Here is a 144,179-nt window from a genome sequence, read left to right as displayed (position 1 = left end):
AACTTTGTGCGATTTTATAAGAGAAGTGCTGTTCTACTACAAAAATCAGTGGCAATTTCTGTGGAACACATCTTATGTAAACAATGTTCTGCTTTAAGTGCTTTTTCCCCCCAACTTGGTTAATATTAACTAATTAAAGGTTTGATTTTTCCAATTGTTTCAGTTTGACATTTTACTGGCTGCTACCCAAGCTGCCAATAAATGTGGAGGATACTGTAACAAGGTCAGGTTAGATGTATGAGGAAATTATTTATGCATTTTAACCCAAGAGTCACATTATGTAGGAAAGTCTATGATGAAGTCGAAAACAATTGTTTGTTTGGATCAGGCTAAATGGCTGTATGTTGCTGTTGGATACCATCATAGCCATCCTCCTTTAACAACATCCCTATACTCGTTGGTTCCAGCAGTGGTCCACATGGTGGTTCTGAAAACCACTAAATCTCCAAGCGTCACTGGATTCTCCGAGTTGTACATCACCACCACAACAATCACAGAGGGACACTCCAGCACTGAGAGTTACTGTATATTCAGTGGACGGCGTCACATTTTCCTTTGAGTAAGAAAACACTCTCTTACTGCCTTTCACAGTGGAAAATGTTCTTCACTTTTTGAAATTAGTAAAGGATAAAACATCTATATGGCATTACTGTGATGAATACAGTGAAGTGTTTGGAAAATTTTACACAACAAAAAACACATGAACCATTTTTAGAAGTGTCTTTATTTTGTAAAAAATAGTCAAGAACAATTAATTTTGATAAAGAGGGCAGGAAAATAGTTTTTTTTTTTTTTACATCTGGATGGTGTTTGATGGTAAGAATAGCACACAAGAGATTTATGTGATGACCAGTGTCAACACATTACAAAATCTCTTGTTTGCTGTGGTGGATAGTTGACAAGAACAGGAAGTGTCAGGACAGGCTCTGGTTTTATCCTCTGTCTGGACTGTTTTTGAGAGGGTCTACTAGAGGAAGGCACAGAGCAACCCGATCTGTAACAGTTGCCCCCTTTCCACTCCTTCCTGGCTGGGCTAGAGAGCTGCTGTAGCTAAAGGTTCCTGTGATTGGGCTGCAGGACTGGGATCCTCAGTAGGTCATTTATCCCCACACCATCAAAATACACAACACCAGCAGTCGGTTAGGCTAAGAGCCTGGTTGAGTGTATTCTGCTCTCTGTGGCATGTTGCACATCTGGTACTTTGGACGACTGCATACTATGGTACATTTTATGTTTTTACTGTATTTTGTGTTAATTGGACAAAATAATTTTCCTGGAGGGATCAGTAAAATAATCTTGGCATTTGAAAATAACTAAACTGTGACAGTAGTTAGACAGAGATAAACTAGCCTTTCTATTTGTTACTTCGAACACCATCACCACAGGAACAATATAAGTAGCTCCTGTATCAATGTACTAACAATTTGGTCTTTGCCAGGTTTTACATTTAATTACTCTAGTTATTAACTGACTAAGCCAAAATGAAAGTTTGAAAATAAAAAAACTGGGTACACCCTCTAAGCCCTAGAATTTAAAGAGGGTGGTGTTTGAGTTGGGAGATGGCTCACTGCCCATGGCGGCATTCTGTCAAGGGACAACACAAGCCATTAAGAAAACATAAATAACCACAGTCATTATTCTGTTGATCTGATGAATCTAGAAATTTCACGCTTTACAATGACATTCACAGTGAAATAGAGACTGTACCGGCTGCTGTGTCTTCCTAAATGCTAAGTTGAGACTGCAGATGGTGCGGGAGAGAGCAGCTCAAACGGCAGTCCTTCAATTTTACATTGTTTAGTCACCGACTTTAACTCCATTTTGGACTAAATATATGTCGTCAAGAAAAACTGAAGGCATCAGGAACAACATTGGAGAGTGAGTTCAGTGGGACACAATCACAATACTCATCTGAACCATTACTACTGTGAAGACAGAGTTTATTTCACAGAACTATGGACAAATGCTTATAGTTAAATAACTTGGAACTTCCCTACCTGGCAAGTTTGTTTAGTTCAACCCAGTGTAGAATTGGCTGTATTTGACTAAAAATGCATACAGACACACGGGATCATAAAAACATTCACTTTGTCCAAGAGTGAAGAACTGTTCAGTTTCTGCTGTAACATACAACAGCTCAAAGGCTTCCTTTGACACTATGACCCATTACTGGGACCAAAATTAAGACTATTGCAAACCCAGTAGTGTCTACTTCCTTGTCGCATGTATAACAGGTTTGGCCGTACAGTGTGTGTGGTGTCGAGCCGCAGGCCAGGAGCAACACACCACACGTGAGCTGATTTCAGTTAACAACATTCAGATGTCGGACGGGAAATCTTGCAAAACCTTTCGAGACCAAACATGAGTTCAGAGTAAACAAACATGGCTGCCTGGGAAGAAGCAACGGCGATGGATTATGTTTAACAGAGAAAAAACTATACAAAAAAAATCATTTCTGACATCCACTGGTCTTTCTGGTTTTGTCTTTTTTATTTAGAATTCCATGTTTCCGTAGCTTCGCATTCTGAGTTCCATGTCACATTCAACAGGCTGCGTTCTGGTTTCAAATTCAAAAATATTTTATTAATCCCAAAGGGAAATTAAATGTTGATTCAACTCTTTAATTTAGATTCTTCAAAGAGTTATTGAAGACAGTGTTGTCTGTTGTTTGTCCTCAGGGAACACCACACACAGCTTTGCGACATCGGGCCAAGACAATCCAACATGTTGAATATTCCCGATTTTAGTTGGGAGCGATTCCGATGTCCTTCCGAATGGACTACATTCACTCTTAGCACATCACACATGGTAGGAATACTTCTTATTAATCAGGTAGTACTTAAGATTGTCAGAAGGGGGAAATTGGGCCAAAAATCTGCATAAAAATCTTCTTGTGTGAACTTCGCATAACTGAGAGGTATCGTCCCGAGCATACCGTTTACTGATATTGTATGTCAACTGTGTTTCTTAAAGTTTTGCTGTAAAAAGAAAAAAATGTAGGTTTCTAGACCAGAGGTTGACGTTAGCTTCTCAAATGTTAACACCAGCCTATGACAGCAGAGGGAGTAGGAAATCCAATGGATGAGCAGCCTGGACATGCTAGTCACTAGCCTTTCCAATGCTAACACAAGTGAGTACTCTCCTTCTCATTTCAGTAGCAGGCTTTGGAATGAATATCGTCTCCTGTGACAAGGAATAGCCACCATTGGGTGGGCAATAGTCTCCATTTTGGCTCTTCATACCGTGAAACAGGGTAAAGAAACGGTACAATGAGAAAACTGAAGGCAGCTTTACAAGTTCATGATGCTGAGAAAGGCCAAACATTGTAAGGAGTGATGTCTTTAAGCTCACAGTATTTTCTTCTTTCTCCATTGCTTAACCCTGAAGAACCTCAATTTTGCAAACAACCAAAGATTTGCTTCCCACAGGTGGGGTGGCATCAATATAAGACCTTGAATGCAAGTTCACATGTATAAAACAATAACAAAAAACCTTAAATTTGTTCAAGATATGTGTAATATTTCCAAGAAAGCTCAAGTGGCCCAGAAGAACAACGGAGTTCTCTGTAGCTGCTGGTACAGTCTAGGTGAAAATGCACGAGTTCCTTTTCTTTCAGGAAGTGAGTCGGAGTTCATTGTAAAATCTGGAGGCTCAGTACTCCACAGTCACTGCTTTGGTTTTGAGGTATTCCAAGAGGGCGTCCTCTCCTGTGAACAAGACAGAAATACTTTAGGACATTTTCAAGGTTCATGAATAGATTCAGCAACTCTACCCTTGTCTCTGTGAGAGTACGTGGGATTTGTTTAAGTATAAAAGCTAATGACGGCTACTTGGGGTTTTTTTTTATTATTATTTCAGCAAGTACCACATTTTTTCACTGACCGAGGTCTTTGCCGAAGCCTGACTGCTTGAAGCCTCCAAAAGGCGAGGCGACATCGGTCTTGTTGTAGGTGTTTATGAACACGGTTCCAGCCTCCAGTCGCTCGCTGACATACATGGCTTTGCTGATGTCCCGCGTGAACACGCCTGAGGCCAGGCCATACTCTGTGTCATTGGCTCTCTGAAGCACACCGTCCACATCGCTGTGTTAGGTGGAGCAGACGAAAGGAGTCAGACAACAGTTAACTCAAACACAGTAATTGCGAAGATTAATCCTCCTCCCCTTTAATTTACCCATCTTTGAATTTGGACACAACCATGACAGGACCAAAGGACTCCTCTTTAGCAATGAACATGTGGTCCTCTACATCAGTGAACACAGTGGGTTCCATGAAGAAACCTGGAGGACAAGGAGAAACAGACTTGAGCTAAGCTATTACCTCTGGTGTGATTGTGTCTTAACCACTCCTCATCAATCCAGGATGAGGAGTTTTAACTCTGAAACAGAAGCCACAACATATTTTAATACTATGTACGAGTTACAAAAACAGTTGCCAGCAAAAGTCTCATTTGTCCAACTGTCTGTTCTGGTATAAGATCCATCAGGAAAGCCAGTAGAATGTGTGTTGTACCTGGCCTGTCAACTTGTTTGCCTCCATACACCAGTGTGGCTCCTTCCTTCACTCCTGTCTCGCAGTACTCCAGCAGTTTGTCCAGGTGAGCTTTGTGGTTTTGGGGACCGTGGTCTGTGGAGCGGTCCAGAGGGTCTCCAATCTTCATCTTCTTGATCTCCTCTACCTAAAAGAATTTAAAGACACAAAAAGACCAGCTTTAATATAAACAAACTAATTACACATGTTCTGTTTATTTTATACATAATAGACACTATGGTGAATCGGTATTTGAAAGCTACTTTCTTGTACTGACATACCCACAGACAAGCTGCTACAGTGGACTCTGGTGTAGCACTCCATACACTGACCTCTACTGGCAGAGAAGTGTAAGTCATAGTAAATGTTTTCGAATGTACAGTACATGGCTACTGCCAACAAACATGTATGTGACCCTAACAAGTAAGAGTTATTGGTAACATCAACTAAAATCAATTAACCAATATAATAGTTGGACGTGTCAGAGAACTGATCTGATGTTGAGAGGAAATCATTCATTTGTTAAGGTGGCCATCATATTTCACTAGATGTACTTTAAGTGACTTTTGACTAATTCTGGTAATATAATGTTCTTGAAAATACTTCAACAGTAACTGTTTCTATTGCGTGATTTGGTTTGGCCAAATCAACTGACCCGTACCGCTTCACTTATAGGTCCACTGGACCCTGATACAGTGCTGGCGTTACACTCCATTGATTGGAGGACAGAAAAACGTCACTGCTTGTGACAAGAACAAGACACACTAGAAAGTCACATTTGTCGTCACAGTGGTAACAAACACCTAATGCTGAGTTAGGTGTTTGGATTTAACCCCGTCTGCTCAGTGAGAGTTCAACTGGCGGTGAAAACGCTGTCGGACTATGAAATGGCGTACTGAACCGTGCCACACTGCTCTGTCGAAAAGAGGCAATAAAGCCCTTCATCAGGGCTTGGCCATGGGCAACTCCATGGGCAACTCCATGGGAGACTCTAGACCTTGAGGGCTCACTTCCTGAACGTGATGCTCATGGTTGTGTTTATGAATGCCTCTCAGCAAATGAAGGATTGTGGTTCCCAGTCTCTGTCCTCATAGGCTGGTCTCCAATCTGTCCCAAACCATGATTTCCATGAAGTGATTGGTTTATTACCCGGCCTCTGCAGAACTTGGTGACAGCAATGGGTGTGAAAGGAAGCATTCCTTTACTGCACAGCAGGTCCGTGTTGAGGTATACTCACCACTCGGCTGATGTACTCATCATGGATGGACTCCTCCACAAACAGGCGTCCAGCAGCAATGCAGTTCTCCCCTTTGTTGAAAAACACTGAACTCATGCCCTGCAGAAAGCACACGGGTTATGGCATGGCTCATGTTGCACTGAATTAAACTGAACCTGTTGATGATTCGTCTCATTTCTGTTCTGAATTAGATAGCAAAACATTTTTTTGTAATTTCTACTTTACTAGTAGCTAAGACATTTGGATTAGTAATGTTTCCCTGGGTTATACTTGAAGCCAGTAGCCAGACTTCAAAATGGGAAACAGAAGAGAACATGCTACTTTTATCCACTTTAAGTAGATAAGTGGAAACAAGCGAAAAAAAACTTTGGGTCTAAACATACGCATATGCAATGTAACAGCAATAAATAAAAAGCCTTTTCAGTACTTCCAACAGAAATGTAAAGATGTTAAGTTTGCTAAACTCACCACACGGACTTTAACTAGAACTGTGTGCTACGGTGAGATGAGACAAAGGTTGAGCTTGAGTGTTCCTAGGACTGGAACAAATCTTTTCTTACTCTATTAGCCTTTTTAACACTTTTCAAACCTTGAAAACTTAAATCAAACCTAAACTTTGTAAGAAGCCAGATTTTAAACATACATGTAATAGACTTTGGTAGTGAACTATAGTGGGTACTTCAGAATGATAATCACAACATCACGTAATATTCTAAAAACAAACTACATACAGTACCACTGGCAAAGACATCATATTTTACCTCATTGAAACAAAATATTCAGAAAGCGGTCGAGTTTTTCTATATTTTTTTTCTTGGATGGCCCTTTTAGACAGAAATGTTTTTTCGTCCATGATCACCGTTTTACCAGGGTTCCTCCAACTCATTTCTCTTCATCTTAAAATAGAAAATACTGAAGTTTGCGATTTCTGAACTGTGGGAAGGAAAGGAACTAACGACAAATGGGAAAGGAGGAAGAACTCAAGAAAGAAATGGAGGTAGAAAAACAAAAATGGAAGGACAAGTAGAAGAAACTACTCTGGGCTGCATTGGAATCCACTTGTGTTAAAAAAAGCTACCAAACCAAAAAACCTCTTTTCCAGATGGATATTCTCTCACCATGCGAACCGCCTTGTCCATGTCGCAGTCGCTGAAGATGATGAGGGGAGATTTTCCCCCCAGCTCCAGAGAAACTTTCTTCAGGTTGCTGAGCGCACAGCTGCAGGGAGAAACCACGGAGAGAAACCGTGAGGAAGGCAACATGCTCATGAAATCAGTGAGCCAGCCTCCCCTCTTACCTCTTCATGATCTGTTTGCCGATTGGAGTGGAGCCGGTGAAGCCCAGCTTGCGGATGTCCGGGTGGTCAGAGAGTCTCTGACCCACCATGCCGCCTGGAGAAGAAAACAACCAACAATGGTGGTATAATTCTTTGCATAATTATACAAAGAATAATTTGTATAATTCCTTTGTATACTTCATTCTGATTTGTTGTTTATGCATCAATGCTAATTTTACCTGAGCCTGGCAGAATATTGATGACTCCTTTTGGGATTCCGGCTTTCACAGAAAGCTCAGCAAACTTCAGAGCGGTCAGAGGAGTTACCTGGAAACATGGCAGAGGTGCAGTTAATGGAGACCGTAAAGCTGCAAAATACAAAATTTTATTTGGTTCCTTCTCATTCAGAGGTCCTCATATGTCGAACAGGTTACCATTGCATATGCAGATTAATGACTCACAGGTGACTATTTAATGTATTCATTCTGAAACTGAAACAGGAAAGAATCCAGAGGATAAAATGTCTGCACCTGAGCAGGTTTAAGGACCAGTGTGTTTCCAGCTGCCAGACAGGCTGCGCTCTTCCAGGCCAGCATCATCAGAGGGTAGTTCCATGGAATAACTATGGCACAAACTCTAGCATAGAGAGAAAAAAAAGAGAGAAAAACAGAGTGGAATACATCTTCACAACAGAAACCGAGTCAGCGTTGGTCAGGCTCTACCCCAGAGGTTCTTTCTTGGTGAAGGTCAGGTTCCGGTTGGGTCTGGCTTGGTTGATGGGGATCGTCTTGCCCTGCAGCGAACAGAACCGCATCAAAGTGTCTCTTCTAGTCCGAGACCAGAGTAGCGTGTCCGTAACAGTTGTTAGCTTGCCTGGATTTTGTCACACCAGCCTGCAAAGTAGCGGAAGGTCTGGATGGACATGCCCACGTGTGTCTTCAGGGCGAGCGTGTAAACGGCTCCTGAGTCAATGGACTCAATAGTGGCCAGCTCCTCCTGGTGTTCCTCCATCAGGTCGGCAAGCCTGAAGGGAGAAAAGGAAGTAAAGGTCAAAGGTTGGCTGCCATTATTATATTTGGGTGGGTGATGAATAACTATAAGTAGAACCACAGAAGAACATTTTAAAATTTGAAGCTGGGATGCACCAAAAGCTATTTAAATAATGCAGTTTATTCTGCTTAAAAAGAAACCTGAATCAGCAGGTTGAAGATAAAACACTGGAAGTACTGGAGTTAGTCCATTGAGCATTTCTACCTATACAGTCTAGAGATAGGCCAAATGACCTGAAGGATTTTATCTAGCAGGTGCTTTTGTTCTGTAAATAAGGCCATTACCTTATAAGTACCCTGGTAATGGCCTCAACGCATCTCACAGTTGCACAATTGTTCCTTAGACTTCGACTTAGACTGACTTTGTTGTCATTTTCAATGCACAGGGTGTATACAGAACGAAATTTTGTTGCATACGGCTCAGGATAATGTTTGAGGTTCCAATGTTGTGAGTAAAATAAAATACAGTATAAAATATGAATATAAATCTAAATATAAAATATAAAGTGCAGGACTGACAGTAAAATAGAAGTTATTTAGCTCTGTACATGTGCAAGGTATAAAGTGGAGACCAGTTTTTGAGTGCAGTCCAGTTAAGAGTTCAGCAGTCTGATGGCAAGTGGGAAAAAGCTGTTTCAGAACCTCGTGGACCTGCACCGGATGCTGCAGAACCTCTTTCCAGAGGGCAGCAGGGAGAACAGTCCATGGTGGGGGTGTGAGGGGTCACTGATGATGTTTCGGCCTCAGGACACGCGTCCTGCATCGATGGTTGACCTGACACTTCGCCCTTTTGCCTGAGCTGGGTGTGGAAGGTTGTTGCCGAAGCAGTTTCTCCTTGTGTGCCTTCTTCTCACTCACATGAGAGTTACCGAACTCTTTTGCAAGCTCAACCAGGAAGTCCACCTGTCTCTCCTGCACCCCAATGCATGCCTGATAAATGTTTCCATGTTTGCCAGGTTTGCTGACCAGCTGTCACATAGTGATGGAACCTTGGTCACCCCCCCGCAAGATTATGACTGAAATAAATGCCATTAGTTCTTGTGAACTAAATAGGTGAAGCAGTCACCTATTTATCCTCCACAGCACAAAAGGCTGCATGCAAATTTGCATGTGCAAAGTCTCCCAGATTCTTTTGCTTACACTTTTTGCATGATTTTTTTGAGGTGGATCAACACAATTAATTTGGTTAGTTTATTTCTAAACTGTCATTTTATACCCTCTTAGCTTTATTTCAAAGAGAAACATTACTCATTTCTTTTAGAAAAACCTTTGCATATTTTTTGAAACAGATTGTATGTTTTGCAAACTCTATGTACATTTGGCAAAATGACCTGGATAATGCAGCACAACATCATGGATCAGCTGCAAAAGGTCACATCTCTCCAAAACCACTTCATGTATGCTTCAAAACTAAACTGACTAGTTGTAGGTATCATAGATACCCACCCCCAACATGGACTATTCACATTCTTACCTTCTGGCCTGACGGTCAAGGGCCACATTTACAATTCAAGAAGAATGCTAATTTGAGCCATCAGAGTCGTCAGTTTGGACTCAGGGCCTTTTGGCACTGTTTCAGTAAGTCTGGGGAGAAGTCGAAAACCTAGTACTCCTAGTTTAAACCTTTGCTCACCGCTTCTCTGAAAAATACTGGATAACTTTATATGTTTATTAAAACAGAAGGTTTGTATAAACAGGTAGAAATGATGGGACTAAATGTAAAACTGAAAAATAATGTACGTTTGCATTCCAAAAAATGTAGGTAAATTGCCTGCTAAGACAAAAATGCAGGAGCAGAAAAAAAATGCATGGAGATTGTTCTGACCAAACTGATCCTCTGGCTTCCACTAGGAGGAGCTACTTACTTATAGAGCAGGCTTCCTCTGTCTCTGGGGTTCATCCTGCCCCATGGCCCAAAATCAAAAGCTTCTTTAGCAGCAGCCACAGCACGGTCCACATCTGCCACTGATGCATACGACACCTTACAGATCACCTGCAGGGGAAACGGTTGGATGAAACGGATGGATGAACGGATGGACGGACAGACGAATAGATGGATGGACTTACAGATCCATCGGTTGGATTAATGGTGTCGTAGCTCTTGCCATTTTCTGCATCCTCAAACTTTCCGTCGATGAAGCACTGGTACGGCATGTTCACCATCATGTTGTTCACTTCTCTGGTTGCCTACAAAGGTGAAGAGGAAACAGAAAGACGAAGGTTTGACCTGACTGCCAGATCATCGCTCCGTTTCCCGACAGACTGTCAGACCCACGTAGTCGACGACCAGCTCCTCCTCCTGGTCCTCCCCTCGGAGCTTGCGGACGAACATCTGGATGAAGTCATGGAAGGTGGTGGCCATGTACACGTCCTCGTTTTGCAGCTGGACGCCTGCACACTTCTGCTTGACCTCCTCCACTAACCTGAAGATGGAAAGGATGCCTCGTCATTGGACCGAACCGCAGCTACACAAAACACTGACAGAACTCCTGCATGTTGGGGCCATTGCTGCTGGTTTATCGAGAAATAGAAACTTAGAATGTATTCAGAGGATTCTAATAATTTCTTTAAAAAAACGTTTCCAGCTTCAAATATTACTTTGAATCACTTCAGGAAACTTGGATTAGCCTCAGTCAGAGAACAACTGGATGACAAATCAGAGTGGTTGGATGTTACGGCATTAAAGGACCAGCTGAATGGATTTTATTTTTTTATCTCTTTACCGTATAAGATGTGACAGACTCCAACCCAACACTGGACCTTCTGTCTCACCTAACAACGTCCATGGAAGCGGCTCCGGACTTGAAGAAGTCTGTCGTTTCCTCGATGGTGCCCACATTGCTGAGGATTCCCTTCCAGATGTTCTTTGAGTAAACAACAAAAACAGTTTATTTTTATTTTTGTCTATGCACTAAAAGGTCACAGTGGCAACCTAACGGCGTGTTGTGCTTGCCTTGATTTCCTCAGCCATCTTCTTCTCGTTGTCGGTCAGCTCCACGCTGGAGCTTTCTCCTGAGGAGAAATACTTGGAAGCAGGAATCATCTTTCCGTCTTCAAACTGCAGATTCTTGACCAGGAGCTGCCGGTCAAACCACAGACAGGTTAAAAACACGCCGGCGAGGTCACGCCAACACATCAGAGTTTGTTTGAACAAGGGGCCATATCTGCTGCTGTTTGTTCTGCATGCTTGTTTAGTCGTGGCGAAGGAGAACTCACGGCGTTCCCATCGGTTCCATACAGAACCAGCCCAGACTTGGTGACGAGGCCGGGTTGGGAGGCCCCCTCAATATCCAAGGCCTGACCGGCAGGTACCGACCCCCCCAACATGGACGAGCCATAAAGGGTCACAGGCTGCAGAAAGGCACAGATAATCTGTTTGAACAGAAACGCTGCTTTGTAATAATATTCACACCCAAGAAACTTTTTCATGGGTCTTTTTCAACACACCTCAGCGTTGGGTTTTATGTGACAGACCAACATGTTGATGCACAACTTTGTGTTGCTTTTTTGTTGCAATTTTTAACAAATAAAAATCAGGAATGTGTAGTGTGATTTGACACCTCTCAATAAAACAACCAGGAGAAAGCAGTTCATCTGTTCATCTGCATGTCATTTAATCTCAGCAGATTTGTGTGTTATTTGTAGAAATTCTCATTGTTAGAGCTGCACAATCCTAGAGACAGCAATAATGGTAAATATAGCAATGGTTACATCAGTTACCATATTTGCTTTTCCTCTCTTTCCCCATCTACTCATCCATCACTTTCTTACTTTTACCATTTTGGAGATATCCAAATTCATGACACTTGGAATATATAAGCCAATAATTACTGGTCTCCAAACAGTCCCATGTGACATGAACATTTCACACACTGATATTGCGATGATGATGATGATAATGCTGCTGATGATGATGATATACTGGCAGTATATTGTGCCGGGGGTAAAGGTTCACCTTCCAGCAGGACAGCAACTATAAGAATACAGTCAGAGCTACAATGAAATTGCTAAAATCAAAGCACAATCGTGTGTTAGAATGAACCAAAGTTCAAACCCAAACCCACATCAATCTCCTGTAGACTTACACCAACAGAGTTGTTGTTGTGTTTTCAGTAAAAACTGGTTCAACAAAGGATTGAGTCAGCCTTCAGGAGTGTCCAATTATTTTTTGAAACGTGAGCCAGAGTCCCAAAGTTGAAAGTACTCAGGGGCCGTATTGTTTCTCCAACAAATCATTTTGTTATTAACTTTTTTATCTGGTTGTCTTAATTAAAGTCAGACAGTTTCCCAAGGTTTTAAGACTTTTTTTGGTGTATTTGGTCTAGAGTGTAGTTTAGTTTATTCCAAACAACAAAAAGTAGAACTTTTTTCAAAGAACCCCTCATCCAAGTTCAATAGTAAAATTAATGTGCTCTATTCCTTTATTTTTCCAGTAAAATGTCACTGAATGTTTGTAGCTGTACTTACCATGACATTAAAATGAAACAGAAACATGGCTATTATTAAAAAAAATACACTTTCTTTTAAAGCACAATTTAATTTTTTATTGAAACTGTCATGCTAAAAAATGATGAAAGTGCCCACAGGAGGGCCAAACTGGTACCATTCTTTTAAATGAAGCAGGGGCCGCATGAAATTGTTCCGAGAGCCACACTTTGGACAGCCTTAATCTATCCAATAAAACCCCAATAAAACACACCAAATTTTGTGATTATAATATGAGAAAATGTGGAAACACTCCAAAGGGTGTGCATAATTGTGTGAGACACACTGACCAAACAACAGAATGTCCCTCAGGCTTTATTTACCGTCTGCTCTGGTCTTTTTTTTGTTGTTTTTCATTGCACATGAGTTCCGGTAAACTCACCTGACCATCGATGACGGTCCACGCTCCGGGGACTTTGTCATGGCCGCGGATCCAGTTGTGGATGGCCTCAGCTGGCTGGGCCCAGTCCACCTGGGAGACACGGAGAGAGGCCGGAGACACCACTGAGCGCTCACTTTATTTTCAGAAGAGGGGACCTGTGTGAGGAGGGAGCCAAAACAACCCAGTGCTGCCCCCTGGGGACCACTCAGAGGAACGACAGGTGAAGGCCAACGCCTGGGCCGAGAATAGAACGGTGGAGCAAGCAGCCACTGAGACGTGGCGCTGAGAGGCAAATCAGAAAGCGGTTAAGATCAGCTCCACCAATAGAAAAACCTAGCATGAACTAGTGAGGAGTTGCTCTCACTCAGTTGTGTGAGCCGTGTAGTACCTGCTGCCACATGACTGAATAAGGCTGTTTTGCTCTGAGCAGCCGGCCAACAGCTTGAACCTGATAACTGCTGATCACTCTGGGAGTAAAAGCTGGAATGCAAGATGTAAAACTTGAGCTGGCTTAGTGTTTGATGGAAAATGACATCCACTAATTTGTCTTTGGAGTGCTGGATCTACTTTAGACAGCGGAAGCATGTAATAGGTAACTCTAACTCTACGGTTTGCTCTCACCCTGGAGTTGGATTTCTTCTGGATGCCCTCGTAACTCGCTCCTTCCTCTGTCTGGGGGATTCGAGGCGCCTTTCCATCAGCGATGAGCTGCACCGCCTCCACCTGACACAACAAGTGACAGTTGGTGTATATGTTTGGGTAAAAAGGGTTGTGCTGACATTCTGGCTGGTTACCATGGCTTTGATGCCCTCTGGGAAGAGGAAGCGGTTGTACAGCGTGTCCACCGTGTCGTTGGGCTCCACACTGCATTCCCTCTGCAGCAGGATGGGACCCGTGTCCAGGCCGTCGTCGGCCCAGAACACGCTGAAGCCAGCTTTTTTGTCACCGTGAATAAGGGTCCTGGAGACAGGAAGAGATTTATGAGGGATTTGAAAAGCCAACAGGACATTTAGACAATTTCAACCTGCAGGAGAACTCACAGACCCAAAAACCTTAAAGGGACAGTATCATGTGTTTTTCAGACATATAGAGACATTTCATAGCACAACCAAGTAAATAAGCCTTCAGTTGTTGTAAAAATATTATAATACTAGCTTGGATGCTGCAGCTCAGAGGAAGAGCTCCGCCTCGAAGGCGAAGCTAGGTGCACCCAGGCATTTTAACAGCTGAATGGTTGCCATGGAGATAACATTATAACATGATGTACGGTTTACAAAAGTCAATTTTGCATAATACTGCCCTTTTAATACTGTAAATAAATTAATGCTAAAATTAGTTTTTGTTATGGTTGTTGTATTACATACAATCCCAATAAAATACATTGAAAATGTGAAACAATTCAATGAGGGTGAATATTTTTGAATGCTACTTTATGAACCATTATTGATGAAGCAAATGTTACTTATTTTCGTAAAAAAAAAAAAAAAAACACACACACATGAAAACACAAAGCTAGTTTGATGTATGTTTGTTCTCAAGCAACTGTAAAATCCTGGAGAAACAACTCAATGAAGCTCTATGAGGAAAAAAAGGTGAGCATCAAAAAACCATTGTGCTTAATGCTTCATGGCACCACTATAATTAAAGTCTTTACTAATGAGCTTGCCTTATATTATTCTAGGAAAGGCACACAAATTAAAGTTTAGGTATTGGCAGATTTTGTAAACGTTAAGTGACGGAGGGGAAAAAATGTGAAATTTAAAAAATATCCCTATTTTTATGGGAAACCAAGAACTCAGTTTAGCAGCTGAAAACATACAGTAGTTGTTCACAGGAAGTAATAACCAGGGAGGGGAACAGACAGGGAGAGATAAGAGAACCAGCTTGAAACTTTTACTTTCACTTACACATTGGAGAGCACTGGGCGATTGTGCAATTCTGATTCAACAGCAAAGATGGCAGTAATAATGTAAAGTACAACAGGCGGTCTTAATCTTCCATATGGTCTCTCCTTCTCACCAGTTGATGGCAGAAGCTCCTCTGTGCAGCGGTAAGATGGACGGGTGGTAGATGATGGAGCCGTGCCGGGGATGGTCGATTACGTTCATGGGGATGAACTGGGAGCAGAAGGGCATGACGTTGAGCTCTGCGCCCACCGACTTATACGCATCCACCACGTCTGGGACAGGCTGCCCTTTGACGCGCCACCTCGTAAATTTGAACACGGGCGTCCCGTCCTTCTCCGCTGCCACAGCTAACAGTGAGGAGGAGATGTGAGAACTGCATGTTAGACAGGTCAGCACTTAGGGAATCAGACTCAGAACATTCACAAATTTATTTTACGTTTTAGAGGTTTCTTTAGAGGTTCACATTAACACATAAAAGATACTATGATTTTTATACTATTTTTTATAAAAATAGCTGAGAATGCAGTTTGGTTATTTTAATACAAATTGCCAGTGGCTTTACTCCACTTCTCTAAAATGTCCCTTAGATGATGGAGGTTCTGGATCTGTCTATAGGGCTGATCCTAACCACACACAATGGAGGACGGTCATTTTGACTGCTTGTATCTGCATTGTGTCTAAGTTTTGATTAATTGAGCAGAGCTGGAGTAGAAGCTCCAATGAGTCTGTCAGTCTACATCTGTTGTGAAGAAGTCACCGAGATCCTTAAAATCCTCTACTGGAGGCAAAGACAAACAACATCTTTTCTGTTTAGGGCAATGGCCTTAGAGTTGGTGGATCTGTACCTCACCCTGGTCACTTCATGATGGTCATAAGCTAAAGAGCTCAACAGCAGCACATCATCTGCATAAAGTCAAACATAAGACCACGAGGTCCCAAACCAGGGAACCTCTGAAAGTACGCTTTGAGATTCTGTCCATGAACAGCCTGAACAGGATGAGTGACCAGCTGTACAATCTCTAATGGGAACAACTCAACTTTGTTCCAAGAAAATGGACACAAACATTTCTTTGGTTGCAAGAACTTGGTAGATCTTTAAAGCATTCTTAACGCCCTCTGCTCGCTCAGTGACCCCCGTCAGATCTCTCAGGAGGTAGACTGAAAAACCAATCTCCCAGGTTCCCCTCAGCAACGCAACGACACAATCTGCTCCAGAGTTCTACAGCCAGAACAGAAAAACAATGCTTTCATGTTCAAAGGATGTTAAAGCCCTAAAAAAAAACTTTTGTTGATGAGATCTTTATCTATGCCAGAATATGCTGAGACATTTAAAATAACCTTTCTGGTTAGACGCCATTGGTATGTTCGGAAAGGTTTCAAAAGATTCCAGCAAGAGGAAAGAGATGTTATTTATTGCTCTTCATAAAGAGTAACCAGCGGTTTCAGCTAGTTCAACACAATTTAGATAAGCTTTAGTACCACTTAGAACCAGATCTGCCTGCTCTATCCAGATACATACAAGTATGATAAACTGTGACAAACTTGGCAGGAAGCAGCACCTCAGCCAGCATAAACAAGCTTGTTAGATTTTATATGGTATAGAGATCAAAGGACTCCACGGCCAGACCTGAAAACTCTCAGGCCAGCAGATCCACAGGAACCAGAACAGAGCGGAAACAAAATCCAAACTCTACTCAGATTGTTCTGGGATATATTTTAACATGAGTCAAATGTAAGATCTGGAAGTTTACAGCTTTCTGGAAACGATTCATTGGTTTTTCATCTCTGTGCCTCTTCCAGCACGGACAATGGAGTCACTCTGCCTCAACTAACACGGGATAAAGGCATGTCTTTGTCCCAGAGCACAGTGCAGTCAACACACATCTACCTCAGCCACAGCGCCGGCCTCTGCTGACCCACAGCTGAGATCCACAACAAACTCTCTTGATAGTAAAGTTTTCACAAGGGTCCTCCCAGGAAGTCTATAAATCTACCTAATGTTGTTGTTTTTCATGGCTCCTGTATTTGGAATCATAATATGTTTCTAAAAAATATATTTTACAGAAAAACAGAGTAATACTGTCCCCCACTTGTCTAAAGTTAGGCAATAATTAGCAATTAGAAAAATGTTCTTATTTTCAACACGTTTTAGCTTTTGGAGCTTTATTGTTTATTGTGATTATTCACAGTCAATTTATAATTTACCATCACAGGAAATCATTTTTTCACAAAGGCTCAGCTTGGCTTGGATAGCTGCTTTTTCTTAATGAATAGAATTGTCACTTGAAAATTGCATTTTGTGTTATTTTTGATTATTTTTGTTCAGTATGAAAGTTGTTCTGATGATCTAAAACTCATTTTAATGAGACTCAAACGACAAAAAAGAGAAATATGTAAGGAGTCAAATACTGTTGCCTGAAATGAGCATATCCACAACCCACTTTTTTTTCCCCACATTGTAAAGCATAATAGTTACAAAATGTTGTTGGTTTTTCTTCAGTTTTTATGTTGTAAGAAAACTTGTCACATTTTCTCAAGACAGCAGCAAACCCAGCTAGTTTAAACTGAAAGTTGTTTTTTGTGTTAACGTTTGATTAAAGACCTGAAACTATTTTGCTTTGTTGAACAACCTTGTGTTGTTCATACTTTACTAATGTGCTGAAAATGTCAAAAAATGAGGACCAGAAGATTAACGTGTTTGCGTTAACTCTAAATTGCGTCAACGTCAAACAGCAACATTGTGCATAATGTGACGACACAGAAAAACAGCAGCAGTTAAACGATTAACTTACCCAGGGGGTCGGCCTTGCCATCTTTGTCAGGAACTGTGAACACACCCACAACCTTGTGACCCTGCTTCCTCAGGTTACTGTACACCTCTTGGCCAAACAGACTCTGACCAATAATGGCCAGTTTTAGCTTATTCTGGTAGTAATGCTGGAAAGAGAACAACACAATCTGTTTGATTTAGTGAACCTCCAATGCTTTAAAATACCTTTTCTTACACTCTCAACATTTACATGTAGTGTTTACACTCTTATACAGTACTTCTTGCTCATTGCTTATTAGTTTAGAAACCTGGGTGGGTATGTTCCGTCTAAGTGGGAACAGTTAATAATTCATGCACACCCTTTAGCAGCCTCATATAAGGAACAATTGGTTGAACTATCCTCACATGTTCTATTCAAGTCATAGTTGTTTGAAACGTCACAAACATTTCTACAAGTTTGTGGGAACAGTTCACACAGCAGTGTGAAGTTATGAATGTGGGGGCCTAGTTCACACACATTTCAGGTTTACAAATACATGTGTGTGTATGGTTCACACATCTGTTTAAAATGCACGAATATATGGATACTGTGTAAAGTTAACTAATATGTGAACACTTTTCACTGATGTCAACTTTACAAAGATGTGGGTACTGCCTATATATACGTAAAGTTTACAAAACACTCCATAAAGTGTAATGTCTACAAAAATGTGGGTGTAGTTCGCACAAGTGTGGGAACTACACCCACATTTCCCATCCATATAAATGAATGGGAAAAGTCCCAACATGTGCAAAGTTTACGAATATGTGGGAACTGCAACTGCCACCACACCTAGGTAAAGTTTACACACGTACATACTTTCCAAACATACTATTTGTACTTTACAAACTTGTGGGAACTATCAGTACATCTGTCTAAAGTTTATAAGTCAGTGGTTACAGTCAATGTGTGTGTAAACCTACAGATTTCCGCAAACAATTTACACGCCCACACAGTTTACAAATCTGTGAGTACTTTTCACCAACATCAACTTTACAAGATGTGGCCACTGAAACTTTACACAACTAAGGACACACTCCATGCACTTGTGTAAAGTTTTCAAAGATGTGGGTATAGTTTCCACATCCACAAATTGACAAAGATAATTCAGTATTTTAATTCCAAAATAGAGGAAACCATATAGTTTCAGTAAGTAGGTATAAGAAAAAAATATCGATAATGGTATCGGTTATCGGCCAAATGAGTTGTAGTATATTGGCATTATCGAATAGCGACCAAAAATCCAATATCATGCATCTGGAATGTAAGAGTAAAAAAGTAACGTTTAAAAACTTGTGGAAACTATCAACACATCTGTGTAAAGTTTACGATCTTGCAGGTGCCTGTGTTTTTATGTTCTGCAGCAGGTATCACCTTGCAAGTGGGAACCGATTTTTACAAGCAGACTTTTCCCTCTGGGTGAACTAATATCTTAGTAATTAGTAAAAGGCCTGGAAATGATCCCATAATTCAGGAATATTCAACCAAAGCGACACCGAGGACGCTCTCAGATCAGCTCTAAGGCTGAGGAGTCCAGAGAGTTCAAGTGCGCGCCTGGGGCCCCATCCGTCTGACAGGAGCTGCACATGTGGGGACAGTGTCAGGTTTCCCAAGCTCCCTCTTATATATGGACTTATCAAACGCGCTCTGCTGTTACATGACGTTTCTGCGCCACTTCATAATGCATTCAAAGCAACTTACGTACAGTAGCAAGACGGCTTCTGACAAACTGGTGAAAGTACCAACTGTGAGGCTGCAGCAGAGGCGACAGAGAAGCTCCAGTCCTGCCTGCAGGCGCGTTACTAAACCGTTGATCGTGTGTTACACTAAGGAGCGCGTTTCATCCAACTCCCTCCGTCTTGCACAGTTTAAGATCGGCGACGTGAAACGCAAGGAAACAACGTGGCAAAGTGTCACGCTGCAGATCCGTAATCCCGCACCTCTAACTGAGCTGCTCACATCGCCAAAACACACCAGAGTGACAGTCAGCCGGGATCCGAGCTGGAAGGTCGGTGTTACTCACGGAAGAGGTGGAGAATTTCCTTAAGACTTGAGTCGCTGTCCACAGCATAATGGCGGAGTTAGTGCATATAAAAATAGATGGAAGTATGAAGGGAATATGAGGGACCCGTTCCAGCCCGCTCTGGAGCTCTGAGCGCCGCCGCCACCTTTTTATGTGTGTGTGTGCGTCGGCGTGCGCGGGCGCGTGTCCGTGTGTGATGCGAGCTCAGAGCGGGTTGGTTGGTTGGAGGCAGTTACTGTCTGTCGTCGCGGTGTGGGCTTGACGCAGCCGGTTTATACCCGCCACGGGGCGACACGACACGACACGGCACGTACTGTGCGTGCGCGATCACGCTGCGCGTTCAATACCGGGGATGCTCCTCTCCTCTCCAATGAGACTCATGCTGCTCTGCTCTTTATCTGAGTAAATACAGCGTTCAGATTAAACCAGAGCTTTAACTAGGCCACTCAGAAAGCAGACAGTCTTCGTCTGGATTTTCTGCTAGAGATTAGAATCTATTTGACAGAACAGAAACAAAGCCCGCAGCATCACACCACCGCCACCATGTTTGACTGGGATGTTCCTTTCCTGAAATGCTGTTTGTTTTATGCAGTAGGATATCAGAGTTCACTTTTGGTTTATCATGTTTTTGGTTGAGGCCGCTATTCCCTCTGGTTTTGGATGCTGTGCAAAGGGAGGATTTCCGCTCTGACGTTTTTACTTTTGGACAGTTGAAATGATGTGTAACCATGGTAACAAGTTTAGTTTTTTGTTTTTTTTTTACAACTAGCTGATTTGCATCACAAAAGCTCAAATAATATGTGAACTGTGACCCCAGATGGCAGAGGAGTTGGAAAGGCTTCATGGATACAGAGCAGAGAGAGAAGGAAGTTCAAACCAATTCCGACTCCAACGTCTCTCTGCCTGGATTTTTTACTGTGGGATGTACAGCATCGGGCCACAGATTTAAAGAGGAGCGGCAAAAGCAAAGGAGGTGGATTAGCAGTTCTTATCAACAATTGATGGAATCATCCAGGAATATCTTACTGTAGAATATCGTCTCTCTGCTGCCTGGAAATTGAGCTGTTAGCATGTTGTGACGGTCAGAGACGGTTACACAGCAACAGTGTTCATTCAGAGGCTTCTTCAGATTTGTTGAGAAATCGACTTCCTGCTCACAGCATCGCCATCCACAATGATAGTTTGATATGAGTTATTATATTTAATACTCCTTAGGGATGAATCAAGTTTTTGAATGTGTGATTCTACACTTCAGATCACGTTGGCCTGGAAAACTGTTTTCTTTTAATAAACATCCTCATTTGAAAACTGCTGCTTGTATTTACTCAGGTTATCCTTGAAGTTAACATTTTGTTTTATGACCTGAGACAAATAAATTGTAATAATAATCAGTAAAAACAGAAGAAGTTTGTAATGGAGTGTTCAGTATTTGCCCTTTCCGTTTTGTACCGTGCAGATAGGGCTCTCAGGCTTTTGGACTGTTCACCTGCCACAACTCCCACACAGAACAAACGGAACAAAATCACACCTGGCACCGTCCGAACTCGACTGCCCTGCACAGGTTCCTGAGGAGCAACGGTTTGAGCGATCAGCTGACACCTGGCAGCGAGACAGAACCCCGTCTGCATAATCATTCACTTCTTCTACTGAAGGAGAAATTAAATCAGCTCCAGCCTGCAGACCTTATCAGTTATTGATTTGCGTTACTGACTGAACTCCTTGGCCTATGAGCTGATAAAACACTTGTAAATTTTCTACAGTGGAGCCTCAACTAATTACAGAGTGGCCCCAGATCTAATAGTGCCTCACTAAATATGATAATGTTCCCCTCATTCTCCCTCAGAGAGTTTTATTAGTGAAACATGGGGGCTTTAACCCTTTCAATAAAAATCTGATTTGGGGATGCTTGTGTAAAGCTGGGACTTGGAAAGCTGGTCAGATTTGATGGAAAGATGGACGTTGGAACTGGCAGAGTGAAAATGGAACTGATTAGGTCAACGCATAAATCTACCAGTAAACTGAAGACAGCAGAAATAATTCAAGGGAGCAGCTAGTATTTATTAATTAACATTTTAACATCAAAAAGAGAAGTGGGGGTAAAAACACCACTGGTGAATGTTGCTATGGTGACATTCCACCTCTCATCTTCAGTGTCTGACCTACATTGTTGTTGTGAAGAAATCAGAGCTGATTTTCTCCAGGTTCTCCTGCAGCTGGTCAGCAGGATGAGTGAACCAGATGGAGGATCCTGATGTTCAGCGTCAGGAACAAACTGTAGTCCTGAGTAAGAAACCAACGAGGCAACCTGCCAACAATCTATTTAATATTTGCCAGAAACTTTTACCTCACCAAACGGAACACAAAATACCAGAGGTGCAAATTACCAAGCAAAACACAACATGATTCATGTCCCCCGTTTTACTTTTAACTCAGCTGAGTTGACGTTGCATGGTGCTGGTAGTTTCCAGCAGCCGCTTGTGGACACAGGAAACCATGGCACAGAGGGGGGCGTGGCTTATTTTTCCACAGCGTGAGCCCATGCTACTGTTTTTACACTCCCAAACAAGTTACAGGTGCAACATGACAAAGACGCTCTCTCTATTCACATCAAACTTTGCAAGACAGGCGGGGGTGGAGGTGAGGGGCGGATGCAACGAGAAATCACAGGAAGCGAATTCCTGCTCCGAACTGGACGCCGTCACATATCCTAGGAGAGAGAGAGGAAAAAATGTTCTGTGATGTTTCAGCAGAAACAGGACAACAGGAGCGGCTACTGCTCGGGTCATTCTCCCACCTGTCTCCACTCTGAACTCCCATGGGTACGCAGTAGTTCAGCTCCAGCCGGGCGATGTTCCCGAGCCGCAGCACGATGCCGGCCCCGTACGACCAGCGGATGCACTCAGCCAGCCTCTGGAGGTGAGCCTGGGGGCCTTCGCCTGCACAGGACACAGAGACCATGTCACCGCACAGCACAGGCAAACCTTCCTCACACATGTACTCTAGGGAGAGACCAGCCTCACCGCCTTGCACTAAGGTTCAGAATTGTGAAGTGGAAGAAAAATAATTCATAGTCTGCTCTAGTGGTGCACCGATCAGGTTTCTGGCTGACTACCAAGTCCGATTTTGATCGATCCCAATTTTCTTTGACTGAAAAGTTGTCAAATATGGCAACAAAGTTGCAAAGTTGGCAACAGTGAGGTGACTATTGGTGTCTGTACACGTGCAGATGTGACCTAGTGGGATTGTTCAGTAGTCTTCAGATGGTTGTTCCTAACTGAGACATGGCTGATCGACGGTGAAGTGACAGCTCTGCTGGAACTTAAATATATTGACAAAGCTGCCAACTGTGTTGATCAATAGCAACACAGAAACAACAGAAACAGACGGAGACAAAATGTGAAAGGTTTCAGACTCACTTTAACAAATGTAAAGTGAGTCTCTCTCTAGTCAGATGGAGCTCATTGTTGAGATTAGAAGCCCAGCAAACATGAGAGATAACAAACGGACACAAAAGACTTGGAACAACTTCATTATCTGAGCAAAGCAGAAGCTGAGTCTGTCATCTTTCCACCCACCGTAGTTAAGGTTGCACAAGTTGCCTGCGTTGAGAAAAAAGTGCATTCTGAAAAGGTCGCCGAAGCCTCCCTTGCCAGGCCTGAATGGTAGAGGGGTGTAGAGGTGCACACCGCCTGCCCAGTATGCCTCCCCACCCAGATAGTCACCTGAAACCCAAAGCGCACAAACGCAACACATCAGCACTCTGCTTAAACCTAAACTCCACTGGTCATATCAGGCCCCGTTCGTTTTACCTTCACTCTGTGGCCCGATGCTGTACATTCCAAAGCCCCGGACACTGGTGGGACCGCCAAGGTAGAACCTGGACAAAAGCCGGCAGGCCACAATACTTTCATAAAACATGTCAGCTTGAACAGCTGCATATATTCAGCAAGCAAAACAAAAAAGTCAGATTACCAACTGAATAATCTGAAAACAAAAATAATTCAGACTTCTCTCAAATTTCGGTTTGATTAGTTTTTAACAACTGGTATACCTGTCAGCGATGCAGGACGGCTGTCCTCCGATGGGATAAAGCATTCCCCCCCACAGAGAGGCAGACAAAACCTGACAGGACACAAATTGTAGTTATTTTTAATTCTGCTGAAAAACACATTCAGGAATAAAGAACAAAGCTTTGTTGCCCTCTAGTGGTTAGCTTGACAAAGCAAAACGTTAAATTATACCAATAAGTCAGAGCTATGATGTAAAGTTGAAAAATTAGTAATTTCCTTCGTACAGAATCCCAGAAAAGCTTTCGGTTTAGCTGAAGCTCAAAATCCTCTTTCAAAAAGCTGGCGTCTCCCCCGGTGTATCCAGCCAGCTCCTGCCGGGCAAAAACACCAACAGACAGAGAATTAGAACCATGCTGGTCATGTTAGCGATACAAACCAAGGGAACTTTAAAGACAACATTTTTAATACAGAGAGTATTTTCCATCTACCTTTAAGAAACTCTAAAGATAACAGTGGCTTTTCCTCTGGTTTTTAGGAAAAAACCATTTCATACTTCTTCGATAATAAAGAAACCTCATTTGGTGCACACATTTAAAGATTAAGGCTAACAAAAATCTAGCTAGCTTACCTTTCTGGATGTCGCCATTTCCTGGATTTTATGAGTGGTTTTGTTTCACAAATTAAAACCAACAGCTCTGAGAATTCCCTTTGCAAGAACACAAATCCATCTATGAGCTGAAAAAGTCACATTTTTCAGAAGGTAAAGCTTAAATGAAAAGCTGGTGTAAGCTAGCTAAGAAAAATCTGAATAGCAACTGGAAGGTAAGCTAGCTTAAAATTGGAGGTGTAAAAATGGAAAAGGAGGGAAATACGCCATGATTTGATGATTGATGCTAAAACTGACCAATTATTAGCAAATTAATTAACTTAAAGTCCTGCTTTTCTTTTCTCTTAAACCTCTTCAACATGTAGAGGAACACATAACAGAATGTTTTCATTTTGGGAATCTGTTAGCTTCAGAATCCACACTTTTTAAATTAACCATTATATTTTGTTATGTGTCCATTTTCTGATTTTCTCCTTTATGGTTCTTTAGGTTTTGAAGTTATATATGGTAGGCTACCCATCAGTTCCCCCCATTTTAGTTTCAGTGGCATAGGAGGACACAATACCATGGGAAAATCTTGCTCTCTTGCCCATCTATGAATGTGACACTGTAACATAAATAACTAGATAAAAGTTAGCTACCACAAACAGCTTGTAAATGTAAAATAAATCTACACCACAAGCAATGCACATCATATGCCTAATTGATACAGGACTAATGCAACTGTACCTTTAATATTGTGACCAAATAACATTACTTAGCTCTGCTATGCTGTCTGAAGTGATAAAGACTCACTCACCTCCACACGTCAGAAGCTGGAAACTTAAACTTACAGCCTAACCTACTTTTTGATCAGTTCAGCTTATAATTACTTGATTACGTGAAAAGAACTCAGAGAACTGATATTTAGTTTCCAGACGGTCAAGTCACAGCAGACGTTGTGTATTCTGACAGAACACACCTCTGATCCCAATACACACTCACTGTTCAAAACAGGAGTGCATCAAAGGCAATAAATATTACTCACTTAAAAGACATGATGTTCTTCAAAATCTCTTCTTACTCATGTTTACACCCAAATAACATATGATTTTTAATATACCAACAAACATGGCAACACACTTTTTACATACAGACCTGGTTGATGCGAAGCAAGGCACCCCTGTTTGGAAAGATAGCAGAATTCCTCGAGTCGATGGACATAGAGTGCTGCAATGAAACCAATAGGGATTTAACTGTACAGAAAACTGCTTAAAACTTAAGATTTCCCTTAACTTTTATACATTATTGGTTAAAAGAAACAGAGTTTTCTGGCATTACCGAAAGGGCAGATTTCAGCGAGTGGCCGCTTTCCTCTCGCACTGCGAAGGAGGCGCTGCGTGCCAGGCAGCCCAGCTCCCTCCACACTCCCTCCCACTTCAGTGTGTGGCTGGTCACGCCAAGTGGAAACTGCAAAGACGAGGCAAACAGGCACATCAGAACTTAAGTCTACAGGGTTCAGACTTAAAAACCCAAAAAACTTACATTTAATTCTGCAGACAGGCCTCTGTCAGTCTCTTTTAAGGAGCTCCACGGAAACTGACCCGTGACTTTATACAAGTTCAGAGTGAAGCTGAAATAAAGGACACTTAATATGAGAAAAACTGCACCTTTGAAAAGACCACAAACCAAAGTAAAAGGAGTATCAACTTTTAAAACCACATAACATTCGGGAACCCAACAGGTATAAACGCCTAATGGAACCTAAAGGAGAACAATGATGCCACGTACTTGCGTTCAAAGTATCCAGGTTGCGGTTTGAAGAACGACAGGCCGTAGGAAGTCTCCTTTGTCCCGTAGGAGAACTGGAAGGTGACTTTCTCAGCTCGGCCGAATACGTTGGGCAGCTTCAGCCCCAGAACCTGAAGGACACGGTAGATGATACATGACCTGTACTTGCATAGTAATTTTTCCAGTCCAAAGGACCCCAAATGGCTTCAGTCACCCATCCATTCACACACTGATGGTGGTGAGCTACATTGCAGCCACATCACATTCAGTTCTCATCCAGGCCGCCTGTATGTACCTTAACAGCTGTGTGAAGTAAGTGGTGTGTGTCTCACCATGCTGCCTTCGTTGTTGCCAACCATAGTGTTGTAGCTTCCTGTCAACCTCTTGATCTCCGTCACTTCAAAGGTGACGTCCAAACCGTTGGGCAGAGCGTCTTTACCTGAGGGAGAGCCAATCGCAAAGACGTTTCAGCTAAGCTGTGTGGTCATATCGGACCAGCGTGCGCCTTTAAGTATGAACAGTTACCCTCCGACGTGTCGATGAGAACCTCCACCTCTTTGAACACTCCGAGGCGGAGAAGCCTCAGTCTGGCAACGTGAGCTCTCTTCATCACCTGAAAAAGACCGGCACACTTACGGAACGCTACACACTTCACATTGGTGTTAGAATACCTTAATATGCAGCACAGTCAGGCAACTAATGCATACATCAATGAGGTTCTTGGCATGGAATACATCGGAGATCTCGTAGCCAAGCAGATCCTCCTTGGTTCTCCCCAATCCCTGGATGTTTACATGCTGGACGACCACCTGTGTGACCAAACAGGATTTATCTATTGGACATGTTTTCTGACTGCAACAAATAGGGTCTGTAGACACTTTCAGAGATGTAGCCACAGAGCTGAGTTGGTCTAAAAAGTGGTTTATCTTGTACTCCGGACTCTTCTTCTGGATATTCCAACAGATGCAATCACAACATAATAAAGGCACAATTCGGAAACAAAGTATTTTGGCTTGAGTGCAATAACATTTTCAACAAAACCTGAATTCTTTACGAATAAACTGAAAAACAGTTTGAATCAATGTTCTGATGTCCATGTTGCTTAAAGGATGCTTGCTTCATTTTCCTGTTCTATGTTGAGATAATCCCAGTCTACTCTGGAGAGGCAGTGGGGTTTTTCCATCCAGGTTTGCTTTTCCAGAGTTGCCAGTTAAAGGGACGATAACATATCCCTTTAACAAAAGATGATGGTACTTTTAAATGTTAGTACTACCACAATGTTGGCAAAAGATGTCCAACATGGATTAAATACAGCTATATGCTAAATATGGGGCAAGGATCAAATCCCAGACCTTTACGTCTCTCTGTCAGGCTTTCTAACCATGCTGCCAGTAGAGATTTAAAAATGTTATCATATTAGCATATTATAACAGTCATGAAACTTTCACACAGCAGCAGTCTTGGGTCAGAGGCTTCTTCAGATTTGTTGCAAGACTGACTGGTACTGGAGATTCGACTCTTTGAAGAGATTTGGATGTTAGGAGTTATGAGAACATTAAATTTCCCCTTGGAATACAAATGTAGTCTGTTGATCTCATTCACTATTTCACATATTTTGTATCTTGTCACCCAAACAACTTTGTTATGTTTGAATTAATCACATAACTAAAGAAGGTGTCTGCAGCAGCAAAGCCATGGTATGAAAAATACATTTTAAAAAATCACGTCTGGAGAATTCTGACAGTGGGAAAGCACTGGCCACTCTGAAAGTTGGAAAAACTATTTCCCATGTAAATTGTTGAATGATTTCCAGCTATAAAACATAAATTCAATTTTAATGAAACATTACTGAACCAAATGAACCGCTGTTGGAACTGCGATTCAACACATAAAGTAGAACTAAACACCACTACTCACATCTTTGTTTTCCAGGATTTCCTGCTTGGACTCCTGCTCTGGAGGCTCCATCAGGTCATCGGGGTTGACGCCCAAATCACGGCCATGCATCGGGAGCGGATCCAGACTCTGCACAGAGACCGAGCGACTTAAAACACAGATCAGTATGTTTTCTGTAGAAATGACTAGTGGACTAGTTCTGCACAGTGGAGTCTGGTGGCTAGTGTTAGGGCTGGGTTTTAACTGTATGGGCGTATATATTGGCTGATCTCAATGAATTAGAAGATGATTGAGATGTTAATAGTAATTTAAAAGACAGGCTTTAAAGAGATCCGTTAAAACACAAAGCTATTTTATGTCTATATTTCTGCTAATTTAGATAATTATGGCTTACAATCACAGGTAACATGGCCGACTTAACTGTTGTTAAACAGTCATGATCCACAAAAGGCCATTGCTAAGGAACTAGTTGTTCATAGGGTTTAATGGAAAGTTTACTGAAAGGAAAAATGTTGCAGGAAGCAGGGCAAAGAGCAGCAATAATTGTGGAAAGAAGTTACAACTGTCAAATTTCTTGTGTTAAGACACAACATAAGAAATTTGCAACGACTCGTTTTGAATTTTTATTGGCTTTAAGGCCAATCTGTTAATACAGATTAACAGACCTACACACAGCCAATAAAATACAGAAATTCTCCACTCTTTGAGGAGTGCTTTGTATTTTATTTCAAAATGACATTGACTTTTTGAAATAAATTGATCTGTAATGCTCATTTACGGGGCAGCAGATGAAGAAGACAGAATTGGGCGGGGCGCAGAGAGGAGTTGTTAATGTCCAGTGATCACTGAAGGTTACAGAATATACTGTGGCAATATGAGACGTTCAGGTGAGTAAAAATAAGTTATGTTAACTCTGATATATTAGATATTGTACGATAAAACAAGACTATAAATTTTAAATTTAGTTAGCTTCTTTAGTAATGAGACCATGATTGTTTTTCTCAGTAAATAAACAATAGCTATAAGAAGGACTGAAAGGGCTCTGCATTTTTAATGTCTTACAGTCCGTGAATGCATCACTATATACACGTTGCAGCAATGAACGCGGCTTTAAAACTTCGGACAGATTAAGCGACATAAATTGACTTCTTTGTTGGTTTTCTTAAACTCGATAGTTTAGCTAAAGGTGTGGTGCCGCGGTGCAACATTCAGCTCTCTGGCCACAGCAGAGCAGAGAGGTCAAGTCACTATACGTAAGTCCACTCTCACTCACAGAGCTACAGCGGTTTACCTTCGCATGGACGGTCCCCATGGTAACCAGCCGCTCCAATAAACCTCCTCAGAAAGGCTTTACTTCACAGTAGGAGAACGAAAAGTAAGCGCTCACAGAGGCTACTGTCTCTGGTACCAAGCCCCCTTCAAGGGAGACGCCATGACAGTTGCTGAGGTATCGTGCTGAGTTCAAATATACCTCGTAATGTAGAGTGTCGACTTGAACTCCAACGTTTGTAAGTCCGCAAACTTTTACAAATGACATTGATTTACATCTTCTCTAACGTTAACTTGTTTCACAGTCTTTTTTAATAATTTTTTTAGTTTGTCACTATCATCTGGTTTTAATTGTTGCAATTGTAAGAAACATGTGTGATGCAGTTTTAAATCGTTTTTAGCAGTAGTTTTTGTAGTTTTTAAAGTACACAATGTCTGACAATACATTTTCTATTTTTGTTTTAAGATGATGCCTGTGGTATTTTCCCTCTTACTAAATTCAGAACATTTAAGTCCAGGCATTATCGGTCTGCGTCCCATGTTTCTAAATCAAAAGCTGTCGTAAATCCACAAAAAGCACAAGGGCCAAATTATGTTTTACAGAATCCAGTCAACAACCATCAAATGTAATCAGTCAAGTTATTTTGGGTATTAAACTAGAGACGAGTCCAGATTTACTGGAAAACTGTGCAATAGCCCTTTAATATATTGGTAAACGACGGCTTTCAGAGCTTAGATTGAAGATATAAAGCAATAACAAACTTAACTCAATTGTCTCTACTAATAGTAGAGAATTTCATAATTTTCTTTTAGGTATGCAGTATGGCAAAACGTCAAAATTCTGATGAAGAAAAAGATAAACATCTTTATCCTCCGATGGTTTGCTAAAACAGGTTGGGGGTTTTTTTTAGTGCCCATCATTTTGAAATACAGGTTTTTTGACCTATTTGATCCTCACTTGAAAACGGGGCAAGAGGTACAAGAGGCTTAAAATGAATGAACACCAAAAAGAATCAAATATAACGAAATGAATAAGTGGTACCATTGTTTTGATGTAAAAAAAAAAAAAAAAAAAAAAACGGCATACAAAGGGTTAACAAGTCAGAAATGACCAGGTTTCCTACATTTTTGAACGCATCACTTTGAAACCTCATTGATTGGACAGGGGCCCGAATGCATTTCCAAATACAATCCAGTAGATGGCAGTGTTTTCTTTCTCATTGTTGATTCGAATCATATTCATTTCCAGTGTTCAGGAAAAGGATGTTTTCTCTTTTTTTCATTTCAGGTGGCCTAAAAATGAAGGAACCATTCAGTGGTGGGGGAAAAAACATGAAACTGTCGTGTTTTTACTCGAGCCTCGTGCAACACATCAAAACAACCAGACACACCATAAACACGTTAAACTTCATTACCGAAGTCTGGCAGAGTAGAGTATAGGTGACATTCCAGGTCAGACAGAATCAATTTGTGTTTGTATCCTGCTGTTAATTCCTTCTGCAGCATAATCTACAATAATAATGGTTTCTTTCTACAAATAAAATCCTGAAAAGTAGGGTTTGCATTTGTACGAAGCACCATCTTAGTCTGATAACTGCAAATAAACTGCAACCAATCGCCTTTAGAGGTTACCTAATGAGTAAACAGGGTTCAGCTGTGCGTAATTTATTCTCAGCATAAATCCAGTTGCTCTGAAACTGGTTTCAGAGGTTTGTTAGAGAATATTAATAAACAAACGACATCATGGCGACTAGGGAACACAGCAGGCAGGTTAGGGAGGAAGCAGTGGGGAGATTCAGACAAAAGACAAAATTAAAATCTTGTTTCCTTTTATTTCTGTTTCAGTTTGTGTATGTCCCACTTTATACTCTGCAGGCCCCTGTAATTTAGGAGCCAGAAACCTTTTTGGACTAGGCTTTTATCATCATTGACTGTCATTTGCAGCTTTGGACTAGTACTAATAATTTCCTGTTAATATTTTAACTTTAAATCTTTAAACGATATCTTTGATTTGTATTTTCCCCTGATAAAATTCGACTAGATACACCTGTAAGGAAATCAGTGCACAACATTGACTTTGTTATCTGAACCCGACATTTCAGGGAAGAAAACCCAGCAATTTATGCCTTATTAATGAATCTACAGCCATATTCAGCAATTTACAACATATATAACCCGATGAGTCTCATAGAGTATCTTTTGAAAGTTAACCAGGTATGAAAATTAATCTTCATTAACCCCACATTTCTGTTTTTAAAAATTGTCCTTTTCATTGGTCTGATATAACATCCTAATTCTAAATGTTATGTTTTTATTAGCTGTAAATGAAAATGATTATAAGTAATAGAAATAAATACTTTCAGCCATCCATCTGTGTGGAATTACTCCATATAATGTGGTTCACTTAGTGATAATATATGGGCTTTTATAATTTACTTCATGGCTTTGTATGAAAACAGAAACTAAACTAAATGACAGCGCAGTTCTACCTCTTTCCAGCAGGGGGCGCCAAGTTTCACAGAGTTGACCAGCAGTTTTCTAACCTTTGTCAGTGAGGTCAGCGTCAGGAACAGCCATGACAGACAAAAAAAAGGCTAAAAATGTCAGGTTTTCAGGAGAAGTGGGCGTTTAAATAAAGGTTGCTGGTTCAAACCCAGATCTTTATGTAAACTTGGAGATGATAAACTTAGGTGTGGAGCGTTTCACCATGCATGTTTCTCCTTTATAATTTGACTTTATTAAGTCACTTTTAAGATGCTTTTAGGAGTGACAGCTGACTTCCAGTACATTTTAGGCTGTACTGAAGAATCACATTAGGAAGGAAGTTTTGATCAAGCAACACTTTGAATTTACCAGTGAAACAGGAAAAAAGCAGAAACACAGAGGAGAAAGAAATCCTGCTGGGATGCAGAGGTAGAGTCACAGAAATACTTCCCAAATCTGGAGTCTGAGTCTTGATCAATCATAATCAGAAGCGAGAAACCAGTATTTCCCATAACTCATAAATTCAAGCCTTTTCCTTATTTTTTTTGGCTTTTTGTACGCGGCTAAATGAGATTTCGGGAAAAAGATGACGCAGCAGCCCGCTGTGTGCATACCTGACACTGAGAATTGTTGTCAGTGTGGAAAGATTTGTTTAAACCCCGTTAAACCTTTGATATTTTTTTTGAAAAGGTTCATAACTGGGAGGAAATAGTAAATAACGTCCCTCTGTTGTTTTAGGAAAATGCTCAGAGTCAGAATGTTCTGCTCCGGATTTTACTGAGCCTCTGATGCTTGAGCTGTTATTGCCTGCTAACGGCCATGGAGACATCCTGGTTCTTCTCTGGACATGATGCGTGTTTTTAAAGAGGAAAAAATACAATTTAATAAAAATATCCAGAAAGTAGCTAAGAACACAAGTCTCATATCTGTTGTAAAAAAAAATAATAATAAAAGAGGCAGCACTAGCCACATTTTAGCAAAAATATTTATTTTGTCGTTAGCAATATGGCTCTCTGCCCAGGGCAGCAGGTTCTTGGGGCCGTCACAACAATTTACAACAAAGCAAGTTGGAACTTGACAATATTTTCTACTGCATATAAATATATAGATATACCTTTACACTACTGCTTGTTGATTATTTGAAAACCTTTTGTTGTTGTTTAATTGGCTACATTTGGTCATCTTTAGCTCAAAATCAGAAATGTTTTAAACAACCAAACTTGAACTCAATTATTTGATACTTGGAGATTTTTGTTGAGTACATAGCATAGTGCTGCCACCACCGTTTCATGGGGTGGGTGCTGCTCTCTGGGTCGATGTATTAAGGGCGAAAAGTTACATTTCAGTGTCACTCTGAAAGGCTTGCAGCTGCATTTATAGCGAATGGGGATTCTACAAGTAATAATAATCAAAATAATTCAGAATAATAATTAATAATTTTACTTATACATGTTTAAGATTTGACTTTATTCTATCCATCTTTTTTTTTTTTTTTTTACATCCCCCACCTCCTCGCTGCTCAGCCATCCTCTCTCTCCTACCGGCACGAACAAGCCAATCAAAGAGCTTCGTTCTCTCTCTCTCTCTCTCTCTCTCTCCGGCCCCATCCCCACCTCGCTCCCACCCCCATATGCTGCCAGTCCACATTAAAAAAAAAAAAAGAAAAAGGAAAAAAAAACCAAAAACGGTCCTCCTCCTCTATCACAGACACACACACACACACACACACACATTCGCGCGCGCGCGCGCTCTTGCACACGCATTCACACCACATCCACACACACACATGCACGTGCAAACTTCCACAGTCGCACCCACACCAGCGGCCAGTCCAGGTCTGAAACCCGTCAAAAGCCCCGCTGGATCCTCACATCGCCTGTCAGCATGCGGAGCGCTTGTTTTTCCCGGGACGTTTGTTTGTTTATCCTCCTCATAAATACTTGCAGGGTGATGGGGAATGTCGGACTCGCAGGTAAGAAGCTCCCCTTTCTCCTCTCCCGTATCACTCCGTCTCGGATCCCCCCTAAGACTTTCTGCTTTTCGGCGGCTTCTTCCCTTTTACCGGTTTCTTTTCCCCCCCCCCCCCCCCCCCCTTCCTTTAAAGGAGGAAACGATGGGAATTTGAGTGTCAAACTGCGAGACATATTCCAATAGGATAAACTTCTAAAAAAAAAAAAAAATAAAATAAAATAAATCCCAAAGTCCTGATAGATATGGTGAAACTTTCCGTTTTTACGTGCTGGGATATCATGTTGACATTCTGTTTTGGCTGTAAGGTACAGGATGGATGCAGAAACGTTCGCCAGCAGTAAAACTGGAACATATTTTGGAAATAATTTGGCCATGTGACACAGAAAGGGCGACTAAATGCTCACGTTTTGATCAAATTTTAGCTCTGATTCTCCGACTTTCCTGAAGTTGTTTGCTGCGCCCCTGCAGGATCAGCTCCAATCGGAAACCGCAGCTTGATCTCTGGGTTAAGCGCTGCTCTGCTTTCGTTCCTGTTTTTCTATATTACCGCTTCCAGAGCCGGGCCAAGCCTCTCTGGGGCCCTGGGCAGGATTGGATTTAATAAGCACCCAGCAGATATGACCCTAATTTTTGGGGGGACAAATTAAGTATAGTATCAAAATGTATTTTAATAAGTGTTGGATCGTTTTTGCAGGCTGAAAATATATCATCTTTAGTTTATTGTTTAACATGTAAAAGTAAAATAAATAAGTAAATAAATAATATAATAAAATTATATATATATATATACAACTTTTTTTTCAGCCTGTAAGCGCTGGCCAGCTTCCCCACAGCATTATGCTCCCATTACCATGTTTCATCCTGGGCAGAGTTAGTTTTCTGTCATGTAAGATGTGGGTCTCATCTCAACACCATTAAAATCCATGGTGACATGAAATATGTTGTTGTAATTAACTTGGTCATAGAAAAAGGGGGAGGCATGGTTTATAATAAAAGCAACAAAAAAAAGGTGCCAATTTCATAGCATGTTTTGTACTTGCCACTTTACGTCAATTTATTTTAATAAATTGTAAATTAAGTGTGGCAGCAGATTTGTTTCTCGTTTTGCTGAGGGGCAGTGAAGTCTAGATGTGAAGCTTTTCACTATAGATCAGGTAGAGCTGGGAAGGAAAGAGTCATATTTCTCTTTATTGTTGATGTGTTTACAGTTACAGTTGGAGTAAAATGTGATTCCAGACGCAATCAGCAGAAATGATTAAAGTGGGAACTTCATGAGTTCAAACCAATAAAAACATGAACATATTTCTCTGTTAACTAACAGCAAGAAGGTTCTGGGTTTACATCCCAGCGCCTTCCGACGCACTTCTGAATGGATTCTCATATCCATTCAGTAGGTTGTCTGGGATTTCTCCTATTGAGCTTGATTTCTCCAGTCGATTTTTCCAGCGGGCCAATCAACAAACAGAAGGAGACATCCATCCATCCATTTTCTAACACCCTTGTCCCTAGTGGAGTCAGGAGGGGTGATGGTGTCCATCTCCAGCTAACATTCCGGGTGAGAGGCGGGGTCACCCTGGACAGGTCGCCAGTCTGTCACAGCAGAAGGAGACATTACAAACGATGATGTTGATTTTCTGCTCTGCTTTAGAAATGTAGTCTGTCTGTAGTTTTAGTGATGGCAGTGGAGGAAGTGAACAAAGTCATTCAGTCTGAGTTGGTCACAATTGAAAATATTGAATTAACATCAACAATCGCCTGGTTTGGCCTGCTCCTTTCTCTTCGTAGTGGAGTTCAGGTTGTTTACAGCAGAGGCAACCTGTGGTGAACTGTGTAGAGTCAAACTGGTGTGTTACATACGTCATGGCCAAATGTTAGAGATTGGCTAAAATTAAAGCTTCAACAGAGCTAGCGCCTCCAGGAAGCCATCGTTGCTCAAAAACCGAGAGTCCAGACCCTCTGGTGAAGCAAGCAGGATAGATCCAGTTAGTTTTTTACCGGGATATGGCTAAAGTGTGACTTAAACAGCTTTTAAGGTAAGTGTTATGTACATGTTTAGGGTTAGTCACAAACTGGTTGCAGAAACCGGGTTACAGAAAGTGAACCGGAGTCAAGCCAGTGTCAATAATAATTGATATACAAATGTGCGTGTGTGTGTATATGTGTGTGTAAATGTTGGTTTTGGAAGTGCTAGGAAGCGGTGGGTTGGAACTGCTGCTGTCATAAGTCCCAGGAGAAGCAGGCAGCAGGGGCCCAATATCGACCCTGCAGCAGGAGCAGCACATTGTTCTGGGTGGAGAGTCATTATGGAGACAATCTGCCACCACAGCAGGCTGAGGGGGGGCGGAGGGGGCATGGATGTCCACAACCCCTAAACACACAGGAGACTTGTTGCTGCTTGGTTCTTCCATTTCACACTTTCCTTTTCTCACTCACTTATTATTTTTCTATTATTATTACATACTTGTAAGGGTCAGACGTTTGGGGGAAAGGTTTGCAGACTGACTCACTGGATAGCACGAACCAAAACGTCTATATGTGATTTGCGTTTGTAATGAAGCGTCCTTCCATCGCTAGATTTAAGACCAGATGAGACCAGCTCCTCTATCAATAACCTGATCAATGGAGGAGCCCTAAAGCCGCCTGTTTGCCGAGTCCTCAGCTGCCAGATCTTGGCTTGTGAGCTTTCCTCATGCAGAATAGTCTGGGCTCTAGTGAAGACTCATGAGAAGGAAGAATAAGAATCAGTCAAAGTTGCAAATCAGTTCACATTGAGGCTGGAAGACCCAGCTGACTTGGTGTTTAAAAAATTTTTTAAAGTGCTATAATCTTACTTTTTTTCAAGAAGTCGTCAAATGCTCAGCAGGCTCTTCTGCTGCTTTTATTTCATAACCTGAGGAAAATGGAATTTCTATTTTGCCACTGATGTTAGTTTGAGTTTTTCTAGTTAGTGTTGAATCTGACAATCACTTTGTTTGAAGGCTGTTCTAAATGATTATTTTAATAAGAGAGTAATCTATCATTCATTCTAACAGTTAATCAGTTCTCCAGTACCTACTTAAGTTAGTGAAAGAGAAAATGCTAGTAAAATCATTTTACTAGCAATAATTTTTTTCTTATTTAATAAGAAAAAAATTATTGCAAAAAATTCTGGCTGAAATGATTCATTTGATTAATCTTGATGAATCAATTATTGAAATAGTTCTCAACTAATTTAATTGATTGATCATTAACTGTACTATACAGATTTTTTTTTTAAAAAAAGGCCATTTGATGAAAAAACAACATATGCAGGCCAAAACTACAAAACAATAAATACATTTTGCATTTCCGATAAAAACACATTTGTCTGTAAAAATGTTTTACACAAAACTCCTCAAGTGTTACAGTTTTAGCTTCACTGGGTTCAAATTCAGAGGAATGCAAAATGATTGCATTTTAGACAAAAAGTTGTTGCTTTATTTGTATCTTTTTATGTGTTTCTAATATTGCATATAAAAAAAGCTTAAGTGATTAAATAAAAGATCTGCAGAATATGCCAAATGTATTATCTGAATAACTGATTGCAAAACTAATCGTTAGCTGCAGCTCTACTTACAATTCAATACTATTCAGATCACTTTTCATCCCACGTTTGAACTGTGAAAAAGTTTTTTTTTTGCAAAAACAGATAAGAAATAAATCATTTCACAATAACATTTTTAAAAAATTAAAAGGCTCAAACTTATATGGAGCTTTTTATATCACACTTCATTTTCAGTTCCAAGTTTGAAGCATAAATAAGGTTTTTCATGAAATAGATATTTATAACCTATTTTCTTTTCACATCATTTCTCTTTTTTGTCATCAGTAGCCTCCGTGTAATGTTAGCCTGATTCTGCACTAAGATCTCAGATAAAAGTTGGAGTCTTATGGCAAAGGAAAAAAAAGATGGTGGAAAGAAAACCCAAAAAACAAATGTTACCTGTTGTCAGTCATGAACAGGTTGGATGCCTGTAGTGGATGTTTCCTGCTGAAGTGTTTTGAGGACATTTTATTGTGAAACTCCAATTCCGTTTTGCAGCACATCCCTGAGCTGCGTTGTCTTTTCTATTTAATTTAAAACAGTTTTCAAATTTAAAGTGATCTCACAGGTCAGACACTTTGTGTCTCTTTCTTTGCTGCGCTCTGTTCTGTCTAACGCTATTAGCACTTAGTGTTTATCACCAGCTCATTGGTGGAAGTGAGAGCGTTGCGTAACACAAATAATCATCTAACCGGAACGCAGTTTGTTAAATAGTAACATCATTTATTGAAATCTCAATCCAGATCATTTTCCTTGAGGAAAATGAGGTTATTGAATCATTCAGTGAATTGTTACAGTTTGTTTTTAAAGAGAATCTGAAAATTTTGAAATAATAATCAGTCAAGAAGCGCTTAATGTATTTTGCATGTGGAATTTAACCATATCCTTATTTATGACTGACTTACTGCTTAAATGTAGATATGTTTTGGCCTAGACAGTTTAGTTCTGACCATGTCATGTTAATAAAAATCATGACTCTTGCTGGTCTCTGTTGGGTCTTTGAGATCTTCTGTTGTTAATGCACTTTGCCATTTATGAAAAATCACAAAACACAAGAGTTCCCTGACATGACAAAAAATTCAGTGGGGAGATCATTATGATGTTGGCAGCAGATCTGACTCCAACTGTACCACAAACACAAACATGTACAGGTCAGCAGAGAATTTGAAAGAAGATTGCCACACTGATCTTTTGCCAAGGTGGAAACTCGTGGCGCCCTCACCGGGCTGGCAGCACTCCACGCAGCTTCAGGCAGAGCGTAGGCTTTTCATGACCTTCATGTCAAGATACTTAGAGCCATGATCAGACGACGTGTGCTGGGAATCACTGAGGAATGGTTCAGAGCTGTGTGGACACGCAATAAGAATAATGGCTGACAGGACGCCTTCAGTTAAACTCCTAAAAACAGTTTGGAAGTAGTTTAAAAAAAAAACATCTTCAAAATTATCCATGACTTTCACAAAGCAAATATTGCTGAATAAAATCATTTTCATTTTGACTTGCCTCCAAATTCATTTGTTAAGCTTCATCAATATTGTATGAAATTCTCAAAGGTTCAGGTTCCATGATGAATAAACTGGAATGAAAAACGGTTTCAGTGTTTTTATAAAGAATAGAAGGAAACTCACCATCGCTAATTCAATGCATCAATGGAGTTAGAGGGTCAAATTGTATATATATTTTTTCTTTTCTTTACTTGAGAATTTAGCGGCAGAGGAAAGACTGTTGGAGTCCTGAGAAGCAAACAAACTAATATACAGACCCATTCAATAAATTAGAATATTAAAAAAAACAATTTAATTTAGGAACTTTATCAATTACTGGACCACATTACATAGATTAATAACATCCAGATGGATGCGTGGAATCCTTTATTTCTGTTAATTATGGGTTTTTTTCCAGTTACAGCTCATACAAACATTTAAATGATACTAAGTAACAATAATGTTAACTATAAATAACTAAATAGTGCTGAATAATATTACATTAGATAAATCAATTTAAAAAAAACTATTTTGAAAAACAGAAATGTGGGCTTAATGAAAACAATGGTATACAAACCTGAACTTTTTTTTCCCACTTTAATCCATAATTAAGGTGAGCCACATCTGCAGTACCAGCTGGGTGCTGTTCTGTAAGCCGTCAGGTAAAAACTTCTGCAAGTTTCTGCAAGAAATATTTTACCAGTTGCCCCTCCGACCACACCGCTGCCCTATGGAGCTTCTCATTTTGGCACAGATGCCGATCCGGCCCGTCGGAGCGGCGTGGCATTAGTCATAATGAAACGCTGTGAGCTCATTGAATTCTTAGTGACTCGGCTCTAATGAGGTATTGATGTTTGCTGCTTCTGCAGATGCAGACGAGTGTGCAGAAGGTTCAGACGACTGCCACATCGACGCCCTCTGCCAGAACACGCCCAACTCTTACAACTGCATCTGCAAGCCGGGCTACACTGGAGACGGGAAGCAGTGTGAGGGTAAGTTCATGTCACCTAACGCTTCCTGGGGCTCACTGACGAACAGGCCAGTGTCATTTCTGCTCAAACGTTTTCGTAACACACTGGTTCTTTTAAATTTAGAGGTAACTTCAGCCTAAAAACTACACTAGCATTGTCCGGGTCAAACAGATTGTTACTAGAACTGCTGGCTGGAAAGTTGAGACAAAAGCTTCTTTCATCAGACCAGTGAAGGATGGAGCCTCTGTTCCCCTTTGACCATCTGTGTCGCCGTTGCATTAGGGCTTGATGATACGGCTGAAAAACTTATCATGATATAAGCATTTTATATCAGACTGTCTCGATAATTATTAATATTGATAATTATTGATTCGTTTTTTTTATTTTAAATAGTGGAAATACTGCCAAACTAGTGGCATGCCCTTTCCTGCTTTAGCCACAACTTTCTCTTTTTTATTTCTAAGCAGTTACGAGGCGAAACATGGAACTGCTGCCCACATGTTAGTCAACAGCTTGTTGCTAGGTAACCAAAGAGCGAGTGGATTAGCTGATGCTGCCCACCTTCCTTAGCGGGGTGTGAGAGGCTGAGCAGCACAAGTCTTTCCTCTGCCTACATCTCCCAGAATGCTGTGCGGTTCTGGATCAGAGTTCAGTGAATATTCTACATACTGAAAATTGCATAACATAACATGTACTGTTTGGTGATATTGCTTGCAATATATATTGTTATTGATTAACTATCCAGCCATAATGAGCTTTTAAACTGGTTATTCAGTCACGGAGCCTACTTGACCAATAACTATAAACAGTAGAAGTAGAACTACAATAGGACAGAGAGGCTGATGCATGTCACAGCTCTGGTTTAGAATATTCACCTGCATTTTACTTCCTGTAAGTTTCAGTTAATGAGGGTTGTTTCTCTGAGCTGCAGTTTTCTATTGTGTGCGTCTGGGTGTGTGTGTGTGTGTGTGTGTGTGGGTGTGGGTGCGTGTGTGTGTGTCTTGGGGTATGTCTCTACCTGCTTTGCACATGCAGAAGTTACATTATTTGTCCATTCTTCCTTGGAAAATGTCTGAAGCTCGGTCAGACTGGATGGAGAGTGTCTGTGAATGACAATTTTCAAGTATTGCCTCACACTTTCAAGTGGATTTAGGCACATTAGCTCACTGTTAGCTGGTAGTCTATGTCTTCCAGCTTTTAGATGCATGTCTGCTTCAAGAACATGATAAAAACAGCTGACTTGCCTTCTCAGCATCTTATCAAGTACTGCAGTTTCCTGGTAAGAAGTCATTTAATTCAGGTGTGTTGGAACAGGGATACATCTGGAGTTTGGGTCGTCCTGTGTAAAGCCTGTCTCTAATGGGTTTCTCGACAGCATTTTTTAATAAAGGTGGAGTTCCTTCCGCTAAGCACTGAATGTCTGTAGCTTCTCCAGAACTACCATGAGGTTATTCATGTTAAAAGTCTCTTTGTTCTTTAAGTGGTTAATACTCCTCAGCCATGTCTTAGTAGGTTTGCCACAGTCTTCCAGTTTTCAGGTAATGGATTGAACAGATCTCCACTAAATGTTAAAAGCAGGGGAGATTGTTTTAATCTTCTCCACATTTGCTCTGACCTGTCTGCAGTGTTCCTTGGTCTTTGTGTTAAACAATTTCTAATACAAATACTATGTGTTTATATACTATGTATTTGTATAAGAAATACAAGACTGTTTAAACAAAAATGTTCAGCTGCTGAGGTTTTCTTTCACCTTGCAAAACCTTAGTGCACCTGTTCACCCCCTCACCTATGGGGGCGCTGCAATAGTCCCTGAAGGAAACAACATGAAAACCTCTGAAGAAGACACTGAACGCAACTTCCTTCTTTATGAAATGTAAACTAAAACAGAGTGCCGTCATATTATATCAGTTGTAGGATTTCTCTTTTGTCTTTGGTAAAAGACTATGAACCATTTCTCCTACTGGCACAAGACTTGAGCATTTGCTTTAGTTGTATTTACTGACATCAATAATGGATTTTTGAATTTGAATTTACTTAAATTGAAGTGAATCAAGAGGCTGACAGCAACACTGAAACAACAGAAATTTCCTACACTGGTTGTGTCCTGAATGTGGCAAAAATTTTCCACCAAGCAGTGGAGCTTCTTTCAAAGGAAACATTCAGGTTTGGCTAAAATCTCCCTAAACCTTCAAGGAAAATGTATCTGGGTATTTTCTAACTAAATTTGAACTTCTGTGCCACCGTCCCAAAAGGTAGGAAAACAACACAGCACTTCACCAAATGAACTCCATACCCACTGACTGCTCGAAAACTGGAGAGAGATTTTTTTATTTTTCAACATAATCAGACATCTGAATAATCAAATGAATGACTTCATCTGAGGAAAATGAATGTTCTGGAAATGATGATCTGTGAGGTCAGCAGAATGGGTCCTCACAGTCTTTATAGATTTGCAGAATGTTTGTGTGATCGAGGAGTCAAATATTACAATGTCAAGACTGAGTGCATCTGATTTATGTTAAGTTAAATGTTCAGTTAAAAAGAAAATGTTTCCCTTGAATTAATACTTAGTGAGGATTGCAGTATGTTCCCATGTATTTGTTTTATAAGTGAAATCTTAAACTGAACTGAACCTAGTAACACAAATGAAGGAATGTGTGTTTGGTCAATTAGTTTCTTGTTTTGACTGTTTTCTTGGCAATAAATCTTAGAGTCTTGGAAAGTCTGTTTGTTTTGGTGAAAATGGTGCCAAGTAGTAAAATGCACTAGTGGTTTGAACAGTGCAGTGGAGCATGAAAAACTTTCTGAATCCTCTCTGCTAATGCCAAGCACGCTTTGGTGGAGGCAGTGTGATGATGTGGGGTGGAATGTTCCTCAGTAGAAATACAAGGCTTTTCATCAATCCCATATGAAAGGCCTCATAGCTTTATCTCAAATAAAGCTACACAGAAATGGCTTGAAGACAACAAAGGTTGATGTCCTGGAGTGACCCAAAAACAAAATTTTGCAATTGCGATGTTTCCATTAAGTAAGAAACGTGATTAAAATTACACGTGAATTAGTTACTTCAAGCAATAAGTTATTTAAAAAACATGCTGCGCCATCATCCTCCAACTATTTCCTGTTGCCGTTTTCTTTGTGGTTTTCGCCAGTAGTAAAATGTTGATCATGTGACCCGTGTGATGTGAAAAAAGGGTTTCCATTTCAGTTTTGTGAAGTAAACCGATTTTTATACTTCCAATAAAACCCACCTTATCCTAACCCCAAAATGTTTTATCAAAAAATGAGTGTTTTTTTTTCTAAATTGGCGTGCTTCTATTAAGTGAATTTATTTTCACAATGTCAATTTATACAATTTATACGGTCGGTGGAAATGCAGCAACTGCTCACGTCGTACCTCCATATGTGTTTGCATTTATGTGTCTGAGGGGAAGAGCATGAATTTGAGTGTCTAATTAAATCCCGGGTCCACATCCATTGCCTGGATCATCAGTGTGTGTGGGAGCCAGGCTTCACCACATACCTGATCCCGTTGGTCTCTTTACGACACACTGAGATCAATCAGAACCCACCACTCCCCCATCCCCGTAATGAAGCAACAGCTCCTGACAGAGACTCCAAATTGAGACAGATGGTGGACGAGAGGACACCCCCTCATCCCCGTTGATTAGATATGAAGGCTGTAATTGGCTGACTGTGTTTTCCATCAACAGGCATTATTGGCCATTTCACTAGCCGGTGCCATTATCGGCTCTGCTATTCCTGGAAGCACCTGAAAGCAGCCGAGCCGCTGCACTCCCACTCTGCATCCCTCAGGTCGTCTCTGGTTCTGTGTTATCAGCGTCGGCCCACATCAGCAAACAGTCACTCAGGGCTCTAGGAAAATATGCGCAAGAAACTGGATCAAACCTAGAACGCCTCCCCATCTTTATTTTTCACTTCACAGAAATGAGATCTCTCTTTTTATGTGAAATATTAGCAGAACTGCAAAAACATGAGAGTCTGATTGTGTGATAATGTATTGTACAGTGGTGCATGTGATGTGCACAATGATCTGATTTCTACTGCTTGTGTTCACAATCAGAAATGTAACGACTGTCAAACACTTTTAGTCCTTTCACTCATTTACAAAACAAAACACCCCATAAAATTTTTACATCGTCATATTAAATGTCACACATTGTATGTTATTGAGACGTTAGACCCATTCAAATGTTATTAAAATGATCATTTACTTCAGTGGCTCATTTCAGTAGGTGAAACAACACAGCAGGTAAAAGAAATGTTGAACGCATCATTTTTCATTGTAAACATATTTCTAAATGTGCTATTGACATCAAATTTTCACCAGCTGTTGACAGCAACCCAAGTAATCCATACATAGAAAGAAATGTTCAGAAATGAATTTGAAATGACAGGGGAAAAGTGTTGAACACCTTGGGTTGTAATGCCTGTATTTCGGTTAATTATGATTTTACACTTGCAGCTAATGACAAAATTTTAGATTATGTTATATCAGACCAATAAAAACATTTTTGATACAGAAATATGTGCTTAATAAAAATTTTGCATAATTCCTTCTAAAAGATACTTTTAATCTTTGGAACGCATATCATAATATATTGAATATTCCTATATATCACACTCTGACAGAAATAAGCACATAATTCTTAAATGAAAGGAAAGTTCAAGAACAGCATCTCCACAGCATGATGCTGCCACCCTTGTGTTTTGCTGTGAGATGATGATGCGTAATGTAAGCTGTATTTTTTTGACAGGTGAAAAAGGTTAGTTTTGATTTCAGTTGCTTTACTTAGAGTGTGTCAATTTATTTTGGGCAGATCAAGGATCTGGCAGATTACTTTTTATGGTTTGTAATTTAAGTGGCAAGAACAATAAGTTGCAGTGCATCCAGAATGCATTCACACTCTTTCACTTTTTCCACATTTTGTTATGCTACAGTCTTATTCTAAATAAGCTCGTAAACTAAAATCATTTCTTTCCTCATACTTCTACACACAAATACCCCATTATGACATTGTGGAAAAGAGTGTTTTGCAAATGTATCAAAAGGAGAAACTAAAAAAAGAGTCATATTTAGATAAGTATTCAAAGGCTTTGCTTAATGCTTTGTTGACGCAATTTTGGCAGCAATTGCAGACTCAAATCTGAAAAATTTGGAAGGATGGCTGTTATTTCTCCTCCACAGCTAGTATTTCAATTCAATTTTGAACTATTAAGCACCAAATGTAGTTTAGATTTCATTAAAAAACTGTGAAATACACATTTATTTTATATTGACTGGAAACAACGAATCTGATGCCAACTTTAAGGCTGACTATGCTACAAATTCAGATACATCATTTTTTATACAAAGAGGATAATTTTCTATGGTCCAATAAACACAGTTGTTTCTTAATTTAGAGTGAAAATTCTTAAAACCAGACTGATATGGACCTGACCTGAACAGAAAGTCTGTTTTAGGGTTGATCACACTTTAATTTAGGGCAGCTCAACTGACTGCCATGTGGGATGATAACTGAGTAGATGGTCAGCTCTCAGTCAGGTTGGTCTCCAGATGCTGCAGGCATTAAACGCCAAGTCACAGGGCTGTTTTAAAAGAAAGAAGAATGAACCGGGACCTAGTAGTTACTATCACATCTTCACTAGATGATCTGCAATATCTGCACACTACATCTTGAGTGAATAATATCTAAGTACAGTACTCTGTGTGCCCGTCACTGTTTTACAGTCTGCAATACATTTTATTATGTTTTTTGACAATTAGAACTCTGGTCTTCATCTTCAGGAAGATATTCTGTCAGTTTTACGCTTTAATCTGTTTCTGTTATGATCAGCTTGGCAGCTTGAGAGTGGAACTCTGGTTAGAAATGAGGATTCATGCTCAACGGCTGACGTTGTTCTTTCATGATAACAAAGGAAACTTCATATCTGGTGATGTGGAGAAAGTGTCCCGTTGTCAAAGCACAGCATCACCTATAGTTTGACTGTCGAACAACACTTTCAGTGAAAACGTGTCGTTTCCATGCTTCGATAAAGCACAAGTATTTAAACAGTGCAACCAATACCTGCAACTATTCTCTCTATATTTAGCTCTCAAACAAAGAAGAATCTTTTTCTGGTAATTGATGTTATTACTGCAATTTTCAAACATCATAAAACCAATAGGTGTAAAATACTGATATTCATAGTCAAATCAAAAATTTCCTCAAGTTAAAGTACAAAAGTGCTCACTTTTCAAAATACTTCTATATTCAAACCTACATGCATTTAAAAATACTCAAGTATAAATGATATTTTCTGATATAATTACTGTTTTATTTTCCGAGTGCTTTTACAGGTCAGATCATGTACTGGCATGTAGAAGCACTCTGCTACAAAAAAAAGTCTACACCACCTTCAAACAATTGAACATTAAAATGAAATTTTAAAAAAAAGTCAGCTAATTTTGTTTTTTTGTTATTGAAAACATCCCCCCACTCCCAGTAAGTACTCCAGAAAAATGCAAACATTGTACTTAAGTACAGTAAAGTAAATGTACTGGGCTACTGTCGGCCATCTTGCCGGGTCATGGAGTGTGGGATGATGGGCCTTGTCGAGTGGTGCCATGTAGTATTCCCCCGTTTTGGCTCAGGCTGGGGTTGAACAGACTCTGGTGCTAGCAAGCATTCTGGTCTCCATCACCCCGGTTACAACCCCAGTATTAATGCACCTTTGATTTACATCCCTATAAATCCTAATAAATAAGAAAATGTGCTCTCTGATATGGCTTTTTTTGTAAAATTATTTGAAAATAAAAACTATCTCTAAACCTGCAGAAAGAAAAACCACAACAACAAAACACATGCATACTGTATATTATAATAATACATACCATCATTGGATAGTACATGGTACACTGTAATACAATATGTATCTAGTGGCAACCGTAGCCCAACTGAGAGTGTATCTGACAAACACTTGAACCTGGGTGTGTGTGAGTGCGCTTGTGTCTACAAGGTTTCTCCATAGGAGTGTTCAATAGTGGGTGTGGGTACCCATACATCCAATAGACCGACCTGAGGACGACACCATGAAGATTGGAGCCACAAACACCAAGTGGGACTCAAGCACGGACTCCTGAGAGCGCCCCCGCAAGGACAACCTCAGACCATCCCCCAGGTGGCCCCCTCTCTCCAGCAGCGGCAATACAGGAGCCCCAGACTCCCCCGGCAACCCTCTACACTGGAGGAGATAATTAATTTTATTTATAAAGCCCTTTATATCTCAAATTGAAATCTCAAAGGGCTCATTCACACGATGATGATGACAAGCTCCTTGATTGTAGCTACACGCTGACAGAAGTGAGAAGTGAGGCTGCAACTTTGTGCCACTGACCCTTCTGACCAACACCAGCAGACAAGGTCAGTGATGTGTCTTGCCCAAGGACAGAAACGACGAGGGCGGGCGGACTGGGAATCAAACCAGCGATCCACTGATTGCAAGGCAAACTCCTACCGCCCAGATGCGGCCATGGAGGCACTTACCCAATCACCTAGCCCCAGACATCGAGAGGCACCAGCCACCAGAGGGGAGTGTGACGGGGGGAAGTAGACTGCCATGTGGGATGATAACTGAGTAGATGGTCAGCTCTCAATCAGGTTGGTCTCCAGATGCTGCAGGCATTAAACGCCAAGTCACAGGGCTGTTTTAAAAGAAAGAAGAATGAACCGGGACCTAGTAGTTACTATCACATCTTCACTAGATGAGCTGCAATATCTGCACACTACATCTTGAGTGAATAATATCTAAGTACAGTACTCTGTGTGCCCGTCACTGTTTTACAGTCTGCAATACATTTTATTATGTTTTTTGACAATTAGAACTGGTCTTCATCTTCAGGAAGATATTCTGTCAGTTTTACACTTTAATCTGTTTCTGTTATGATCAGCTTGGCAGCTTGAGAGTGGAACTCTGGTTAGAAATGAGGATTCATGCTCAACGGCTGACGTTGTTCTTTCATGATAACAAAAGAAACTTCATATCTGGTGATGTGGAGAAAGTGTCCCATTGTCAAAGCACAGCATCACCTATAGTTTGACTGTCGAACAACACTTTCAGTGAAAACGTGTCATTTCCATGCACAAATTTTTAAATATGGCAACTAATATGTGCAACTATTCTATCAACTTTTAGCTTTCAAATAAAGAAGAATCTTTTTCTAATAATTGAAACTATTACTGCAATTTTTCGACACCAAACAACAGTAAGTGTTGTAAGGTGGCAACAGCAGGTAGAGTCTTGGAGTGTGGGACGATGGACCTTGTTGAGACGATGGACCTGCAAAAAGTCAAACATTTGAATTTCTCTCAGACCGCAACCCAACTTCCTCCATTATTATTATTATTATTATTATTATTATTATTATTATTATTATTATTATAGTCACAGTCCTGATTACAGTCGCTCTCAGAGAGTGCCAGCTGGAAACATCCTCGAAGGAAGCGGGTCGAAGTGGAAAACCATTTGGACCAACCTGTCGATACAATCTGCATCAGAGGAAGGCCTGAGGTGTGAATCCACTCTGTGGTGGGAAACCTTTTCTCTTGGCCTTCTTGGTGCTCGCTCACCAACAGCTCTGTGCCTTTCCTCCCTCGGTCTGCCAGTGGGCTGGAAGGTGGTCATTCTGGGATAGCTAGGAATCTTTCTTGTGGGTGGGGGTCTGTCTTGGCTGCTGCCTGTGTGCTTTACTGAGACCTACCTCTATGCCGGCCACATCCCTGCTCTGAGGGGGCGCCTGGTGTCTGTATGTCTGAGGTGAAGCCGGGAGCCGTGTCTAATTGGGTTTTGCTGCTCTTGCAGGCGTAGCGATGCAAGCTTTTTACCCTTCTCACAATTTTACCAACATCGAAACCTCCAGGTGACAAGTTCTTACAAAGCTACCCTCAAGGGAGTTCAAAGCAGCACTTTGAACTCCCTCGTTGCTGAAGATGTGCTATATAAGTAAAATGACCTCTACCTCTCCATGCACACTTCTCAAACACACACCCATGCAAAGAATCCAAATAGTTGACGATCATTCAAGCGCACGTTCCTACTTTGTTAATGTGTCTACTTTGAGGACAAATGGTCAAGGACACTATTAGGATCTTGAAAATATATTTTTGTAGAGTAAAACTGCCTGGGTCCATGTGGGGCACCAACTTCTCCACACGGTGTGCCCGCAATTCTGAGAGAAACCAAGTGCAATCTTCTAATAGAAAAAAGGATAAATGCTGCCTTTGCTGGTCGGTTTGGGCTTTCATTTGTTTGCATGATTTACTGTCTTTTTGTGGTCATGGCGAATTTTTATTTGTTGATGTGAGATATTTAATCTAGGCAGTTCTGCGCCATCTAAAGCACTGTGTAAACATGTAACACTGACTCATGCCTAAATGAAGGTTGTGTGTCTCCTGAACAGTGAAATCAGATCTATCTGCTCTAATGGAATGAAAACAGGAATAAAACATCAATTGCAGATCATGACACATGTGGTTGTCAGGGACGGCCCTCCATAGATGCTGCAGCCTCATCTTCCAAAGCTCTTGCTGATAATGTTCAACCTTTTGTCAAGTGGAGTCAGTGTAGCTGGAGAAACAGCAGAATATGTTTTGACAGACCCAAATGAAGATGTGGGAAGACTTCGTAGCCGCCAGGAATGTTTGTGTAAACATCGTCTGTGGTGATTATTCCACTGGTGGATGTTAGCTACAGTTCTACATGTTTTGTTGATTAAAATTCACATTCTATGACATTATTCAGACATTAAGTCAAAGATGCATTGCAAAATTATATTGTTTCGGGCTACAAAATAAACAGATGAAAAAAAATAGAACAGGTAATAGGGAATTGTTAAAAAATATATAAATATAACCACATTAGGGCTGCAAGGTTTTGGCAGCACTGCTGCCTTGGAGTAGGAAGGTCCTCGGTTTGAATCCCAGTCGGGAATCTTTTCTGTTTGCATGTTTCTCCCAGAGCATCAGTGGGTCCTCTCCAGGTACTCCAGCTTCCTCTCACAGTCCAAAAACATGACTGTTAGGTTGAACGGTCTCAGTAATTTGTCCTTAGGTCACCTCTCCTTCCATAGAAACTTGGAAAACTCATGGTTTTTGACAAAAGGTTTTTGCTCTAGGGTTAGGTGCTCATCGTCATAAATTTATCTTATGAAACTGCAATGGAAACACGTTTTTGTTAGCATCATTTGAGTCACATGATCAACAGCTGGATAGTACTACCGGCAAAAACGATGAAGAAGACGACAGGAAGTGGTAGGAGGATGATGGATTGGTTTTGCTGTCTCCACCGGAGCTCTCACAGCATCGCACTGTTCACAAAATGTTTGCATTCGAATGTGTTTAATTCCGTAATTTGCAGACTACATTGAACTGTTGGAGTACATCCAGTGTTCAGACTACACTGTCTGCGTTATGAGGATGTCTGATTCAATTAAAAGCTGCTAGAAAATGTTAGCTTGTGTCAGCTTTCCCTAAATTATCGTCAGGTGTTACAAACCCATGATAATCTGACATACTTTTACTGAAGCCCTAGTGTCAGGTGCTGTGAAAACATATTTGCCTCATTGAAGTTTTTGAAAATGGCAAATTGTGAGCATGTTCAAGGGGTGTTAATAGTTTTGCAAAGGCCAGCAAGCTTTATTCTGTCTAGAGTCAGTGGAGATACAGTGGCAGACTCTGCTGTGAACTCCAACAGACACAGGTGACACCCGCCTGACCCGCTTACCAGAGAAAAAAAATCATCTCAGATTGATGATGAGGGACACAGTATAGGTGAGATAGGGGGAGGGAGAACTCAGACTTAGTAGGCCATTTTCTGCCTGGCGTCTGGAGCTCCGTCATCAGCCAGCCACTCTTCTTACTGGCTGCTTACTGGCACACTTACATAACTCAGCACAGACACCCAGAAATGGATCCAACCCGACTCAGATTGTGTCTGAACACATCTCTGCCTAACTTTTGTCTACCTGACTTCTCTTTACTCACACCCACTGGGGGTCAGTAAAAATCCACCAGGTGCAACTTTTTTGTTTAGCTCTTACGTATGCTTCAAACTATTTTTCTTCTAAAAATGAGAAAGCCCTATCCATGGAATAACCAGACATAGAAAAACATAATAAAAACGAGTTCAACATGTAATATGATGTTTTCTTGAGGCGTGGGGGGGGGGGGGGGGGGGGGGTGTAAGGTTTTCTGAAAATGTTGAAATATTAAATATAATGAGTGGCATGCACAGACATTTGGGGGACAGGTGGGAAGTCGTCGTCCCTCCCCCCCCCAAAAAAACCGCATGTTGTGCAGCCAATGGAACTACCAACAGATTTCTGAGTGGCCCTCCTACATAATATCCTAAATCTCACTTCTAATTTTCATGCAGTCACACATGAAAATAGATACCTTTGTCTCTGATAAAACAGATGAGAACAACTGGATGAATTTGACACAGAATATCAGAAATGCAAATTATGACTGATGGCAAAGAAGGACATGTATGTATTAGTAAATGCCTTTGTTGGTTGCATTGTAGGCACCTGCATATGCAGCGTTTTGGGGAAATAGTGCAGACTTTACAGAAGAGTTATGGATTCAACACGTTCAGCTGCACAGTGTCCCAAAAAAACAAAAACAAACCATCATCCTTCTAGTATTTCCTGTCGTCTTTAATGGAAACATGGAAACATAATGGAAACATAGCTGGTGATCTGCCATTTAATCCAACCGGTAACCAGTTTATACATCTTCTGCTGCTATCTTTGACAGCTTTTTTTTAGTTTTCATTGCTCGGTTGAGCAAATAGCTTTATTTTAGCAATTTTAGACTTCCCTACATATAAGAAGCACATGTGCAGTTCTTTTCACTGCCTTAGTTTAATTCTTGTAGATTCTTACAGTTGGGTATTATACAGTATATTGGTTACTGTTAACTTGCATGTGTTTGTCTGATTGCATTTGAACGCTCTGAGGTCCATTTGCGTGATTATTATGTTTGTATTATTTTAACATTTCCAGGCATGAATGGGTTTTATCTTCCATATGACCAGTTTTCAAGGCTCGGCTGTCATTTTCCAGACACGTTGTGTCTGTGAAGTCACTGACAGTAAACTTCACTTCCCCAGATCCTTCTTACACTTTAAAGCCATGAAGGCCAAAATTACACTCTGGTTCTGGTCCTCTTATGTCCATCTGAGAGTTGGAGCCAGAGAATTGTGAGTGACTGATGTACAATTAGTTGCCTGCAATCTTTTTAGAATTGACTGAAACCTATTAGGCAGTGGCGCAGCTAGCAGGAGTCTGTTTTAACTCCATTCCTCTTCTGGCGATTAGAATAATAATAAAAAAAATATGCTCAGCTCTTGTTGACTTGTTCTCCTTTAATGTGCATAATGTAAAAATAATGTCTCTATATTTATTGGGTTGTACTATCTTTTACAACCTCCAAAACCATTAAAGTTTGAGATGCACCAGTCAATGTTTTGTAATTTTTGATTTTGTTTTTCTTTTTATAGAATAATAAAAAAAAAAGTGCTGATAGCTTTTAGTAAATATCACATGTTGACATAATGCTTTATAATTTATTTCACATTATATCTAAAATTTATATTTAAAGTATTGAAGTTTGTGACGTTTCAAACACAAATACTAATGTATTTTGTCTGAATTTTGTATAACCAACAACAAGAAATGCATAATTGGGAAGCAAAAAGGAAAAGATGAATGTTCAACAAAAACCCCCTGAAATGTGTCACTTCCATCCGCATTCAGCTCCATTAACCCAAATTACAAAAAGAAACAAAAATGACAAAAACAAACACTTATCATCTCCTGAACACATCGTTCCCACAGTGGAAGATGGTGGTGGCAGCATTGAGCTGTGGGATCTTTTTATTCTTCAGGAGGGACAGGACAGCTGGTCGTTGCCAATGGAAACGTGGACAGAGCTAAATACAGGAAAATCCTTGGGGACTAAAAGCTGTGAAAAAAATCAATCACCCTAAATGTACAGCCACACCTACAACGGAATGGTTAGAATGGCCTAGTCAAAGTTCAGATCACACTTTTTAGATTTTTGTTCAGACATTTAAAAACCGTATATTATTTTTCATCCACTTCACAGTTATGCACCACTTTGTGTTAATACATTAAAGTTTGTGGGAAATGTACACAATTAAAAGAAAACAAATCTAAACAACCTCTCGACCCCACGAGGGACAAAGGTGTAAGAAAATGGATGGATGGCAAATCTAAACATTACAGCGGATTTAAATTCTAAAGATGCATGAAACTCGATCGAAATAAAAGCTTAGACAAACAAAACAATAACTGAACACTTTCCGAACATGAAGTCACAACATAAGTTCATAAACATAGTTTGGGTAACATGAACTGCTTTCTCTTTCAGACGTGGATGAATGTACAAATGACTACAATGGGGGCTGTGTCCATGAATGCATCAACATACCTGGGAACTACAGGTGCACCTGCTACGATGGATTCATGCTGGCCCACGATGGACACAACTGTTTAGGTATGAATGGCTTTTGTTGGAACTTCTGGCCTTTTGCTTGGCTTAATCGCTTGATGCTGCCAGGATGAACTTCTTCATGAAAATGTTGTTTCGCTTCCCATGCTGACATACCAGCAACTATTCCACCTCACTGCGATGTCAGACGTTAGTTTATACTAAGCTCCTCTGAGCTCTCACTATACACTGAAAAAAATGAACTTAGGGGGTTATTACATTAACAAAAGAATATCATGTACTTTTAACTAAATAATTTCATGTTTCAAATGAAAACGTGATAAAATCATGTTGGATAAACAAGAAATTCAACAACTTAACGTTTATGAAATTTAATCATGTTGAGATAACATGATTCATTATAGTCAGTCTGATATTGTGCTGAAGACGACGACGCGGACGTCGCTGGTTCGACTCCCGGTCACGGCGACCTTTGCCGCATGTCCTCTCCTCGCCCTCCTTCCTGTCTGCCTACTGTCGCAAAAAAATACGAGCCACTAACGCTGCAAAAACTCTTTGGAGAAAAAAAAAAAAGATGGTTTCAACTAATGCAATTTTCTAAATTTGCATTAATCTTAATCAAGTAAAGTAAATTATTTGGTCCAAAACATTGCAAATTAGTTGGGCTGGCTCTTTTAAATTACGTTGGGTCCAACTATAGTAAATGAGTTGAATCAACCTTAATAAATTAAATTGAACCAACACATTTGCTTTAAATTGGAATAACCATAATAAATTAAGTTGAGCCAACATGTTTGATTTAGAATCACCCATAGCATAACCATAATAACATAAGTTGAGCCAACACAATTGCTTTACATCGGAATAACCTTAATATATTAAGTTGACCTAACACATTTGCTTTAAATAGGAGTAACAGAATCACATGGTGCTGAAATAAAGCAAAGTTATCAGGTGGAAATCCTTTCCATAATTTTATTATGTTCATCAAAAGAGTTATTTTTTTCAGTGTAGCATATCTGTCAACTTTGCAGAAATCTGCGCCACCCGCTGGATGTAGGGAGAAACAACGACGTACATCTATCTATCTATCTATCTATCTATCTATCTATCTATCTATCTATCTATCTATCTATCTATCTATCTATCTATCTATCTATCTATCTATCTATCTATCTATCTATCTATCTATCTATCTATCTATCTATCTATCTATCTATCTATCTATCTATCTATCTATCTATCTATCTATCTATCCTGTCTGTCTCGAACTGAGCTTCTGTTTTATGTTTTTTTACTTTTTCTTAAAGTCTGTCTGCCGTGTCCCCTGGTTTCCAGCAAACATCTGGAGCCTTCACAGAACAGCTAGGTTAAGATTTAATTGCAATTCATTTGCTGATTAATTGCCTTCTGGTGACAGTTGATCAAACATCTATCTATCGATCATCTATCTATTGATCGATAGATAGATGTTGTCTTTGGTTGGGTGAACAAAATGATGTTTAGTGTACTACAGAGCAGAAAGCTAACATTGTTTCTCCCTACATCCAGTGGGTGGCGCAGGTTGCTACAATCGATAGTAGCCTCACAGGCACACCCGCTAGAAGGAAACAAACGCATCCAGTACAACACTTTCATTCTATTGGCTGAGAGGTTGCCAGGCGACTGTGCCAAACAGCGGTTCCGAAAGCAAGCAGAGAATGTTTCATAAGCAAGCAGAGAGTCCGAACAGAGACTAAAGGCCCCAACATACTCAGGCGCACTTCAGTCCGCGAGGACTCAAAGCGGACATCGGCCGGACATGTCTGTGTGATGATAATTTTTTATGACAGCGTACGCGTACTCGTCACACATTAAACAGTGTTCACATAAAACTGGTTTTCATGTGTGAGCGCAAGACGTTTTGAATAAGCATTACAAGTTTTGAGAAGAAAGGTAAGAAGTGCTGCCTTCAAAGTAAAAATGGAAGCAAAAGTATGAAAAGTTTTGAGAACAAAAGATATGAAATCCTGCTTTCAGACTGAAAATGTGTGCTCTTGGATTGTGGCAAATAAATTCTTCCATATAGCTTTGGTTGGTTGCTGGTTTGGAAGGTGCAGAAGAAGAGAACGTTGGAGGGCAGACAGGTTGTTTTTTTTGGAGTGTTGATGAAGAGCAGCCTTTAACCTGCTGGGTGTGGGAGGATGTTATGGAGTAGAAGCTGTAACTTGAATAAACCAGGAAGCATAAAGCAACTGACTGAAGGCTAGCTATCTGAGCAGCTAGCATTAGCTTGTTTTCCTGGTGTTTTTCTATATGTTTCCTGAAAATTTTGGGATTTGTTCAAGACAGTTTAGGAGGATGTATTTTGTATGTATGGTCATGATACGTAGAAAAACCTGTAATTTAAAAAATATGTGATGTAATTTCTTCTGTATATACTTTATACAGTGTAGTTAGCACATTAAAGCCCACACAAGACAACCATTCTAAACAAAAGCAGTATACCTAAGCAGTGTATTGCTGAAAGTTGGCTTCTTTATTTCATTCTGTTAGCCATCTGACTGTTGTCTTTCAATGTATATGTTGTGTTTAAGTTCAGGATTGTGGATTAAGCAGAAGGTATTCGGGTTGCTAATTCGAACAGTCACTGGTATTTACTGCCTGGCGAGAGGAAACCAGCTGTGTCTGTCCCTAACCTCAAGACTGGCTTTACTAGATGTTGACTGGATGCAGCCTTAATGAGCTGCTGCTGATTAAATCAGAGTTCAAACGAGGCAGTAAAGTGTGAAATCACAGGCAGAATATCTGTGCTCACAGAGGCAGTAGTGCTCAGACCTCCCGTCCCGTTTTTAATTCCTGAGGTTTCTCGTTTCACAAACTGGCATTACAAATTCAGCCAAACTTTTTTTATTCAAACTTATAGTAAAGTTTTCAGTTTTAAGCTGTGCCTCAAACACAAAAATCTTTTCTTCTGTGTTATCCTTGTTTCTACTTGTCCTGTACTGGCAGCTCAGGCAAACAGGAAGTTGGGCCTGGTTGCCCTACTGTATCAAGGCAGATTTACCCTACAACTGTTGTATCGTGACATTGAATGGGATGTATTCTCATAGTAATTACAAATTGTAATGTTCATATCCTGCCTAATGAGAGACAAAATATTTCCTTACAAACTATTTTAAAAGTTATAGAAGTTTTTTTTCGTGTTTTTGTGACCAGTTCATTTCTTACTTCCAAATAAAAGCTTCAGCCATAAATCCAAACATTCAATTGAAATTATTTTTTCCATAAAATCCAACATTAAATAAGACAGAATTGTTCAGTTTTTATTTTTATTTTTGAAATTACAGTGTGTTTTTTTTTTTTTTTTAGATTTTTTTTTTCATGTCTATTACATTTGCAAGAACTGGAGGCATCGGGTACAGGTGTTTTACTGCAGGTATGGTTGCATTTAAAAAAAAATTTATCTGGCACCACAGGAAATGAACATTATGTAGAAATATCAACTCAAAATCTCAAAACATCATCCAGAAAAATATAGCTTGAACACAAATGGATGAAACGATTACAGTACAGCATAATTATTTTTTAATTACTCTCAACTGTATTATTCACCAGGAGATATACTTTTAAACACCACAACATGCAGTCATGTTCTTCCATTTCCTTTCACATACTTGTTAATTCTTGCTTTCGCTGACAAAAACGTGCTTTGTTATTACAATATGAGTCGTCATAACAGTGTTTTCCAGCTTTGCCGAGTTCAAAGGCGATGGAAAGTAAAATTATACGCCTTCCTTTACCAGAGCCAGACTTGCCAGATTGCTTCCTCACAAATTAATCTTATCCGAAAAATGAAGTCAGTCCCTGACGAGGTCAGCGTTGGGTTCAGGTTTATGAGTCATGAAACCCAGCAGAACTGATGCAGATCAGCCGCCGCTTTCCGCTTTTGTCACTTTAGGTCCTCAACGTGCTACAGTTTAATTTGAAAACTATTTTCCCAGCTTGCTTGTCAGAGTTCAGACTCCTTTCATTTCACATTCTGCTCACATCCTCCGGGCCTGCTTGCAAAAACACTATAAAGGCGCTGCGGCTTTTAATGGACCCGGAGCTATGATATTGAGAAACCTCATGGCCTTGTAGTTTAAATGACAAACCCGACGTTGGAAAAACTGCCGACATCGGTTTTGTGTGAGCATGCAGGAAGTTGCTCCATCATCTCAGCAGATGCACGGTGTCAGTAACTGAGAACATTAACTGATTTAAGGTCGGCTATTTGTCCTCTAATTAAAAATCCGTCCTGTTTGGTTTCTTCGCTTCCTTTTGATTTCGACTCTGTTTATTTGGGTTCGCCGTGGACACAGCTGGACCCAATGTGCCGCCGGTTGCGTGACTTATTTGAATGTCTGCTGCACTTGTGCAAGTTTATTTTCCTTTCCTCCAACGTGTCTTTCCCATTTCAAACCTTGGATCTCAGATTTGGATCCAAGGGGGGCAGTTGTGGAGATCTGTGTGCAGATTTTGGCACGGTGCAGACAGGAGGTGTGGGACTACAGACACAATGAAAGAAAATAAGGACATTTATGAAATCAAAGCCATCTGCCTTATTACCAATGAAGTATTTTTGAACAATTTCTTTTTCCACAGTTAGGATTAATAAGGTATTTTGAGCCGAGTGTTTTTCACAATTTATTTTTTTAATCTAGGCTGATATTTTGTTCCAACAGAAGTAAACCTGCCAGTGTTCTGACAATGTGTCACCTAAATCATGGACATCGGCATCACGGATTAACAAACATTGCATTTTAGGTAACGGTGCAACGTTACACATATTCCTACCAAACATATCCAGTACAGTCTTCTCTGTTTGTCCTACTCATGTACCAATCAAATAATTTTATACCTGAACACATGGAGGATGTTTATGAAGTACGACAATCTGTATTGCACCTTCAAAAGGAGCACTGTTATGCATTTTTAGGCACATTTTACCACACAATCATGTTACCTTTAGTTGTTATGAAAATGCTGTATGTATCAAACATGACTTAAAAGAAATTTGACTTTGCATTTTAAGACATAATTGGCCTCTGTCTCTTTAAAAAGTCCTGCTCTTTCAGAAACTCCGCCTTCAAGAAGTCATCACATCATGGCTCCTCTATTAACCCTTCAACATTTTTACCAGCATTGCAGTGAGAAGTAGCTTCTTTAATGAGCTCAGCAGATGTGCGGTTCTACCAGGTGTTTGCTAATTACTGCTGGCTAGTCTGAAGGAGCTGAGTGGGGAGGGGCTGCTCTGTGAGCCTGGATACTGGAGCTCCAAGGAGGAGATGAGAGAGCTGACCTGCTGTCTGAACTGAGTGAACGGAGGAGAAAACCTTTAATAGTGTCACTCTGTCAGAGCTACAGCTTTCCTCTGTGGAGAGAGGAGAACCTTCCAGAAGGACCACCATCTCTGCAGCGATCCACCAATCAGGCCTGGAGACAGACAAACGGCACCTGAAGGACCTCAGACCAGCAGACACAAGATGAGACGAAGACTGAGCTCAGGTGTGAATGACAGGCATTGTGTTTGGAAGAAACCAAAAAAAATTCTCTACAGCGGAGCATGGTGGTGGCAGCATCATACCATGGGGATGTTTTGCAGCAGCAGGAACTGACTGAACAGTCAGGACAGAGAGAAAGACGAATGCAGTGATGAACAGAGTAGATGGAAACCTGCTGCAGAGCATCCTGACCTCAGACTGAGGTCAAGGTTCATTACTTCAGCAGGACAACGACCCAGAGGAGAGGCTTCACAACCTCTCTGTGAACGTCCTGGAGGAGACAAATTAGAGACCAGAGTGGAATCTGATTGGACATCTCCAGAGAGATCTGAAAATGTCTGACAGACGTCTCCATCCAGCCTGCTGGAGTTGGAGAAGAGCCGGAGGGAAGAACTTGAGAACGACTGGAGGCGGTAAAAGCTGCCAAAGGTGGATCAACGAAGCATTAAGCAAAGGCTGTGACTACTTCTGTAAATGTGATTTTCTTTGTTTTCTATTTTTAGTGAGTTTGTGAAACTCTCAAAGGCTTTTTTTTTTTTTTTTTTACCATTTTGCCCTAGTGGAGTACTTGTGTCTATAATTTGGAAGGAGATTAATTTGGATCAAGACAAGAGCAAGAAAATGTGGAAAAAGTGAAACATTGTGAATGCTTCCCGGATGCACTGTATGTGAAGCACATCCTCACTGTGTTTAGATGGAGCTTCACCTCATTTGAGCCCAACGTGAAAAGAGGGGGGTGGTGGCTGAAACTGAAAAAAAACACCTCTGGTTATGTTAGTGTAGCAACTGGAATGGCATTTCTTTCCTCTTAACTTTCTCCTCGAGCGGCCCGAAGATTAAAGTCATCAGTCATATTAATGGCATCCATTACGGCTCAGGATTGACCTAAAATAGTGTTAGGAAGTGCTGTGAAAACAAAGCAGAAGTTCACCAAGGACACGATTTATGCTCACAACATAGAACCTGCGCTGCTATATTTACACACGGAGCTGGAGCTTTATGGGCCTGCAACAGAGGAACTCAGTGAAGTCATCGTTGAGGTCCGTTAGACCGTCACAGAACATTCTGAATATCCAACATCATTCATTCAGGGAAAGCTGCGAAGAGCAGCTGAGCTTTATGGCGCTCTGCTTTTATTATTATTAATTGATTCCATGACCTGTTTTCTCTAATCTCTGTCCACTTACAACTGAATTTGTTTAAAACTGTTGTGTACATTTTAAAGTCATCCTACTGAGTTACACATTCCTTTCTATTTGTTAGAACTGAACAGTACTTTTATGTGATATTTTACAGCATATTATAATTATTATTGTTAATCATGTTTATTTACAGTATATATACTGTAGTTTAAACATTTCTTGATCTTTCGTGTGAGCCTGTAGCTGCCTGAATTTCCCCTGTGTGAGACAGTAAATGCTGTTCTATTCTATTCTATTCTACCACAAAACTTAACCCAGTAAGCCACGTCTGTTAGCCAGAGAGAATATTCTAATAAACGACATATTTCTCAAAATATTCATGTGGCTAAAAAATAACCTGAACTACAACATGAATACAAGAAAAACTCAGTAATACTGTCTAAGTGCTTTTATTTAATACAAAAAAGAAATGATTGTTGAACTGGTGTTGAAATTTTCTACTTGGAACTCCGAAATGTCCAGGTTTCTTTTCAGAAAGTAACGAGATTAATCTCAAAATTTCTGAGTTTTTTTTTCTTTAGGCAGATATTCACTCCTTTTATTTTCCTACTTACAATGGCCCTAAGAGGCTGCTGTAATTTTTTTTTTAAAGGAGCGATGGACACACATTTGGCCGATACGTTCTGGTGTAGCGACTTTGAAAGCTTAGTGTAGCTGTCATCCAGTGCCGGGTCCAGTTACGACCTCTTGCCATCTGCCTTTTCTTCCTCCTCTCTGGTTTTGTGTCCTGCCTGAGGCTGGCGGCCCGTCTCAGCACTTCAGACTAAACACAGCGCACAGTCACCCCGTCAGGCCCGGGTTTACACACACGCCCACGTACAGAAGCTGTCACGTCTGATTACTGTACAAGACAGTAGGCCACTTCACTGAAAACTTGATAAGCCTTTCAGCAGCACAGTGCAGGATAAACTGCTTCCCTGCAGTTCGGAGCGACGCCTGCTAACACTTAGCGCCAGGCGTTTCATCCAGCCACAGAATCCACCTGTTAGTGTGATAGGACAGCATGGCTGTTCCTCCTGGGTCCCTGTAACATTCCTGACTCTGGTGTCAACATCACTGAGCACACAAACTCTGACTCATATGCTGTTATTAATGCAGCTCAGTAAGTGATGAGCGTTTGTTCCACTGCTGCCTCTCATCCCTTGCTTCCCTGCTGTCTCTGTGTGTGTGTGTCCAGATGTGGACGAGTGTCTGGACAACAACGGAGGATGCCAGCAGGTGTGTGTGAACACAATGGGAAGCTACGAGTGTCAGTGTAAAGACGGCTTCTTCCTGAGCGACAACCAGCACACCTGCATCCACCGCTCTGATGGTAAGACTGGGACAAAGAGACCAGAGAGATCACACCGGGTTACAAGAAATCTTTTTTGGAAGTTGTCTGTTTTTTATTTAAATATCTGGATTAGGACTATTTTCCACCGCTGAATCCTAAAAGTGACATCCATTTTTCTCAATCGGGTTTTTATTTTAATTTGATTTAGAGAAATCTGATCTTCTGACTTAATCAATGACATTTTTGTGACATTAATAGTTCATTTCCGTTCATATTTCTCATCCAAAAAGGTTTTAGAAGAAGAAAAAAATGTTTTCTAACAAAATGTTCTAATTAAATTTTACAAGCTTAGATTTCTGTAATTTGAGTAATAAACACCATTAAGGGTAAGTACATGTGAATTGAACATTACGTCTTCGTTTCTTGTCTGTCCTGTTGGAATCTCTCCTCCTGCTCATCACTTATTGATCAGATTCTCCAGATGTGAGAACAAGTCATGCATTTTGACGCTCATGTTGCTCCATAGTTCAGAAAGTTGACTTGATTGAGCAAAACCAATGTGATTTTTGGACTTAGCCCATCAAAATGACCCAAAAACAGTCGAATAACCCCAGACAATTTTTTTGGCTGTTGACCGGTGTAATATTTCAGTTATGGGAAGAATTTAGAAAAAAAACAAAAAATCACATTTGAATTGTTAGGATTATTGTCCAGGATGTAGTAGAGCACAAAAAAAATTATTTAATAGAGTAGAGTTTAAAATGAATAAAACTTTAACATGCAGCTTGGTTATCTTTAGCTGTCTTTATAAACTGGGCGTCTCCTGGAAACTCTTCCAAAAAAACCATGTGCTATCTTTTTTAATATTTTCTAATTTTACTCTAATGAATTTTGCCATTTTACCAGCAAACTGAAGCCTGTAGAATCAGAGTGCTGAACAGTCTGACCACTGGGATAAGTTCAATCCAGAGAGAATTGGCGACTGCTTTCCACTTGATATGTGAAATATGAATGAGCTTTCTGACAGCGAAAACTGTCTAGAAATTGCTTTAGAACTCTTTCCAGATTGATGGGCGGCAAAAGTTGCGAGATCAGTTATTTTATGCACTTAATTCATGTAACAGTCACACCTGGGGTTACAAAAGAATTCACACCCCTAAACCTTTTGTTTTTTACAATAAAATCACAAAGTTGAATGTTTCTTTTACCAATCGTTGTCAAGCGGAACAACAGGATACCCGGCTTACGTTCCGTTTTTAAAATAACATAAAAGTTTCAGGTGCAGGAATATACAACCCCATTCAGTCAATGTGTTGTAGAACCATGTTTCAAATAAAGCAGCCAGTCTTTGAGGCATTTCTATCCCAGCTTTGCACATCTAGAACTTACATTGTTTTTACTTACATATGTTAACCTTTTTGTCCAGGCATATTGGATTGACAGTGATTCCAATCTCTTCTGAAGATTTTTAATAACATTTAGGACAGAAGTTTGATTAGACATAATGGACATGTTAGTCTAACAGTTTTTTTTTAGCCCGGATGTTTTTCAGGTGTTTAGTTTCCTCTGTATCCAGCTTCACTGTCCCTGCTGAAGAAAAGCAAAACCCCTGGCATGATGCTGCCATTACTCACCCTGTGGGGGGGAGGTGTTCTAGATGCAAAAGTAAAATCAGAGTGTAGGAAATCGAGACAATGGAAAACCTTGATTATAAAGTCTGATGTCATTTCCTATTACGGCTGAATTAATTAATCGGATTAATTGATTACTGAAATAATCGTCAGCTAATTTCAATTAATCGTTCACTGGAGTAAACAGACTCAAAGAAAAAAACAACAGAGTTCGAGCTGCAATTCATCCAAAACTGTGCAAAAATATTTACATTTTGCATTTAAGACAATAAAAAAAAAAAGTCGTCTGCCCAGAACTGCTGAAGTGACAGTTTTAGCTTCACCTGATTCAAATTCTGGAAAGAAAAATTGTGATCGTCGCCTCAGTGATCAACAAGAAAGGAGCACAGGTGCTGTTTGTCTTCCTCCTGCTGGATTTCAACTATTTTATGAGGAGAGATTTCCATTCCAGACCGGGTCCATGTACTGTAGTTTACCATGATGTAACTGCCATGGGGTCAGTTAATTAGCAGGACTTTATCCATGGAACAATAAAATGACTTGATTAAACAATTACATGGGGTAACGGAAATTTCAATTACACGTCATTGGACTTATTTTATTTTCTTTTAAAACCATACAGTTTCCTCATTAGGACAAAATTAGAAAACAAATCTAAAATAAAATAAATAATATTAAATAAAAGTATGCCACGTTGAATTTTGGAAGGTCATGGCAACAGGAAGAAAACTGGTTTTATACCACTAAGTTTTACATCTTAGCATCGTCTCACTTAGATCTTCTCAGCAGCAGCAGTGAGGAAGCTCTGAGCTCCGTTTTCCTTTTATCCGCTCACACTTCTCTGCTGCCTGAACAATAGACACATGCATGCAGCTGTGAATGGGTACAGTGTGCTGGAGGACATCAAAGACGTGAAGCGAGGATAGTCGTTTGTCACTCCTTAATGAGTGCAGGCAGGAGGAATGGGGTTGTGGGCAGAGACGGAGGGCGAAGACAGAGAGGTCGAGTGAAGGAGGAGGCTGTGACCTCTGCTTTTGTCCGCTCCCTCTTTGCTTGGAGCGCTCGCTGGCTGTGGTCAGCGCGGAGGCATGTCAGGAGGCTCTCAGGACGTTAGAGGGTCCTTTGTGGAGGAGTGAAGCGAAATAGGTGCACAAACAGATAAATGTTTGCTCACTGGGAACTCCGCCGGCCAGCGAGCTCCTGCCGTCGTTTCCTGTCACTCCAAACTCATTTTAAAGCTTTAGGTTTGCATCAGGGGAACCCTGCCTCTGTTGTTTCTTAGTTTTCACAGCGATTGACCAGATGTAGATGGACTCCTCAATCCCATTTCTTTGGGAAAATAATTTGAAAATGATTGACACATTTTGGCGGAAGCTGTTCTACATCCATGTTCTAACTGTAAACATGTGTGTAACCTGGGATGCTCACAGTAAACAAGCAGTAAAAATCTCTAGGTGTGAGTGTGTAAGGCCTCACTCTGGCTGGCTATCCTGAGCCTTTCACCTTCACCACACACACACACCTCCTTCAACCCCCTCATACACACTCTGTCCCGCTTCCACAATCAGACGCTTGTCCGCTGTTCCCCTCCAGGCCAGGAATAGCCGTAGAATCGCAGTGTTCCACAGGAATCTTTTTGCTCGCTCTCGTTCCGTCTTAAACATCACAGTCCCAGTGACACTCCTGACCTCAGCAGGATGTGTTTGAAAACCACACCTGTTCACTGTGTAGCTTCTCTCACTGCAACCTCTCCACCAGCATGGACAGACCAAAGAGCCGTCGGAAGACATCAGAGCATGAGTTGATGCAGGCGGATGAAGGGTTCGTCCGCCTGCGTCCGCCTGCGATATCCTCCTCTGTCCCAGGCCAAAGGAGGACATCCTCTTGGTCTCTTGCCTCAGCTTTTGCTTTTTGAAAGTTATTTTACAAACCCAACTTTAAAAGTTACTTTTCTACTCTCTACCCTCACAACCAGATTACTTAAAATTTAAGGACTGTGGAATTTTTCCTTCGCATGAGATTTCTTTATTATCTTACGGATACAAACTAGAGGTCAGGCCTGAAATCTTGGTGTAGTGATGAACTCTGACCTGAACGTTCAAAGTCACATAAAGATGGTTACAAAGTCAGCCTTCTGTCACCTGAAGATCATTTCCAGGATTAGAGGACTAATGTCTCAACGAGATCTAGAGAAACTCATCCAGGCGTTTATCTCTAGTCACATTGATTACTGCAACAGAGTCTTGCAGGTCTGTCTAAAAAAAACAATCCTCCAGCTGCAGCTGATCCAGAACGCTGCTGCTGGTGTCAGTTCTAAAGTCTTTACACTGACTCTCTGTCGCTCAGAGAATAGGCCTTAAAATACTGTTGTTAGTTTATTAAAAAACTGAACTGCTTAGCACCAAAATACATTAAATACCTGTTATGTTGTATCAGCTGTCCAGATCTCTCTGGTCTTCTGGTCAGTGACCAGAACCAGAACCAAACATGGAAAAGCAGCATTCAGTTTCTATGCACCACAAAGCTGGAACAAACTTCTAGAAAACTGCAAAGATGTTTAAACAGCGAAATTGGGTTTGGAATACCAGGTGTTGCTCTGTATTAAATGTTACTTTTGTATGTCCTTCATTTTAAAAAGTAAATCTTTCTGCTTATGAAACTTCCCTTCTTCCTGATTACCCACTTCACATTGCTGCATAAAGCAACAGCAATATACAAACAGCAATTATAACATGGTCATTAGAGATGTTAACACATCTGGCAGAGTGAGGAAGTGTAAAGTCCTGTAAAAAATGAAATCAGCATCTCCATAAAGCTCGTCAGCAGAGGAAAGCATGAAGTGCTCTAAATGTTTCTGGTAGATTTGAACCATGGCACCCAAACCATCACTGACTGTGGAAATGTCTCTTTGGGCTTAAAGCAACATGGATTGTGCTCCTCCTGACACTCCAAATGAAATGAAAACCTTACTTTCATTTGAGAAAAACACTTTCCACCATTGAGTAACCGCCCAATCCTTTTTCTCCTTAGTCCAGGTAAGACTAGAGTTAATCTACGTTCACTCTTTAATCAAAGGCAACTCTTAGCACAACTGCTGAGCTCAGTTTCAGCAGCTTTGCAGTTTTCTGCAAACCAAGTGCTGACACGAGACGCGCTCCACCCAAGGCTGCTTTATCCGAGTGTCAGATTTCAGTCCATGTCCTGTTAGTCCTTGTAAATCTCCCCCAAATTCTTGCATTTGCTCAGCTTCTTTCTTCCACTCAACTTTCCATTCACATCCTTAAACAACCAGCTTCTCGTGGACAGTGCCAATGACCTCTGTCAAGACGTTTGTCTTCTCTGTGACTGTTTTACCATAACATAACATACAGTTTTAAAAAAAAAAACGTTTTTATCGTAATAAAAAGTATTATTCAGTAATATACACATTTTCTGAGAGTATATTTTAGAAATAATCACTTTAAATAACAGAAATAAATGCTTGAAATACATCACTCTTGGTGTAAAGGATCTATGTGATATTCCTGTTTTAATCTGAATTCTTGAATTCTAAATAATGAAAAAAAAATCTAATTTATTGAGAAGTTATGTTTACCAATTGGTTTATAGCAAACTGTATTTATATGCATGATATAGCAGTTGTTTTACCACACTGAGATGCTTTATATGTTCGTACAGCAGCTAGCGCTCCCTGTATGAACGCTTGGAGGAGGAGCTAAAGCTGAGATCGCAATAATAAACTCTCCTGTTTGTGGATGTTTCCCCCGATATAATGATGTGTGAGCCATTAATTCTGTGGTAACATGTTGCTAAATGGTAAAACAAACCGAAGGAAGCAGTCTTGTTGAAAATGACCTCCTCTAGTTGCCAAACAATATGCATATTCAGAGTGCCATGTTCTGAGCAGAGGAAGCCAAAGAGAGAGAAGGGGATTGTGGAAACAGGGCATGGGGGAGGTGTGAGCGCTCGGGCAGAAAAACAGAAAAAATAAACACAGAGACAAACATGGTGGACTTGACAAAAGTTGTTTATTTGGAGCTGTGGAAGGAGAGGAGGCAGGCAGAGGCTGAGGCCGCCGCGCTCAAACACAAACAGACGCGCGCAGAAAGTCACGGCGGCGCAGACATTTACTGGACAACACGCAGATTCACACACTCACGCACACCGCCCACATGCGCAGTGTTCTTCATGATGAAGGAATTCTCACTTTAAACAAACCGAAGCAGGAAACTGGAGGTACAGAGAGCTTTACAATGACAGGCCTGGGACACGTGGGAAGCCTAAGTGCAGGGAGCTGTGTCTGCCTGGCTGTCAACTGCTACTACAACATCAGACTCCTTCCATTTTAAAAACAACTTACCTGTCACACATCCACACGTTGACGATGCAAAATACATCTTAAAATCTAGATTCTACACTACAGGTAGAAGCCTCTCATTGGCTGGAGCAGAATATCTTCTTGATGACTTTATCAAAGTAAAGACCTCATGTGGAGGTTATGAAAATAAGTTTGTTGCCTGTATCTTTGACAATACAAAGAGAAACTGGTGTGAATTTGGATTTTTTTTTGACAGGAACGGTATTCAAATATACTGTAGATAGTTTTATGGGTCTCTTCAGTTAAATTGGATCTTTCCTAAGCTTGTGTAGGCCAGTGGTGTCCAAAGTCTATCCTCAGGGCCGGATCCTGAATGTCTTGGTTCCTGAATCAAATGATGAATCATCAGCTGGCCTCTGCAGAACAGAACATATTCAGCAGGAGGAGATAGTCGAACCATTTGACTCAGCAGTTGGAGCAGAGATGCATCTAAGGTTGTTTTCACATCTGCTCTGTTTGGTTTGCTTTAACTGTACATTAGTTTGTTTGTCTAGAAAGCCTGGTTCATTTGGAGAGGTGTGAATGCGAAACTCTGATGCGGAACAAAAAACCAACTCTGGTCTGCCTAAATACCTACGTCTCAGTTCGATTAAAGTGAATGTATATGTAAATGCTAAGCAGGGCATTCTGGGTAAATAGAACCAAAACAAACATGGGAGTCTAGTGCTAGCGGGAGAAATGGAATGAGAATTTTTCCAAAGACAAAAGAGATATCCTACAACTGCTAAAATATGACAGCATTTTGGTTTACATTTTGTGAAGAAGGAAGTTGTGTTCGGTGTCTTCTTCAGTTGCTTTTGTTGTTTCCTTCAGTTGTTTTTGGTGCAGCGCCCCCACAGGTGAGGAGATGAACAGGTGTTTTTTAAAAGGGGTTGGCCCTTTTGACTCAGTTCATTATGAAAGAGAACCACACCAACTGAAAATGTAACACATGTTGCAGGTCCGCAACTAAACCGAGTTCACTGGACTGTCTGGTGTGAAAACATTCTAAACATGGCAGGACACCGATCCTCGAGGACCAGATCTGGACACGCATGGACTAGGCCATCCTATCAGCTTTGTTTCTCTATCTGTGACACCAATCGATAATGTTCTTTGTGTTTGGGATCAAAAATCCATCCTTCCATCCATCTTCAGATCTTTACCAGGAAGTCTCTGTGCGGTCCTTGGCTCCTGAACACTTCCTCTTCTTCTGAGTCCTCTGTCTAAATTCTTACGAGGAACACCTGTTTGTTCTTGGTTTATGGTGAAACTATGTTTATTTCACTTCACGCTGAGTGTGGCCCCGGCGGTATTCACTGGAACATTCAGCACTTTGGTAATAAACCAACATCAGGGTCTTGAACAAGCTCTTTAGCCCATCTTGAGATGCTTATTGAGTAATGACTTGGTAATTAGAACTTCTAATAAAAGAGAAACTAACGTACAACTGAGAAATATCTCTGTTTGCCTGTCTTAGGCAGATACTGTCTGTTATTCAAATAGGAGCAAAAAGATAGAATTTACTTTTGCTATTCTTCCTAACTGATATATTATTAGATAGAGTTTCTCTGTAGTTTATGCTGATGTGAAATATAAGGGCGCAGACACCATCTGGTGTTTAGCTGGGACTTGGTCTCACTCCCAGGAGATATTAGGAATCGGCTTGTATGATTTGAAGCTCACAAAGAAAAGTCCACCAGTTCCGCTCAAGTTTAAAACCTTAACCTCTGGCAAACGCCACCAAGCACCGGGGGGTTTTACAAACAAAAGGTTTCTCATATCGCTGGTATTAAAAGCCTTAAATGTGGTTGTAAAAGATGCTTAAAATCAAGAAGGTCGTGTTTTTTTTTTCTTTTCAATCACCTCAGAGCTGCTCTCCCTCCAAATGCTCTTAAGACATATGATGGTCTAGCCAACGCTAAAGTCTAAATCTCTGGTCTTGTCAATTTGATGTGTGTGAGGTTAAGGCCAGATGCAGGAAGTGAAAGAAAGCAAAAGAATGAGTTAGAAAAATGTGTGTGTGTGCATGGAGTCCCTATTTGACAAAGAGATTGGGGAGGGTTATTAGAAAGGCACAGTCCTTATTTAAAGAAGTTCAATGCACTCAGCTGAAGAAAAGCTCTCATTGAAATTCATGGCTTAGCACCTATAGCTCTGTGGTTTAAACAGACCAGTGAGAGAGACACACAGTCAGCGTCTGACAGATTTCAATTAAAATGGCATTTACAAGGCATGGAGAGAAAAGTGGAGAGAGGAGGAAGACGGGAGTTTAGGAGATTTTTCTTTCCCAGTTGGTTAACGTTTTTTCTTCCTCCACAATTTTCAATAACTGAAATTCCCCGATCGGAGTTCGGTTTCATTCATCCGGAAAGTCACTTTTATTGATGCCAGCTGCTCGACATTTACTAACCAATGGCAAAAATATAATAAACTGCAACTATCTGAGTCAGCCTCACAAAAAAGACATCATATTTTTTATACATGGGAAAGAAGGGTTTAAAAAAAAGAGACAGGTTCAACTTCTTCAACTAAATATTTGATCTTCACATCAGATCAATGGTTTTACCAGTTATTAAATACATGTTGGCTTGCCATAGAATCAGACTGTTACTTTAAACAATAACAGTTGGATTGAAATGCTGGTACTGCAGTAAACAAGAGTCACTGTGAAAATAACAGGCAACCTTTTTCAAGTCTTAGTTTTATGTGTCACAAATAATTCTTTTCGTCTGCGTGGCCCGTTTTGTAATCTCATTGCTTTTTTTGACCAGATGACGTCATCAGAGAGCTGAAGGCCAAGAAATGTATCCACTCTCTCTGCTAAGCAGGGCATTCTGGGTAAATAGAACCAAAACAAACATGGGAGTCTAGCGCTAGCGGGAATCTGATGATGAGGGACGGCGCTCAGACCAAGACCTCTGAAAGTCAACCATCACCTCCTTTGTTTTGTCTACACTGTCTCACCCTGCACTTGACTTCCTCCCTGCTCATTTCTTCATGGTTTCCATGAAGGTGTCCCACTGCTCTGGTGTCATCTGCCACTTCAATGACTGGATTTTCTGCATGTGTGGATACAAAGTTGCTTGTTAGCGATTTGAACATCAGTGGACCGAACACACAACCTTAAGGGACTCAGTGCTCAGTGTGACGGAGTTAAAAATGTTTTTTTATTGGTTTTTGTCTCTTGAAACAGTTGCCGACCTGAAATTACTGTAAAGGATTCTGGCTTTTTCTCTAGAGCTCACTGTGCACTGTTCCACTCAGTTGTAACGGTTTTACACCAGTAGCAGCCAGGTGGCACCAGCCCGTTTTTAGAACCTACTTGTCGAGTCGTGCTGAAACTGTGATGTCAGAAGATCATCAGCCTCTGATTGGTTAGGGATGGAGTCACTGGTTGCGTCACATTACCGACTTCCTAACAAGAATCTGACCTGCCAGTTGTGAAAACTTCTCCAACAAGTAGATCCAATTATATACCAAAATATATAGTCAGTTCAGCAGAGTTATACAGTAGTCAGATTCAAACTTTTTTGTTGTATTTTTTTTTACATATATTCCAATTTGATCCTTATAAAACTTTTCAGCCAAGTTCAGTTTATTATGTCAATTGGTAAATATTTTTCCAAGAAACCCTAAACGGTTGTATCAAGTCACTGACTTTTTAAGAACAAATTAACCTACATTTGTTCTTGGATTTGTTATTCTGGCATAGGGAAGCTACAGTGGATCCCCAGTATTAGTTATTTCTTGAAGTTACAGACCACAACTGCCCCACAAATAGCTGAGAATTATTACTACTACTACTTGAGACTCCCTCTAAAAATGTATATCTTCCTATTTTAGTAGTTCAAACACCAGGAATACCTTAATATGCACAGTGGAAACAGCTTGGCACTACCACAGAAAATGATATCCATGGTCTTCCTTATTATCACCCTTGGGTATACAGCCAATCAGCAGGAAGGAAAACTAGCAACGCTCCTAGATTGGTTGCTTTGCAAGTGTCAGCCAATAGCATGCTAAATAACCTAGTGCTTTAGTATTTCAGCATCCCAAGTTGGATTTTCTTTGGAATATGTTGGATGTGCTCTGGGACACAAAAAGAATCAGTCAATAGGTGAATTTCCACCAATTATTTGGAGTTACGCTCCACAGAGAAATCCCCAAATAAGTGAATCTGCGAATACTGAACCACGAACATGCGAAGGATTCACTGTGCCAGATTCAGTCAATTACAGTCACTAACAATAAGGATATAGGTCATGGTTCCATCACACTAGAAGTCATTTCAGTACCTACAGTGTCACTAATTTGAGTCTTTGTGTATTAGGAAAAATCCACAATACATTCAAACGACTGCCTTTGTTTCAAAAAGCATTGCTGTTCATTAGTCACTGAAACCCAGTATTAAGGAACCTTTTCAACATCTCTGTATTTTGTAAAAGAACGGAAATGGCAATCACTACGTGATATATTAACTCTTTTCTGTGCCAGATGTTCAGAACATATTTTGTGTAAGGTTCTATATCGTTCCACTCCACGTCTGCTTCGGTTGACGGATGCCAGCATAACTTTTTTCAGCTCACGTCAGATATCGCTGGGTTGGTTGGTGATATGTAAACGCTTGTCTTTGCTGGTTTATGAAGGAACCGTTAAGGGAAAAGAGGTTGTAGTTCCACCTGTAAGTGTTTTCCTCCTATAGCTTTACATAAGACAAATCCTGTTGACTTAATTTTGATTTTGAAAGAACAAGGCATGAGGTGAAAATCCTTTATCTAGTTCTACAGATTAGTTCTTTTTATGGGGATGCTTGTTTTTCCTTGCAGACTGGTTCTAATTTTTGTATTCATAAGTGGGTCTTATTATGTCCAGTGCTCTTTTGAGACATTCTCTCTGTTTTTTGTAGCTTTTCTAAGTTGGGATATCATGTTATCACAGTAAATTCTTCAGCTTATGCCTCTTGACATGTCCCAATACTGATTTTGAAATGTGTTTTGGATCATTATCATGATCCAGTAAGGGGTTTTTACATGAAACGAAATGTTTTCTTCCAAACGTCAACAGTATTTAACAGACGTTTTTCTTGGCTGCCCAACAGAAGCACAAAATAGAAGCAATCCAACCCTGAGCTTAACAGTTGGCGAGGCACACGGCTGTTTTTCAAGACATTTTTGCACGCCACCGGCCAAAACCTTCTTTTTAACCTCATAAGTCTACAAAAGCAGTTTCCAAAAAAACCATTGGGCTGATCTAGACTTTCATTTGGAAATCTGTAATGTAGACAAGAGCAGACAAAGTTGATATACATGCCGTCGTAAAAATGAGCCTGATTATACGACCTCGCAAAGGTATTCCAACACCTCCAACTTCTATAAACCTGGTCAGGTTCCCATCACAGCTTTAATGCCTTTTGTTGGGATTTGATGTGTTGTAGCTTTTCACACCAAAACGTCCCATTGATTCCCAGTTAGATTTAGTGTGGACTTTTGACTGGGCCGTTCTTACACTTTGATCCGAACTATTCCTTTTTGCCTTGAGTCTTTTGCAGCCTCTGACAGACATCGCCTCTTGTACTCAGCTCAGTCCATCTCATCATCAGCTTTGGCTGAAGGAGTAGGAAGAGTTTTGCAAGATTTTGAATATTCCGGATGAAGCTGTAGCCGTTTAATCAGAGAAAGCTACAGTGGATATCATGTCGTGTGTGAAATTAACAAATTTCCGAGAAAACATTCAAACCTTGTTTTTTGTTTGTTTTTTGGGGCCGATGAGGCAATATTGTCTTTTCCTGATTTCTGTTTTTATAATCTTGCGGCCTTGAGTCAGTATGTGATATTTTTGCAGGTGTTCCACTCGTGAGGTTCTCATTCACCTCAAAAGTTCTCATCACATCTGCTCCACGGTTAAGCAAAGCTGTGAAATCTCTCCTCGTCCCCGGTGAGGCGATCGGGCCGCGAGGCTGGCGTTCCGCTTCGAATCATTCCTCACCAGCCACAGAGGAACCGGGAGGAGGCTCTAAATTATTCTCCTCCATCTCCATCTCTCTCCATTTCTGTCAGTCCTCCTCTTCTGCATTCCTGTCCTTCTCCGTCTTTGTCTTTCACCTCATTTCTCTTCCCTCCACCCCCACCCTCTCTCTCTGTCTCCCACTGCATGCTGCCAGCCAGAATTACTGGGCTTTGGGGTGGAACACTCCAAGAGTCAGGTTGTAATAACACGGCTGTGATATGCTTGGATTTCATCTCCAGTCTTTGCCCCTGAGAGAGTGAGAGGGATGCAAGTTGAGGTAGATAATGAGAGGAAGAAGTATTGAAAGAGAAAGACAGAAGATTGTAAAAGAGTCTGTGGAGAGACTGGGTGAGAGACAAATTCTGTCCTGTGGGCTCTTATTGGGCCATGAAGTCTCTGTTTTATCTGGACCTGTTGGGGCTCCCAGTGAGGAACTTCAGTCGTTATAAACTTGCTGACCTCCCAGTTTAAACAAAACTGCTCACTGGAACTGGAGGGAAGAAGCCTTTCCTTACAATTTCCCTGCTAACTGCCGGCAAAAATCATATAGTCTTACCCTGTATTGCCAAGAGTATTTTCTTTCCTGCCTTCATGCACATATAAACTTGAGTAAGGCTGTCAGTTTGTCCTTTGCTACTGCGCTAGCTTCATCTCCTCCTGGAAGGCTTTCCAGAAGTTGATGATAATGGTTTTGAAAAGAACCAAACATTAACATTTTTATGTTGTAAATGACAGGATGCATTCACACAAGCCTCATTTAGCCTCACAAGCTGCTTTAATCCAACTACAGTCTGAAACAAAACCCGTCTTTCTAGTGTTAGCAGGAGAAACGAGAGGACAAAAGACAAGTCCTCCAACCACTAAAATTTGACACCACTCCATTTTTTTTTACATTTCATGAAGAAGGAAATTGCGGCCAGTGTCTTCTTCAGAGGTTTCTCCTTCATTTCCTTCAGTGGTCATTGGTGCAGCGCCACCACAGGTGAGGAGGGGAACAGGATGCTCAAAGGGCTTGGGTTATTTGGCACAGTGCAGTGTGAAAGAGAACCACAGCAGCTGAAAATATGGAAAAAAATAAATAAAAATCATATCTTAGTCCCTAACTGAACCTAGTCTGACTATCAAGTGTGAAAACACCCTAAGTTCACATTTTCCCATTTATGAATAATTTCAAGACCTCTGTTTGAATCAACTTCTGGACACTGCTGAGTGAATAAAAGAACAGTCATCAGATTTTTTTGTATGTGTTGAGTTGATGACCTTTTTTGAAAAAATTCAGTTGTTGTTCAGTGGTTGTCTTTATTCACTCTCAAATCATCGTTCTAGTACTTCTTCCTAATTTGTGTTTTCATATTGCATCACCTGGTTTCAAACTGTGTCACATTCTGTTCAACCAAAGTATTAAATCAGAGCAGCTGAAGTTTTGAAGTGATTATTATTGTATTCAATTTATTTGCTCCTCACGATACCTTGAAGTATTGTACTGTATTGGAATAAATGCCATGCTGGCTGTAGAGCAAAGATGAGTGTTAAGAATTGTTTTGTAGTTTTGCATCTCCAGAAACTGCTGGATTAAAAAAAAAAAAAGAACAAAAACAATCCCAACATGACTATAAAATGAACATGGACACCGTTCAGATGTGGAGTTATTGTGAAAACTTAACAGCATCTTGTGAAATCTTGGACTCAGCTGGTCAAGCTGTACATCATACAGAGCCTCAGTTTAAAATAACAGAATTAACACTTTACCACAACGTCCTGCAGAGGAGGATTAGGGCCAACAAAAAAAAAATACTTTTCTTTGTTGGGTGTTAAAGTTGTGGAGAATATTGGTTCTCGAACATCACCCAGAACTTTGTTCAATCCATTATCTGGACATGGATAGAGGATGGACGTGCTGCTTGACCGTCCACATCTGTCGACAGAAAAACTGTTCTTCATGCATTCCACCAATCCGGCCTTTAAGACGTAGTGGTGAGAAGAAACCCGATGTTGGAAGAAACCCACTGGGAGCCTGTGTATGAAGACTTCTGTGCTAACTTTGCTATTGTTTCATGTCTATTTTCACTGAATTGATCTTTTCTTCCTTCTTCAGGGCTTTGATAGCAGGACTAATGTAGGAAGTCATAATACCTCAGAAACGTTTGGGCAGCCCACTTCTGGTTCATGTCAATGCTCCTGGGTAGCATTGGCTACAAATTGATTCTTCTATGTGTAAAGTTAGTATAAAGTAGATGAAACTACATCAACTTTTTGTTCAGCTGAAGCTGTGTTTACTCAGCTTCAGCTTGAACTGAATGTTTCCCAATCAAAGCCTGGTAGCCTGGGAATCGTCACTGTTTGGAACCGTGGAAAGGGAAACTGTGAACTTGTAAAGAAGTCTGAAGAATTCAGCTTTCTGGCTTAGATGTGAAATGCTGCGTGTCTAAGAAAACACTACACATTATCCAGTTTATGTTATATCTACTGTAAAACATGATGATGTCACAGTGGTATGAGTTGGCTCTGAAGGATCACATCATATGGTAGCTCAATAAATCTACAAATGCAAATAGAATCACCTAAAGTGAGCATGTAGTTTAATTACATATTGATAGGCTACAAAAAGTAGATTATTCTTTTGTGTTTTACTCAAATCTCACAGTTCTGTCTGTCACTTCCTAGACATTTTGACTTGTTAGTTGTGATTGGTTCTTTTTCATCCAAGGAATACACTTATTGGGTAAAAATAGGGTTAGGGTTAGGATTTCACAAATGTCATTGGCCGATGGTCAGGGTTTTTATTGTTTGCATGTTTACAACATACTTGAAAGACACATGAAATATGTTAAGCGCGTGTCAGACGCAAATGTTTCTCATTGTGATGCTCATTACATAGATAAATCATCATTATGATGATTTTCCACAAGCTGATTTAAAATCAGAATATTATACCATACCAATAAATAATATATTTTATGTTACAAGAAAGTGGGTTTATGAAAAGTATGATAATGCCAGCTTAAAGGTTATTTTCAAAAGGTACTTTTAATCTAACAAATGAGCCTCAACAGAAAGCATATTCTTATTTATTGAATATGACTAGTAAATGTTTACTATTGATATGTTTTATTCATGTTAAAAAGCAGTTTCATTTGCTTAGGAAAAAAAAATAATGGTCTTTATCATTGCTAAATCAACTGTGTTTTTAATAAAGAAAAGTAATCAATATAGTTTTCCACCAGAACCATAGAAATATCTCACCTGTCAGCACATATGAGTCAGCAGATCAGACGCTGGTTATCAGTGACGGAGTAGAGGAAGTGTCAGTTTGATCTAGACTCTCCCTTCCTGGGTCTCGGCCTCATCTCATCGATGTGCACCCACTGCTCTGTTTGCTGTTTTAGGCTTAACTGTGCTGAGTGACCGCTCTATGTCCGACTTCTCCTTCTGCCTCGGTTTATTTGACTTCTCCCAGGTCTTAATAGATTGTAGAAACAATACTTACTTATGAGTTTACTTTTAAAACATGGCCGGTGCTTGTGTTGGCCGCTCTTCAAACCTGTTTCTACCAACTGCTTTTATTGTTTTGCATCTTTGCCTTGTTGTAATTAAAAATAAGTGAAATTTTCCTTTAAAGCCTATGAAGCCTCATTTGTTTTGAATTTTTATGTAATAGTCCACTGGAAGTGGACAGCTTCATTAACAGTTACTAAGAAAACCCTTTTCGCTTGTGAAGGGGACTTGTGGGGGAAAATGGTGCTATGCTGAAGTCCTTGGAACCATTTCGGGTCAGATAAGAAGGCTTAACTCACCATGGAAACTGAGGACACTGTGTGTTTAGACTGTGGGTAGACAACTCTAGTAGTGCATGTTTTGAATGTTTATCAAAAGTTGTATTAATGTCTATTTCTCTCAGATTTTTAAGCACAAAAGACTTAAGCATAATTTGGAGTTAAAAACCGTACCTGGATTTACAGGAAAGGTTTGGAAATATACAGTAAGCCGGTCTGGCCACCATCTGCCACAATGAAACTAATGAAATCAGAACTGTTTGATTAAGTATCATCTCTCTGAGGGGGATTCTACAGTATCTAGTAGCTCATCTTATAGTTTTGTTCCCTCCTGATTTGACTAAGAACTGAGTCAGACGAAGAGATTTGATTCTAGATGTGCAGGATACAATGACTTAGCAACATTCTTATAATTGATGTAATCATCCCAACTGAACAGGAGGTATCTCTTTAAAATGGGGTATTGCTGAAAACATAATTAGTTGTCTAAAATTTTGAGTGGCATTTTTGTGCTTTTCTTTTTTGTATACTGATTTTCAAAAATTGTATGCTTCTCCTGCCCCAATCAATTTAGAACTTCAGTGTAAAGAGCTAAATCTGATGACAAAACATTATTCACTTGAAATGAAACTCTCCAATGTGTGACCGTTGAAGAAAATATTCTCTGTTTTCTAGCAATTTTGATACTTTCACATATAAACATGTTGGGCAGCATGTAACCTTTACTGTAGCATCTGATCTGCAGGCCAGTTCTTTGGTGCTGGAACCATAAGTAGAAATGAACATCATCAACAACATTGAATATCAGGTTGTCCACTTAGAGAAGATAATCATTAATAGATAGATAATCAATGTTAACTAGCATTGATGCGATTGGTTTGGTGTGAATCTGATCGGTGATGCAACTCTACTGTGACTTTTTTCTTTGCTTTTATTTTTAGGAAAGGAGCAAATCAAGTTAGAATTTTAGCTTTGGTTTTCCATGCCACTCAGAAATGCCTCTGATTTAACCCCTGTCTCGTTGTCCTCTTCCTTTGAACAGATGGAATGAACTGCATGAACAAAGACCATGGCTGTGCTCACATCTGCAGGGAAGCTCCCTTCAAAAGCGGGGTGTCATGCGAGTGCCGGCCTGGTTTTGAGTTGGCCAAAAACCAGAAAGACTGCACATGTATGTATCACATCTGATCCTCATGCTGTGACAAAAAAAAATTGAATTATTACTTTTGTACTGCTGTAGCTTCTATGGTTCTAAGCTTCTGTCTCACAGAACTTCCCTCCCCCATGGCTACCAAACTCAGCTCCTTCAGACTAGTAGCAGCAATTAGCAAACACTTGGTGGAACTGTGCATCAGCTCATTATAGGAGCTACTTCTCAGTCCAAAGCTGGTAAAATCGTTTTTAATGAGTTAATAGAGTCATGAATTTTATAAAGATCGGACATTTTTAAAGATACACAGGCCCAAAATCAAGACTTTAAATTACAAAGTGAAATTTCTTTTAAGTCATGTTTGATACAGCATTTTTATAGTTAACATAGTTACTTGTGTGTGCAGTAAAATTTCAAATGTGCTTTAAAATTATAATAAAGACAATATTCAATAGTAATTCATTTTGTTTAATATTCAACCCAAACATGCTGTGCAGAGAATTCTCATTGTGTCATCACACATCAAGCAGATGAATACATAACTACGTAACTTCTTACGGCTACTTCCAGCAGGACTCCACATGGCATCAAAAATCTCAAATCATCTCAAAATTGTTTCCTGAACACAACAATGAGTTCACTGTACTCCAGTGGTCCCCACAGTGACCAGATCTCAGTCCAGTAGGGCCCCTCTCTGATGTGGTCGAATCATTGATTTGCATCATGGATGTGCAGCGGTGAAATCTGCAACAACTGAGCGATGTAAAGATGAACACTTCTAAGAAATGTTTCTGTTGAATTTATGCTACGAAGAATTACAGTAGATCTGAGGGGCAAAACGACCCAGCAGGGAGCTAGCATCATGCACCTAGCAACATGGCTAATGAGAGCTGTTTTTGTTTTGTTTGTTTTTTTCAAATTTTTTATATATATATACATAAATATTTATATTTAGAAAGGAAAACCAAACATCTAGCAAAGTGCATAGATTTACAATCAGTTGACTCTCCATTTTGTTTCCAGTTCCACTGAGCAATAAATCTTTAACCGTTTTCTTTATTAGCCTGTTTTTCTTGCGTTTACATAGTGGTAGAAAAGATTGAGCCGTTCTGGTGATAAACATCAGTAACAGGCACGATTAACAGCTTCCAGTAGGGCTTCAGTGGTAAAATATGAGGGTGGACATTTAATTCCAAAACCATTTGAGCATATCAACCCAAACTGAAGGTGCTGAAGGATTCAGTAGTGGGATTTCACAACTCTTTACAGCTCAGTTGTTTTTTCTCACTTCTCATTCAGTGTGTGCAGCCATGGAATGCAGGGCCGCTGTTTTTGACGGGGGGAAAGTAAGCTTTTAATTGCACTTTATTTGGCATATCTTTTTCTCCGCTCACAGAGTGTGAGCACTGCAGAAGTCTCTGTAAAGCTATAATGTGTTCTCCGCTGTGGTAATATTTCACTAGCAGTAAAAGTTGCAGTGCAGTGTTGGTCTGTTGAGCATGACGGAACATAACAGCAGTAAACAACTTAAAAAAAGACATTAAGGGTGTTTTCCCACCTGATAGTCTGGTAGACTGGGTTTGATTGGGGACCAAAATTGCAACATTTGTTACATTTTCAGCTGCTGTGGTTCTCTTTCGCACTTCACTGTGTCAAATGATCCAGTACTTTTGAGCAACATGTTCCCCCACTCACCTGTGGGGGTGCTGCAGCAGTCATGAAAATGTCTGAAGAAGACACTGAGCAACTTCCTTCTTCACAAAATGTTAACAGAACTGAAGTGGTGTCAGATTTTAATGGTTGTGGTTTAATGGTCCCTTGTGACTGTGGGATAAGTGTACAAGCCATTTCTCGCACTAGTGCTAGACTCACGTGTTTGTTTTGGTTGTCTTTACCCAGAATGCCCTGTGCTGTAGTTCGCTTCCTGCTTTTGGAGTGGTATCCAGTCCGTTTAACGTTCACATTTACACTTGAACCACATCAGAGTTGTTTTGGTCAGCATCAGAGTTTGATGCTGACTTTCGGACTTTCTTGACAAACAAACTGGAGTTTGATTAAAGCGGACTAAACAGGGCTGGTGTGAACGCACCCATTTTGTGCTTCCAAACAATCGGCATCTCCTTCTGCTTTCTCTCAGCTCAACTTTATCTTCGAGTTAGAGTTGATCTTTCCATCAGCTACAACCTGCTTCCTATTTGCTGCTGAAGAAAGGCGTGCCCACAGCTTGACGTTGCCACCACCGTGTTTCAGTGTGGGGATGGTTGGTTCAGGGTGACGTGGAGTTCAGGTTTTCTGTGTCCCTTACATTGTTTGTAGCGAACTTCAAATTGACACTTTACCTTCTATCTTCTTGACTTTATTCACAGTTACAGAAAGGTATGTCGAGATTAAGTTGAACATGACATTTATGATAGAGAGACCTTTAGATATTTAGTCTGCAAATTGGCAAAGATAGGTAAAACTGGACATAATTCTGACTAAGAAATGGGAGCAAAGAGCTTCCAATATAGTCATTTCTTGGTATGTGTAGAATATGCTTCAACAGACTCTAGTGGTACGCACACACCACCTTAGCCAGAACTTTTGTATTTGCTTGTTTCTGGTACACCCATAAAGTGACAAACAACAGCAATGGAAGACAAAGACGTTTCTGGCTTGGCCTATCAGTGAAGCTGTTCCAGCCTAAAATAGCATCTTAATGCTAAACATGCAGCAGCAGCACAGCCGTCTCCAATGCTAATGTCAGTGGCTACAGTCAATATTTATGAAGAAATTCCATGAATGATCAGGAGTTCATGAAACTCTGGAAAGATGAATGGACAGAATAACACTTTGCTCCAATCTGATGACTGAAGAATCAAAATATCAGATTTAAAAACAACAAATATCTTTGTTATTGAGCTCAGCTGTCTGTTTATTCAATAATTTACCTGCTAAGAGGTCTTTTGAATTGAACATGTTTCTTATTTGGTCAATAAATGGGTTTTGATTGAAATGTGATTAATTGTGATTAATTAATTACAGACCCCGAGATTTACTCGATTAAAAAATTTTAATGGACTCCCGCTACTAGCATAAATATCACCTAAATCTGATTGGGTGACATAATATGTTGAGACTTTCTCTCAGTTTAGCTGTTGCTGCACACTTAGAACGTTTGTAAGAATGGACAGAAACAGTGATGAAGGAGAGATGCATGTGGAGCTTAACCAACCAAGAAATGCACAGTTCACTTGATTACCCACTGATGTCCTCCAGCTGCTCTTGGCTGACTCCACTTTATTTAATATGATTGTATTTAAATGTTGATGCAAAAGAACTGAAAACTCACTGAACCCTTTGGTTCTTGCTTGACTTTTTTTTTTTTACATCATTCTATTGTTTGCCATAAATGTCAAATATATATTTTTTTCTTTTTACAAAAGTCTCTCATTCAGACACAAACCTTGTATCTCCAAAACTGAAACTTTTCCGGAACCTTTCTGAATATAAATTCTTACCATTTGGTCAAAGTTAGAGTTTTTTGTTTGATAATGCGTCAGTGAAATTCTACACAGGTGTGATCAGTGGTGTTGATTTTCACAAGAAAACAAAAATTAAACACAATGTCATTTCTTACAGACTCAGAGCAAAATGTAACATTTAAATTTGCCCTTTCTTTAGTGACTTGTAACTACGGAAACGGAGGGTGCCAGCACACATGTGAAGATACGGACACAGGGCCGGTTTGTGGCTGCCACCAAAAGTACGCCCTGCATTCAGACAGCAAGACCTGCATCGGTGAGTCACAGCCATCATGGCCTCCCAAGTGATGTAAACTCATGACTTTAAATGAGCAGATCAGCTTCCAAGTTTACAAAAGTTCTCACATTAACCTGGTATCATAGCATTTCAATTTCTAACTCAATTTCCACAGTGAAAACAAAGAGAATCAGCAAATAAGTAAAACGTTCTGGACATTTATTAAGTGAATGTTGCCAATTAACACAATAAAAACAGCACAGATGGAACACAGTGCTGCTGCTTGTTAAGCTCCAGTTCCTGACTTATGCTTGTTTTAAATCTCACCCTGAAACCTGAGCTGCTTTGGTTTTTCAAGCTGATTTCATGAACATTTATTATTGTGACTTTTTATCCAAACATATTGCTCTATAAATGTTGGGCTGATTTTTACTGTGGTTGTCATTCTTAAGCTTTTACCTGGAACTTTAATCAACTTTGAGTTTGTTTTTATCTAAGAGCTAGCTTGGATACTACTGAGCCGTTTGGATAGCTAGCTTGCTGCACACACATTTCCTCAGTAAAACTGACCTCACAAGTCGAGTTGTCTTAAAGCTGCAGTAGTTAACTTTTATAAAAACATTTTTTTACGCATTTGCTAAAACTGTCACTACATCCTGACAGAGTAATATGAGACAGATAATCTGTGGGAAAAAATCTAGCTCCTCTGTCTCCTCCTTGCGGTCCTACTGCTATGTGTAGAAATACACCAAACAACCAATCGGAGCCAGGAGGCGGGTCTTAGCGCTGCCAATAATGCTGGTGTAGCGCTGAGGAGACAGAGGAGACAATAGAAGACAATAATTTGTCTTCCAAAGGGATAGTTCCGATATTTGAATATATTAGTTATATTTGTTCCAGAATAAACTTTTTCATTTTCCCTTTATAACTGGTTGAAGATTAATGAAATGTTCCAGGTAAGTGAGGATGTTCTTCCTTACCTCTTTCTTCACCTCCTCCCTGCTGATACAGGCTTGTGAAGCCTGAATGGGGTCTGCAGTGCCTGTAACAGATTGTCATGTGTTTTAGCGTCAAATGCTTGCAAACTGTGGAGGATTAATGGCACTACCACTTATTTTGGAATTTTATATTTTGTAACCTCATGATTTGCTCTATACAATATTTTTTTCTAACATTGAGTGTACAAAACCATAGAGCTGTTATTACATTAAACACAGTCATTAAACCAAGATGAACACAAAATGGAAATGTTGAGTGTAAAAAATGATAAGTACACCTGAAGATTCAAGAGTCGATTGATCCACCTTTAGTAACTCTGACATAATTTCTCACTTCACTATGAAGGTATTCATGCCCTCTGTTTGCTCCTACAGTTCTTCGTTCATTGAAGTTTGAATACTTCTCTTCACGCCTCGATTCTTTTGTCTTCAGTCTTCAGACATTCCGCTGCAGATTTTCTGTGCTTTCAGTCATTGTTCCTTTACACAATCTTTGCAGTTTGGGCGATACCATGGCAGATGACTTCACTTTTAACTGTAGAGCATTTGAGTGTTAAGAGGAGTTTATGATGCAAAATGACCACAAGTCTGCAATCATCCAAAGCAACCATAATCATTTCCTTTTTACCATCTTGTTGTACTTTTCACCAAATATTAGGCATTGGCTTATGGTGAAGCAGCTATTCTTCAGTCTCGCCTGTCCAAACGACATTGCTCCAAAAGTCCTGGGATCCATTCAGATGGAACTTTGCAAACTTAAGTCATGCTGTCATATTCTTTTTCAAATATAGAGTATTTTGCTTTGCAATCCTTCCAAACAAGCAATACTAATTTCGTCTTGTATTTACTGTACCAACATCAGCTTGAACATTGAAAACGCTAATAGACAACTGTAAAGACTGACATAACGCCCTTGGTATTGTTTGCTCTTTCTCTATGTCTGACCTTAGAGTGGATTTGTTGTGTAATCCTGGAAGGATTGTGACAGCTACCTTAAATGTTTTCCACTTGTGAATAAAATTTCTTCCAGTAAAGCTGTAGACAAGAAATTGTTTCCCTTACCCCTTCCCAGAATGTTGAGCAGCAATGATTGCTTCTCTTATTTTCTTTCCATTCTGGCATTGTGTTAAAATACTCATGTATGGTCCAGACCACCAAACTGCCAAAACTTCTCTTGTTTTTAGGGCAACAGTTACTGATGTTAGAAAATCTACTGAAGTAAAGGACACTTGACTACCAGGCCAATCAGTGAACAGAAGAAGCTGTGAACGGTGGTGTTAGTTTTCTGCTCTGTTTTAGAATTGTAATCTTCCTGTAGTTTTAGCGATGGCAGCGCAGGAAGTGAACGAAACCGCTCAGTCCGTGTTGATCACACTCGCAACTATTAAATTAACATTGTCAGCCGCCTGGCTCTGATCAGCTCCTCTCTCATTGCAGTGGAGGTTGGTTGTTTACAGCACACCTAATTTTTTCTCACAAACAGCATTTCCATTTTGGGTTTGTTTTTATTCAATATTTAGAGTGTGGGAACTATTGTGATTTTTTTCTTGCATTTTTATGCTAAACAACACATTTCTTGATAGACATTTATGACATTTTTTTCAACTGCAATTTTATGCTTATTTATGGACAGATTGAATTGTCAGATGCAATTCTGCAGTCATGCATTCCCCCATCGTCCGCACTCCTGTGTGCTAGAAGTGTCGAATCACCTGTTCAAGACATGTACAATTTTTAAAATTGTATGGAGTTTCCATGGCGTCTAACCATAGTCGTGGCTTAAAAGAGGGCAGCTGGTATTGGCAATTTTACGTCCTGTTCCAACAGCAGAAACAGCTGACCAGTCACGTGAAGTAAATGTTTGCTTCAGAACTTATTTGGCATATGTGTTTCCGTCTCCCTTTATTGTATTAACAATTTATCAGAAAAACCATAGCCCATCTCTGGAGAACGTTTTAGCAAAACCGAGGAAGCTATTTTGAATTTTGATGTTTCCATCAACATTTTCCGATGCGATATTTCAAAAATACCCATAAAAATTGTTGATGGAAACTAATGATAGAGAATATACTCTCTTCAAGGTTTTACATCAAAATTTATGTATCAGAATTGCCCCTTCACAGACCAGACTTAAGTGATTGTGGCAAAACTTGACATTGCACAGATGTTCGCCATGAAATTGGCCTCAGCTTCTGCTATTTTGCAAAGAATGGGTAAGAATTTCCCACTCCCAAAGCTGATAGAAACATATCCAGAAAGACTATTACTGTAGTGAAGGAAGTACTTCAACACAAATGTCAGATTTGAACAATAATGCACTACTTTGTGCTGGACCATCACATAAAATTGAAATAAATTCATAAAAGTTTGTGGTTATACCATAGCAAAACATGAATAAGTACAAGGATCATGAATACTTCTCTTAGTATGTCTGTATGTTGACTCATTAAAGCAATGTTTATTAAGCTAAAGCTGAACAAAAGAAAACATCTGCGGTACTCTGTTGTACAGATGACAGAAAATATCAAATACATTTCGCACTATAAGAATTCAACATTTTTGTGCAACACAAATTGAAGTTTAACCAGCCATACACAGGAAAACACAAGGACATCCCTTTGTCTTTATGTCTTCTGTCTCTCACAGTTTGTCTTTGGCCCTCACCACTGCAGCCCCTGGCTGGGAGGCAGTGGGATATGACTGCTGCTAACCCTTTTTCTTTTCAGCTCATTAAGGAAGTGGAGCAACACATCTACGGAAGTCTGCAGTACGGAGGAAAGGCGCGGGAAACCTTGCTCTGACTCCCAGTGTTTGATGTCTGTCGTTTCTCACCGTGTCTCTCTCTTCCTATCTCTTTCTTCATATTTTAATGAAAGAAGAGCCTCTCGGTAGTCCCAGGGACCCCTTAGCTCTTTGGACCCACCTAAACCCCCAACCCTGTATTACACTCTCTACACAGATTCTGTCCCTCTGCTCCCTCTTTTGCTTCCTGCTTCCTGGTGATAGTACCTGATTGCCTGTCTTGTCTGAACATTCATGTGACAACCAATTCAGGGGTAGAAGAACTATTTCTCAGGACATAAACCTGGGTTGGGGGGTCAGGGGCCTCATCTCAGAATCTGTGGCCAAACAGACATCTCAATTGCAGCCTGATCTTAGATTTAGCAAGCCTTACCTTACATCCCATTGACCCATCATTTGCCATCTCCACGCAAATCCCGTGCAAGAACTGTAGCAAACAACTGATAAGCAACTGCCAACTCAAAGATGGTGTTCATGCCTCCTTCCCTTCCACCGGCAACGCATAGCTGAACAGAGAGGCAGGGGCTTGCACTGTACACCAATGTCATAATTTGCCATTCCTACTGCATGTGTCCACTGCCATTTGTGACACCATTCATTTGGTTCCCTCTTTTACTAATCCATACATTTGTTGCTTGCCTTGTTAACCAGCTGTACTGGAGTCCCTGCACTGCATTTTTATTGATTCCCTTGTTTCTTTCTCCCTTTTTTTACCATTTGCCTTTTTAAATACATATTTAAAGTAGAATTTTATTGTTGGTGTTTCGTTTAATGCGTTGGTTTTACCATGGTCCTTGCTAGCTGTAGTAAAGTGGTTTAACTCTTTGTTCCAACTCATCCTGCATTCAGCAGGGAAAATAAGTATTAAACACAGCAACAGTTGTTTTTGGGGTTTTTTTGGGCTATTGACGTAAAATTCACATCATTTCTCAACTCAGGTGCTCCATGCATTTAACCCCTTAACCTGCACCGGAATGCCCACGTGTCGTTTTTCCATTGTATTTTCCGGTGGTGAGATTTATGGGTTTAAACTCTGCCCATGTCCATTATGATGTTTTTATTGGGCAGACAAGAGCCCCCACCCCCCCACGTTTGATTGACACTGCATTCGACCAATAATGTGGCTTTTTCTGAACCAATAATATCCAGAGAGCGATTTGAGCTCTCTTTGACATGCCTGTATTCTTCCTGGAATATTTCTGACTGGTCAACTCAAAAACTAAATCTAAAGCCACCGATGTGTAGCCAACACGTGTCCTGTCATAAGGATATAAAGTACCTTTGGGTTTGTTTTGACATAAATCCACCAGCTGCATACGTAACCAGGCGTAATTTGTGCGCCTTGGTGCATCAAAGTCAGGCTCTGTGTGCCCTCATGCGTAACGGTGTTTACGGGACTTTTTCTCACCAATGGAGAGCCACGGAGAGACACATTGTCAGAACGTGTCAAAACTGGATGTGTTTCTTCAGCAGAACTTCACAAGTCACAGGAGTGGATGATTATGGCCGTAAGAGTGCTGACACATTTTGGATTTGAGAATACCGGAAACTTTTAGTCGTCCTCTGCTACAGTCAGAGCAAGGGGGGCTAAAGCACACCGAAGAGCGAGAATTGGGGGCCGAGGGAATGGCAGCACAGGAGGAACAGGGGGCTTTCGAAGAAGAAGGAGAGAAGGTGGGGGGGCAGACTGGGGGGGCTAGCATATTGTTAGAAGGGAGGGGCGGGGGGGCGAAGAAGGAGGTGGGGGGGCGAAGGAGAGAAGCTGAGGGGGAGGGGCTAGCGTATCGTTAGAGGGCGGGGGGTCTAGTGGGGGGTTAGCATACCTTTAGAAGGCCGGGAGGCGAAGAAGGAGGAGGATCCGGGGGAGTCAAAGGGGGCAGATGGACGGACGGATGGGGGTAGATGGATGGATGGGGGCGGATGGATGGAAAGCATATTGTAAGAAGGGGGAGGAGGTCTGGCTGTACACTAACCCCCCCTTCTCACCCACATATGCTATTTTATTTATATTATTATAAGTAATTTCCACTATCAGTAATATTGTGTCTACCAGAGGATTCCTCTGGTCATTATCTTTCATTAGAGACTCATTGATGACTGTATGTTGAAGCACTGAGGAGTTACAGTCATTAGAAGTTTGTATATCAGATGTTGTCCAAGTGTGCCATTTGGAGACTCCAAATGGCACACTTGGACAACATCTGTACATCCTTATAAATAAACATGTCCAAAATGACATTTATTTTTTGTGCTATTTTGATCAATCTTGAAATCTACGAGCAGAATACTTTATTCTACAGATTTATTGTATTTCCCAGTCCATACATTCAACACTCAATGTGCACTTACAAGAAATAAAAATGAAAAATCTGGTTGAAGCAACATTTTTCAATTTCTTTTGTGTTACAAATGTAATAGCTACAAACTACTTACAGTTAAATTATTATTGACTGCAGAAATAGAAAATTTAGCTTGTCATCTTCATAAAGAGACTAAACTTTTGCACGTACTTCAAATTGTTCAAGAACAGCAGCTGATTTAATTTGGGTATACCTTTTCAGACGTTTTTGGTGATTTGGGTGGCGAGGGTTAAGGGGTTAATAGATCCACACAAATGAGTCGAGAAATTAAATTATATAAAGTGGAATAAAGAGGGGACGAATACTAGACACTCTCCCTGATATTTATTCAAAGTCATTTCCTCTATGGCAGACACCTGCAGTAAGGGATGCTGTCAGCTGACAGAGGAGTCCTGCCAGTCCTTTTCGGCCTGTGAAACTCTGGAAGCAGCTGCAAGAGGATTGTGGCTCAGGTGGTTGCCAAGGCCAAAATGTGGGTGTGGGAGGAGCTTTGTGAGGTGACGGAGAACAACTTGGTCTAGCATCCAGCATCTCAGGAGGGGAAAGTACAGACCATCAAACCCTTTGTGGGAATGGTGTGCTGCAAACCTCGACTTGGAATGTCAGGAGAGGATGGGAAGAACACTTTGACGACCTCCTCAACGACCTCCTCAATGCCACCAGTACTTCTTCCACTGAGAAAGCAGAGACGTCGGCTCGGTCTCTCTGATCTCTGGTGCTGAAGTCACAGAGGTAGTTAAAAAGCTTCTCAGTGGCGCTTGGTCTTTATTGCTGGCAGTTGGTCAGACTTGTTTTTGATGAGAGTTGGACTCCGCCAAAGTTACCCTTTGTCACCAATTCTGTTCATAACCTTGATGAACAGAATTGTTAGGGGCAACCAAAGGGTTGAGGGGGACATTGGGTCATTAGATTATGATCTACAGCTTTCACTGGAGCAGTTCACAGTCAAGTGTGAAAGGATCGGGATGAGAATTACCACTTCCAGCCCCAGGACCATGATTTTCAGCAGGTTAGGGATGAGATCCTGCCCCAAGTGGAGGCCTCAGGGTCGTGTTCACAAATGAGGGGAAAATGGAGTGGGAGGTCAACATACAGATTGTTGCAATGTTTGTGGTAACTTGAGTGCTGTACCTGTCTGGTGTGGTGAATTACCAGTTGAGCTACATTCCTACTCTCATCTGTGGTCACAAGCTCTGGATAGTGACCGAAAGAACGAGATTACAGATTGAAGTGGCTGAAATGAGTTTCCCCCACAGGTTGTCGGGGCTCCCTCTTAAGGATAGGATGTGAGGTTTGGTCATCCAGGGGAGACTCAGAGTGGAGCCACTCTTCCTTTACATCAATTAGAGTCAGTTGAGGTGATTCAGGCATCTGGTTATGTTGCTCCTGGATGCCTCCCTGGTGAGGTGTTACAGGCCCATGTCCCACCATGAGGAGACCAAGGATATGTTGGAGAGTCTTTGTTTCTCTGCTGGTGAGGAACTCCTTGGGCTTCCCCTAAAGGAGCTGTCCCAACCGGCTGGGGAGATAGAAGTCTGGGCCCCTCTGCCCCTACAATCTGTCCCCAGATTAAGCACATGACAATCTGTGGATGGATATGATAATGGATCTCTTCTATGGCGAAACTAGTTTCATGCATTGTTCAAGTGGGATTTTGATCCATTCATCTTGAAGACCAGTTGAGAGTCACTGTGATCTTTCACATTTGGTTCTTTCCAATTGAACTCAAGTCAGTGACTGACTGAGTCCTTTCACCAGCTTTACTTTCCATCACTGCCTGTGTGGTTAAGGTCGTTTTCAATTGAAAGTCTACATTATTTTCATCTTCACATTCTTATCAAGAATGTCGTAAATTTCTAAATTCATCCTTGCTTCAGTTATATTAAGCCTGCCACACCACGATGTTCTCATCTTCAAACTTGTGGTCTTTCTAAAGCCTTTTGTGAAGCTCTTTGTCTCGATACTTAGAGGATGAATTAGTGTTGATCTTGTTGTATGTGTGGGTAACTCAAGTTGCTACCAAACATCTGGTGTGAATTTCACTTCAACAGCCCAGTTACAGTTATATTTACTATGAAAAACATTGGTGTTTTCAATACTTATTTTCCCCGCTGTGGGTCCCTAAATGAACTTACCTTTCTACTGGCCTACAACCATCTCCTAGTCCCACAGACTTCTGGGACTTTTCCCTTCCAGGCCTTTTGCACACACACACGCACACCCCCTTACATTTTATCTCCCTCTCTGACAGATTTTTTTTTTCACACACTCCAGCCAGCAGACACTCAAAAGCTGGTATGTACCAGCTTTTGATTCAACAATCACACATTCACACAACCGCATTTCACCCAGTTAGCCGAGCTCCAGAAAGCCTCCATTCATTGCTGAGTGTGCTTCAGAGAATCCTTCACTTGCACTGGAGAAAAAGGTAGCAAGGTGGGGCGAGAGGAATGGAAGGGACATTAATTGTACCCAGTGGCTGGCCCCTTTCTCCCCCCCAACTCCATAAGACATCAAAGGCCTTTCTCCTTGGAGCAAGTGGCACTCATTCATAGACCGATGCTAATTCAGGCCTTAATGATTGAAGCCCAGTTAAAAGCTGGCTCTTTCTCCCAGCCCCGTCATCCAATGCAGGGATGCATGCCACTTTAGTCACAATCAGTCCGCTTACCCTGATTTGCACTGTTGCCATTTTTCCTCCACTGCTGCAGTCCAGCTTTTGGGAATGTGGTTTATCAAGCATTGACTGCTAGGTGATTTGATCTATAGACAAACAGGCAACCAGCACTGCCCCAGACCACCCGCCTTTCTTTTATTTAAAAACGTTTCTGAGTCTCTATGCATGCCATCCATCCAAAATTTTTCAGTGTACACCCGTCATATACCCTTCCATGTTCCCCCCATTGTAAAGTCAAGATGAGACTTCAAACTTTCTTCTTCTTCCCCCCTGTGTGTTCTTCAGTCCCTCTGTCATCTTATCATTTCTCTGCTCTCGGAGCGTCTTCTCTGTACTAATTGCCCTCTCACGCATCGCTCTTGTGCTCTTTCTCGCATCATCATGCAATTTTCCGTGCCCATCTCCTCGCTCTCGTTCAAAGCAGCTTCTCTCGGAAATGTCGGACACATTTTCCTCTTTTTTTTTCTCCCTTCCTTTTCTTACATGTTAAAATGAGGAAATGATTGCCTGAAAAAATGTGTGGCTGTGTGTTATGGAACATTTAAACACCATCGCCAACAGCAAGGTCACGATCTGAATCAAAATCCAAATGTTCACCCCCAACCAATGCCTTCCAAAAAAATGTATAAAAAATGTTAAAGCCCGGAACCTTCTTCTTCCCCTCTCCACCGTTTTGCCTTCCTACTGCTTCATTAAGCTACTGATCCTGATCAGTTTCATTATTTTATTTTTATTTTTTTTGCTGCAGGGGATTGATGACTGTTTGGGGATTAACACTCTAACAGGGATTTTGGTGCCTCTTCATCGCTTCTTGCTTCTTGGCTTTGGTTTTAGTTTTTTCTCTTTTTTTTGCTCAGACGCCAAAGTTAGGGCTGAAGGTCTGGTCAATTGGGCTTCTCATTAACCTGCTGCTCACTGTTTGTCCCCTTGTCACTTGTGTTTTAGAGAAAGATGAGGCTGCAATTGAGAGCTCTGAGTTCAATGCCACGTCAGTAGCTGATGTGGACAAGCGGGTGAAACGGCGGCTACATATGGGTAACTCTTTTCTTCCTCTTTCTATGTGTTGCCATGCCGCTTGTGCTTGTATCCCCCCCACACCCTCCCGAGTTCACATCTCTCCGTTTCCCTCTCGTTCTCCTCTTTTCTATCTTTATTTTGTTCAAGAGGATTTTTGTAAACCCCCTGGTGCACGCTGTGTCCACCCAAGAGTCCCCCATTGAACACAACTGTAATTAAAACTGTTTGTGAAGAAAGACTAAAACAGACCATTATCTTTTTGCAATCCCTTTTTACCTTAGTTACCAAAGTTTTGGTAGACTAATGGTTTCCCAGTCACTAACACAACACCTTACTGCAAATGTTCTTTGCTGTTTTCTTTTGCAGTAATATTCAACTTCCCACAATAGAAAAACACAAGCCCACTAACTTAACTCGGTTTATGTGGTGGTTATTTAGTGGGCGTTATTGAAAAAAAAAATCCTTAAAGCCTAGCAGTTGAAAAGGAAAACAAAAAGCTGCTTTCAAGAATATGTGGCCTTCAGAAATTTCAGCTGGTGGGCTGCTACTGGAAGGATAGTAACTTTTCTGATCTACACTCAGGGAAATGACAGAAATTAGAGGATTTAGAGTATGGTAACCGAACATAATTTAAAAAAAAAGAGTCATCTAAGAAATATCCTGTCATCACTCAAATTTGCAAGCTGAAATTCACATGCAGGTTAAGGAGCTTCAGACAAAGTTTTTTGCTTTTTTATCTTTAACCAAACATTTAAAAAATCAAACTTGTGTAATAATTTCTTACAAGTACAATTATTTAAATATGCATAAATTCTTATCTATGGATGCAGAAACATGAAATTCGTTGACATCTTGCCCTACAACGCAATACAATTGAATCACAAGTACACATTCTGATATACTGTACATGCACAACATTTATATACCATGGATTTTTTTTACTTCCACACATTCCCACCTACATATGCACAAATCATCAGTTCTCTGCCATTTTACTTTACAAGATTCCAAAACTCGATTCTCAACTAGTACAAAACATATAAATGACTGGAACTTATGCCCTTATGTTAATGACAGTTTAGATACAAACCAGTTTAAACACTGTCAGTGGTCCTAGGTTGGTTAAAGCTTTAGTCACTAATGACACTATGGTGACATTTGCTTTGGATCTTCTCATCTGCAGCAAACTAAAACTATTTTGAAGATTTGTTTTTGTTTGTGTATTAGTATAAAAAAACTGATCAAAGGTAAACTTAGTTCTGTAAACTGGGAGAATTCAATTTGTTAGGTTTTTTTTTTGTTTGGTTTTGTGACAAGCATAGTTATCAAAGTATATGGACCAGGCAACATGTGGATGGAATACACTGAGATTAGTTCCTTTGTGTCACAGTTTATGATTTATGAAACTTTAAATTATTTGTGAGAACAACTCTTCCTGCTTCCAGAAGCAGGAAGAGTTGTAAGCCACAAGTATCGTGGCTTACTGGTGGTGCATATTTGGTTCCATGCTTTACGTTTTCTGAAAATTTTAGTCAAAATGCGGCCTTGTTATTATGAACTGGATGCATTGCAACCACCAGTTTTAGAGTCTGTGTATCAGTGTATTGATACAAGACATAATTTCTCATCTTGTCTCATGTGTCGGTTGAATTGTTACACCCTTACTTCAAAGTATGGTTTATAACACTCTCAGTGAAACTTTTCCCCACCAGTTTTGATGCTAAACCTCTAGCATCAACTGCATTCGCAGATTTTGTTTCCACCAGCGAATCGCAGTGTTCACCATCTTTAAAACATTTCCATCTTGGCACCCACTGGGCCAGATGAAGGGACTTCTGTCAGGGCCTGGGTAGGGATCCATGGAAAACAACAATCACTTCAAATGTTAATCGCCAAGTTTGGGATTTGCTAAATGAATAGTTGCTGTTAGGCTAATGTGAGCCCAATTTTTTTTTCATCCATTGTCTGTTTTAATTTGAATAAAATTGGTAAAGTTGGAGTAATGCCAGGTTCACAGGACAGGATATTGAAATTGTCAGTCAATTTTTGAAACGTGGGAGACCACACGCATGACAATAACAATCCTAGTTTTAACAGGTTTGGTCATACAGTGTGTGATGTCGAGCCAAATTCACTCACCAACATTCAGCTGCCAAACCACAAATCTCGCGAAACCTCTCGAGACTAAACGGGAGTTCAGAGTAAACAAACATGCCGATATTTGTGGATTATGTTTAAAGACAAAAGAAAAACAATACGAAGGTGTCTACAACATCTACCAGACTTTCTGCTGTGCCATGATAGTTGTTTTGTCATATCACATTCAGCAGCCTGCATTATCACGTGTCCTCGGGGAACACCACACGCACTTTGCAACATCGGGCCAAGACAATCCAACATGTCGAATATCCCCGATTTTAGATCTGAGCAAGATGTCACAGCTAGACAGAACACCAGACTAGACTGAGCTTCTATGGAGACAAAAGAAAAGCAGAGAACATAACATTAAAAGTTGGGGGAAAAAAACAAAACAAAAAAAAACAGTAAATTATGCAAAATTGAAGAGAAGGTGAAGAATGTTGCAGGTCAAGGAGAAGTGGTCAGTTTGTCCAACAGCAGCCTGCCTGACCCTGCCTGACTCACACTGGAAAAACAGGAGGGAAGACGTCCGACCTTGTGGATGGCTTTGTAGGAGTACTTTGACGATGAAAACATCATGTTTTCAGATTTATTTTGTTTTTGTAAGGTACTCTGAAAATGTAATAAATTACATAAAATTATTTACCATTCTATTCAAGTGTCACAAAAAATTACATCTGTCACAAGCTCTAGTCAGTGTAATGATCACCCAATGAATTTGGAAAGACATTTACTTACTTCTCTTTTGATTAATCCAGTATTTTGCGATCCTGTGTGGAGATATGTATCTAAATGTCTTATCCATATCACACCAGACTAAATAATTGGGTTGACTCTTTGAGTTGAAGGAGAGTCAACATTTGTACTATTTTTTTTGCTTGAAATAGAGATGTTGTAATCTTGCAACACACCATATTACAGGGATAATACGCAGCATATCTACATAGATAGTTCAGGATAGCCAAACCAGTCTAACTATAGGCTTTATCATAAAGGAAAGTTTCAATCCTAGTATTGAAAGTAGACAGGGTGTCTGCCTCAGACTAAAACTGGGAGCTGATTGATAACTAAAGGATCTCCCTCCCGTTCTACTGCCAGAACCTCCAGGAACCAACAGTAAACCTGCAGTCAGTCTTAAATTCTGTTCTGGATTCAATGTACAGAGGAAGCTAAAGTAAGAGTACTATGATCACTCTTATTGATTTTCACCAGAACTCTTGCTGCAGCATTTTGGATCAGGTGCAGGCTTTTATCTGAATTTTTCTCAACTTCCTGATAGTGAAGACTTACAGTAGTCCAGCCTTGAAGTGACCAGTTTTTCAGCATCAGGAATTATTCATGGAACCTCTTGAATAATCAGGAATGCGTTTTAGAATGGTGGACGCTGACGTTATGATGTCAACGTCCACATTCCACATTTGGGGTCGTGCTGCTGCTACATGTATAGCATTGAGATGCTATTTTAGGCTTGAATAGCTTCACAATAATTTTTTCCAGAAATTTTTTTTTTTATCTTTTTTTTTAAAATTTATTTTATTTTAAGCAACCAATAAACCCCCAGTGAGCCAAGAGAAGCAGCTTCATCATCGATCACCGTTGTTTGTCACTGGTGCGTCAAATTTACAGGCATACCAGAAACACACAAACACAAAAGTTACAGTTCGGGTGTTTTGTAATTAAAAAAAAAAAGAGAGAAAGAGAAACAATTAATTACAATTAAATGTTTTACGTGTTATAATCTATGTAAATAATTAATCAAAATTAACGTGTTAAAGTTAGTGTCACCTGTAGTCATGGGGACAGTGTGGTTCAGGGTGGCTGAGTACAGCTCACATCCAGCCAGTGAAGAACAGGCAGTGACTGAAATGGTAGACCCTCTCTCACCACCTCTGTTTACCGCAGTTCAGAGACCTCCACCGCCACAATGTCTGATGTTGTCTGAAACTTTCCTGTGAATTTGGAATCCAATTCAGAACTTCTGCCCAACAACAATGCCAACTTAATAAAAACATTTACAGCATGAGGGCTTGACAAGGATAAAAAATCGGAGCCTGTTTAAATGCATCATGGGAGCATAAAAGAAAGAGCCGTTACTCCAGACAGGTCCTTAACGAGACAGAGATAGGACATCTTCCTGTCCAGTCCGAGACACTGCTGAATAGACACACATTTAATTGAAGAGTTTGGTACGTTTCTGATAATAAAATTTATTTTTTTTTTAATCTGTCCACACACATATTCCCCCTCGCGTCTCCCCTCCTCCCCCCGCACTCCTCCAAAGTCTATGGTCCATTTCAAACCCAGTCTCAGACTCTAAGACATATGCTGTTAGAGAGTCTTGGAAAAGGAGGCTGAGGGTGGTGTGAGAGACTTGTCCAGCACATCAATCAGGCCAGGCGGTTTGTCTCTGTTCCTATGCTCAGCTTGGCCCTGGGGCTTGGCTGGGCGTGGCCCACAGAGAGGGGGCTCTGCAGGACTCAGCTTACCTCAGCTAATGATAGGGCCCACTGTACTCAGTATAAATCACTTTGACCCATAAACACCACCTACACACACAAGAAATCCACACGTTCACATTTACTCTCACATAGAAAGTCTTATTGATTATGTACACTTGTTCGGGCATGTCGACCCACGACACGGTACAGACTGACTCGCACATGCACACGCCCACACACACGCAAACAGTTGTCAGAAACCTGAGTTGGAAAGTGGAAAGGGGACAGGGTGGTGCTAATACCCTACAGCACCTAGCAGACAGGCTGCCTAGATGATGGAGTGCCTTTCCTTCCTCCTTTTGCAATATCTTTCTCCAGCCTATCATCTAGGAATCCCGTTGCCTTTATTTGGGATAAGTTTGACATTTAAGCTAGGTCACCAATCTGAGCTGTGACAGATAAAAAATACACAAACTATAAATTGGTAATCCAGGGGGACTGATGTGAGAGGATATCCTGGGGTTGCATGAGCAAAAACATCTTTAACATCTATCGTGGCTTACTTGTGGTGCATATTTGGTTCTATGCTTCTGCATTAACTCCTAACAACGGATATGTTTACAACCTGAGAGCATTTTTCTCCTTCCCGGTTTTAATTAATTTAAGCACATGTCTTCTTGACATTTTAATTGAACAGTGCCAAAGATTTGGGAAACATCGCCAAATAACACGCTGCTGTTATTCCGCAACAGCCCTCTAAATTCCAAAAGATCATCCTAGGGGGTATTGGATTTGGAAACTAGATTTTGGGATTGTATGTTTTGAATCTGACAGTTGATGAGAAAATTCCAAACTGCTGTTCAAACCGGGATTTTCTCTTGAATAAATGAAGTGAAGCCCACCAAAAGCAGAGCAGTTACTAAGGAAAACCTCTTTATAAAGGCATAGCTTTAATTAATCCCTTTCAACAAACATGAGTCAATGTCAAATTTCAGCCTCCTCAGCGATTCCCGAGGCCCGTTGGGTAGGGGTTGACTGAGCTTTGCTAAAGCAACAGTAGCTTAGTAGCTAAGCTAGAGTTACCATGAGCTTGTGTTTGCTTTTGGCAATATTCACAAGTCCCAGCAAACATTATCTCTACCATGTACAAGGACAGTTTTTCACGAGAGGTCCTGCAGAACCGGGACTCAATAGCAGCTTTATTTTTTCACTATCTCTCCTGAACTTTCCTGTTTTGTGTGAGTTAATTGGTTTCTTTTCACTTTTGGAAGCTGGACCAACCTTTCTTCACCCTGCCTTGTCAGCACAATATCATGTGTTGCTGAATAATTCCGTTAAAAAAGAAATTTCTTTCCAGTTAGGGTTTATAAGTAGATGGTATTTGTCTTTATAAGACAACTGCAATATGTCTGACATTTCCTCACTTCTGTGTCGACAAAGCTACATGAGGAACCACATCGGGATGTGTGGGCATCCCTCCATGTTGTTTGTGTATTCTTCTACCCACATGAAGCTTTGCCCCACTAGGGCTGCACAATATGTCGCGAATATATCGTCGTCGCAATGCCAGTGTGTGCAATATTCATACTGCAAAGGGCTGACTAGATTGCAATAATTGTTGTCTAATATATTTTAAGAGATCTGTATGTTTTTATGCTAATATAACATTTGGCCTGGAGACTCAGCAAACGCTCAGACTGGACAAATAACATAGCCACAAATGCTAACAGTCAAATATATTAGGAAGCGAGGCACATGCCGCACCTGATATTGTCAATATTTACCAGTATTATCGTCATCACAATATTTAATATTGAGCAGCCCTAGTCACCAACCATGTCACGTCCAGTATCAATAGCTACATGATGCTTTGGTAGGATATGGAAATCAACTGAGTGTGTGAACAGGTCATTTGTGTTCTTCCATCTCTCTCTTCAATCCTTTATAGAGAGCTGCGCTGTAAACAATGGTGGCTGCGACCGCACCTGTAAGGACACAGCTACAGGGGTCCGCTGCAGCTGCCCTGTGGGATTCACTCTGCAACCTGATGGCAAAACCTGCAAAGGTTAGTAATAACAGAAATCAACTGTCTAATGTGAGTAGTATGAGAGTTCTGTAGAACTGAACCCAGAGCCCGGTTCTGGGTGCTGCCATGCTTCAGTTGCGCTCCTAGGCACTGATGTTTGTTGATGCTTGGAAACAATTAACTTTATATCTTCTTCTGTTTTTGAGCAGAAGCAGAATTCTTCTGTGTTGTATGTAAAAGCAATATTTGACCTTGTATTAAATTATTCTGCATTTCAATACAATACACAATCCTCCTAGGCAAAACGTGTCGGCCATCATGAAGTAGAAGAAGTACCAAAGTCTCCATAAAGCTTCTTTGCAAGCAGATGTTTTGGAAGGTTTGCTTATCTGAATCATACATGATCATGATACACTGTGTTACACTGCAATCCATCAGCAAAAACACAAAAGAAGAAAATTGTTTCCACCTGTCAATCTGAGAAGGGTTAGAAGGCAGAGCAACTTTGGATCCATCATTGTACAATGAAACAGTTATAGAGTGGATCCTCGGTATTTGCGGAGGTCAGGGGTCATATCTGCCTGTGAGTAGCTAAAATCTGTGATTACTTGAAACTCCGTTAAACAAGTTAATAAGTGTTTATTTCGATAGTTGAAACACCAGTTATATCTTAACCAAAAAGCACCTCAAGCAAGTGTAAAAATGTTATTTTTGCGTAATGGAGGAAGTTACTTTGAATTTTTGCAAATTAAAAAACGTTGATGGAAATGGGCAGTGATGTGTTTTTCCTAAGCATCCAGGTTGGAGGAGCATAAAAAAAAACGACGTAGAAATCCCTACGATTATTAAAGTAACTGGATTGTGGTTAGAATTCAAGTCTTGGAAAAAAAAAAGAAATACTCCTGACACCTTTACAAAATATCAAGTTTATTTTCGTTGAGGCGACAAACGAACGGCATGTCATCATGGCTGACGGTCAGAGCTCTTACAGTACCCTCATTCATTCATGGCCACCTCTGCTTCCTCCTCTCCTCCTCATGGATTGGAAGCTGGACTACTGGGACACTTCCACCCAACCACATGTCACAGAGTTGTTCTTAGAGGAGTCACCATGGCGACTGAACATGTTGGTCATGTGACATCAACACAGAATATGGATACCTCATGGGAGATGTGTGCTCTTATACATTTAATATTACTGAGTGTATGAGAGCCAGAGAGAAAGAAAGAGAGAGAGAAGTGTGTGTTTGCAAAATGAGTGTCAGGTAGTGTGAGAATGTGGCACGTAGGTGTGTGAAACCTTGGAGCCGGAGCCGTCTCAGGGCTGCCAGGCAGACGACGCGTCGGCAAACTTTGAGATGTTTGAGCAGAGAGGCCCACGCTGTCCGTTTCTCCCTCCTCATCCCCCCCCAGCAGACATGACCGCAGTCTTACAAACAGCGCCATCAAGCTGCGGACTCTGTGAGTACATCAGTCCCGCAGTGAAGGTGGAGTCCTTGTCAGACGATTTGGCACACACACAAAGATCGTGTTTTGCAGAATTGGCCGATTTTGTGGTGACGGTTCAGGTTGATGGAAAATCACTGTGCGGAGCGATTCAGATCCGTGAGATTTCAGCGCCAAGAGCTTTATTAGGATACAACAGCAAACTAATTGTATTTCAGTGTGGCCTTGTGTCCACATCAACAGAGGTGCAGCTCTTTTCTCACATAACATGGAATATTGAAGCTTTTTGAACTTTTTTACGGCTCTTTGAGAACATGAAAGCGAGAGTTTCAGTTGCAGTAAGACGTAAAGTGTCCCATAATCTCCAGGCATGTTTGATATGAAGGACGTTTGCTCTCATAGTGCCACCAGTGCAGAGCTTGCTCAACACTGGCAACAGGTGGCTGTAAAGACTTTTCCAAAATTACCCAACTACTGTAACCCAACCCCCTAAAGAAACACGTCTGTCCAAGGAAAAACTTTGAGGACTGACTGACATTCCGCATGAAGAGCAAAGAAGGAAGAGCAGAAAAGTAGGGCTGAAATGATTCCTCAAATGATCCGAGTACCTCGATTGTTAAAATTCCTTGAGGAAAATTTACCTGCCTCACAGCTTCATTAATTTATGTTTTATTATTTAGCGTACCGTGTTCCGGCCGGAACATTATTTGTGTTGCGCGGAGCTCTGACTTCCACCTCTGAGTTGTTGACGAATGCTAAGTGTTAGCGGCATAAAGTCCAATTTTCAAGTTTGGCCCGAGGGGATTTTATTGATTGATGATAATGCCCAGGTTTTCATTGTTTATGGGGGACCAATAAGCATCCTTAAAATGACTGGCGCGATGCCTGGAGTACGGCAGCCTTTCTTCTCCGGGAGCTGAAGAAAGGCTGTTCGTGGCTGAAAGCGAACGGTGGGAAGAGCGCTGCGGGAGTATTTATACAGGTGAGCGGATAGACTGAACACAGCGGGCGGCTGAGTAGTTGTTGGTTACAGTGTACGTGTAGCTTTATGGACGAACTGCACAATAAATTTTATGTCATCCCGGTCTCAACAATCGGTCTCAAAGTCATCGTGGCGGTACATGGCTGGTAGATGAGTTTCTGAGTGTGACAAACGAAAGTGCCGTAAATATCCTGTATTGCAGGGATGGCCAACCCGCGGCTCGCAAGCCGCATGCGGCTCCTTGACCGGTTCCATGCGGCTCTTACGTTCATATAGTCACATTCTGCCAGACGTGCAATAATGACGAAAAGTAGTCAAATGAACTGTCAATTATTGACAACAGCAGCACGCCATTACTGTTGGCCGTAACCACGCAAAAACAACACAAACAAAAAACAGTCTTTGTTTCTCTTGCAGCCTTACTCTTTCCAGTCGTTCGCCATCTGCTCTCACACAAACCTCCGCTCACCCCTCACTCTCACTCCCCCGCCCTCTCGCTCTCTCATCCATCCTGATGCATTCGTGGACAATGGGAAATCATACACTCTAATTTTAATCTCTAAACAGCGTAACATCCAGTAACATTTAGCACATACTGTAGGGTCGCTATAATATCCAAGTTTCGCTTCGCTTCAGTGCAATACGGTACTTTCGTCAAATGCGCATGTGCGTAGTTTTTCAGTAAGAGTAAAATCATTTGAGTAAAGCTTTCGCGCTCAAAATGGCAGGGAAAAAATGCACAGGAAAACGAAAATATGAAGATGAACACAGGACGTTTTTGACAGAGTGGGAGAATTTATATTTTTTTGTTGAACGTAGTGGAAAGCCATTCTGCCTTATATGTCAGGTGTCCTTGTCGCATTTTAAGGCTTCAAACCTTCAGCGCCACTTCAGCTCACTCCATGCTAACATCGACCAGGAATTTCCAAAAGGGACTGAACTTCGCAAGCACAAGTTGGTTACCTTGAAAAGTCAGACAGAAAAGCAGGCAAAGTTTTTCCAAAAATTTACAAAGCACTCAGAGACTGTAACGCTTGCATCATATCAACTGGCTTGGAACATTGCACGGGCCAAAAAGCCATACAATGAAGGGGAGTTCATTAAAAAATGCCTCTGTGACGTTGTTGAAATCTTGTCTCCTGAAAACGATAAACTAAAACGAATGGAATCAGACGTCCAACTGTCCCGCCACACTGTTGAGCACAGAATATCAGACATTAACATGGCTATTCAGTCACAGTTGCACTCTGATCTTCAAGCTTGTGAGTATTTTAGTGTTGCATTGGATGAGAGTTGTGACATACAAGACAAGGCTCAGTTGGCAATATTTGTACGGTCTGTGTCAAACGATTGTTTGATCAAAGAGGAACTCCTTGATATCATGCCATTAAAAGACAGAACCCGTGGCATAGATGTGAAAGATTCAATGATGGATGCATTTGTGAAAGCAAATCTGCCCATAGCGAAACTAACTGCAATAGCCACAGATGGGGCGCCAGCCATGATTGGATCTGTGAATGGGCTTGTGGGGCTGTGCAAAGCTGACCAAACATTTCCAGAGTTTTGGAATTTCCACTGCATCATACACAGGGAGCAACTTGTGTCTAAATCATTGAATTTAGACAGTGTCATGAAGCCTGTGATGGAAATCGTCAACTACATCCGCACACATGCGCTTCACCACCGACAATTCAAGAATCTCATCGCTGAGCTGGAACAAGGGCTTCCAGGTGACCTGCCGCTACACTGCACTGTAAGGTGGCTGTCAAAAGGCCAGGTATTCTCTCGCTTCTTCCAGCTTTTGGATGCTGTGAAAGTGTTCATGGAAGAGAAGAACAAGGTCTATCCTGAGCTCTCAGACCTCAAGTGGGTTATGGATCTGGCCTTTTTGGTTGACATGCTGTGTCACTTGGACAAACTGAACCTGACCTTGCTGGGTAAATTAAAAATGCTGCCTGGCCTGGTGCAAAGTGTGTTTGCATTTGTCAACAAACTGAATTTGTTCAAGGTGCACATTCAAAAGGGAAATTTAACACATTTTTCCACTCTACTAAAAGCCAGCGGGCAGGTCACCAGCGCCACCCTGAACAAGCAAAGAGCCAGATATGCAACACTGGTTGAAAACCTGCACGAAAGCTTTGTGGCCCGGTTCCGTGATCTACAACTGAAAAGGCCACAGATTACATTCCTTGTCGACCCATTTAATGCTGAGACAGACTGTTTGAAAGCCCCGCTAGTCATAGATGAGCGTGCGGCTGAGTTGGAGATGATTGATCTTCGTGAGGAGGACCAACTGAAACCTGCTTTAAAGGAAGGGACCATTGAGTTCTGGAAACATGTGCCAATGGAAAAATATCCCAATGTCAAACGACCTGCACTTAAGATACTGTCAATGTTTGGGTCAACATATGTCTGCGAGTCTGTGTTTTCTACCCTGAAACGTGAAATCGAATCATTGGTCTGTTCTGACCGACATCCATGTCAAAGAATTGCTTCGAGTGACAACAAGGGAGTACAAGCCAGATCTGAACAGGATTGTTCAAGACAAGGAATGCCAGAAGTCCCATTAAATAACACATGTAATGCACATAATAAAAGGAAAAATGTATTGTAAATTGTTCTATTATTGTTTGTTTATTTGGTTAAACAGAGTTTGTTTGCATGAGAAAGTGCACAGTGTTCATTGTTGAAAATGTCTGGCCTGTGGTCTTTGTAGTGTTAAAATAGTGTGTGAAATTTACAATAAATCTGGCTGAGCAAAAGTATGAGTATGAGGAAGGGATGGGTTGATGTTCATGTGTACCCATGCATATGATGTGGCTCTTTGCGGTAACTTGGTAAAAAATGTGGCTCTTGGTCTTTGTCTGATTGGCCACCCCTGCTGTATTGCATAGACAGCACTATGCTATGTATCCATAGCTTTGCTGTTTATTTTATACACCTTGCTGTTCCCACACAGCTTAAAACAATCAGATATTTTAGATCTTCCAGGCCTGAAGGAACTTCAAAATGATGTCACTGTCATTCCCACAGTTGAACCCCTCCCTACCCTGCACCCCCCAAAAGGCGATCCTTTCCACAAAGTATGGCCTATGCACTGAATGACTATTTCAAGATGGTGCCATGCCTGAAACTAGTTTAGGACAGAGCCAAGGTGTAGTGCTTGGTCTGGTAGAACAGGGAGTATTTCTTCCCAGATGCAGATTTGTTCATACTAACATTTTCACCTGACTTTGCCTCATTGATGAAATGACCAAATGAGGTCAAAGGTCACACGGCACATTGAAACAATGACATCTGCAGGATGAGGCATTGAATCTCTGTATCTAAAATATTTCTGAAGACTCTTGTAACCATTCTTTGTTATAATATGTTATGCATGTCGTGATTTTTCTTCTTTTTTTATATGTATAAATATGCCACATTTGTGTAAATTAGACTAGGCAGTTTAGTTTCCCACCGGCAACAATTGTTGTTAAAACCTACATTTTCACTAACATAACCAACATAAAATTTAATAATTCATAAATGTCATGTGTTAGGGAGGTCCAAGGATTGAAATGCATGCACTTACTGTATTTTGCAGGAAAAAATTTGGGATTAAACGGATTAAATTCGTCTGTCCCCTGGTCTATTTCCTCCTCTTTACCCCCATCTTATGTTTGTTCGTTTGTTCGCCTGCCCCCCCCCCCCACTCCAGACATTTCCCAAATTCTCAAACCCAAAGCTTGACATGGTATCGGGCAAGGTGAGAATTCATCTACTAAACTGACTGAAGATGAATACAGAAACTAAAAGCTGGAGCATAGACATTTTTTTATAAGCGTATTTGTGAGCTTATAAAAATGTAATTTATTATTAAATTGAATAGAATTTCAGATATTTGTATAACTTTTCTTCAGGTTAACTTAGAAAGTGAGCTATTATTGTTACAGGTTAGTTTTCTAAACTACAAAAAAGTAACTGTTAGGGATACTCAAAAATGAAAAACTTGCTTGATATTGATATCCGATAGTAACACTGGTGTTATGTCAGATTTACTAATATTTTATTTTTATTGTATATATTTTTTTGTTGTTGAATCATTGCATGTTTGGACAGTTATTCCTCTGTCTCTTTCTGGATGGAGAGACTTTTGCTCTTACTTTTTCATTTTCAGACAGCTGCTACAACACATAACCATGGCAACAAGGTATTTTTTTTTTTTTTTTTTTACAATTGAGAGCAGCTGATTAGCATCACAAAAGCTCAAATAATACCTGAACAGCAAAAGGCTTCATGGATGCAGAGCAGAGAGAGAAGGAGGAAGTTAAAACCACAACGGACAAGAATCAGATCTCTGACTCCAACGTCTCTCTGCCTACATGTTTCATTATACGGCCAGACAGATTTAAAGAGGAGCGGCAAAAGCAAAGGAGGTGAATTAGCAGTACCAACAACTGATGGAATCATCCAGGACGTTTTAGGGTGGAACATCGTCTCTGCTGCCTGGACATTGAGCTGTCAGCGTGTCATAACCGGTATGAGAATGTCATTCAGCTAATCTTCAGTCAGAGGCTTCTGTAGATTCATTGCAAGGCTGACTGCTGCAAGCTCCATTAACAACTCTTTGAAGATGCTTCGAAAATATGAGTTCCAACATTTATTTTCCCATTGGGATAAAAATCGCATTTTTTTAATTGAATTTGAATTAAACTGTCTTCATGTCCTCCAAAATGTCCTCTGGTTATGTTTTGCCAGCATTTACAGACAGAGTGCCTTCAATTGGGCTTGAGTTGAGTAGAGAAGATGGATATGAGTACAGGCCAGCTGGGCCTCGCCCACTTAATCTGACCGGCAGTGAGCCCTCAGGCGTCCTCAGTCTGCTCCTCAGGAGTAGAGTCATGGGCAAGGCAGGGCACATTGATCTGTCAACATGTCTGCAAGACCACCACCATCACCATCAGGTTACACACTAACATCACAGCTTTGCCTCCTTTTGGTTTTTCCTGGAACACAATCAGAACATAATCAGTTATTATCGAGAGCTACGACAAAGCCACTTTCCCCTGAAAGGAGTCTGACTTTACTTAGGTTTGAAAATGATCAGAATGAACTTCATGACTTGCAACTCTTCAGTCAGAGGCTTTTGTAGATTCATTGCAAGACTGACTCCATCAACAACTCTTGGAAGATGCATCGAGAATATGAGTTCCAACATCATCAGGAATCATTGGGGTTTTACAATGGTCCAGTTAAAGTCCAGTCTTCAACTTAAATAAAACACAGTTGTTTAATCTCAGGAGGTGCGTGTACCTCGTTAGGTGGTAAACAAGAGTACCACCTAATGGTACTCTTGCACTTAAGAGTAATGGTACTCTTAGGTACCATTAAATAAGATTACTTAAGATACTCTTAGGTAATATCTGTTATTTATATTCAAAATAACAGAATATCAGCATTATAATGCTTTATTAATCCCAAAGGAAAATGCAATAACACCAACTACCCACGATTTTTCAGAGTCATGATGGATGGAGATGGTGACAGCTGTGTTCTTCATGGTATGAAAAGTCCATCTTTGTGCAAGCATCTCTGGAGAGTCTAGAGGATGGCAGAGAGAATGACTATCACGAGTTCACAAGTTCAGAGGAGGAAGAAATGATGATTGACGAGCTGGAACGTCTCATTTTATTTTCCGTGTTATTGGATATAAAATAAAAAATAAAAAAAACATAACAGATGCATCGGACCAGAGCAGGGACATTTCAGAGTTTTGGTCGAACAGTACGTTCTTCTTCACAGCCTTGGACAATTGCTCTTCTAAATATGTCAATCAGCTTCTGGAAGTTGAATAGTCAGAGCTAGACAGCCCTGCTGTCCCAGCGCATAAACAAACACTCCCATGAAATTCAGACCAATCATTCAGTAACATTTCATGTTGAAAGAGGCGAAATGTTCTCAAGGGAGGTTGTGAGAAGAAAGGGCAGCTGAGAACAAAATACTGTGATTTGTGTCATGTAACTGCGACAATGAGAACTGATTTCAGAGTCCTTAAGACCACTCAGCAAGGAGGAACCATTATTGCAACAGCAACTTGGAAATTTGGAGACCTGTTCTGTAGTGAAGGTGAAGCTGAAGAGTTTGGCCACAATGACCATTGCTGCAACTTCAGGAGGTGGACTCTTGCAGGCCTGACAACACTCACAACTATGAAGCATGGGAGTGGCAGCATCATACTGTGGAGGTATTTTACTGCAGAATAGATCATGTCACAAGGGAAATACATAATAATAATAATGTACCAAAAGATCTCAGTTGAAGCCAGATATGGAATTTCAGTATAAGTACAACAAAGTCTTGTCAAATGGCTTAAAGGCAACAAAGTCAATGTTTTTGATTGGCTATCACAATGTGTTGGCAGACATTAAATGGTGAGTAAAAGGAGGCATGCAAACCGGATTCAGCTCCAGCTATTCCTTCATCAATGGATCAAAATTCCAGAAACCTGGAGGTCAAAAGGTCTGGATTTGCTAAGTGTTGAGGTTGATAGTTTCAAAGGAAATGCTACCAAATACCGAGAAAGTGTGTGTAAGTTCAAAACTTTATAGAGAATTATGCAGTTTTCTTTTCCACTCGTAACACCAGCATGTACAGAGAAATAATCTAGATGACTTGAGCAGACCTAAACAGGGATTTTATTCTGATTTAAGATCAGACGGTAAGAACAAGTCTTTTCTTTCCTAGAGAGTATGTAAATATTTGGCTTCAAAAGTATAGTTTGCTGAAATTTCCACTTCAGTGTAAGTTGAGTGCCTCCTTCGACGGTGGTCCAAGCCGATGTGGCACCAAGTTGCTCCCCAGTGACAGACTGCAGTCTTCCGTCGTCTCTCCCCGTGGTTTCCTCAGCCGCACTCTGATGCCAACAGGATGTGCCCTGTCCTGCCTGTCTATCATAATTGTTTCAATATAAACTATGCAGGGCATGTTTAAAACCCACCAGTGTGATAAACACTCTTTTATCTGCGCTGACAGACAAGGCCGTTCAGCTCCTCTCGATGACAGACGCGCCAAACCGGGGAGACGTCTCATTACAGGCTCTCATGCCAGCAGCTGGGTTAAAGAGAGGCTAGAGAGAAGATGTTGTTAACGGTTTCCAGATGTTTGATTAGGAGGTGCGCATCGGAGCGAGGTCAGATCGCACCGTCGGGTGTGTGTGGGTGGATGTGCGTGCGCGGCCCTGTAACGGCGGGATCATTAACACTCATTACATTACATGGTGGTTTGGGTTTTGTTCTTGGGGAAGTTCATGAAAGGTTAGATGTGTGCATGTGAGTTTCTGGCTGCTTCTGAGAACAGTGTGTGGTTGGTAAAAAAAAAAAAAAATAGAAGAACTGGATTGGCACTGTTGACATGTCCTCACTGGCTTGCGTGCCACATTTACCTGAAAAGACCTGAGAATGCACTCTAATACACATCTGACCAGGTTGAAGTTAAAGGCCTCATCAGATCAGCTCTGACCGTCAGAAAAGCCTTTGGTCTTGAAATCCATCAAAACCCTCTGAACGAGCCACTAAGGCAAGTTTATACTTTCTAGCTGCTGATCTGGAAGTGGCCAGCAAAGCCAGGACTGAATAAACTCAATGTATTATGCAAACGTAAAAAAAAATTGCACATTTTTTACGGTCATCTTAAAGGGACGGTGTTACGTATTTTCCAGCCACATAGTGCCATTTTACAGCACAATCAAATAACGATGTAAACTACAGTTGCTAAATAATGATGTATACATCAAATATGACTTTAAAGACATTTATTTTGTAATAATATGTGAATATTTAAAATTGAAATGTTGACTGCTCACACCAAACGGTGAACCGTTGGGCGCTTAGCCCAAGTTGCCTGCTGCTGTGTGACTGTGGACCAATGGAGTGTAAAAGTTCTGCGAATGATCAGCATGACAAGAAAAACCTTCTATTAGTTCAGTACATTTATCCTGCCTGTTCTGTGTACAAAAACACCCATCTGCCAGAGGTCTCTAAGCACATAACATGTCATCAGGGTCTCGTTGTACCTACAATAACTGCCAGTTATTTAAAAGTAGTCTACTTCGAGCTGCTGCATGGAAATGGGTAATAAAACTGTAATAAATATCTTCAGGTGAGAGGTCATGTAGTTTATTTATTTTTGTTTGATTCAAGGTCATAGCTTCTTGTACCTCAAGATGGAATCAGGATTAGGCCAAGATTTCAAATAGAGTGCAATATTACATCTTTACAAAAAAAAAAAAAAAATTAAGTCAGATTCAAGTCATTTTTACACACGTATCTCTACAAGTCTTCAACATCCAACCAAGAGACAGCAGCTGTGGTGAATCTGTGTGGTGAGCAGGCTGAGTTAAATGAGACAGTAATGCATGGAGGTGTTCAGAGGAGCTGCAGCTCAGCCTCTCATCACACATCATTGTTATGCAAAACGGAGAGTTTTCCTTCAGCCCACATGCAGCCATGGACTGTTTGTTTCTGCGCTGTGGTCATTTAATACCCGAGTAAATACACACGTCTTCTCAGCCTGATGTCTGTCCTCTCCACTGACAACACCCTGCAAGGAAAACCAACACTCTCCAACAGAACCAGATCCCCATGCTCTGTCCCCAATTATTTGTGGAGGTTCAGGTTTCTGCAAATCTTTTCCATTTAATTGCTTTTCTCTGTAAATATTTGCAAAAACTGCACAGATTTTCTTAGCTTTACGCAATTTGTTCTCTATTTGTATTCGGTGGACATTCCAATTCGGGAGTCTGCATGGGGCCAAAGTGAGAAGAATCTGATTTCTGATTTGTTTTTGTTTCACCTCATATTTTCTTTCTTTTCATTTTTTCCCCCCCAAACTTTGAGTTGAAAGAAAACCTCGCTCATTAACCACTCCAGAACATTTCTGATGCATCGAGACAAATCTGGAAGGGAGGGTGTTCTTCATAGCATTTTTTGCTTTTGGCTGACCACTTATGAAATTACTTACGTTTTTGGTTTTGAATTTTTGCTCCAACACACTCTCCGGATGCAGTCTCGTGTGAAATGTCTTTCCTTTAATTAAGGACATCCTCATTAAAATTCCACATTGCCTTTGGCAATCCAGATGTTTCTTTGTTAAAAAATTCATGTGCACACACTGATTTCACTCATTGTTTTATTTTACTAACTAATTATTAAACTCATAACAGTAAATGTTTTTGATTCATAACCTCTCCTACATCAGCAATTAGTGAGTGAAGCCATTTGATTAACTGACACAGAAACAAACACCATGCAGCATCTTACAGTCAGAGAGAAATCACACAATTCCACTCTAATACCAATATTTCACAATATGTAACTCAGACCTAATAAAACCTTTTAAGTATAAATGTAATGCTAGCGATAAGTGCAACTAATCATTTCTTTTTTAAAGTGGGTATGACGCATGACTGGCTTTGTTTTGTGACTATAGTTTTTAAATTGAATCAACAATTAAATCTGTAAACTGGTGACCAAAATAGAATTTCTACTTTTTCCCTTTTTGTGTGTAAATGTACCAAAGTTAACAAGAATTCATGTTGGTTGGTGATTAAATACTTAAACAGTAAAATGCTAAAACAATATAATATCGTTTTGCTTAGTCTTTGTATATTCTGTCTTTCACAGTTGAGGTTATTATGAAACTGACAGATTTCTCCATTCTTTACAAGAGGGAAAACTTGAAAAATCAGTGCTGTATGAAATATTTATTCTCTCCACTGTATATGCCCTGCATGCTTTTTTGTCTGAGGGCCTCTGATTACAACTGATAGCCTTCTTAATGTATGAACATCACTCAATCTTTTAACAAACTCTCATAACTATCTATCTTATAGAACAAAGTCTGTCTTTATTGGACTGAATGGTGACAAAAACATAAGTTAGATCATATTGAAACTTTAATAGGACTGACTTGCGTTTATCTGTCCTCCTTTTCTTCATTGAAGACTTTCTCATTTCAAGACTTGCTCTAGCTTAATGTATTTACTTAGGCTCAAGGAACATTTAAGCTTCATTAAGGGTAATTATCTACCCATAGCCACCCTCAGAGTGCCCCTTAAGTGTGGGCAGATGCTGTGATTCTGCCAGTGTTTTCAGCGAGGAAGGTAATTAAAAAGCCGTGTCTGTCTGTCTTGGGTAAACCCAGGGTTGTATTCACTGGTTTTACAGACGTGCTGGACTGAAAACAACACGGCTAGCAAGCAAGCACTGTGGAATGATGCCCCCCCTCCTCCCCCTAATTTTGTGGATTTCGTAGAAATTAAGCTTTTTATCTCCTTGTCATTAACCATTAGTTTTATCATTTCTATACTTCCTAACTCAAAAGTGACGTGTTTGTACTTTGGTTTTATCCTGAAGCTGAAATAACAGCTGTCCCTCTCAGCCTCGGGAAACAACACAGACACGTTAATGACTGGAATAAAATCCTTTGGAACACACTGTACTTCAGGTGAAGCATGAAATAACAAATAACGGAAGCGAAGACATGAAGAGGAGCAACACAGACAAAATCTTAAGAAATATCAAATATAGAAAGTGCTTTTATAGTTAATTAGCTGGAACCTTCAAAATAGCCTCTGAGTTTCCAGTACCCTCTGGTATATTTGAACTCCACACCACAGCTACAGAATCATCATAAATGCTGTAATAACCCAATTATAACATTTCTTAATCTCATGTTGCACTGTACCGACACTCTGTCTACGCTGATGAAGATCCAAATCATCCCACGGTGCTGTTCAGTCGGAGCAGCTCAAACTAGTTCTTTATTACTTCAGTTGATCTTTATTTGTCCACTTGGGGGCGCTCACACACTCGGTGTTGAACATGGGCAAAATGGGAACCAAATGAAATCCAAAAGTCTGGTGTTGGTTTTAGCAAAGTCACCAAACCGGCGATCAAAACCAAAAGAACAGATTATCACACATATCTGATGCTTTTCCTGCTCTAATTTTAGTCACCACTCCCTCTCTCTTACATTCATATTTTTCCTTCCCTTTTAGTATCATCTAAGTTCCTCTTTCCTCTCGTGATTTCCGGTTCCCTCCCCGCTTATCTCCATTTCTGTTTGTACTGGGTCAACTGCGGCTCAGTAGAGTAATCGCCTTCCAGTTTCCTCCTGTCACACATCAATGTGCCCCTGGCCAAGACACTTACTCCCACTTACACTAAGATGTATAAATGCGTTAAAATGAGTGAATGTGGCTCTGGTGTCAAGTACTTTGAGTGGTCAGTATGACTGGAAAAGAGCTACATAAGTTCATCCATCTACCACTTGCTTCTGCCCTCCTCCCCATCGCTCTCTGGCGTCTTGCTCGGCCTATTCTGTAGCACCTGGCTGCTAATCCCCAACAGTTTCCATCACTTAAAGGACCAATCAAAAATGACTTAAGCTGTTTAATCTGTCAGACTATTATCCTCTGTCTATAATATGCATTTCTTCTTCTGTGTTATTTTCTGTTTTTTGTCCCTTTGCTTATTATTGTGTTGTGCTGTAGTTTTTTATAATCATATCTCCCAAAGCAAAAATAATCCCTAAAGATAAAACAGTCTGTAGAAGAGATTTGGAAAATAATTGGAGAAACCTGTCTTATCTAAGATTTTTGAGCATCCTCTCTTTCTACAGCTTATTGTCTGTTTCAAATCCTAAATACGCTCTACCTGTTAACCGTTAATCCTTGATGGGCAAACCCTTCATGCACACAGCCCTGTGGTGCTCCAGTATTGGTGTTCTTGTGTGAGTTTTTGTGTGACTTTTTTCCTTTCCCTAATTATCTTTGTTGATTTGACCTTGTGACTGAATCAACTCAGATATCGATGAATGCGAGGAGAACAACGGAGGCTGTGATCACTTTTGCCGAAACACGGTGGGCTCCTTCGAGTGCAGCTGCCAGAAAGGATACAAACTTCTGACTGATGAACGAACGTGCAAAGGTTAGCAGACAACGTCTTCTTTTTTTTAATCGTTGTTTTTTTTTTGTCAATAATCTGTTTAGTTCAGAAAGACATTTTGGTTGTCATTCTAAGTAAAATTTATTCTGGTCTTCTGTACAGCTTACAAGTGTTTTGTAGGTATTTATTATCTTATTTGTGAAAATGTAACTGTCTGCATTGTTTGATGTAATCACAGCAGAGTTACTGCTTCAGTAGTGGAAGGTCAAGCTGCTGTTAATGCGTCTGAGTTCCCTCTCTGGGTGTGTGTTATGTCTCTGGTAGCTTCTGAACACACTAAGTTTGCATGACCAAAGGCAAATTCCTGCTTACAAGTCACAGCAAGCGAGGCAGATCAGACAAACACAAAATTATTTTTCCTAACACCAAAACCCTAAGGTTCTTCTACGCTCCGCCCAAAACAAACACTCTGAGACAAACAGCGGTGTGTGTATGCGTTGGGTTAGCCGGGCTTCGTTGGTTGCGTATTTGAAGTCTTTAAGTATGTGGTGTTGAGTGGTGTCAGCCACATCACAGCATCGCTCTGATATGGCGTCGCTAGCAGAAGCACACCTCTGCCAATGTGCTGCTCTGCCAAGAGCTGCCAGGTTTTTCCCATCCACAGACATCTGGAGCCAAAATGATTCAACCCCAGCTGTAAAAAAAAAAAAAAACTTTACTGGCAAAATATGCAAACTGACAGATGATTGCAGTGAATCAATCAAGCAAGAACAATTTAAGCCTTCCGCGTTCTTAAGAGGCGGGGTCATTTGGACCCCACCAGTTTTTTACTGTGTGTGTGGTCTGACAGGGTCGCACTGACCTCGTATGCGCCTTTACAAGGTTTTATTTGTGGTTTTGGAAACTGACGTTTTGATAGGACAATGCCCCTGCTTACCCGCTGTCCGACCGTGACATTTGCCGTGCTCCTCCTGAGCAACTAGCTAACACCATGGGAGGGTAAATGTAACGTGACACACTTAGTGGCTATTGAAGTCACCAAATTATTCAACCCCTTTATGATGAGCATTTTTAGTACTCTGGCATCCTCTGGATCTACCAAGCCTGTATCGTTCCTGAATCTTAGCCACCCCTCACAGCCAAAGGCCTTCAGTTCTTATTGGGTTTTTGTGCTGCAGCCGCCATTTTCAAACCCCACCAGAAATTTTCAACACATTTCAAGTCAGCCAACAATAGCTACGTTTCCATTACAAATGTTCGCAAATCTGTGAAAAAACAAAATTCACAACTGCTGTGTTTCTATAAAAAATTATTTGCAAGGTTTTTCTCTGAAATGTTGATGTCTTTTAAAGATGTTTTAATGTCCATTTCCATTGACATTTCCGTTCAGTGTTCTCTGGTCCTTCACTGAATCTGCCATGATGCCCACAAAATACAGCTTTATGCAACCAGAGGAAGAACAGCAGATGTCACACTGTGCAGTCAAACCTGTTATTCGATAGATTTTTGATTGTCAGGTCTCGGGTTGGAAAATCGCAGTTTTGCGGCGTGAACCCGGCATTAGCTCTTCACACAGTTTCTCCATTTTGGCTTCACCTTTGCTCAGTGATGGCAGCGTGTCTGTTGAATGGCTGTGACCAGATCATGTTTGTTTATTACTGTACTTGATATGTAAAAACCTTCTAAATGAAAGGTGTACTTTCTTTTTAGGACGACTGTATGTATGTTAAGAACTACTGTGTGCCGTTTCTGTTTATGCAAACCGTTCTGGTCCGACTGGCTGCGACCACACGGGCGAACCGTTCCGATGTCCTCTCACTGTTTGCAGAGCAAACATCCAGGATCCAGACCAACTTCCTCTGAGTTACAGACTCCATTAGAACATGTTAGATTAACATGTTTACTGACAACACTGTATTCCACTGAGATTTCACATTTATTCATTTATTATAACAAGTTCTTACACTTTTATGGTATTTGCTTTGAGCTGATCCCCAAAGTAAGTTTTGATTTTATTGTGTCCTGAATTCCAAGTGAAGCAGAATATTTCAGCATTTTTTGGAGAACGTTATGACTTGTGTTTTGTTCAGGACTTTATGAAGGCATCTATCTGCCAGCACTTGAAAATAAAGAGAGAATGTTCTCGTTATAAGGAAATTGCAAAAAATGTTAACGTTTCGTCATTTTAACGAGATTTTAAAACTGATTTGAATGAGATTTATGTCTCAAAATCTAAATATCTTCTCTTTTAGACAAAAAAGGTCATAACAGTAAAACATATGCTTAGGATTTTTAGAGGTCATCTAGAGGAAACAGGCTGAGAGGAAGAGTCACAGCGAGGAACTTTGTACCTTTTTAACAAGTCATAGTCAGGGGACCGTAATTTTACATCCTGCGTGACAAAAAAATTATTCTTATTTAAGTTTAAGGAGTTTCTCCTGAAACTGAATTTGTTTACTGCAAGAACAAGCATTTATAACTTAATCCCTCCCGAAAAATATATTCTGTCCCAAAATATACAAAAAAAATAGGAAACTGTAACGCTCTTTTAATAATGCAGTTGTTATGGATTGTTTATATATACTTTGGTCCGTAGTAATTTACAGATCCCTCTTGTAATTAATTATTTATAGAATTAATGAATTTGCCCGCTCAGCCCAGCGCTTTCATCTCGTCAGTTTTGGCCCTCATGTAAATTGTTTGGACACCACAAATCAAATCTAACATCAGTTGTTATAATTTTGCCTTTGCATCTCATTTCACTAGAATGCACGGTCATGAAAAAACTATCAGTATTTTATGATAGACCGACACAAAAAAGCACAGATTTGTGAGGTGGAAAGAAATTCATAAATAGTTTTTAAATGTTTCACATGTAAAGCCAAGAAGTGTGGTGTGCTTTTACATTTAGCCCCCTTCAATCTGATATCCCTAAATAAAATCAGCTGTACCCAGCTGCCTTCATAAATCACCTAAACTGATTGTCGGCAGGAAGGAAGTTTTTATTTCATGGAGACATTTTTTTTTTCATTTGATGGATTATTTATTAATAACGACATTTAGTTGATTATGAATTAAACTGTTTTGTCCTTCATACAACCAACAGAGGCTGGTTGTACCAAGGATTCACTCAGAGGAAACAAATGCACTCCACACTTTTCATTGTTTGTAAAACATTTCGAACACCATGTGTCGCGTTACAGATTGTTGTTGCACTAACACAAAAATGTGAAAAAGTTCAAGGAGTGTGAAAACTTTTGCTGTTTGTGTGTGTGGCCTCCCTCAGACATCGATGAGTGCTCCTTTGAGAGGACCTGCGACCACACCTGCATCAACTATCCCGGCAGCTTTGAGTGCCTGTGCAACAAGGGATACATCCTCTACGGCCTCACACACTGTGGAGGTGAGTGTCCATGCAGAGATTTTGTTGACCAGTATCTCTGACCAGGAACAGGACATAGATTTCTCTCTGCTTTTCTGCATTAGACGTCGATGAGTGCAGCATCAACAACGGCAGCTGTGAGTACGGCTGCTTGAACACGCAGGGCAGCTACGAGTGTGTGTGTCCGCCGGGACAGAAGCTCCACTGGAACAAGAAAGACTGCATCGGTAAGCCCCGGTCTCCGGCACGTCCACGCCTCTACCTCCGGCCTCCATGTTTGGACGTTGCCGGTGTGTGATGTGGTTTGGTGTGCTCCTCAGAGGCTGTGAAGTGTCTACCCAATGGAAAGCCTGCTCCGCGAGCCCAGCTGGTCTGCACTAAGAGCGGAGACGCAGAGGTCTGCTCGCTCTCCTGTCCCTCCAACGCTCTCTTCCTCGCAGGTAGAGCTTCCGTCGCTCCGGCCGACAGTAAATCACAATCATTCAGGAACAGAAAGAACAGAGAATTATGATGAAACATTGAAACACTAGTAACGTTTAGGCTGCAGATGGAAAAATAGAAACACTTGTAGACTGACACCGAACAAGAATTTAAAATCTTTTTTTTTAAAACGCGGCCAGAGCAGTGATATAAGGACTTTGCTGCAGCATTTTGGATGAGCAGCAGCTGCCTGCTTCTGAAATAATCTGAGCTACTTAAAGTAGCTCTGAAGTAAGCACCAATTGTCTTGTGTCCTGTTTATTCTGGCAAAATTGAGAATGTGTTAACAAATGGATTTATGTTGTTGTTCATTCAAATTCAATTCAAATGTAATTTATTTATCCTAAAGGGAAATGAAATATTGTTGTAACTCATGTGATTCAAGTATCTTCAAAGAGTCGTGGCGGAAGACGTTGGAGTCAGAGATCGGATCCTTTCCCATTATGATCAATGGAAGAGACGGTTTGAACTTCCTCCTTTACAACTCCAACGGGGTTTGGGGTCAGAAATCAACTATTATATGAGCTTGTGAGATGCTAATTAAAGCCTCCCAGTCATAAAAACGATACGAATGTTCATGAAAGGAAAGCATTGTTGTGATGGAGGCAGAGTGTCAGAAAGAGCAGGAGTTTCTTAGAGAGAACATTTCAAGAAGTCAAATAGCAAAGTCCAGTTTCTTCTAAGTCATATTCTATAGAGCATTTTTACTGCGTTTTTTAATAGATTGTGTTATAAAATGGCATAATGTGCCTGGAAAATACACAATACCGGCCCTTTAAACTTTCTGATTGTACATACTTGCTCTGTCATATCATCAACAGGCTTTTGCTACAGTTGATATGACAGCAGAAAAGTCTGTGGTGACGGTTTTGTAGACTTCATTTAGCATCTTGTGACCTGCTTTCAGAGAGACTGTTGGACTATTTTTCACTCAGTGGTTATCTGTTCCTTTAATAAATTAAATGATAGTTTGAAAACTGCATTTTGTATTTAATAAGGTTATCTTTGTATGAAAATCTAATAGAAATCCTCTTTCACAGTTTTAATCAATGCATCTACAGGTTTGTCATTGAGTGCTGCCCTCTGGTGGCATCAGCTGACAGCTGCAGCTTTTCTAGCTGTATTTCTGGGCTCCACGTCCAGCTCTCTGCTCAGACTGGTGTGTTATTCACTCAGGATGGGGTTCTGTTGGCTCCAGCCATCCCAGCGCTCTGGCTAACACCTCAGGCTCTTTTCCTGTGATAGCGCTTAGCACATCTGCAAATTGATTACATACTTTGATGGTGGCGTTCCGTAATGTGGCCCTCGCTGGGTTTGATTTGGCAGCCGCAGTGTGAGAATGATAGATGGCTCCAAGGCGTGAAGTGAAGTGTTTGTTTTGTTGGGAGTCCGTTTTAATATCACAGAGGTGAAAGCCAGGTAAAATACTTGTGGCTTAACAGAGACTGGACTCTTGTTTATTCTGCTTGCTTTTATGATTTTTGAAGGCTTCAATCTGTCGTTTCCTTCTTGAAATGTGTACATGTGTGTTCCTGTGCACTGGAGGAGAGGGACATCATTAATAACTGTTATTTTCAGCTTTCATTTCACAATCAAGGTAAAGGTCAGATGGAAACACGTCAGCCTTTGGACTCTCTGTCTGTTTTTGCATAAAATAGGGATGAAACTTGTTTTAACATCACCAATCACCCCCTAATGTTACATAAACCCTAAACTCTCATTATGATCATTCTTCTTTCTTTAACTAAAATCTAACGTTTGTGTTTCTTCCTTGCAGACTCAGAGAACTACACATTAAGCTGTGGAGTTCCCATCCAGCCTGGTAATGCTCCTATACATGTTGTACTGTTGGATTAAATCCAGGTCCTAAAGTGTTTTGTGAAAGTCTTTCACATTATGACCACAAACTTTAATATCTTGAATTGTTGCCCTGCAATTATCTCTATATTCCATCGACTCTGATCAGCTTCCCTGCCCCTGCTGAAGAAAAGCGTCCCCTCAGCATGATGCCGCCACCACCACAGCTGATATGGGCTGTGGCGCCTGTGGTTTTTCTCCTTGTAAATAATATTTTTCAGCAGAACCAGATTAGGCAGTCAGAAGGTGTGCTCTGATTTGGTCATAGTTTTTTTAGACCTGCACTGTGAGCGTTGGTTGTGTAAATGTGTTTTATTTCCATGGAGACGGTATGACTAGTGTAGGAATGCAGCGATTGCAGTTTTCTTTCTCATCGCTGATCCTTAAAAAGTCAGACCTGTCCATTCCGATTTTGGCCAAAACTGATTCTTTTTATATTTTGTCTGAAAAAGCGCTAAATATGGCGACAATGTAGCAGAGTTAGCCACAGTGGGGTGACTGTAGTTAACCGCACACATTCAGACGTGAGCTGGTGGGCATGTCTGAATGTGTCAGACGTGAATGTTAGTCAGCCAGACAAAAAAAGGACAGTGTTTCATTTTTAGACCTTTGCAGAGGTAGATAAGATTAATGATAAAGATTGGTTTCACACCTAAGTGTCGGCTAATCGCTAATGTCCCAAACTAAAGGAAATCAGGGCCGATTTATCGGTGCACCCTTAGACTACAATAGGCCTCTAACCCCTGACTCAAATCCCTTTAACAGTGTACTTGAACTCTTTATTTTTTTCAATGTGTGAAGATTATATAACATACAGTACAACTTTAATAATACTTCAACATAAGACCGGCCTGTGACAAAACTGTAAAAGCGTGCTTAGATCCATCCTGCTGGATGAGCTCAGTGCCTGTCTTTACTGTATGAGCATGGAAGCAATCAAAAACCCAACTGCGTCTTCCAAATGGAGATAAAGCAAACTGCTAATTCAGCTATAACGTGGCTTAGAAACGACAAATGTTGAAGCTGCAATCAAATTCACCACTCTCCAGTAGACTGTTATTCTGGTCATTGAGTCACACTTTGTGTTCCAGTCTGTTCTGTATAGTTTGGAACTTTGTAAATTTGCCAGAAGGCATAGAAAATCCTAGCCTGTACACCTAGTTCTTGGTAATAATTAGCAGTAAACTTTTTAAAGCTTTGTGGCAATATCAAAATGTGCCATTGTTGATGGTTTTTAAATCGAATTTGATATCTGGAGATCAAATGAAGGAGCCATTCTTCATAACCCAGAGTTGGGTCAGATGTTTTAACACCACCAATCAGGCAGAACATCCAAGGAATGTGAGTTCAGGAACCACTGCACAAAAAGTGGAAAAGAAACTCAACCTCATCGGAAATAATGATCGTTCTCTGATTGCGCACAAATGTATCTGCGCTGATCACAAATCCTTTGATAGGAAGTCTTCACAGGTCTGACATTAAGCAGGCTTTGTGTTCGTGTTTGATGTGGATGAACACAGATCCGCTGGCCCCGCCCATCAAGCAGAAGGCCAAGTTTAAGATTAAAGATGCCAAGTGTCACCTGAGCCCGCGCAGCAAGGAGAAACACAAGGACTCCTCCAGGCAGAACATCCAAGGTAAAGAACATCTCTGCTCACATTCAGGTGCGCTGATGCAGAAATCACATCGGAGTCAACTTTCATCCTCATGATTTCTGTTTTCACTCTGACAGGAGGGCAGTTTCCCTGCACCGATGACTGCCAGGTAACATTCGTCAACCTCAAGTGTGATTCATCAAAGAAGCGGCGCAGAGGGCGCAAGTCTCCGTCCAAAGAGGTTTCCCTCATCACAGCGGAGTTTGAGATGGAGATGAAGGAGGAGGAAGCCTCAGGTGCTGTTGTCTCTCTTAGTTCTCTCACAACCTGCCAGAATGAAACCGTAAACATACAGCAGAGGCTCAAGACACGCTTAAGTTTAACGTTTTTACCTCAGACTCGTGTAACATCGATTGCGTGCGGGACAAGATGAGGCAGAAGCTCCAGATCGCCATGCGGACACTGAGGAAGTCCATTAACAAGCAGCAATTCTACATCCAGTTCTCTGGAACTGAGTACGAAGTGGCCCAGAAACCATCCAGGATCCCAGAAGGAGCCGATACCTGCAGCACTGGTCAGGTCTTCCAGGACGGGAAGTGTGGTGGGTCTGGACTTCGTGGAGCATGTCTTGACTGTGCTGTGCCTTGGTGAGAATTAAACCGGTGTGCTTTTCATTCACAGTGAGTTGTGGTGCAGGGACATTTTACAGCGGTGAGCAGGAGCAGTGTGTTCAGTGTCCTCCTGGAACGTACCAGGACATGGAGGGACAGCTGTCCTGTGAGCCGTGCCCCAGCACTGAAGGACAGGGCATCGCCGGTGCCAAGAACGTGTCTCAGTGTGGAGGTAACCTCATCGTCTCAACAACATTTTCATTAGATCTAGTCATATTTCTATGGAAAACAGGAGGGAAACTAACAGGACCAAAAAAAAGAGAAATCATACAACCGCTAAAATCTGACGCCACTCCATTTTTGTTTCCATTTTCTGAAGATTTGTGTCATTTCCTGCAGTGTTTTTTTGATGCAGTGCACACACAAGCAAGGAGGGGAACAGGCTTTTCAAAGGGTTTGGTTTGTTTGATACAGTTCAGTGTGAAAGTGAACCACAGCAGCTGAAAATGGAATCAATGTTGCAATTTTGGTCTCCCATAACTTTTTAATATCTGAAAAGGTTCAAGGGGTTTGAATACTTCCACAAAGCACTTTATGTGCCAGGAGATTATTTTTCTATTTTGTACAACATAAACAAACTGAACTGAAGAGAAGTAACTACAATCAGGCAACCCTTTACAAAAAAATCCCATGAAATTCACATGTGGTCACATTTGGTTCCCATTTTCCACATGTGATAAAGTATTTTCTTCATGTGATCCATGGTTTATTCAACATGGGATCACATGTGATCACATATTTCTCACATGTGCCCCACATATGATCAGATTTTTTTCCATGTAAAGAATAGGTAATTATACTGAATGCCTAATAAAATCTAATTAATTTTACATGTAAAAATCACATCTGAAGATCATGTACCACATAAAAAATGCACATGTGGTCCACACATGTGCATTAGCTCTGCTAAGTCTGAAATATATATATTTCACGTTATTCCGAAAATCTCGCGAGATGTTTTCAAGTCCAACCCCCCACTCTTAAAGATTCTTCATTTTGTGCAGTAGGACAGTTGAGGATGGTTTAAAGAAATGAAGAAAAAAAAAAAGCGGATAGTTGAGCGCTTTCTTTCTTTATTTATGAATAAAGTGGATTTGAAGAGTTGGCATTTGTTTTCCCGAACAAAGGTAAGAAATGTTTTACTTGATTTGAATCTCGAGGTGTATCGAAAATGTTTACACAGCAATATAAATCTGGAAAGTAATGTGTACCAGGGGCGATTCTAGGATCTGACCTTTAGGGGTGCTTAGCCCCCAGCAGGGCTAAGCGCAGACAAGTTATTCGTTGGTGTATTTTTCTAAACGTCACTGCTTATTTACATACATTCACATGAAATAGTTTTGTCCAACTAAAACTCTTAACTACATACAGGTCTGTAAAAAATTAAAAGCCCACTGCACTGAACCCCATTGACTCTTCCTGACTTAAAACATTAGTTTTGTTGTTTCTAAATGAATATAAACTTATTTTCTTTGCATTATTCAAGGTCTGAAAGCACTGCATCTTTTTTGTTATTTTGACCTTTTCTCATTTTCTGAAAATAAATATTAAGTTTTTGCTTGGAATTTCACATACATGTTGTCAGTAGTTCAACAATCTTCATTTTACTTAAACATGCTATAAAGAGTAAAATCAGAGGACTGATCATTTTTTCCAGAGTTGTAATATATATATATATATATATATATATATATATATATATATTCTGTTTCGTATATATATATACGAAACAGAATCAGACTACATCATACCTCCCAACATCTGCTAACATTAATGAGACACATGCAACTGTGGAGTGGCACAGTCCTAGTGTGGTCTGCTCACCCAGAAATTAAATAAAATCTACTCAAAACTATGCATTTCATTTGAACAACATTTTATTAAATTCATAGGATTAATAAACCTAAAACTAGTTTATTATCAAGGTAGAAGGTCAGATTAATGACCAGTTCTTACTAGTCCTTAACCTGAACTTTATTTGAAAATCATACTTAGAAATTGCATTACCATTATTTTTATCTGAACGTTATGCAGCTGTTGGCCTTTTTTCTTTAAACCCTTAACTAGCAGTATCCTATCCATGGGACAAATCTAGTTTGTTTGAATACTCTGCCTTTTTCTCCACCAGTTAAGGGGTTAAACAAGAAATTGGACCTTATCCTACTAACACTTAGCTTTCGTCAGGCGGGAGAGCGCTGCGCATCGCAAGTAACGACCCGGCCAGAACACTGTGCATTAAATAATAAAACATAACTTAACGAAGCTTCGAGGCAGATACATTTTCCTCGAGAAATTTTAATAATCGAGGTACTCGAATCACTCGAGGCATCATTTCAGCCCTAATCCTATCTCAATACGGCAGCTAAAAGTGCAGTACTATAATTTTTAATTCATTGTTAAAGTAAAATTGTGAAGGTTAAAAAAAATCACCAAAAGACATTTATTTAGTATAATTTCTTTTGTCCCCTACGTGGTGGTCTAGAACCGCCCCTGGGCTGCAGGTCTGTGTCTGGTTCATTTTTGGTTAGCATGTTTTTTCTTCATTGATAGGAAGTCATGTTATCCAAACTGGTAAACCACGTTAATAAAATAATAGTGATATGATACATTAAATGACCACTGACCAATGTATTCATAAAATATATAAACATTTCTGAATAAAAGACATAGATAGTCCTAACAAACTTTGTTAATGTTGGAAATATGTATGTACTGTTAATCTATTAGCATGATTTGTTCTGGCTATATTATTTTGGCTAATGCTATTACATATTAAATAAAGTATCATCCAAACTCAACGTTCTAAGCAAATAATCAAAGTCATTATAGTCTACTAAAAGCTCAATAAAAAAATGTATCAATCATAAAATGTTCTGTACCATATCAGCCTCAGGAGATGATTAAGGATGAAGAGACTCTGATGTCTGGTTCTTTAGGTTCTGACGGATCTGCAGTGTACCTCTCCTGATCCATTCTATCTATCATACAGCAGCACACTGCGCCACAACGGACACTTTTTTGTCCATCAATGGACTCATTATCCATCCTCACTGACATTGTACAAGCCTGGAATGTGCATCTTCCTCCTCACGTCTGTATTTTTGCCAGTTATTGCTTCTAAGGACGGTGGAGTATAATCGGGTGGTAATGGACCTTACCAAGCTCTGCCCACAACCGACCCACGTGACCGCAAGTCTCACAAACAAAGCCTGGCAGCGCGTTGTTTCTATGTAAACATGACTCGATTAGTGCATCATTTCTACCGGATTTTCACAATATATCAGCTACTACAATGGACAGAGGAACTAACAAGTTCATGTCATCTTTTTTTGGATGAGATCAAGGTGTTTGAGCCACGTGATGCCTCCAACATTGTGCACGTCACAGCAAAATGCTTTCGTTTGATGGGGAAAACGGCAGATCCACACACCCTCTACATCAGGGGTACCCAAACTTTTTGAGACCAAGTTCTACTTTTTCGCTCACCAGCCGGCTGAGATCTACCTCATGACACGAAGACATAAAAATAAATTAAACTCTATTGACTTATTTTATATGCGAATATACATCAGTTATAGCAGAAATATTAAAGTGATAGAAAACCTAATGCAGTTTCTTCCTCAGTGAGACTCTGTCACTTGGAGGAGATTACTGGTTTCTCAGTCACAAGCTGGTTGCAAACCTGAGGCTGGCAGGTGTCAGTCAGTTATGGTAGATCTGAAATTTGGTTTGATGACCTCAATATCAGAAGCTACAGACTGATAGGAGGAACCAAAGAGCTCTGTAAAGGTAAAGGCAAATCTTCTGAAGTTGGGATATAATTAATTTAATTTCACATAATTACCACGGTAGAAGCCATTTGTTTGTTAAAATTTTATGAAATATATTTGTTCTAATTGATGTTTGTTGTGAATGATGTAAACTCACAAACGAACGAGGTAATTAGTCCAACGTTTAGAAACTACAGCGGCTGTAATGCGCCACAGCAAAGGTAAACAAAGGTAAAATAACAGGTGATCAACTCAAAACCACTCCTACCTTTTTACTCTTTCTCTCTCTTTGTAGTTTAAGCACACCTGTTACCGTGGCAACACCCTGCGCCCCGCAAGACGAGCAAAGATTACGTTAAAACCATAACATAGTCAGTTACATATCAAGTTTCCAGGCTTGATATTTATTTCTCGAATATTAATCAGCGCTAACCTGAACACAGCGATGGTTGACTGACTAGCTGTACTTGGTGCTAGAGTGGCTAACACGAGTAACAGTTTAGTCCAAAGCCTTTTCTGCTAAAATAAAATCTTTAGTGTATGTCAGATACAGTACACATTGGATATTGATCTGTTTAGCTAACATAAGACTGAGTAGCAGACAGGCTTCAAGGTGTAGAAGTTGTATCAGTACTGCCATTATGCTGTACTTAGCTAACGGGAAGCGTGTGTTTGTGAGACGGCCACGCACGTTGTAGCCGCGCTACTACGAAGAATGGGCATCAGCCAATGAAAAGCGGCCCCTGTGATAAGGTCCATTTTAAAAGATACGAGATAGCAGTTCACCACGGCTGCTGTAGTGTCCTTCCATAGGCAACCGTGACAGCAGCGTCGGTCCGTAGTTCTGGGGGTCCTGTTTAGGTCCCGCCACCACAATTTAGCTGATCTTAATATTCCCTGTGTTTTATTTTGGTCATTATTGTTACATTTGGTGTGACAGGCGTGTCTATCGGACAATTATGTATCGGTTCAATACGAGACCTGACATTCAACGGTATTTTGTGGTAATCCTATTCAAGGGTGTTGAGGTACAGTTTTCGGGGTTCTAAAGCACCCCTAAAACAGGGCTAGAATCTCCACTGGCTGAGATTCCACATTTTCTGCCGCTTTTTCACTGTCACGTTTTTATAATCTGTACAGGATGTAAAAAGGTTTTGGTGCACACAGAACCAGAGGAACTCTTTTTGTGGCGTTAAGTGGTCAAATACCAACTGCCTCGTTTACCACAAAGTTGTTAAAGTTTCAGCTTTGCTTCGGTTCAGATGGACTTAAACCGAGAGCGCAGAATGACCGTGACTGGGAAGAAAAATATACATGAACATCCTGATTTAAATGCAGAAATATACTTTTTTTGTACAATTCTTCGGGTGGGTTTATTCAAATTACCGTATTTTCCGCACTATAAGGCGCACCACATTTTAAGGCGCACCTTCAATGAATGGCGTATTTTAAAACTTTTTTCACATATAAGGCTCACCGCATTATAAGGCTCATAGAATAGATGCTACAGTAGAGGCTGGGATTACATTATGCATCCATTAGATGGAACTGCGCTAAAGGGAATGTCAAAAAAATAGTCAGATAGGTCAGTCAAACTTTATTAATAAGGGTGACCAGACGTCCTCTTTTTCCCGGACATGTCCTACTTTTCAGACCTAAAAAGATGTCCAGGGGGAATTTAAAAATCGTCCGGGATTTTGGTCAACTGCCTCAAAACACATTACATAGCTTACAGTGCATTGTGATTACAGTGCCACTCCGTTCCACTACTCCATTCCAGGTTTCTTTGTATGGCAAATTAGTCACGCCCTTCTCCCCAAATCCAATCACGTTGCATTATGTGTGAGAGTGTGTGTGGGAATAGTAAAGATAATCCAAGCTAGCCCCCCCCCCCCCCCCCCCCCCCGGCCCCCCCCCACGGTACACTAACCCCGCCTTCCCCCCCCCCAATGCACACTCTTATGCTCCACCTCACTCTGACTGTAGCAGCAGATGACTGCTTCCTCTTACGGCCATAATTATCCACTCCAGTGAGTTGTGTTGAAGTTCTATTGAAGAAATACGTCCAGTTTTGACACGTTCTGACAACATGCCTCTCCGTTGGTGAGAAAAAGTCCTGTAAACACAGTTACGCATGAGGGCGCACAGAGCCTGACTCTGAGTTGACCCGTCAGAAATATTCCAGAAAGAATACAGGCATGTCAAAATGAGCTCAAGTTGCTCTTTGGATATTATTGGCTCAGGAAAAACCATTTCAAAACATTATTGGTCGAATGTGGTGTCAATCAAAAGGGGGAGCTCTAGGCTGCCATATAAAAGCATCATAGTGGACACGGGCAGAGTTTAAAGAGGAGAAAAATCAATGGGAAATCTAAAATGAACTAACTATACAAATTTTTCCTCAGTTTCTGGCTTTACATGTGGCTGTCATAATTATAACAGCCACATGTAAAGCCTGTGTTGGTTTTCTCGGAGGTTTTCTACCGCTTCCCTGAAAGCCTCTTTAATTGAGCTGAATGTCTTCCACCGAGGCTGAAGTCGGTTTTCCATAGTTGTCAGGACATTTCTCTCTATTATCGGTGTCCCTGCCTCCAGGAGAAGGAGGATGTTCTCTGCCTTGTTGCACTCTTTCAGCAGGTCCTTGAAGATGGCCTTTCCCTGGCAAGTAATCTTGTCCGGGCTCATGTTGAGGACTCTATGTTTGGTTTCAGACCAGAGCTTCTCAAAGAGTTGATCACAGATGGCATTATAATCCTCTAGAGCAGGGGTGTCAAACTCAAATATACAGTGGGCCAAAATTTTAAATTGAACAAAGCCGCGGGCCAAGGTTGAACATTTTATAAATAAATATTGAACAAGCAAGGCTTATATAACTTAAAAGTGCAGGCGTGCAAAATTGAGTTGCTAAAAATAATAATAAAACATATAAATGGCATATTAAATAAAATTTAAATAAAAATTGAATGCCTCCTTTCTGTGGTAAATGTCAAAATTTGCTTCGTACACAGGCTAATAAATTTGAAAATAAAATAACATAACAACTATGAATAAATCATTAAATAAACTATGAATAAACCATTCAGGCCTTGGAGTAACAAGAAAAGGTGCATAGAAAACTTATTTATTGCTCATTTTGCGACACGCTGATCTACTCTGATGCAGCCAAGTCAGATATCTGGCATCTTTTCTTGGATGCCAGTTCATCAATGTCGGGGCTCAGAGTTTGAGCTGAGGAAACCTTCATTATCGAACAAAGATGTTCGTCAGTCAGAGGTCTCCTGTGAGACGTTTTCGTCATCTTCACTGAGGAGAAAAGTTGCTCACATACATATGTAAACAGATGTTCTGTCTCCCACCTGTCCAGAAAAGTTCTATTTTCTGCCTTTCTTTTTGCCATTTTTTGGTAGGGTAACACAGTGACAGCTGTAGTTTGAGGTCACAGTGTGGTTTGGGGGAGAGGCACGGGGATGCGGGGTGCGCCGGGGCTTTCAACCGAAGGAGTGCGCAAGAAGACGGATCACCACCTTCCTAATACATCCATGTCCGCTACCATAAGTGCTACTGACACAGAGGAGGAGGCGTGTCTGCCTTTGTCCTGATTGACGCGCCAAAAAAACAGCAGAGCATTATGGGATTTGTAGTATAAGCGGTGAATGGGGCGTCACAGCGTTGCCACCGTATAATACCGGCGGGCCAGCTCTAATATTAATTTGAAATTGCCTCGCGGGCCAAATATAATTACACTGCAGGCCAAATTTGGCCCGCGGGCCAGAGTTTGACACCTATGCTCTAGAGGGTAGTATCTCTGTCCTGACTTGTCAATAATCCTCTGGATCACATCTCTGACCAGGCTTCTCACAGCCGTTTTTCTCTTCTCTACCTCTTCACACTGGTCTTCCTCTGGTTCGCTGATGGACTCTAACCCAGCCATGGCCGTAGTTTTCTTGTTGTCTTTGTCCGGCTGAGCCTCTGCAACACATCCTTTAATGTCTGAAAGGTTGTCTACATCTTCCACCTGGATGTTCAGCGTTGACTTGTTTTCAGTCAGAGAGGTTTCTGGTTGTTCTTGGATGATCATTGGAGCCACCTTCGATGAATGTTTACCAGTGAAATTTCTGAAAAATCTCTTGATCTTCCCCATCAGACCTTTAATCTTAGATTTCGACTCACAAGTTTTACCATCGGCTGGTTTCTTGAATTCCTCAACAGATGCGGGCAATCTATCCAAAAGGTCCTGCATGATCAAGCTGGTTTCATCAAGCATATGTCTGATTATTGACATACAAGGTGCTTGCTCAACCTGATCTCTTGTTGAGTCCAAGCTGTGATTGACTCTAGCCAACAGATATTGTACAATTGTACAATCAGCCTGTTTAAATTCTGTGTGCTTGGTAATGATGTCTTTGTCGATCTCCAGGACTTTAGCAAAGATTTCGGGAACTTTGTTGCCCACGGCCGCCTTCAAGTTCTTGATAGTGCAACTTTCCTTGTGGAGACTATGCAGAACGTTGCATGTAAACAGCTCCAAGATGTCTCCAAAAGTCTCCTGCAGAGCACAGGTGGTGCTGGGTTCTGGGTTTCCATTTGCCAGTTCCAACCATTCCTTCGGGGTGATGTTTCTGAAAAATGGGTTGACCGCAGCCATCAGGGCTTCCAAGGTGACGGTCTGGGTCTCTACAGTTGGCGAACTCTGTCTACTTGGCATGATTATTTCTCAGGTTTGAAGATAAAAGACTCTGGTTTTCTTCTACAATAGCAAGAACAGGCTCGGCAAGGAATGAGTGCGAAGTGACATTTAGGGAAAAAGAACAAGCGAATAAAGACCCTGACTTATGATGTCCGCCCACACCTCATAGGCATCAAACCCGCCCGCACAGCAGCCTTATGTCGTCACGTACGAAGTCACGTTGCGTCAGCAGTCACTTTACTGCGCATGTCAGACTATCTATTTAACTATTTAAATTATGTACAGTTGGGATAATTAAATAATTTACAAGCAGCAGCCACCGCAGATCGCCTCTCTTCACCCGGCTCAACTCCCGCAGCTTTGCGGCATCTGCAGCCGTCAGATTTTATTTTTAGCACATCGTGCGTGAAGCTCACACCTACGGAGCCCCCTAGGGGACATGGGAAATTTTTTTTCTTTTGCATTCCCTCGCAAAACTTTTGCGTTCCCTTGCAATATTGTACTGGTCAGTTATGCAGGATAATTGAATACTGCAAGCCTTTCTTACGGTGGGCGCCGTACTTTATGCTTTAATATAAGGTTATGTGAGGTATTTCCATTAATGTTAGTATCTTTTTGTTTAAGATCTTTAGTTTTATATCTTTCTTTAGGATAGAAAGGTACCACAAACATACAATATAAACAGAAACGTTCCGTAAGTAGGAAAGAAATAAAATTACATTATAATTTTGAATATTTCTGAGTTATTATCGCGGGTAATAAATCATCTGACAGTTTTGATTGTGTCTCTGTTGTGTTCGTAGTCTGAATGGTTTAAAGAGCTGCTTTCAGTTCCATCTTAGCCTTAACAGACATAAACATGCAGTAAAAAAATCGATTTTCAGTCAGTGTTTTGCACCAAACAGTTTTTATTATTAACAAGTTTTTATTATTAAAAACACAACAAACTAATGATGGTAAAGGGCCGCACTGGGTTAACTCGGGGAATCTCATCTGTCCGTGTATCAATCAACTCCAAACCTTTTCTTTGTTCTGTCACAATTATCGATTTATTCCATTTTGATGATCAGGCTCCAAACTTTGCAAGGACTGACCGCCCCGCTCACCTGCTTCCTAATACACACAAAGCCAGTATCCTTCCCATTCATACCTGGTGACGTCACTCCCACGTCGACACACTAAGTGTCAAAGCCGCCTGCTCCTGTCATATCAATAATTACTTATTTCATTCATATGACTCTTACAGAGCCTCAGTGAAAACTTGTTTATTATTATTAACTGTTTGGTGCAAAACACTGATTGAAAATCGATTTATTTTTTCCTGCATGTTTATGTCTGTTAAGGCTAAGATGGAACTGAAAGCAGCTCTTTAAACCATTCAGACTACGAACACAACAGAGACACAATCAAAACTGTCAGATGACTTATTACCCGCGATAATAACTCAGAAATAGTCCAAATTATAACGTATTTTTATTTCTTTCCTACTTACGGAAGGTTTCTGTTTATATCGTAGGTTTGTGGTGCCTTTCTATACTAAAAAAATATATAAAACTTCAGATATTTCACAAAAAGATACTAACATTCATGGAAATACCTCACATAACCTTATATTAAAGCATAAAGTACGGCGCCCACCGTAAGAAAGGCTTACAGTGTTCAATTATGCTGCATAACTGACCAGTACAGTATTGCGAGGGAACGCAAAAGTTTTGCGAGGGAACGCAAAAGAAAAAAAATCCCCGTGTCCCCTAGGGGGCTCCGTACACACCACCTCAACCCGCTGCGTTTTTTTCTTAAGACTTAGTTTGTCAAATGCCGTGATGGAGGAAGCTACAGCTTCATTTTCCTCTGGCTGTGACCAGAATAGGGAGAAATGATTTTATTTGTCCTTTGCAAGCTAAATATGAATTGCGCGGTATTTAATTTTTTCATAAAAACGGAACTCGGTATATCTCATTAAGAGCTGATGATGTTACCGTGAACAAAATGGCTTTAATATCGCTAGTTAATAGCTAATATCCGACTTTTGGAGCATTTTCTCTCTCATTTAAAGACTCACCTGCATTTAATGCTTACGGCTCATTAAGACAGTAGCGAGAGATGCGAGTTAGAATAACTTACTTTGTTACGCTGTGATAAACACTGACTGACAACATGCTAGCTAATGCTAAGTTGATCGTTAAACAGTGTAAATACAAATTCTGATTGGACAGCGCCTTTAGGGAGTGGGCGGGGCTTATCTGTCTGGTTTAACGCCTGGATGATGTGATGAAGCAGCAGCAGGAGGAGGAGAAGAAGAAGAAGAAGTTCTTGTTCAGTCGGGGATGAGATGATGACCTCAGTGTAGCTGGAGGACCGGTTCCGGTTTGGTGGAAATGTCTCTCTGGGCGGTGAAATGGACACTTTGTCTCCTCGGCATGGTGACCAGGAACGCCGCTTCACCTGGCCTGGATTTTGGAGGCGAGTCCGGATCCGGGATGCTGCCGACAGGTAAGAGGGCTCACCTGTGGAGCCCGGGGAGGAAATTCACCGGAAATAACGCTTTTTCTGTTTGTTTTGATTTATTTCTTAATAATTTCTACCTTTGAATTGTCAGCTTTTTTGAAGTAAGTCTAAAAACTTACCTTAAAAAAACCTTAAAAAAGCAAAAAGTAAAAAATATGCCATAATTATGAATATATGGGAGTTATACTTACAATAACTTAAATATTTAATGTTATTATTTTAGAGTTTGTGTACTGATAGTGATATACCGGTGAACTTTTCCTTAGTACTAAAGTCATGCTAAACTAGTTAAACGTTAACTGAACGTTGGCCAATTTTACAGTCTGAAGGCATTATCTCGAGTCCTACAGCTCCCAAAACAAATTAGTGCGGATTTGATGTTTCGATGCTTCACTACTTAAACTTTACCTCGGCTATTTTTTAATGGGGGGGCACAACAGACGGCAGCTGTTTTTTCAGTCAAAATTAAAGTTGAGGACCGTTATAATAAAACGGCCATTTCCCCACCCTCCCTCCATGTCTGGAGCGCGTGCAGGTGTGTGAGCTCGCTATGAATGATGACATTCTTCCAGTTGAAAAATATAAATTGACCTGTTACTGTTTTTAACACTGCGTGATTTTTCTTTTAATTGCCAAGAGAATCATAGTTTTATCAACTGAATGTTTTTAACCTGACACAGGATAGTCACCAAACAACGTCACGTTATGCTGCTTTATTTAGCAGATCAGAGCACCCCATGTCATTCTGGTTAATTACATACTAATGTAAAAGTAGGACTCTGCTGTGTGTGTGTGTGTAGGGGGGGGGGGGGGGGGGGGGGGGGGGGGTATGTGTGAGTGTACATAAAATGTAGTCAAGATCATAGGAGCTTTGTTTTATTAATTTTTACATTTTGTTCAAGGCCACTGGTCCAGTGAAGCTCAGATGAGGAATGAATGGGGCAACACATCAGAACAGCCAGAGACCTCATCACCTTCAATACTGGAGAAGAAAAACTCCCCACCTGAGCATCACCACCCACAGCACCTTCACCTGTTGTTACTGTCACATATAAGAAGACCCCTATACAAGCCACCAATACCAACATGTGTGTGTGTGTGTGTTCTAACCCTCCTTGAAGACATTAAGGAGACTCAGAGGGTTCACAGTCGAATGCTACAGTCTCTCCTGAAACAACGTGAAGGACCAGTCGCTGACGTTTTACCTGAGGTTTTGTTTTCCCTCTCTGGACTGGCACTGATGGTATTAAACCCGTTTCTACACATCTGGTTTCCACACATTTATTGTGTGGGCCTAATTTGGGTCAAATCTCTATGGTGTCATTCTCAAATGTTAAAAGTTGTTTCTGGTTCTCAATAGTTTAAAACAGAAGTAAATAAATTGTTGTTTTGTGTACATATATACTTGTCTTGGAAGTCTTGATTCATAGCTACAAGTTTACTTTAGTATGCAGTTATGTCTTAGAAAATTATATGAGATTGACATGCGACCTCATATTCATCGTGAAAAGTTAATAATATGAAGAAATTGGGCATTTTCATGGTAAAAAAAAGGTGGTCCATCCATACCATTATTTTATAATTGTATATATTTTCAACTATTTCACACCTGTTGCATGTGTTTCAAATGTGTATACCATGTGATCCACATGGGTTTTACATATTTTGTGTATCACGTGTGATATACATGGGATGCACCTGTGTATCACATGTGACTTCCATGTGTATCACATGTTATACACATGGGAATCACATATTTTCACATGTAAAGATGTGTGTGTCACGTGATCACATGGGAATCACGGGATTTTACCACGAAACATTCCAAAATCACACATACACGTGTTTTCACATGTGATTCACATTCACATGTGAAAAGTTGTGTGAACCACATGTGTGGTTTTTATCGGGTACATGTGAAAGTCACGTGACTTTCATGGGATTTGTTTGTAAGGGACTAGATGTATAACATTCAGGTATTGCTCTACGTCAGTTGCCGGCAACCATAAGAATCATTTTTTCCAGTATTTGTTTAGAGCCTCAAAGCAAAATGTCTCTTTAAAATCTAAATATTCCTATAGATGTTTCCTATTACATCTACAGGAAATTTGATTAAATTTGTAAATTAAGTAAAGCAACAATTTTGTTTTTAGGTTTAATACATTTTCTTCAATGGGAAATTCAGTTTTTATAGAAAATGACCTCATAAAATGTACATAGATTGCTACTTATTAACAAAAAACAAAGACTAAAGAAAGAATATTCCTAACACAATTAGCATAAGGTATATTGGTATTAGTTTTTATTTTAAAAATGCTATGCATGTGTTGCATGAAAGCGCCTAAGAAAACCAGCTAAAAGTAGCATTTTTTTTGTTATTTTTACAAAGTTTCTAAAAGCCACACCACAGAGTCTAAAGCGTGACACGCGGCCCCGGAGCCGCAGGTTCCCGGCCCCTGCTCCAGCTGTTTAACTTGGTGCTGCTCAAGTGTGACACCCGGTGGTTTGAAAAATTCCTAAATTCAACCCAACTTCCAATCAGGAAGACTGACTGTAAAACAGGTCTTTGTTTTGTTTTGTCTGCCTGACAGGTCAGTGTCCCGCAGGACAGTTTTCCACTGACGGCTTCCGGCCCTGCCAGCTCTGTCCTCTGGGCTCCTACCAGCCAGAACCAGGCCGAGTTCTGTGCTTTCCTTGTGGAGGAGGCCTCATGACCAAATATGAAGCTTCTGTCACCTTCAGGGACTGTGAGGCCAAAGGTCAGGCTTTGTTCTGTGTCTATTTCTTTACAAACCAGAGAGTTGATAGAAAAATGCATGTTTCCTCCCTGGTGGATGTTTGCAGACAGTGTGAACAGTAAACACGTTCTCCTCTGTCCAGTCATTAGCATGTGGAAAATTAAACCACATAGAATAATTTCAAAGCATCTTCCATCTTTTATCATGTGCAATTAAAACATAAAAACAAACAAATGAGTTCCAGCGAAAATAGAAAAGCATGTGACAACAATCTCCTATAGACTCCACGTCTGGCCTAATTAGTAAGGTTGAAAACACAATCCTGTTTTTCTGCAATAAATACCTGAATAAAACCTCCCAAAACCTGACGAGAGAATATATGATGTTCTAAAGAAATCAGGGTTGAACCTTTTGTTCCATTTCCAAAATGTATTTGTCACAAAAAAGCAACACAGAAGGGATTAGAAACCACTCCAAGAAACATGGTGGGGGAAGCATACACAAATTAGAGTAAAATAAATGAACAAGACTTGAAATAATCTTCTTGTATAAATGAAGAAAATATATATTTTAAATACTTAATAGAAAATCATAGCTGTATGACAGTCTCCTAACTATAATGTCTCTTTGAAAATACATGAATGGTATGGGTTTTGACTGCATTTCATATCCCTTTGGGATATATGAAGTATTTTTGAATTGAATAACAAATTTCCAACTCTGAGACATGGTGATGGATAGATTGTTGAAGGAAGTGGAACTTAGGAAGGTTGGCAGCTTTGCTTTAGATTAAGAAAAAAAGAAAAAGTCTAACCAGAAAGGGTGTAGGCTTTGTGCAGAATGTGGGGATAAAGTTGGTTCTGAGTGAAAATATGAGCATGAAGAGTATGATGAAGGACATGACATGGAGAATATGTCATGGAACAACAGGAAGGTAGGAGTTTGTTTATGTATTTGATGGGGTGCAAGGTTGATTTGTTGCTCAGTGGTATACCTTTCTGCTTCAGCACAAGCTGGACACGCACTGAGGTCCAGTCTTTGATGTTGGGTTCATTGAGTTCCAGGGAATCGGGGAAACTATGAGGTGATGACGCACACGGTTAATTGTCAGCAACTGTTCTAGAAGGTAACTGTTGACGAAAGAGGGGCTGAGTCCGATTCCTGGTTGCACAAACCTGACTAAAAGCATCAACAGATAACATTTTGCTGTGAGAATGTACAGTACACCTTCAGGGTCAGGATTGCTTTTGCATGTGATCAGAATGTTTTTCCTGACCTGTATGGTTTGATGCTTATGTATATACTGTATCATAATCCATGATCTGTCTGTCATTGCTTTTTCAGTACACTGCGCTCCTGGACACTATTACAACTCCAGTACCCACCGTTGCATCCGCTGCCCAGCGGGGACATACCAGTCTGAGTTTGGCCAGAACTACTGCATCAACTGTCCTGGGAACACCACCACCGACTTTGACGGTGCCACCAATGTGTCTCACTGCAAAAGTAATGCTATGTTTTGTCTAAGACTTATGTTTTAAATATTGTTCTTGGGAGTCTAGGTGTTTTTGTTCTATACATCACAGTACTAGAATAAGTATTCTACTTCAAAGTTGCTTTGATTAAATCTCCCCTCAGACCAGATGTGCGGAGGGGAACTGGGAGATTATACCGGCTACATTGAGTCTCCCAACTACCCTGGAGATTACCCATCAAATGTGGACTGTGTCTGGACCATAATCCCACCGCACAAAAGACGAATCCTCATTGTGGTGCCAGAGATCTTCCTTCCCATTGAAGATGAGTGTGGAGATGTGCTGGTCATGAGAAAGAGTGGTAAATAGAGAAACAGTTAAAGAATGCAATAAAAAGTTGACTCACATCTTTACAAACTCAGGTCAAACAATTCATTCTAATGCTCCAGCCTCTTCCACAAAACAGTTTCATCAGAAGGCGATGTCCTGCACACATGCAAGCATTCAAAAATCAAACCAGCATTGCAGAACCAAATGAGGCATGGCGTCTCATGTAGCATGGGATGGCTCATCAATTATGTCCGACTTACTTGCATCACCGTGACTTTCCTTGGCTAAAGTTCAGTGATCCATTCTGTCTTGGCACACTCCGGCACAACCTGTCCAATGTTTCAATCTATCCCAGTGTTGCTGTGTTTTTGTGTCTGCTGGACATTACCATCTGGTGGCACAGTCCATCCTCCAACTGAAAAGCCAAAACACACGTACAAAGAGTTGAGTTCACACTGTGTGATTACTGGCCATCTTTGACAATGTTTCGTCATGAAAGAATCATACGAAAATCTCTGGTTGAGTTTAAATTAGTGGTCTGTGGTGAAATCAGCACACCTATTGCAGATTTAGCCTTCTAACAACTGATGGCAACCTATGACTAACATCAAGTAGTGACAGAAAGTAGCTCAGCTCTTCTGCCTAGCTATGAGCGCTTCCCCAGCTGTCTCCTTTTCTTCATCATTTTCTCGCTCTTTTCAGTGTCCAGCGTGTGATTATCCCAATAGCATGCAAAAATAACACTCATAAGATGCTGATACACCTGGTTGTCATACTGAATTAGGAATTACAAGTCCAAGTTCCCTAACCCAGATCATATGAATCCAGTGGACATAAACTGGATATGTGGACTCAACTGGGACCACATCAAACTCAAATGAGTCACATAAATCAATTTCCCGCAAGCTAAAAGTTTCAACTATCTTCCTATCTAGATATCTTATCTCACAAGGACCAAACCAAAAAAAACTGCATTTATTTTCTGGTAAGTGGTTTTTGGGTTGAGGATAGCTGTGTTCAACAACACATGCATGTTTTAACTTATCCCTTTACTCTATAGGCTAGCCGATGTCCATCTACTGTCCGTCTGTTGGACCTTTTTGATACGATTCTGTTGTGAAAACAGATCATATGGTCTGGGTCACAATGAAGTCCTGAAGGATTTTTGAAGTTACACAGTGTGGACTTATGCCAAGCAACCCTGATTGTAGCCGCCTTGTTTGGCATCTAAGAGGCACTTCGACTACAGATACCCTCTTAGCCCTTTTCAGAAAACACAGATACTGGGAAAAAGAATCTATATCCTAGCTCGAGGTGTTTTGTTAAAGATGCTACTGTAACAAAAGCCCACAGACTTTAATGTTTCTGTGCTCTTTCTCTAGCGGTGCCCACTTCCATCACAACCTACGAGACGTGTCAGACGTATGAGCGACCCATAGCCTTTACCTCTCGCTCTCGCAGACTTTGGATCCAGTTTAAGTCAAACGAGGGGAACAGTGGCAAAGGCTTCCAAGTTCCATATGTCACCTATGACGGTGAGTTTGTAGCCGCTTTAGCATCATTGGCTTTAACAACCCAGTGAAAGATTATTTGGTTTTCTTTCTACCTCAACTCAACAAGTAAAGTCTCTATTTGACCTGTTTCCCTTTGATTCTTTCATGTTCCAGAGGACTACCAGCAGCTGATAGAAGACATAGTGCGAGATGGTAGACTTTATGCATCTGAGAACCACCAGGAGATACTCAAGGTACTGAAAAGATGATGCAAAGCTCTCCTTGTATTGTCTAACCTTCCATGTGCAGCAGTTTTTATGGTTTGTGCCTCTTTTGTTTGACAGGACAAGAAGTTAATAAAAGCCCTGTTTGACGTACTCGCCCACCCCCAGAATTACTTTAAGTACACAAGTGCAGAGTCCAAAGAGATGTTCCCTCGCTCCTTCATCAAGCTGCTGCGGTCCAAAGTGACCAGGTTCCTGCGACCATACAGCTAGACTGAAAATCTTCTTGCACTTTCTTGTTAGATCCTTGTGATCCTGCGTCATTCCAGACCCTCCGTCCTACATGTAACACTGAATCCCTGATCATCTTCTGCCCGCATTCAGGATTTCACCCAATTTGTGGTGAAAAATCCAGATTTTCTGTACCTGTCCTCAATCTCTGTTGTCACATGATGCCTTTCAACGTCTTGAATACAGAACTGTAAACCCCACCCTTTATAGTAACTGTACACTTAAACATCCAAAGTTTGACACGTATAGGTTTTTGGAGGCCAGTAATTATTGTGTTGTAGAAATTTGTATTAGTATTTAATTTTGTAATATATTTGTTCCTTATATTTCAGCAAAGAGAGTTATAACCCTAAATACACCAATGTAAAAACATCTATAGTTTTAATTAATGTCCTACAAATGGAAAGCACAGTGTTGATGAAGCTAAAGATAGTTTACTCAATAGCTGATCTTAGTAAGATCATCTTACTACGTCTAAAATGATCTTTATTCCACAAATGCTGATAAACATAAATTGTTGATTAATTTATATGCTTATTTTGATCTGATAGTTTGATCAAGCTAGCTTGCTGGCTAGTTAGTTTAGCTAGCTCGCTAGCTTGCTAGCTAAAAATTATTGTCCAATAGAAATAACCCGTACAGCAATTTACTCAATATACTAGCCTACATAAACTGGAGAGAAACGGAAATTGGTGGCCAAGAATTTGTAAAGTAGGTATTGATTTACACTAGTATAACTATTACATTATACTGCAGCATTTCAATCTGCCATGTCTCATCCACATTGGTGAGAAAAGAGTTGATTTAAAAAAAACCCAACATTTTACTAAAGGCAGTTCTTTACAAAAGTATTCAGACTCCTTGCCCTTCATTTTAGTATGTCAACATTTTGTGTAAAAAAACTAACACAGAGAAACACATAATTCTGAAGTGCAAGCAAAAGAATCCATGGTTTTCAAGCATTGAGAAAAATGTGTAAAATATAACCTGTAGCATAGTTTGGATCATGAATATGTTTTTATGACCACCTTTAGGTTTCCGCAAATAATGATAGTCTCATCCATTGCAGTCATGCTAGCTGTTTCTTCCTTGTCCAGTGTTTATGCTATGGAAGGTCTTCTTTGGCTTTGGCTCATGGCTAAAGATGTCGCATTGAAAGGTTGTGCAGTTGTGAAGTCACTGAGAAGGGATAGCTTGGATTTTTGAAATTACATTCTGTGAGAAAAGTAACAGCTTTCCTGAAGTATACAGATGTCAGATTGCAATGAGTTGGTGGAAAACGAAAGAAAAACCATTTGCAAATGCTAAATGCTTGTAAGCAAGAGTATATGTGACCCTTTAATTCTGCAAAATCACATCTGTTTGATCAGCATCAGGGAGATGCTGATCATCTCTGAAGCAGTTTACACACATTTAGTTGAGCCTTTATGAATGCATTTAAAGGAAAAACTTCTCATATTTATGTATATTTCTCTAATTTGCAACCAGAGCAAACTGTTTGGTACCTTTGAATACTGAAATATCGGCTCTTTTTATTTTTATGAAGGTGGAAACTCGCAGGTCGTATTTACGCACAAACCTTTCTTTCTTATTCTCACATTTATAGTTACAATACATTTGTAGTATATTTGCATGGATTACATATAAAATATTACCATAATCAAATGAATCAATTAAAGAAATGCATAATTCATTTCTTTTTTTACAATGACGTCTTGATGTGAAAAACACCACTGTGACTTGTTCCTCCAGTCAAATGTTGCTAAAGTTTTGTCTTGTCAGGTCACAACCTAGAGTTCTCCTTTTATTGAAATGATAAAACAGTCAACTTTTCCCTTTGATCCACTCTGCATCCATTGCACTTGAGGCTTGAGAGATGACAACTGCCTGCTGATGAGATAAAAAAGGGATAATTTCTTCAATCAGCTGCATGTATTTAGTGCAAACTGCTTTGTGAATCCAGTTAGTCTGTACAAATCGTGTCAAGTAAAGGAGATTGCGTTACTTTGTGAATTCTCTCTTGGAGAAGGTTTACAGCTCTGGAACACCTGTGAGACAACAACCCAAATTGAAACTATTCATTTAAACATTACAGAAGCCAATACTAAAAGTCTAAGTACTCTGAAGTTTAAGTAAGCTGTTTCAGACTGATGCTATATTAGTTTGCTTCATTAGCTGCTATTTATCTGTCTGTTCTACATCCACTTGCTCCTGGTCTAACTAACTGAGCTAAAAGGTAATCATGGATAAGTGGCTATTGCTTACTAAGTAGTTGTGCATAGCATCAAATTGTGTCTGTGTTAAAACAACAATAAAAAAAAGATTATTATTTGGATATTACAAAGTGAATTTGAAGATCCCTTTAAATCTTACGTTTAATTCTAATAATATAAAATCCTTTATATTTATCTGCATTTCTCAATGGATTTTCTCAAAAACAAATTTAAGTATTTTAGATCTCACCTTCGTGCTGAAACAGTACAGTCTTGTGCTCTTCCAGGTGTTGTAGTTTTGGGGTAATTATTACTTTTGCTAACATATGATCAGCTGATTTGGTGGATTGATACAGTCTGATCCTATGTCACTTTAGTTACATAGACCTGTTAGACCTAACAAAGAAAGCGTGAAAGGTTATTATCCACTAATATGGCGTTGTACTCAATGAGATATGAATATTTTTAAACAGCTTAAACATGGGCTCCATCTGGCTAGCTATTAGTCTTCCTTAGTTGCTTTTTTTTTCAAACTCACTGCAACATGACATATTCTTATTACTGTAACTATCATGGGTAAGAGTAATAATATTTGCAATACCTTCAAAAACATCCAAGCTATCCCTTTAAGCATTGTCACGGTCTCTTTGAAATATGTAATTAAGCTTTCATTATACAGTCTGTTTTATTATACAGTGGTTCTAATAGAATAATATTAATACTGAATTATTAGTAATAACAACAGGCTTGTATTAGCTAACCAATATCAGCTTCTGCTGTGTCCATTAATCTTTACTTTCTTATGTTTTTGCCCTCTACCTCCAAACTCCTCCACGGTCGTTTAGTATTAGCAATGCTTTGCTCTGTCTTCTGTTATGTTGTCATGTTGTTACCGAACGTTGGGATATGTCTGAACAATGCACGGACACATCCAGTCATAGAGTCATGATGTGTCATTATGAACTGACCCACAAAGAGAGTGCACAGGTGTATTCCTACAGCATTCATGACTTTGGGCTGATGAGCAGATGCGCTTAAAGTACTTAAATGTGACAAATGAATTAATTGCATCCCAACAATTCCATCTTAGCCTGTGCTTCATCCTTCTTAGCACATGAACAGATAACACCAATTTGTTTTATCTTTTTATGAAAAAAATATATACATAACAAGAAGAGATAAACTACCTAGAAGCGACAAAGTGTTACTTTAGGGAGAAATGTATGTGATTTAACTAATATTTGGAACATTAATTGCACTTGAATTTTCTACTTTGAAATGTTGAGGATAAAAAAACAGTATTTTTTTTGTGTTAGCATATTTGTGTTGTTTTCAAGTGTACCACATATGGTGGTGATAAGTACGATAGCTGTGTTTCCTCTTATGCTAGCTCCCTTGTCTTTAGCACCTGAAAGCTTGTTAGCTAACACAGCTTCCACTCAGCCAGAGACTATACATTTGTAGGAAAAACTAAACAATTGTTAAAACACCATTAGTTGCAGTCGTGATTAGATGTTGTCTTCGGTATTGTTTAATCAATCCGTCGTACCATTGTAGGGGAATTGTGTCATTACAAACATGGTCAATTTTCGTAAACGATTGAGAAAAAAAATGCTTGTGTCTCACAATGTCTCAGAACGATGGGAAGATCGCCAGACAACACCGAGCGGCACCGTGTTTGTTGGTGAAAGTGTTTATTTGTGAAAGAAAGGCACATTCGGGATACATAGAGAGATAGAGCTACGACGTCATCGTATCAAAAGAGACACAGCTCGGATGTACACACTGAAACATGAAACCGGCATTTTTAATTTTTCCACTCTGGGTATTTGTTATCTGGTCTCCCAAGAAAACAGATCCATGTGCACACACAGCTAAACTTATCTCGCCTGTCTAATTAGCTTAGTTCAGCCTAGCCTAACTATCAGACAGATGACTGCATTGGACTCTGTGATAGTTTGGGGTATAGAGGAGTTTATTGTCAACTCTGTGACTAAAACATGGAAAGATCCTGTGGTCCAATTGTGTCTCCATGAACCGTAACATTTCATTTGCTAACTGAGTCCCTAGGAAGACTGGAAACGCTCCTAAATGCTTTCCACTTGTGAGTAATCCTTCTCACGGCTGAATGACGGTCCTTGCTTGCCCTTACAGTCCTCCTTTGATAAACGAGTGGTGGCGGTGGCTTCCCTAAAGTCATTCCTGATGCCTTTCCATCATGGCTCCATGTAAACACAAACCGTACACTCCAGGCTATCCATCTGCCAAAGTACCTCTGTTAGTAGAAGTTGACATACTTGCTACAACTCAAACATTTCTTTTGATTGGCAACGTCTGAGAGTTGCTCCCCTTTGAAATCCTACAGGAACATCAAGAGTGTACTTAGGTTTTTTCCATGACTGTATGGATAGTATGGAAAATGTCCCTTTCCCATTTAGTAAGCTAATCATACAGAAACATAGTCCTATCATTGGATATGTCACTCTTGCCATCATCACAGTTTGTGTTAGTAGCAATGACCAGGTTTGGTTCTATCTGTGGCTCATTTGAACAGATGTCTCCAAACATTTGATAAAATACCAGGCTGGGATATCCAGAAGAAAAAAATAACTCAAAAATCCAAGTTTACACTTTACAATCCAAACAAAGAAATGTGTGCACCAGTTGTGTCCAAACTTGTTGACATTGTGGCCAAATATGTCAAGTTGAAAGTACTCAGGGGCCACAAAAATGTTCAACGTTATTTTTATTTTTTATTAAAAGTAGAAAAAAACAAAAAACGTTTTTACTTCATTTTACCTGAGCTGAACGATAAGCTAAACATGCAATATTTTAATGAGTCAAGCAAAGCTGTCTGACTTTGCCAGAAAAGGAATCAGTAAATTATTGTATATCTGAAAAAACGGTTTCACAGAATTTTCCTAGTCAAAAAACAATAACAGTATACAATGTCCCAAAATGTTCAGGTTGATTATCTTTGTCTAATTTTGTTAGTGTGTACATGCGTGGGTGTGTGTGCGCGTGTATTTTCAGCAACAACAACAGAATATATGTATAGATATGGCTCGGTGCTCCCAGGTCTACTTTTTGATTAAAGCCACTGGATGTTTAAAGTCCCATATCCCATCAAACTGAATTAAAACAAAACACCTGGTTGATGAAAAAGTTATTTTTTGAGTTGAACCTTGCTTTTTTCTAAACACTTTCATATATCTGTATATTTTTTTGAAAGGCCTCATATCAGTGTAAATTGCCACTTAACATTTTCCTAAATATAAATCTGCATCAACCACCTGGGCTGGCAAACTAAACTCACAGCATTCTTGAATTCTGGTCTAGGGAGTCACAAAATCATCCTGAGGGCCACAAATGAGGCAGCTTTGCAGCTTCACAGCCTGAATGACTCGCTGTAAAGAAACAATGAAATCTGGTCTATTGACTAGCTTCTGCAATTCCTATTAGGAAATCATGAAGGAGAATGTCTGGCCATCAGTTTGTGACCTTCAGCCTAAACACATTTAATGTACAGAAGGAAAATTATGCAAAACACGCAAGAATGTCCATCTGAACAAAACAGAAAATTCAAGTCTTGAAGAGATAACGCGCCATGACTTCAAACGAACTGTTCATTCTTTGGATATGACTGAATTAAAATTAATTTGCACATACGAGTGTCCCAGTTATTAGGTTTATTTTTGTACTTTACCTTTATTTAACCAGGAAAGTCCCACTGAG

General features: G+C 40.4%; 4 protein-coding genes and 1 long non-coding RNA gene across 6 annotated transcripts in view; 3 read left to right on the top strand and 2 right to left on the bottom strand.

Annotated features, from left to right (window-relative positions):
- The window catches only part of nopchap1 (NOP protein chaperone 1), a gene marked incomplete at its 5' end in the record, with an annotated part of 4,583 nt that extends 3,946 nt beyond the window's left edge, over positions 1-637 (top strand). The window contains one exon of the mRNA XM_032590173.1: positions 1-637. This exon is cut by the window's left edge and continues 862 nt beyond it.
- Positions 638-1,914: 1,277 nt separating this feature from the next.
- On the bottom strand, positions 1,915-20,984 carry aldh1l2 (aldehyde dehydrogenase 1 family, member L2). The gene is made up of 23 exons (XM_032589248.1): positions 19,699-20,984; positions 17,658-17,802; positions 14,978-15,212; positions 13,753-13,918; positions 13,580-13,681; positions 12,959-13,048; positions 11,308-11,442; positions 11,045-11,170; positions 10,864-10,955; positions 10,367-10,514; positions 10,159-10,278; positions 9,957-10,084; positions 7,916-8,066; positions 7,765-7,835; positions 7,573-7,678; positions 7,282-7,369; positions 7,064-7,157; positions 6,885-6,984; positions 5,767-5,865; positions 4,512-4,677; positions 4,174-4,279; positions 3,883-4,082; positions 1,915-3,707 (listed from the first exon to the last, which is right to left on the bottom strand). Exons 1-23 carry the CDS (start codon positions 19,744-19,746, stop codon positions 3,652-3,654), a joined length of 2,772 nt encoding a protein of 923 aa, XP_032445139.1. The 5' UTR covers positions 19,747-20,984; the 3' UTR covers positions 1,915-3,651.
- Positions 20,985-21,735: 751 nt separating this feature from the next.
- Positions 21,736-29,444, bottom strand: samm50l (sorting and assembly machinery component 50 homolog, like). The gene is made up of 15 exons (XM_032589249.1): positions 29,273-29,444; positions 28,003-28,110; positions 26,793-26,894; positions 26,611-26,698; positions 26,418-26,524; positions 26,086-26,216; positions 25,840-25,927; positions 25,636-25,764; positions 25,453-25,524; positions 23,993-24,079; positions 23,750-23,820; positions 23,508-23,575; positions 23,274-23,420; positions 22,493-22,634; positions 21,736-22,405 (listed from the first exon to the last, which is right to left on the bottom strand). Exons 1-15 carry the CDS (start codon positions 29,291-29,293, stop codon positions 22,360-22,362), a joined length of 1,407 nt encoding a protein of 468 aa, XP_032445140.1. The 5' UTR covers positions 29,294-29,444; the 3' UTR covers positions 21,736-22,359.
- A 3,997-nt stretch (positions 29,445-33,441) lies between these two features.
- On the top strand, positions 33,442-142,056 carry scube1 (signal peptide, CUB domain, EGF-like 1). Of its 2 annotated transcripts, XM_032589687.1 has the most exons (23): positions 33,442-33,706; positions 39,621-39,743; positions 53,177-53,302; positions 61,162-61,296; positions 78,070-78,198; positions 81,841-81,957; positions 91,701-91,790; positions 98,298-98,414; positions 112,650-112,772; positions 116,017-116,133; positions 116,217-116,339; positions 116,433-116,552; positions 118,370-118,414; positions 119,970-120,086; positions 120,182-120,340; positions 120,442-120,645; positions 120,726-120,887; positions 134,272-134,439; positions 135,763-135,924; positions 136,057-136,254; positions 137,606-137,758; positions 137,891-137,970; positions 138,061-142,056. In XM_032589687.1, exons 1-23 carry the CDS (start codon positions 33,619-33,621, stop codon positions 138,211-138,213), a joined length of 3,009 nt encoding a protein of 1,002 aa, XP_032445578.1. In that variant the 5' UTR covers positions 33,442-33,618; the 3' UTR covers positions 138,214-142,056. The 2 variants fall into 2 exon arrangements, with proteins under 2 accessions (XP_032445578.1, XP_032445579.1); XM_032589688.1 differs by lacking the exon at positions 91,701-91,790 and having other exon boundaries at positions 33,443-33,706.
- Positions 131,501-133,175, top strand: LOC116736855 (uncharacterized). Its single transcript, XR_004342686.1, has 2 exons — positions 131,501-131,665; positions 132,583-133,175. It is a non-coding gene; the product is annotated as an uncharacterized LOC116736855 (long non-coding RNA).
- Positions 142,057-144,179: the final 2,123 nt, after the last annotated feature.

This window comes from Xiphophorus hellerii, chromosome 17 (assembly GCF_003331165.1).
Source record: "Xiphophorus hellerii strain 12219 chromosome 17, Xiphophorus_hellerii-4.1, whole genome shotgun sequence".
In the NCBI taxonomy this organism is placed as follows: domain Eukaryota; kingdom Metazoa; phylum Chordata; class Actinopteri; order Cyprinodontiformes; family Poeciliidae; genus Xiphophorus; species Xiphophorus hellerii.
The sequence above is the reverse complement of the archived record's forward strand: the minus strand, read 5'-3'. Positions and strand labels throughout refer to the sequence as shown.

What these genes read in the sequence shown, in the direction of transcription:
- aldh1l2 (XM_032589248.1), bottom strand. Translation starts at nt 19,746, where the DNA reads ATGCTGTGGACAGCGACTCAAGTCTTAAGGAAATTCTCCACCTCTTCC. An exon ending in AGAGGAAGCCTGCTCTATAA is followed by an intron (nt 8,067 to 9,956) that starts GTAAGTAGCTCC and finishes TTCTCCCTTCAG; the next exon opens with GCTTGCCGACCTGATGGAGG. An exon ending in GCTGGTGTGACAAAATCCAG is followed by an intron (nt 7,836 to 7,915) that starts GCAAGCTAACAA and finishes TGTTCGCTGCAG; the next exon opens with GGCAAGACGATCCCCATCAA.
- samm50l (XM_032589249.1), bottom strand. Translation starts at nt 29,293, where the DNA reads ATGGGGACCGTCCATGCGAAG. An exon ending in CCGTCCTGCATCGCTGACAG is followed by an intron (nt 23,576 to 23,749) that starts GTATACCAGTTG and finishes GCTTTTGTCCAG; the next exon opens with GTTCTACCTTGGCGGTCCCA. An exon ending in CATCGGGCCACAGAGTGAAG is followed by an intron (nt 23,421 to 23,507) that starts GTAAAACGAACG and finishes TTTGGGTTTCAG; the next exon opens with GTGACTATCTGGGTGGGGAG.
- scube1 (XM_032589687.1), top strand. Translation starts at nt 33,619, where the DNA reads ATGCGGAGCGCTTGTTTTTCCCGGGACGTTTGTTTGTTTATCCTCCTC. An exon ending in AAACCAGAAAGACTGCACAT is followed by an intron (nt 78,199 to 81,840) that starts GTATGTATCACA and finishes CCCTTTCTTTAG; the next exon opens with TGACTTGTAACTACGGAAAC. An exon ending in GAACAAGAAAGACTGCATCG is followed by an intron (nt 116,340 to 116,432) that starts GTAAGCCCCGGT and finishes TGTGCTCCTCAG; the next exon opens with AGGCTGTGAAGTGTCTACCC.